Consider the following 144,179-nt stretch of genomic DNA (forward strand, 5'->3'; position numbering starts at 1 on the left):
GAAGGAAGATTATTGCCAGGAGCTCCCAGCTTGACTTGAGCCTCCGCTGGATAAGAGCTTAGTGCAGCCAGATGTTCAACAGGCAGAGAGCTCTGACAAGTAGACGGGAATGGAGCTGCAGGCAAACCAGGGCTTAGTCTCCAAAGTGGTTGCAGAAGTCCTTCATCCCTCTGCTCAGCCTCCAGCTGCAGCTCCCTGTCCAGTCAGCCCACTTGGCTCACCTGAGAAGATGAACCAGTACAGGCTACATACTCAAAGAGAGTCCCAGAAGGCACCACACCAAGTTAACAAGACAGTTGCAGAATGCAGAAGCCTGTGAGTCATCACAAGATGAGGATTGAGAGACTGTTGACTTGGGGCTAGGAGGCTTCTGTTGCAGACACAACTTTCTAGCTACCTGCTCCTTCTGCTGAACTGCCTGAATTAGGCTTTCTCATCCAGGATTTTGTGAAATCCTGGGGTTTCTTGATGGCTTTTGAAGGGTTTCCCGAATAGGTGGTAGTTAATTAATTTTTAATATATTTTTAAAATGTATGAAATATTTATTGGGTGATATGACCATATATAAGAGCCTCTTGTGGCGCAGAGTGGTAAGGCAGCTGCCTGAAAGCTTTGCCCATGAGGTTGGGAGTTCAATCCCAGCAGCCGGCTCAAGGTTGACTCAGCCTTCCATCCTTCCGAGGTCGGTAAATTGAGTACCCAGCTTGCTGGGGGGTAAACGGTAATGACTGGGGAAGGCACTGGCAAACCACCCCGTATTGAGTCTGCCATGAAAACGCTAGAGGGCGTCACCCCAAGGGTCAGACATGACTCGGTGCTTGCACAGGGGATACCTTTACCTTTTTTACTATGACCATATATGGCCAATGATGAACCCGGAAGGGGTTGGAAGGGGTGGGGCCCTGGCTGGGAATGTACACAGCTATGCTTCTCAACCATATTCTGCATGATTGCACCACTTCTGGGGTTTCTCAAAGCCTGAAAGATGTTTCAGGGGTATCTCAATGGTAAAAAAGTTGAACCCTGGAACCACCAGGCTGTCAGCCTTGAATTCTGTCTGACTTTTTGACATTCTTTCTTCAGATACTGACTTTCCTTTTCTTCCTGTCAGCTCATCTGTGCTTCCTCCCAGCAGAGAGCAGAAACTTGAGAGCAGTGCAAGCACACAATTTAACTCCTTGAATTTATAAACTTTATCAGCTGCTAGTGGTGGTAGAGAGTGCCATCTTTGCCGACGTATGGTGACCCAGTGGGGTTTTCAAGGCCAGAGATATTCAGAGGTGGTTTGCTCCTGCTTGCCTTTGTGTTGCGACCCTGGATTTCCTCAGAGGTATCCCATCTCAGTACTCACCAGGGCCAACCCCACTTTGTTTCCAAGATCTGACAAGATCAGGCTACCTGGGCCATCCAGGTCAGAGCTTGCAGCTGTTGCCCATTTTCAAATCCTTAAAGGCAAGTTTGGAGAGGCTAAGGGTAGAGAGGGGGCAGTGGTCCTCAGCCCCATCATGTGAACTGAACATCCAACAGGTAAGTGCTCCTGCCCAGCAGTGTCCTCAGAAAGGAACTAAGCTTTAGATGAGGTCTGTACAACCCATGAGTGACCCTCAAGCTGACTTTCCTCAAGCCCACCAGTCACTTAGCAAACCTGCTTTCCTTGTGTGTCTTGGGCTCTAAAAACTGGAGATACACAAAAATGAATGGCGGAGAACAGCTAGGAAAATCCAATGATCCAAAGGTGGATTTGGATCACTGATCCAAATCCAAAATCCACTGATCCAAAGAATACATTTGCTGAGATTCCAAACTGCTACTGAAAACCAATCAACTTACAATCGATGCAACTGAAAAGTATCATGAATGAACCCTTTGTCACTGTGCTTGTGTGGAAGGCTGAATGACAGGACAAGTAATTGCGAAAGAATCAAAAAGAGGAAGTACTGGAAAAGGCAAATATTTCTCCAGAAACTCTATGAAAGACAGTCGCAGGATGGAGTAAGTCTTGGCGTAATCAGCACTCCGGATGTCTCTCCCCCTCCTAAAAACCCAGAAAGAAAAAGGAGAAATAGAATTCTCATCCGTTAGTAAGAGTTAACCAAGTTGAAAATTCGCAGGCTGACTTTTCAGTTCAGCTGAGATGCTAAATCCTTGAAGAATGGCCACAGAAGCATGAAAAAAGTATTCCAAGATTAGTCAGGTTGGAGAGAAATCACTTTGCAACTTGGACATCATCTGCCCCTAAAGTGTCCATAGTGAATCTTTTCTTGCCAGCTGTTCATGTTTTGGGCCAGCCACCCAGGCAGGGATGGCCATAAGGATGAGGGCTCAGTCCTGGCCCTAACCCGGTGGGATGAGCTCCCTTTCGGAGAAATTGTGCATTCATTCTGCTCAATCACCGCTACAGAACCTTACAATTATCATGAATAAGATCAAGGCAAAAAATATATTCTTTACTGCATTCCTTGTCTCCAGGTGGAATCAATACATTCCCTGGTTTGCTTCTTAGTATTGCCCAGGATGATGAACATCTAGACAGGCATAACCTTTTTTTGTACTCTGCTTTTCACTACCGGAAAGAGTCTCAAAGCAGCTTACAATCTCCTTCCTTTCATCTCCCCACAACAGACACCCTGTGAGGTGGGTGAGGCTGAAAGAGCTCTGAGAGAAATGCTCTGAAAACAGTTCTAACAGGACTGTGACTAGCCCGAGGTCACCCAGCTGGCTGCACGTGGAGTGAGGAATCAAATTCAGCTCTCCAAATTGGAGGCCACCCTTCTTAACCACTACACTAAGCTGGCTCTTGGTGCAGGGAGGGGGGATGTTCTCTCTCTCGCGCTGCCTCTCTGCTTTCTCCACACCATCCTGTCTCACAATCTGTCCACCTTCAGACCTTCTGCTCATTAAAATGAGAGTTCTACACCCAAGACAATGGCTCTGACAGGCTTTAGAACGGCAATAACATTCAACAATGTAGCTAGTTGATAACACGAAGTCAAAATTCTTTCTGTTTCAATCTGATATCAGTGAAAGAGTGGCAGAACAATCCCAAACTGATGCAAAAACAGTGTGCATGGCGGGAAGGTTAAAGCCATCCCTGCACAGAAGAGCCTGTGAACCAATGAATGCAGATTGTCAGCTGTGTAGTATAGGGAGAGTTTAAATATGCAGAGGGGGCAAAGCACCAGGCTGCTTAAAAATAAAATAGTTTTACTTAGAAGAAGAGTTGGTTTATATCCTGCTTTTCACTAACAAGGAGTCTCAAAGTGGCTTACAATCACCTTCCCTTCCCCCCTTCTACAACTTTGTGTAGAAAGGAAAGAGAGACGGGGTGGGGTAACATGTAGATTAGACTACTGTAGTGTGATGTTTGTGGGGCTGCCTTTGAGGACTATCCAAAAGCTACACTTGCTACAGAATGCTCGGGCCGGAATACTGAGTAGCGTTGGTCAGAACCAGGTTGGGAAACTCCTGGATTTGTGGGAATGGAACCTGAGGAGGACAGGGACCTCGGTGGGGTACAATGCCATCAAATCTCCCATTTTCCAACCTGGATTGGACAACCCTATCTCTACATCCTCCACTGGTGGCCAGGAGGGAACTGGCAACACTGTCTAGAGCAGAGAGGCCTGGATTCAAATCCATGAGCTCACTGGATGACCTTAGGCTAGTCCAGGAGTGAGGAGTGGCCAAACTGAGGCTCTCTGGGTGTTCAGGGGAATTGTAATTCATGGACATCTGGAGAGTCACAGTCTGACCACCCCTGATTTATATCCTGCCTTTGAGGACTGCTGGCTTAAGGAGTCTCAAAAGACAAGCAAAAATGCTACAGTGTAAACTCAACATCCAAGCACTGGAAAATCCCTGTCTTCCCTCTAACATTCCTCACTGACCTCTTGTGGAGACCATGGTTGTTTGCCAACCACGAATGAAGACAGCTTGTTTCGGTATGTTCTGTCTTTTATTTTTACCTTAGATACCAAGAAAGGTGGATGGGTTATGATTATTTTGGGACTTCTTTGTATAAGGTAGAGTTGCCAAATGGCCAGGAGGAACATGTCCTAATCTGTTCCACTTAATATTTCTGGTAAGGGCTTGGAGGAGGAGCTTGTCTCGTGGCTTGTGCCAATTGGTGCTTAACACCCACTCAGGGCAGTTATCCCGACCCAGAGTGCCACTTCCTTCAACTGGCTTGCCTGTCTGTCCAGCGGCCAGCCAATCGCCTTCCGTCCCCCATCACTGATTACCCCTCCTCCTTCCACTTCCGTCCGAGGCTTGGAGGCTGCAGATCCCTGCAGCATGAGAGCTGCCCCTGCCAGTGAGTTCCCTCTCTGGGGCTTCCAGCCTGCAGCCTTTCCAGGTCCTGGGGGGAGGGAGAGGCCATCTTCCACCACCCCCTCCCCCAGTCTAGCCTCCATTGTGTTCCTGAATGCAATGGGCTTTGCCCCTAGTCTTTTAATAAAGGATTAATGCAGGGGTGGCCAATGGTGGTTTTCCAGATATCCATGGACTACAATTGTGCCGGCAGGGGCTCATGGAAATTGTAGTCCACGGACATCGGGAGAGCCATAGTTTGGCCACCCCTGGGCTAGTCATTCTCTTTGGAAAAGATTGTTCATATATTTGCTCAGGGTAAAACGAAACCATCTATGGCATGCTGAGTGCCTGGAGAGAGGCCCTTTTGCTCCCATATTAATCAATAAAGCACTGTAGTATGAAATGCACTTTTTGAGGTATTGATTGAATATGCCACGTTTGTTAGTTATTTTGACCGCACATTCATTCATCCTTGTCCCACTCTTCCTTTTTTTTTTTTTTGCTCTTAGAAACATCAGCTTATGCAGCCATTTATTTTCTGTCCCTTAGACTTGCATGTTTTGGGGCGATTTGGTCCCCAACCTTTTTATCACCGGGGACTGGTCAACGTTTGACAATTTTACTGAGGCCCAGATGGGTTAGTCTTTTGCCGAGGGACGTCGCCGCTGCTGCCTGAGCCCCTGCTCCACTTGCTTTCCCGCCGGCACCCCTAACTCCCACCACCCACTGGGGGGCGCTGCCAGCAGCAGCTGCTTAGTGCAACGCTGAGGGGGAGCCCCAGCCATGGCAGCCGCTGGAAAGCACCAAAGGTGAGCAAGTGGCAGAGTGACGGGCAGCCCCCAAGGCAGCAGCCGGGGAGGAGGACGAGGAGGAGCCGCAGCCCGGTACCGACTGATCCATGGACCGGGACCAGTCCCCAGACCGGGGGTTGGGGACCACTGATGTACGGCATTTCCTTTCCACAGAGAGCGAGCATGGTGTAGAGGTTCAGAGGAGCAGACTCTAGTCTGGAGAACTGGATTTGATTCCCCACTCCTCCACATGTAGCTGGCTGGGTGACCTTGGGCTACTCACAGTTCTGTCATGGCTGTTCTCTTAGAGCTCTCTCAGCCCCACCTACCTCATGGGGGGGGGGAGAGGAAGAGAAAGGTGTTTGTAAGGTGCTTTGGGATTCCTCAGTTATCAGGAAGAACCCACTATTTTCATGTACAATAGTAACTGAACCTCTTTAGTTCAAAATTACATTTCAGGAGCCAGAATGTGGGGATTTACAGACTTTAAATAAGTATATCTGAAAAATCAAAGCTGTTTCTATCCCATAGGCTTGTTTTTAATGGCTACTTTTACTTTTATGTTGCTAAGTTCCCATGTTTTTATGATTGTATGGTATTGTTTTTACTTCTATTTTTACTTGAGAGCCAGCGTGGTGTAGTGGTGAAGAGTGCCAACTTCTAATCTAGTGAGCTGGGTTTGATTCTGAACTCCCCCACATGCAGCCAGCTGGGTGACCTTGGGCTCGCCACAGCACTGATCAAGCTGTTCTGACCGAGCAGTAATATAAGGGCTTCTTCTTCTTCTTCTTCTTCTTCTTCTTCTTCTTCTTCTTCTTCTTCTTCTTCTTCTTAGCTGCCTTGAGTTGAATTCTGAAGAGATGGTGTATAAATTCCAGAATGGAAGCTGACAGGCCGGAAAGCAAGCTTGACTGGTCTCTGCCCATTTTGTACTGAGGGTTGTCAACCTCTTAGTGGCTCCTGGAGGACTCCTACTGTTACAATTGATCTTCAAATAATCAAGATTAGTTTTCCTGGGGGAAAGCTGCTTTGGAGGTAGACTCCAAAGCTCTGGCATGACACACAGCTGAGCTCTTTTCCCTCCTAGGATTTGCCAACCTCCAGCTGTCACCTGGAGACTTTCTGCTGTTCCAATTAATCTCCAAATGATCAAGAAATGGAGGGTTGTGTATTATGGTATAGCACCAGAGTAAACACCTTAAAACAGTACAGTAAAATTTAAAAAAGTTGCCACTAACATACAAAAAAGAAGTAAGTTGTGAGAAACTGGTAAGGAAAACTGAAAATAACAATTTTACAAAGCAGGTTAGGACTAATAAACTAAATTATCTAGCCTTGGCCAGTTTAATGGGGTGACCCCACTGAAGCCCTGTTCTCCCCAGGTTCCATCCCCAAATCTCAAGGGGTCTCAGAAGCTGGATCTGGCAGGCGTACCCCCTGTCATTTGCGGGGGGGGGGGCGCAGGGGAGACCTTAGCAAACCCTCCCCCTCCCCAAACTCCACCTTCCCCATGCTCCACCCCCCAAAACTCCAGGTATTTCCCAACCCAGAGTTGGCAACCCTATATACTAATTTTGACTCACTTCAACAGGGCATTTCCTTGTTCTGTAAACTCTGCAGAAGAGACGAGACTTGCCTCCCAAACAGCATGTATCTGTCACAGATTTAATCCTGCATTTTCATTATACTTTGTTTTGTAGGGCTTTAGCTCATTAAGTTTTAGATATTAATTATTCGATCGTAATGACTCGTGCCGAGGCCTTAAAGATCACTCAGTGATGTGTTGCATAATGGCATGACGGGGAACTGAGAACAATGCAATCTAATCATTCCGATGGGATCTTCCCCTCCCCCCACCTCCTGCTTATTATTCACCTCCAAGCTTTCTGGGTATAAAGCAAAGAGTCTGACAGTATCTTGCTATGGTTTTTTCCTGCAGCCTCAGGAAATTGTCTTTTCTGCTCTGCGTTAGGGAGACGTATGCCCAAGGCAGACCTCTGTTTGTCCGCCGTGTATCTTCCTAGTTTCAGTCTGACTATTTTGTGATTACTTCCCTGCTCCCACTTTCTCTGTAGCGTTATCTGCAGTTAATACTTGAACTGGAATCGAGATGATTTACTACGGTGTTGCTCAAAATGAGTTAATGATTTTCAAACCGTGTCCAGAGCCAGCATTTCAGCAGGGCTGGATTAAGGCCAGTGGATGCCCTAAACACAGCCCAACAATGGTGCCCCTTGACCCTTCCATTGTTTACCTGACAAGACGTTTAGACTCAGTAAGTCCCAAAACTGAAATCAGAGATTAAGATTCAGTTTTCTTCAAGACTATCCTTCAGTCTGGGCCCCAGAGCTATATTAAATATGACTTTTAATTTTTAAAGGAATTATTTAACAATAAATAGCATTAACATTTTTAATGCTATTTTATTGTTCTACTTTTATTGTAAATTTAATGTGATTTTATTGTGCTACTTTTATTGTGATTTTATTGTGCTACTTCAGACCATTTGAAACTAAATAGCATTAAGTGATATGAGGGCTTTCAAAAAATATAGAAATTGAATAACAAAACCTCACAAGTGCAGCTAATAAAACCGGCTCCCCCTTGAATTTGGGCATCTCACTAAGAGCTGGCCAGATAGCTCCTCACTTGTACCCCCTTCTCATTCCAAACCAACAGAGAGCTTTCTCCCTGGCCAGATGCAATGCCCGACCCTCAGCAATTCTTTTAGGAAGATTCCGAAAAGTGCCACTTTCAGATAGGCATTGTCCATGCAAGACAAGCAATATCGAAGCTGTCCTGCATGTCCTCACCCTCACAGGGTGTCTGTTGGGGGGAGAGGAAGGGAAAGGTGTTTGTAAGCCTCATTTGGGACTCCTTCAGGGAGTGAAAACAGGGCATGAGGAAAGATTGTCTTGGGGCCCGGATGCTGCCTGCCCTGTGTTTGGTAGCTCGCTTTCTATGCCATTGGAAACTGCATAGGCGAGACTTCCATCCCATCAGTGCAGAGCCCAGGGGGGAACCAGCTCCACTCCTGTAATCATCACACCAAGTCTGTCTGTTGGCTCTCATCTCTTCACGAGGGGAAAGCAGCCTCTTTGCAATGTCAGCCCAAGCGGACAGCTCACGAGTCAGCACCGGCTCCTTTGTGTTTATGTGCCCAAGGTGGGGCTGGGGGAGGAGGCAACGCAGGCAGCTCTGAGTTAGCGAGATGAGCTGCCTCTTGGCATCGCCTCGGAGCTGTTTCTCTGCACACATTTTTTCCTTTCTCATAGTCTGGCTGTCTTGGCTGCGTTCCTCAAAAGCTGCTCTACTCCCACCGCACTGCAGGTTTGGCCAGATGGCTTTGATTCTTCCTGCAAATGGACCCTTTCGGAGACAGGCCCGTTCCCAGCTCGGGCTAGGAATGCTGCTCCCCTTCGGTGAGTCAAGGTTTTAAGGAACTCCCCCCCCCTCCAAACAGTAGCAACTTTTCTCTGTCCCCAAAGATTGCCTAATAGTTCAGTGATGCTTTTTACCTGACATTCAGGGGTAGTCAAATTGCGGCTCCAGATGTCCATGGAGTACAATTCCCATGAGCCCCTGCCAGCAGGGGCTCATGGGAATTGTAGTCCATGGACATTGACTACCCTTGGGGGGGAGCTGCTGAACTAAGCACACTCTGAGGGAAGAAATCCCCCTGAACTGCAGCCAGCTGGGTGATCTCAGCCTCACCTGCCTCACCGGGTGTCTGTTGTGGGAAGATGAAGGGAGGGCAATTGTAAGCCACGTTGAGATGCATGAGGCCTGCTGGGTGACCTTGGGTGGGTTACAGTTCTCTTAGAGCTCTCCCTGACCCACATACTTCACAGGATGTCTGTTGTAGGGAGAGGAAAGGAAGGTAATAGTAAGCTGCTTTGAGACTAATGTTAACACCTACGTTTCTTCAATGGGGTAAACACCATCTCCCTGGAAAGCCATGGAGTTTTATTTGGGCCTCCCAGTTGAAGGCTGACTCTTTATTGGGTCCCAGTTATGAGCCAGCTTGGGGTTGTGGTTAAGAATGGCAGCCTCTAATCTGGAGAACTGAGTTTGATTCCCCACTCCTCCATATGCATCCTGCTGGGCCATCCACAATTCTCTTAGAGCTTTCTCAGCTCCACCTACCTCACTGGGTATTTGTTGATGAGAGAGGAAGGGAAAGCAATTGGAAAGTTCTTTGAGATGCTTTCTGGTATTAAAAAGTGTGGCACAAACAACAGCTCTGTTTGGATTTACTTAGTCGCCAAAGGATTTGCTGGCTTGACACGATCAAAGCTGACACAGGGATGACCATTAATGAACTAAAAGAAGCAGTCAGAGACAGGGGCGCATGGCGGAAGCTTTCCTATAGCATCGCCGAGGGTTGGACACAACTGAACGGATGACATCATCATAAGCATTTAGAATTGCATTGCACCAATGCCTTAGTTATTCCATGAATTGTGATTTAAAAAACAAAACAAAAAACATCATGGTGGCATTTTATATGATAATAGAGTGAATGTTAAAAAGTCTTACATGTGAAATTGGGGGAGCAGACTGCTAAGCCCTCTTTTCAAGTATTTGCCATGCATAGCTATTGCAACTTGCAGATCAACCAGCATATGTGTGTGTGTGTGTTCATTTCTGTCCTGGATGCCTCAGGATCTCATTAAATCTCATTAGCTCCCAGTAGTTAAATAGGTCATGTCCAGGCTCACATTTGGATGGGAGACCTCCAAGGAATATCAGAGTTGTGGCATGGAGGCAGGCAATGGAAGGCCACCTCTGAATGTCTCTTGATTTCTTTTAGTAATTGGTTAGTCTTATAGCCACAGGCCTTAACATCATACAATAGATGAAAGACAAACTGTAAAAACAATAAAGTGCAGAAATAAAAAAATACAGTTATAAAAATACAAGGACCAATTCCGCACGAGGAATTTAACCCTGCACAGCCTCTCGTTGCTCATGGGTTTTAGTGCTGCTTCCACATGATGTCAGCAGCAACCTGGAGCTCTCAAGTGGCTGGTGCAAGTTTTCATAAGATTTGCTCTGCGCTGAGGGAAACTGCCAAAACAACAGCTGTGAAGCGATTGGTGGCTTGCCTTAAATGACAAGCTGAGGAGCGGAGAAGTTTGCATTGTTCTATCTTCTGGCCTCTCCGCCACCTCATCAGGAGGCAAAAAGCTGTGATGAGGCAGCGGGAACATGTGGGAGGGGTCTCCCATCAGGAAGCTTGCAAACTTGTGGCTTCCAATTGTGTTTGCAAACAGGAGGCGGAGAACATTTTATGCCTCCATGTGGAATTGGTCACAAGGTAATCTTAGCCATAAAAGGAGTAGGAGACAAGCTTATCAATTGGCATGCACAAGACATTTCCTTCGCTTGATCAATGATAGCATGAAGAAGACGACCCTAAATGAAGTGGATGAATTTGTACTTGCCAGGAAAAACTGCTGCAGTCCTCTACTGTTCTAAGGGAACATGGGATGGCTGGATGCAGCCTGTGACATATGGAATCATTTAGTGCAGTGGTCCCCAACCTTTTTCAGGCCGGGGACCGGGGGGGGGGAGAGGGGTGCCTGGGAACGGGGACAGGAGAGGAAGAGTGGTGTGCCTGCGCCTCCCCCCTCACAGCGCGGCTAGGCTTGAGTGATTTGGCTGCCGAAGTGGCTGATTGCTCCCAGCGCAGCAAGCGCTATAGCACATCGCAGGGGTAGGGAGTCATGGAAAACATAGCGAGGGAGGTTGTCTCTTGACTTAAAAACCCGCTGGGATCATCAGAAGTCAGTCGAGATTAGACATCCCCCCCCCCCCCAAATTGGTTCAAATTGCAGGGACATGGACCCATTTAAAGTCGAACTCTTCTGAGAACAGCTCCGTAAGACAAATAAAAACTGTGTTTAGGAATAGTCATATAGGAATGAACCTCGGATAGGGCAAAAGGGCAGCGTAGGGTGAACATATCCAGTTATGGAGAAAATGTACAGACATCCTGTCATTATTGATTCGAAAGGACGTATCCCGTTCAGGTTAGACCGCTTTCCTTCTGGTCATGTGAACAGAACTGACATCGTAAGGTCATTTAAGCAGGATCGTTTGGTCTCTGTGCTGTAACTGGTCATAAATGTGAGCTTTTGTTCCTGCGGCTGATCCCATTTCTTTTTGGTTAATGTCTTTTTTTCCAGCACAGTGGTTGCAATCCCCCCCCCCCCACCCCGTTTCATTCAGCATTGCAAGACGGTTCTCTGAATCACTGCACTCGGGTTTCAGGGCCTCTAGGGAGATGGGAGAATAAGAGCTGCCTCGGTAAATAGATTTCCTGGATGGGAATGTACAGCTGCTGTTTACTATCGAAGTGGTAGAGGAAGAGTGTAAACAGGCAGTGTGGGTCTGCTCCATCAAGGTATGTCGACGGCCCAAATGAAATATAAGTCATTTGTTGTGCTGGCCTGAGCAGTGCTATACCCTTCAGTGCCCATGGATACAATAGAACGGTGTAACTCTATATAGGATTGCAGTGCTGGAAAGCCGTGATGAAGGCAGAGAGATGAAGTTTAAGGCTAATAAGAAATGAAGTGTTTAAAAATGTACCCAATGAGTTATCAGCACACTTTTTATGTTTTATGTTCTGCACAACTAGTATTTCAGGTATGATTATTGGGGGAAAGGTTGGAAATCCAGTTAATTTTGCTCTCTCTGGTCACCGTGGTTCTGTTCTCAGGCTGGTCCGTCCTCGGTCTCCCTCCCACACACTGGTTGTTGTCAAGATCAGGCTTGGGTGACGCCGAAATGAGTAGGGAACCAGATGGGAAAGTCACTGGTGCCCATTTGTACCACAATCTGCTGTTTCAGCATGGAACCATGACAATGGATGCATGAAATATTTCCTTATTACAATTACAACGATGATCTCCAAGGCATTTAGGGGTTCGGGTATGCCATAGCTGGACTGGAAAAAGGGAAACCATTTCCATGTGGGGATAAAATAATAAATGCTATTGTGGCAGTAGGAAAAAAGCAAGAATCCAAGAGCACTTTAAAAACTAACAAAAATTGTGGTAGGGCAGAGTGAGCACTCATTCACCAAAACTCATCCCCTGCCACAAATTTTGTTAGTTTTTAAGGTGCTCATGACCTCTTGCTTTCTTCTACTGTGGTTAGTAAATGGTTAAACAGGACCCAGCAAGTAAGAATAGTTCTCACACTGGAGGGCAGAAGGAGGAGGACTGGTACTTTTTACTACACAAAAGAGTCTCAAAACAGCTTACAATCACCTTCCTGTCCTCTCCCCACAACAGACACCCTGTGAGGTAGGTGAGGCTGAGAGAGTTCTGAGAGAAACTGTGAGAACAGCTCTATCAGTGCTGTGACTAGCCCAAGGTCATCCACCTGACTGCAGGTAGAGAAGCGGGGAATAAAAACCAGCTCTCCGGATTATAAAATGCCACTCTTAACGACTATACCAAGCTGGCTCTCAATGGCTAAGTAGTGGAGTGCCATGGGGATTGGTATTTGGAATGGTGCCATTTGATTTGCTCATAAATAAGATGGATTGGGGGACTGAGCAGCCAAGTTTATGGATAACTCAAAATTATTCAGCATTGTGAAGAACCAAATGGATTGCGAAGAGCTTCTAAAAGGCTCACCCTCGGCCTGGAGGGCTGAATGGAGCCCTCTGGATATCAGCTCCGGTGGTGAATGACCGAGGAGCGGGGGGGGGGGGGGGAGGGGGGAGAATAGCTCTTGCTGAGACACCTGGGTACATTCTGCATTCACATTTTTCCAGTGTAAATCTTGCCAAATTCTGGTCTACAGCCTTCCTTTCCCCCAATTTTAAACACATTGCTCTTCTGCATTTGAATAGTCCCAATTGTTGGTCTCCTTCTCACTTCACTGGGGGGGGGGGGGGGACAGGCATCCAGTGAAGCTCCAGCCAGCATTGAAGGAGCATGAGGCTGGAGAGTGCCTTATTTCCTGCCTTTTGATTCCTGAGTCTACAGCCAGAACAAGCTGGGGGAGGGGCAAGTGGAGCGTGAGGCTGCTTTTTTATCTTTCTTTTCCTGCAGGAGGGGAGGGAGCAGCCTCACAGAGAACAAAAAGGGGAAAGTAAACCCAAGAGGCAAATCTCTGCTCCTAGAAGTGTGGGCTTTTGGAGTGCAGTCACTTTAAAATACATCCCAAATTGATGGCAAAAATAAGTCTCCCCTCTGTGGAAACAGTTTGGGGGCGGTTCATAATAAAACATAACACCAGCATTAAAACATTTTAAAACATGGCATAGTTTATCTATTTCTCCCTGCCACTTTTCTGTTCTGTATCATGGGGGTGAGGAGCCAAGGAGAGGAGGGAGGCCCATATGGTTTCCAGCCACCCTGGTCTTAACCACAGACCTGGTGGAAGTGTGCCATATTTCAGGCACTGAGGGACTTTGACAGGTCCACCGGGGCCCTGTTTCGACTGGATGTTCATTCCACCAGGTTGGAGCCAGTCAAGTCCAGGCAGACATCTTTGGGGCCGGGGACCACCAGCCAGCTGATATCTGCAGAGCACAATGCTCTCCAGGGAACCTGGAGAGGTGGTCCCTCAGATAAGCCGAGATTCTAGATGGGATTCAAGACTGGTTGGACCCTTAGTCTTCTCCAGCTAGAATCTTCTTACACTACATCAATTTGTGCTTCCCATCATGATTGCTGTCTCAACGGAGGACATTCCATTTCGTTCCAGTCTAAAAACTTTTTCCTGCTCTTGGGACTTTATCTTCCACCCTAGAGATAAAAATATTCTTCCTCCTTCTAGGTACCTGGCAACCAAAATAACAAAAGGAAGAAAGGAGAGGCCTTGAAACTATCCCCATTTCTCCCGCTGCCATGGTAACAAAATCCTTCTTCACACTTCAACACGCCCTAATGTATTTGAGCTTCGTTACGAAACTCTAGGAAAACTTATGATCTTGTCATAACGAAGTCTTATATAACCTTCCTCTGCAGCAGAAGCAAAGACAGCCAGTTGTTCATGTCTATGATTATCACACTTTCCACGCGCAAAGTTAATCCGGGAGCCTTGCTGTGCAATCCCAAGAAGCATTGCACCATTCTAACTCAACTGAAGTGAATGGTCTTATAAAGGTTTAACTTGGCACAGGATGGCACAGTTGGTCCCGTTGTTTATGAGGAGGATGCCCCAGTCAAGGACCAGAACCTCTATGTTCAGGAGCCTGTTTGAAGATTATGGAAGCTGGCAACCTCGGACACATTTGGGGGATGGGTGGGTCCTGATATGCTGGTGCTTTGTCGTCACTTTCAGGAAAACACGAAGTGAAATTGGTTATTTTGGGTTTTCTGGACTGTGAGATCAGGTTGTTTTGGTTCCTGGTGTTTCTCCAATAACTGTGGCTGATGTCTTGTGAGGCAGGACACAGCAAGGTGGGGATCTCTCTGTGCCAAAGTTGTTCCCCTGTTGCTCACCCCCGCCATACTTTGGCATGGAGAGCTTCTGATCTTGCCGTATCCTGCCTCTGAAGTCAAACTACCAGACCATGGCTACGCAGCCCGGAAAACCCACAGCAGCCAGTGGACTCCGGCCATGAAAGCCTTCGACAATTCCAAGAAGTGAAATTATCCAACACATCAAAATTTACAGTAACTCAATGGATTTAATGATAGAGTCTTCTGCAAATCCTAGAGCATCCGAGGTGTCACCCTGATTTATTCTGGAAATGCCATCAGCACACTGGTAGGACTCTGGTGCATGCTCCATTCTTCCCTCCAGTTCTTTCCACCACCAAATGTTTCAAGGCAGAACCAGGCCTTTGGCCCGGCTGAGGCATCCCATGAAGCCACGTTTTGTTTTAATGATTGGAAGTTTATGAAACGGCGATTCCGCTCCCAGTCAATGAGAACCTGGCTTGCCTCGACAGATGTCGACTTCATTAGCCTGAGAGGAAGCTGCCCGGACTCAAAGCAGGATTAAGGCATGAAACTACAGCTAAGCCTAATTGCGGGAAATAACTTCTATCAATGGCTTCAGATCCTGGTATGATATCAGGCTCGGGGGGGGGGGGGGAGGTTGGGAATCCCCTGGAATTACTCTCCAGGCTGCAGAGATCAGTTCCCTTGGAGAAAATGGGTGCTTTGGAGGGTGGACTCTGTGGTCTTCTACCCCACTGAGGCCCCTGTCCTTCCCAGGCTCCAGCCCTAAACCTCCCACCTGAAGTTTCCCAGCCTGGAGCTGGAAACTCTATGCCCTCGGCCTACACCCTGACATACCATCCTGAGTAGACTGGGCTGCGTTCAGACTCCACACTAATAATAGCAAGCTGAATTAAGCCATGTGTTTCTGTGGGGTCTCAACTGTGCCGCTGAGCCCATGCACTTGAAAGCCAGTTTGGTGTAGTGGTTAGGAGTGTGGACTTCTAATCTGGCAAGCCGGGTTTGATTCCATGCTCCACATGTGGCCAGCTTGGGCTCACCACAGCACTGATAAAGCTGCTCTGACTGAGCAGTGATATCAGGGCTCTCTCAGCCTCACCTACCTCACAGGGTGTCTGGTGGGGAGAGGAAGGGAAGGCAAATGTAAGCTGCTTTGAGACTCCTTTGGGTAGAGAAAAGCGGCATATAAGAACCAACTCTTCTTCTTCTTCTTCTTCTTCTTCTTCTTCTTCTTCTTCTTCTTCTTCTTCTTCTTCTTCTTCTTCTTCTTCTTCTTCTTCTTCTTCTTCTTCTTCTTCTTCTTCTTCTTCTTCTTCTTCTTCTTCTTCTTCTTCTTCTTCTTGAATTGCCAGCTCTGACTTGGGGAATACCTGGAGAGTTTGGAGGTGGAGTCAGGGGTGGATGGGGTTTGGGGCAGGGAAGGACATCAGTGGAGTATAATGCTATGGAGCCCACCCTCCATTTTCTCCAGGGGTACTGATCTCTGTTGCCTGGAGATGAGGTGTAATTCCAGGGGATCTCCCAGGTCCCACCTGACTGAACTGTTATGGAGCACTGAAGGGGTCCATTCACCCTTGGAGCCCAGCACTGTGAGAGACAGTATCAAAAGGGGCACAGGCAATATCCTCTGGCACTTCCCAACTTGGTCAGAGGTGTCCTGGGACCAGCCACAGCAAGAAGAGCCGGGCAGCCCAATGCAGCCAGGGAGGCCAAGGGACGTACTGCTGTCAGTTTGGCTCTGGTAGGACCCAGACTGATTCAGGGAAGGCCTGGACCAGGAGGCCAGATCCAGGCGAGAGCACCTGGAGGGGGGGGGAATGGGGACATTCAAACTCACCAAGCCCCAAAGGGCTGAAGGCAAGCTCCTGCAGATGAGGCCAGGGGATGGGGGACAGGCTGGCCTGTGGCAAGAAAAGTTTTAGGGGGAGGGCTTTCTCCTCTCAACCCCTCCACGCCCATCATTGGCCACTTTGGGAGGGAGGGGCAAGTTGACGTGACCCTGTATGGTCATATCACCCAATTAATTTTGAACACATTTAAAAAATGTATAAAAATTTATTAACTCCCACCCATTCAGGAAGTCCTTCCAGGGCTGTCAAGAAACCCCGGGGTTTCATAAAACCCTGGCTGAGAAAGCCTGGCCTAGCCTTTGGACTGGAAGATGAAGAAGAAGCCAGGGGTGTCCCTCTCCCAGGTAACTCTTCAAAGGGAGGCCCAGAATGGCCAAGAAGGAAGGCCTCAGCCACTCCCTTGGCTACGAAAGGGAGAGGGTGATTTGACAGCACATCCCACCCACCCCTGTCCAGATTTCTACAATCCAAATCCTATGGCCTTGCCTATTGCAGAGGTGGCCAAACTGTGGCTCTCCAGATGTCCATGGATTATAGAGTTATGATCTGAGGAAGTACAGGTAACTCTCTGGTTGTCTTTGCAAATTCAGTACTCATTTTGTGACCCATAGAACACGATGGATCATTTCAAAGAAATGCATCTAGGATTTAATTTTCCGCCTCTCCCCCTGCTCATCTTAAGAAGAGAACAGTCTCTTCTGCGCAAAATGTTTTCTAATATTAGATTTGAGCTAAAGCGAGCTGATAAAAATTCCATAGCACAAGAACAAGATTAGGCTTTCGGCGCTTAACAATTCAACTCTGTCACAATATTGTGATTTCAACACTTAATACTGTGTACATTTAAGTTTCAGAGCCGCAGAATTAGCCGTGAACATGAAAATGACATATTTGGTTCTAATCAAAGGCAGCAATCTTTTAAGTAGGAAACTGGTGCTTTTTCACTGGTATGTTGAAAGAATGGCCTGTTTCCAAGGTCTGAGATCTTCATGAAACCCTGAGATGTCATGTTTGGAAATGCAAAAGACAAAGAAAACCTAGACAAGTTTTCTCTATCCCTGAATCCAGGACATTGTTTTGTAAGGATAGAGGAAAAGGGAGAATTGAGAACCAGCTTGGTGTAATGGTTAAAGAGCGACAGTTTGTAATCTGGAGAACTGGGTCTGATTCCCCTCTCTTCCACATGCAACCAGCTGGGTGACCTTGGGCTAGTCACAGTTTTCTTAGAGGTGATTCTTGCAGAGATCTCTCAGATCCACCTACCTCATGGGATGTCTGTTGTGGGAAAAGGAAGGTAAAGGCATTTGTAAGCTGCTTTGGGACTCCTTCAGGTAGTGAAAAGTGGGGTATAAGTGTGGTCTAGTAGTTAAGAGTGGCGGCTTCTAATCTGGTGAGCCAGGCTTGGCTCCCCACTTCTCCACATGCAGCCATCTGTGTGATCTTGGGCTAGTCACAGTCCTGATAATTCTGTTCTCAGAGCAGTCCTGTCAGAGCTCATTTAGCCTGACCTACCTCACAGGGTGACTGTTGTGGAGAGAGGAAGAGAAAGCAAATGTAAACCACTTTGAGTCTCCTTTGGGCAGTCAAAAGTGGGGTATAAAAACCACCATTCTTTTTCTGTATAAAAAAACCTGCTTGTATTCTTCTTCTCTTTATTTCCAATACTTCCCCACGTCCAGCCAAGGAGCTACAAATGGGAAGTTAGAAGGGAAGGAGCATTATTTGGGAAGAAGAACCAGATGTGAGAGGGAGACAGAACGGTGTAAGAAGGGAAGTGGAGGGTTTACCTGAAGCAAGGAGGGGCAGGAGAGGGAGGGGCTGATTGCACCAAGGGAAAGTCTGAAGCCCCTCCCAGCATACATTCTGTCCAGAGAATTTCACAGGCTTACCATGCAATCTTGTACAGAGTCACTCCAGTCTAAGCCCATGGAAATGGACGAGCTTAGACTGGAGTAACTCTCCTTAGGACTGCACTGTTAGTGGTCTAGTTTTCATCAGACTTATTGGCAGGAGGCCAAAGATGTACCCAAAGAATTCTCTGCTGGAATATGTGGAGCCTCAAGTCACTCATGGATGATCGTAAGGCTGAAAAAGTGATCAAAGGAAAATGTATGTCATTTTTCCCCTTGTGATCTCTGACTGCTGATCATGGCATTACCCTGGCAGTGGGGATACGTCAGCGCTGCCCTCCTTACCTGAGCCTGCAATGTTGTTTTAAATATGGCCTTAAGCACCAGTTTTGCATGATTGTTGTTCTATGTCAAGCCAGTTGGTGCCTGTAAAGTTACTGGGTGAACTGGGAGTAGCAAGAACCTGGCCACTTACAGCAGACAAAGCTGTAAGAGGCAGGGAGTTGGAGCTGCAGGACCTTGGAGAGCTCCAACAGACTATACATGTTGCTCTAACAAGGGCCAGAGCTTGATACGCCTCTTCACTGTAGAGGTGGGCTGTTGATTGCCTATATCTTGCCATTCAGCTTAGAACCAAAGGGATAGGAGAACTAAAGGCATAGAGTGCTTGTCTGCAGCCCTCTGCTCCATTACCTCTAGAAATACTTTTTACCTTCTCTAGCACAGGTCTATAGGTTTATGAGGATCTTTGGGTCACTAAAATGTGATGGGGAGGTAAGTGGAGGCACCAAGTTGGAGAAACCCAAGTGCCTACCATCAGAGATGTAATTTTATCTTAATGACTTTACAATTAGTAATGAAAGTGGCTATAAGTGATGAGTTGGCTTGATAGGTTTGCGGTAAGCAGAGATTTCTTTCTTAATTTAGTGATGGACAATGGCATCTTCTAGTGATCCCTCATGACGTTTTCAAGGCAAGAGATTTCTGAGGTGGCTTGCCATAGCTTGCCTCTGGACTTCTTCAGTGGTCTCCCAATCAACAGCTAACTGGGGCTGACCCTGATTCTCAGATTGGATGAGATCAGGCTATCCTGAACCCTCCAGCTCAGTACTTTATTTATTTATTTAGTACTTTTTAAATCCCTGCCTTTCGTTCTACTTTTTACTCCTGCCCTTTCCTTTAGTAGGCAGTCAGATAGTGTGGTCATAGAATCATGGAATCAGATGTCCTTTTGCTCCTTTACACATTTTATTCACTAGTTTAAGAATGTATATTACCACAAACAACCCTCCCAAACCACCCCTTAGATTGGATGTTTGGAAAAATGAAATAAAAAATCAATGCAGACCTTGTGCCATTAGTATAATTATTTTTTAGGGGAGAGCATGCACACCAGTGTGCACCCTATATTTGTCTTGGAATGAAAAGCATTGTGTGACAACGTTAATGCATCATACATCTGGAAAGCCAATGAGTTTCAATAAAAGCGGCATTGATTTGTTTTCCCTTTACAGGCTCCTTAATGGATCTGCAGTAATGAGATTTACAGCAAATTGATTACTTGTATAGCTTTCATTGTGTCCTAAGCTTTAAGAAAACTGAGCTTGAAAGTGGGAATGCAAATATAAAAAAAAATCAGCATCATTTTTTGAGAAGACAGAATGAAGCTTGAATGAAAGTAAAGTAGCAGATTGCCAAGAGAATTAACGGACTGTTCCCATTAGAGCCACCACTGCAGAGGGCAAAATCTCTCTCCATGGCTTCCAAGTATCAAAGCAAATGTGATTCTGTATCAGGACCACCTTCCTTCTGTTGGTAATACTTTGATTGGGATCCATCCAAGCATTTCCATATGCAGAACAATTTCCACTTATGTGTCCCTCTCTTACTGCAGCCCAAAATACCTCCCCCTCCATGCTCCTTCTGGTGGTTTGGGAACCTCCAGGAACAAAAGAAGAATAGTTTTTTTTCTATATCCTGCTTTTCACTACCAGAAGGAGTTCTAAAGTAGCCTACAAACACCGTTCCCTCCTCTTCCCACAACAGTGAGGCAGGTGGAGCTGAGAGACCTCTGGGACAACTGTGACTGGCCCAAGGTCACCCAGCTGGCTGCATGTGGAGGAGTGGGGAATCCAACCCAGTTCTCCAGATGAGAGGCTGCTGCTCTTAACCACTACAACACACTGGCTCACAACTAGGACCCAATCGAGGGACAGCCTTCAACCGGGAGGAACAAAAATATCCCCATGTAGCTACGAAACCTGCTGGGTTAGCCACGACCTCTCACCATAGTTTGCCTCTCTGGGCTACAGCAAAGTTCAAACGGGGAAACAACTTATGCCAACAAGAGCATCTTAGAAGGAAGGCTGGATAAACCCAGTTCTCCAGGTTGGCTCCTGCCATTCTCAACCACTACAACCTGATCAGCATTTCGGGTGCAGTTCAGTGAGAAGAGAGAGGCAGGAAGGTGCTGCTATCGGGAGGGAAAACCTGCTGCCCACAGGAAAGCTCTGAGGCAATCATGCCTTTCTGACCTTGGTCAGCAAACAGTTTTCCTTGGGTATGGCAGAGACGGTGGATGAGCCAGACCCTCAACTTCTTGCCTTTCTAAAATGGACTGGCAGCAAATTTTGTTGGCAAAAGTGCTATCTTGTCTCATTTTACATCTAGGGAAAACCTAGATTCAGCTAGTTGCTCAAAGACAATTAAAGAAGCTATTTTGGCTTCCAAAAGCGGGGCTTGGAAAGGTCCTTCCAGAGAACAATATTCATACGATTTTACATTGCTGTTCCTCCAAGGAGTTCAAGTGCACCTGGTTCTCCACTACGAGAGCCAGCTTGCAGTAGCTGTTACAAGCAGTTTTTGTAGTAGTATTTTATTCTAATCTGAAGTACCAGATTTGATTCCACACTCCTTTGTATGCAGCCAGCTGGGTGACCTTGAGACAGTTACAGTTCTCTCAGAGTACTCTCAGTCTCAATTACCTCACAGGGTGCCTATTGTGGAGGACAGGAAAGGAAGGCCATTGTGAGTGGCTTTGAGATTCCTTTGTGTAGTAACAAGTGGGGCACCAAACTCCCTAGCTCTTCTTCTTCTTCTTCTTCTTCTTCTTCTTCTTCTTCTTCTTCTTCTTCTTCTTCTTCTTCTTCTTCTTCTTCTTCTTCTTCTTCTTCTTCTTCTTCTTCTGTTTCTTCTGTTTCTTCTGTTTCTTCTTCTTCTTCTTCTTCTTCTTCTTCTTCTTCTTCTTCTTCTTCTTCTTCTTCTTCTTCTTCTTCTTCTTCTTCTTGAGTTGCCAGCTCTGACTTGGGGAATACCTGTGAAAATCATGAGATTGATTTAGGAATCATGAGAGATAAAGCATAACAAATGTAAAATTATTTTCATTTTTCTTCAGGCTTCTGACACATTGCTTAATCTCACATATTCTGAAGTGTCTGCAGATTTTTGGAGGCTTTGGACCATCTGTTGGCATCCTGTAGATTATGTAAAATTTGTTTTCCACAGCTGGAGAAAGCTCAGTCTTTCTATCAAGAATTCATGGCGGCAGAAATTGCCTCTGAGGGAACATTTCCCCTCTCGTTCAAATGGATAGTTTTACCTTGTAGCGAATCTCCTTTTTAAAATTAATGCTGCACTACGCTGGTGCAAGAAGCCAAGTTTCGGAAGTTCACAGCGGGATGGAAAAATATTACAACCCATTAACTTTGGATGATGTTTCTCATGAAAAAGATGTAATTTTACTGCCCCAGCTCAGAAAAAAAAAGTGTCTCTGGAAATTCTGATAGCGTGTGCTGTCAAAAAGAAAAAGAATGACGCTCTGGTTTTGGAGAGATGAATGTCATTCTCGGAGCCTTGCTTGCGTGTCGGCAAGCAACCAGCACCATCCTTTGCCTCTTGGGCTGCTGTTCTTTGCAATGATTGTGGACATCCATCTTGGATGTTTCAGCTGTTTCTCTCCAAAAGATTCATAAAGAAGGAGAGTAAACAACAATAAACTTTCCCCCCCATTCCAAGCAAAGAAGAAAAACAACACACATTTCAAGTATACTATGGTTTCTCTACCTCTCCGGCATCCTTGAGGCACTATTAATATTTGCTTCAGTGGAGCTTACTGATGAAAGCATGAAAGTCAACATACTCACAGTACGTATTGTAATCCTACCTCCCTATTGCAGGATAATGAGAAATATACAATATACAGACTGGCTCCTTCTTTCCCAATCATAATCTCTGTTTGAGGCAGACCAAAAAAGTGACTCCCTTGTCACTTCCTCTTGTTATTCATATTTTGTTTTACTTTTTGGAAGTTTTATATGCTGCCTTTCTGCTTCCATAATCATAGTCATTGCAGTCATAGCCACCTGCAATAATATGGTCAGTAAAACACTAATTCATAATCAAATGCAGCAGGCTGTAGGAATTAATCACCTTCCTGCACCAAGGAGAAGCAGGACAAATGTCACCTGGCACAGAGCTAAGAAATGACAACGATAACATCTGGGAAAACATCCTGCAGGAGAAACTTCTGTAAACAAGGAATGGAAATGGAAAAGGCCTCAAAGTGAGGGCTCAAAGTAGCTCCAGTAACTTTTCAGACTCCAGTAACTTTTCAGACAGGGCAAGGACTTCCACTGGTGACCCCACCAATTAAGAAAAATTAAGGAAAGCTAACTGGGCATAATGGAAGAAGTTGTTCTTCAAAAACATTAGCCTCAGCTTTTTGAATTTTGCCCAAGAGATGATGTCAACAAAGATTTCCAAAGGAATGTGTGTGCCCACCTGATCTTAGAGCTTAAAAAAATCAGTAGATCAGTCCATGGTTAGATTTGTGTTTAACCACCTCCTGAGAAACTCTAGTAAAGTGAATTTCAAGCCATGGTTTTGTACTATGGGAGAGATGCAGTTACATCTGGGGGAACTGTTTCCACATGTTGCTTTTCTGTGTTGTTGTAAATGCTCACGCATCTCAAACACTTAAAATGAGCCAGAATTTCTCAGGCTAAACGCCCAGTGCTTTGGGCTTACAAATACTGGAGTTGGTAGGAAATTTATTGGAAGATTAATAAACCCTGTCAGTAGGGAAGACACAGTGGGGTCCCACGGCAGACTCACAACGTTTCCCTAGTAGATAATTCAATATGGAAGTGTCTTATAAGGGTAGGGCAATCGAGGAGTGATTCATACAATCATCTGTATATTTTTTTCATCTCTCACTGGTTGCCAACACCTGGCTGAATGAGAGAAATGCGTGGAGTGGACTGACACCCTTGAAAAGGAAACCATCTGACACGATCTGTTTGTTTTGTCTACTGATTCATTCATACACACAAGCCCTCACTTGATGACACAGGCCAGAACTAGACAGGATGGGAGTCACATGACTAAGTCCGGCCAGCGGGGGGGGGGGGGCAACTGTCCTGATGAGCCGTGATGTCAGAAGAATTGCTCATTAGATGCTGATTATTGGGGATAGGCACGGAGGAGGAGGAGGAGATGTGGCCTGTTGCTTTGGAAAGCAGCCATACATCTCCCATCATGCTTAGTTCTGGTATTAAGGCAATGGATAATAAGCATACAAGTATGATTTGGCCTTAAAAGTCAAATGGCTGGGGAACTCTAAATAAGTGGGAAGAACAGAAAACGTTCTTTATGTCTAGAAAGAAGAAGACCTGGTTTTTTTTATACCCCACTTTTCACTACCCAGAGGAGTCTCAAATCGGCTTACAAACATCTTTCCTTTCCTCTCCCCCTGTGAGGTTGATGGGGCTGAGAGAGCTCTAAGAGAACTGTTCTGTGAGAACAGCACCAGGAGAACTGTGACTAGCCCAAAGTCACCCAGTTGGCTTCATGTGGAGGAGTGGGGAATCAAATCCAGTTCTCCAGATTAGAGTTCGCTGCTCTTAGCCATTACACCATTGCTGGCTCTGGTAGTTGCATGGTCTAATATAGGCTCAACTGATCTTTTCTCTCTCTCCCCCCCCCCCCCCATTCTTACAGCTCCATTATCTTATTTCCTGAGAGGGTATTGCTTGCCAGGAACAACAGGGCCATGTTGAATTAGAGAAAGAGCACAGAGTTTTTAACCCATTTGACTCTTAGCAGTGACACAACCTGTATTGATCACATTGGCACAATCCAATCTGATTTTCTTATGGATAATATACTGGACACATTTGCTACTGGACCATCACCCATGACATTTTTTACTGCTTTCCACAGCTAATTAATTACAATGAATTCTATATAAGCTTTCAGTGCAAAAGGCCTACTTCTTCTGGATAATCGCCATAACAAAAGTCTTTGTGAGAAGAGCTTGCCTGATTAGGTCATTGAAAACGGGTGTAAAATAGCCCCGCTAAAAAAGGAAGCTGGATATTTTAAATTTGCTGAAGGCATGGGTTTATTTGAGATGATTCACAGTTCTTGATTACTGCTGTAATCCAATCTCAGGTATTCTCATGCCACCTCAGCTATTACCTCTTAAGAATATTCCCTCTAGCTAGCCCTTCCTGGCAATTATACTCAAACCAGGCTGCTCTCTACCTCAGCCTTCCTCAATCTTTTTACCACTGAGAAACTCCTGAAACATTCTTCAGGCTTTGAGAAAACCCAGAAGTGATGCGATCGTGCAGAATATGATTGGGAAGCATGGCTGTATACATGCCCACCTGGTGCCCCTCCCCTCCCCACCCCCTCCAGGCACATCATTGGCCATTTTGGGAGATGGGGGCAGGTCAACATGGCTGTATATGGTCATATCACCCGATAAATATTTAATAAAATAAAAAATATATATTAAAATTAATTAATTCCAACCCATTCGGGAAACCCTCCCAGGACCGTCAAGAAACCCCATCCTGGGGTACAGGATGTCTGCTCTACAGATATGTAATGGCTGAGGATATTCTGCTTCACTTTATCTAAAAAAGTGGGCATGCCCACCAAAACTTATACCTTGAAGAGAACTGTGCTGCTGATCTTGAAGGTGCCAGTGGACTCAAACTGTAATCTTACACTGATACAGTTTCAAAACATCTTTTTCAGGGATGCTACTCTTAGAGACTTCAACCTGTGGGTGTGAGTCATTGTATTTATAGTAACAGATAGGTGAGCTCTCTGGGGAGGGGTTGTGGCACAGTGGAAGAACCTCCGTTTTGCATGCAAAAAGTTCCAGGTTTAATCCCCAACATCTCTAGTTAAAAGGACCTGATAGGAAATGATGTGAAAGACCTCAACCTGAAGCCCTGGAGAGCTTTTTAATAGGGATAAAAGATATATTTCTCCTTACAGGGGAAACAGTATAAGAAGATTCACTATATAACAATACCATTTATTTATAGCAGTCATCAATATAACGTATGTTTGTTTTATCCTGAAGAATTCTGTGGTTTCCTGCTAGTTGAGGTTTATTGGGCTAGTAGCTTAAGGTATTTTCATGTAAGGTACGGTGCATGTAACATGCTTTTTGTGTCAATTATTGACTCTACAATAATTTGTTGAAGAAATGAGTTGGAAAAGGAAGAATACCAGATTCCTGTTGAGCATGCAAAAATGATTGTGCGAATAACATGTGTGTGAAAATAGCTTCCTTCTATTTCTTAAGTGCACATGGTAATGGTGAACAGCAACAGCCTAGGGGTTGAAGAATTGATGTGTCACAGGCCAATAGCACCCTTGAGTCTGTTATAGATAGACAGACTGTGGCTAAAGTGTGTGTATGACTCAATTGTGTTCCACAAATCTATATAATCCATATCAAGTCCTTGCTTAGTTCTCAATTTGGCCTACTATGAACATTTAGTTGCCCCTTAGGGGCACAGTGGAACCAGGGAAATAGGCACATGAGCTAGAGGGCAAGAGAAGTTGCACTCAGTTTGTACTTCTTAGAATCAGGTCCCCCTAGCCAGTAGGCTGAAACGGTCATGTGACTATGTTTTCTGTCTATCCTGGGGATGGAACGATGACCTGATGGCAAATCATCCACATAACTTGCTATGTTTGTAGGTTCAGCAGACACAATACAGCCACCTTCAGGAATTTCGGCTCTTTATTAACACCAATACCAATACCAATACCAACACCAACACCAACCATACACTGAGCAAGACAACGCAGCATTCTTTTAGACACTTAAGGCTTCCCACCAAGCAACCTGATCGGCTCTTAATGGAGCCTTGTGTTTGGACTTTCAACAAAGAATCTCATTAGTTACAGCAGACAAATAGAAGTGGTTGTTGCTTGGGTTACATTACAATCCCTGCATAAGAATGACTGCAAACATGGCTCATTGTCCACCTATGCAGAGTCACTCATCCAAGCTTCTTAGAAAGCGTGGAAAGCATTGCAATGTTTATCTCAGTTTCCTCTGGAAGGAACTTTTTCATTCTTGGCACCTGGCCAGAGACCAAGTAAACTCTTTGGCTTGTGATTCGCTGTGGAAGGCTGAATAAGTCAAATTTGCTGCTCCCAGTGAAATTCACATGCCAGTGGAGAAGAGGAGAATCTTCCAATAGATCATTTTTCCAGAAGCCAGCTCCTCCCCTCCCCCACAACCTGCGATGCACATGACATGCAGTCACAATGCTGTTTTGACACACAGCGTTGATTTAACTGCTAGCAAAGCAACAGTCATTATGATGGGGCTTGGAGTGGCAATCTAGCCTTGGGCCTGCTCTGGGATCCCATGCTGCTTGCTCTTGGAGGATAGGTCTGGGAATCCAAGTTACAGCTGCCTTGCAACAGGGAGTATCTTGTGGGGACCTGGCAGGGGGCACAATTCAGGGCACCCCTAACATCTCTCTGCTAATGGAGATGGAGCATGCCTTCCTTTTCTGGAAGGAAGCCCCACTAACAACAACAACGCATTCCTTGCCGTGACGAGGGGGCGAACTAGCCCATTGCAGAGGCACGACGAAGCCCCACTGAATTAATCGGGGCAGGATTCTGAGTAGGCTTGCTTCAGATTTGCTTTCTAGGATACCCAGGGTGGAGGGGAGAGTGACCCCTTGCTAGAGATCTGTCCACAGTGGCAAATGGCAGCCTTTCTGTCTCGGTGGGGTGGGAGTGAGGACTGCATCTAGTTTAGGCCACAGGTGAAATAGCAGCTGAACAAAATGAAAACAATTTGTTGCAAGGCAAGGAAAAAAAGGAATACAGCCCCAGGGCAATCATGGAATGTAATCTAAGGTCTGGCTCAGCAGGATTTGACTCCAGAAACTGTTTCAAGTGCTCCATGTTGGATCATATCTTGCAAGTTGTGCCAAGTGGCCATATCTTCGCTATTTTCAGAGTGCACCTCAGAGTGAAATTTTCTCTTCTGCACTTTATCTTCACAACAACCCTGCAAGGCAGTGAGGATGTCAGGTGGATTTGAACCCAGGTCATATGACACCCCGTTCCACCTCTGAGCACCTGCAGAAGCCTTTGCTTCTGGATAACCATGGTTTATGGCAGAGAAATCTGGATCAGGTGGGGCTTTCAGGCAGATTGCAGGGAGCCTGCATGGACTACTGGGCATACTTCTCGGGACCCTTCCTTCTTGCACACTGTCCCCATGTTAAAAGGAACAATTCAGTGATGTTATAAACAACTTGATACATAATCATAAATTCCCTTGCTGTTATCATTAGGCTGCTGTAGCTGTATTTTTTCTAAAAAAAAACAGACTTGATATATATTTTTAAACACTTTTATTCGATGAACTGTTCAACTGATTTTGAGGGAACTACGCCCAAAGAAGCATGCACAGAGTTTCACCACAAAGATAGACACAAGAGACCCATAGACTTTCTACCCATATATCTACTCTCTAACTTTAATTTAGGAATGCCAAGGATTTCCAGAGAAAAACCAAAGGCTGCTTCACTTTTTCCGGTTCTGCCTACAGCATCTGGCTGTTCAAGTCCCCATATCTGGGTTCTCAGGCTGGAAAAGTGTGGTCCACAAGGGGGAAAAACATGTTCTGAGATGTGCTAGGGAGAGTAGCAGGTATCAGAAAGGTGTTTTTAAAAAATCAATTGTAATAATGATTTTGGATAACATTGACAAGTGCAGCCTGACAATGCAAGAATGTGAGCTACCCTCCTGGCCAGCTCTCCTCTAGTGGACTTTTTAAAATTAATGTATTGGCATGCATACCCTCATGTGGCAGCACAGAAGTACTGCATCTGTCCCGAAAGAGGGCCCTGTTGGAAGGTTTGGAGGGTGGGGGGACATCGGAGAGAAAAAAACCGAATCTGTTTGCAAAGACGTGCAGTACCACGAGCCTCATTTTTCAGCCTGGGCAATCCTTTGGGCATACGGACAGGCTCTTTGTCTTCAGAACTCAGCCCTCTGTTGACAAGGAATCCCAAGGTCCCTGAAAATGATTTGACAGTCATCTGCATCAAGCAATTCATGCCTCCCGCTGCATGGGTTGCAGTGTTAGCAAAAACCTGGAAACTCATAATTTTTATGCCTTAAAAAGATTTACTTTTATAACAACAGCAACAACAACAACATCTTATTTATAACCTGTCCTTTCCTGGAGGCACAAGGTGGGTAACAACATACATACATACATACATACATACATACATACATACATACATACATACATGTATATGCCAATAAAATAGCAATAATTATCCACACATAAAAATCCAAACAGCCAAATAATTTCAAAGCCACCTTTAAATTTCTATGGGTTGGGGTGGAGCAGATGTTGATTTGCAGTAAAATGAGAGTTTGGCAGCTGTTTTGAGCAGAGAGGCCAGAATTTTGATATTGTTCCTGGCCTCATCCATAAACCTGGCAGAACAGCTCTATGAAATTGTTTTACCAAATAAACTATCTGCTCCAAAAGAAATCTCTCAACCCCCACCCCTCCCCAGTATTTCTGTATGAGTTACTGTCATAGACATGCTTTCAAATTGGATGGAGGCAAGTCCAGTAAGCAAGCAAGGGCCTCTTGTGGTGCAGAGTGGTAAGGCAGCAGACGTGCAGTCTGAAAGCTCTGACCATGAGGCTGGGAGTTCAATCCCAGCAGCCGGCTCAAGGTTGACTCAGCCTTCCATCCTTCCGAGGTCGGTAAAATGAGTACCCAGCTTGCTGGGGGATAAACGGTAGTGCCTGGGGAAGGCACTGGCAAGGCCACCCTGTATTGAGTCTGCCATGAAAACCCTAGAGGGTGTCACCCCAAGGGTCAGACATGACCCAGTGCTTGCACAGGGGATACCTTTACCTTTTAAAGTCCAGTACATGGACTCAGGAAGATCTGCAACAGACACCCTCTGTTCTGCCCAGTCACAATCAGTGCAGTGCAGGGACACAATTATTATGGTCAAAGAGGGCTGACTGTAATGAGGCATGACCAGAGGAATGAAGCACGCAGGGATGCAGTAAACACCCTCCTTGTTGGGCGGGTACTTCTGGCTCATAGGGACCTCATCACTTCTTGTATGACACACTCACATCTATAGCACAACACATTAACATGATTGAAAACTAGAAAGACATCTAAGGAAGTGGCTGTGAAATGCTTCTGCTAAATTTAGGGCTTTGGGGGTCTACTTCTAAGCTGGAATTGTTTCTGAAAGTTGACAGGAGTTTATGGCGTGACTTCAGCAGAAGGTAAAAATTAAGAATGGAAGGATTAAGAATCTCAGAATGGAAGATGATTGTGGCTAAATAGCTGATTATTCATTTCATCAGCCTTTCATGCGTGTGTCACGGCTGCAAAACTCCCTATTTATCCTTCTATAACTGGCTATTTAGTGCAATTGTTGTGAGGAGTTGCATGGATACCAAAATAAGCCACACAGAGAGCAGTGCCTTTAAAGTACTGTGCAGGATTATGTAATACCAAAGCAAATATTGGGGAATCGCCCTAACCACTCCTGTATTTGTATGGCAAACTAAATACTGATAGCCTTCTACAGACAAGGATGCCCTTTCATTAAGTTGCCGTCCGCTTGTGTTTTCTCCAGGAGTATTTACATTTCATAGCGACGCCCTGGCAAAGCTTTCAAATGTTCTGTCATCTGGTACTTAATAACAGTATGCTAAGCCATGGTCTAAAGACACTGCCAAGACATTTCCCACTATACAATTCAGTTCCTTATTATATTTGTATTTATTTAAAACATTTATTCTCTGCTTTTCCTCCTTATGGAGCTCAGGACGGCTGGCAACCTAGATAAAACACGTAAAATTAAATAAACAAAAACCAAGATTTGAAACTACAATTCAGGACTGTAGAAGAAGAGCTTTTTAAAAAAATACCCCACTTTTCATTACCTAAAAGCATCCCAAAGTGGCTTTTCCCTCCTCTCCCCACAGCCGTCCCCCTGTGAGGTAGGTGGGCTCCAGAGAGCTCTATGAAAACTGCTCTGCAAAAACAACTCTAAGAGAACGATGACAGGCCCACAGTCCCCCAGCGGGCTGCATGGGGAGGACTAGGGAATCAAACCTGATTCTGCAGGTTAAAGGCTGTTGCTCTTAACTGCTATACCATGCAGCTAGTCAAGTTAATAAACGGTGGTCCTGAATAAAACCATCTCCAGCTGCTTCCTAAAGAGCAAAGGTGAGGGGCCAGGTGCACCACTCCGAGGAGGTTGTTCCTTAAGCGTGGGCTGTGGCTGAGAAGGCGTTCTCTTGTGCACCTATCAAATAAACTCCTTGGATTGATACGAGGGCCTCTTCCTGTGATCTTAATTCCCAGGCATGGGCTCATTAGAATCCAGGTAGTGATTGGAGCTTTGCTTTTATAGCTGACATTCAGGTGTTAGAGATGAGTTCCCTCGGAGAAAACGGCTGCGTTGGAAGGTGAACTCTTTGGTCTTATATCCCACTGAAGTCCCTCCCCACCCCAAATCTTACCCTCAGGCTCCCCATTCAAAGTCTCCAGGGATTTCCCAACCCAGAGCTGGCAACCCTACCCAGGCAGAAACATATGTGAGAAGACATCCCCTCAGATGCCCTGGTCCCAAGCCTTGTAGAGCCCTGATTTGGCTCAGGAGTGGATCAGTAATCAGTGTAATTGCTGTAGTATTAAGGCCATAAGAGCTGAAGCAGACCACCAGTCTAGTGGCAGGGTTGTGCTCTAGCTGCATGTTTCGAACACCCTTCAAGGGGAGCCCCAAGTATGGTGATTGCAGCAATCCAGCCTAGATGTAAATCAGGCATGGATCACTGTTACATTGCCACAAGTCCATGGAGAGTGGCAGGATATAAATTGAATCAGTCAATCAATCAATCATTTCTTCAGAGGAGTCTAAAAGGAGGAAGGGAGAGCAGAATTGCTCTGATCTTCTGAGTAGACTAACTGAAATCAGTGTAATGTACCGTGAACATATATCATTATAGTAGGGACAGTGTGATTATACCTCATCTGCTGTTTCAACCGGTCCCATTAGACATAGACCTTTAGGCCCATAAACATCTTTGCTTGATGTTCCTTTCTTGCAGCATCCCATCTCCCCTTCCTGTATGCCTAAGATTTCATTGGTGCCTTCAGTTCTGCACTGAGCCACATTTGACTCTGGAGTGGGAGGTTGCAGGCACCAGCTACAGACTCTGAGGGGAGCAGTCGAGAGGGAGTAGAGCCTCCATGTGGAAGTGGTGGGATACAGATGGAATCATGAATACATTAAAAAAATAAATTACCAAATGGTTTAAATTTTAATTCTTACTCTGAAGAATAAATTCTCTTATTATCAGACACTGACATTTATGTCACTTAAAGGATAGTCTTGTTTGCTTTGGCAGCAAAGACAATCAGAGCCAAGGAAGATGTAAAGAACAATCTCAGGAATAGGTAATACTTCTGTAGGTAATAGCTTCTGTAACCCTTTAAGAATGGCAATTGTCTTCCTTCCTTCCTTCCTTCCTTCCCTCCCTCCCTCCCTCCCTCCCTCCTTCCTTCCTTCCTTCCTTCCTTCCTTCCTTCCTTCCTTCCTTCCTTCCTTCCTTCCTTCCTTCCTTCCTTCCTTCCTTCCTTCCTTCCTTCCTTTTTTCAAAAAAACTTTTATCATTATACTATTTTATCTTTATAAAATTGTATAAAATAGTATAATGCTGTTATGGAAGTAATTCTCAGTTTGGACTATGTGAATGAGATGCCTGTTCTTGACAGCAGTGGCATCGTGATATGTGAGCTCCCGATGCTATCCTGTCTGCTCAGCTGCCTCCTTGTTAGCTCACTGCCCGTTAAGTGCTTCCTTGTCCTTTGTGAGACCTTGGTGCCGATTGGCTGGGGAAGTGGATGAGGTGCTGCCAGTGAGTGGGGAGGGGGGCAAACGGCTGAGCAACCTGGTTGCTGGGAGAGCATGAGGCGAGGCGGGAAGGCCCACCTCACTCCCAGAGAGATTAGCAGGAACTGAAGGGGAAGGGGAAAAGAAAGGGTTAAGTGGTGGCTTTGTGAATGAGTGAGTGAGAGAGAGAGAGAAATAGAGAGAAAGTGCACAACAAGCTTTGAGTCTCCCTGCCACCATTTTTAATGTGGTGGTCAGGCAAGAAAGGGGAGGTGGTGGCAGCTGCTGAACAAAGGCAAATAACAGTGGTTCGTTCTCCTAGGGCTGCTAATGACAGCTAAAGGGAAGTGCCATCCAGGAGTGAAGTGTATTTTGAAAACTATAGCTGCCAAACGCGGGCTTGACAGAAGACAGAGGCAGTGCATGTGCCATTGTGTCCATTGTGTCCTGGCCTGCCTTGGCCCATTGCTGTAGACCTCCCCCCCAGTTCCCCACTCCCCCTTCCGGGGGGTGCGACATGCTCCAAATCCTGCCCCAATACATAGTACTGCTGGATGTTTTCACATACACAACAATCCTATTCTTGCAACTTTTGTTTTGTTTCTGTTTCCTGGCCCAGGCACTGAAAAAACTGACCAGGCCCCTAAAAATAAAGATGGTGGCAACCCCCAGGTTAACCGAGATAAGTTTCCCAAAATAAGAGAAGCAAGGAATATGTTAAATCATTCCCTGGATGGCTTATTAAAATGCAGATGGGATGTCAACCTCTGTCCACGGCTATTCATTACTCTGTCGAGGTTTCAGATCCCCACGGCGAGAGCTCTTGCCTTCCTATTCCACATGCTCATTATAGCTCTGTCCCTCACATCTTTCCTTGTTCTGAAATGTCGCACTAGCAATTATCAAAAATTTTAATTCTCAGCCAGGAAGAAGCCCTCCCCTGGGATCTGAAACAGGCATTGCGGCACCAAAGAAGTGTGATTAAAAAAATAAAATAAAAAGGGAGACATCATTAAGGAAGAATTATACAACTATGAGCCAGGAAGCTCATTTGAATATGCAGAAAACAACCTGGAGTGAGACATGACCTACTAAAAGGCAGCTGAACTATTCCCCAGTGTGTCCCCTGAGCCCATCTGGTGGTGGTCTGATGGGGCCAGTCTAACAATGCATGACCTTCTTCCCTTTCTTTACTGATATGGACCTTGGAGAAGCTGAGTGTAGGGTTGGGACACAATGTCATCTTCTACTGGCACTCATGCCAGGCTACCCTCCTTGATGATGCTCATGGTACAGAGACCCAGCATAGGAACCACCAGACCATGCATGAGGACGACTCCATTTCTCTGTCATATGAGATATTCTGGAAGGCACATGCCCAGAGTTGTTGTATGTCTTGGACGTTTGCCTCAGGAAGCTCCAAAGAAGTTGGAAGCATCACATTGCTTTTTGTTAATACCATACTTGCACATGTTTTGGCCCACAAACCAAAACTTGCCTGGCATGATACAGTTGTAGCCCTCTACCTGAGGCTAGCTATGACAGACTTCTGGGTTGTTGCCTAACTAGGGCCCATTCTGCACTCATTGGATAATGCACTTTCACTGTGGTTTTGCAGCTGGATTTTCCTGTGCAGAACAGGAAAATCTGCTTCTAAAGTACATTGAAAATGCATTATCTAATGTGTGTAGAGGACTCAATCCTTACACATTGGATAATGCACTTCCAGCGTGCTTTTGCAGATGGATTTTCCTGTGTGAAACAGGAAAACCTATTTCTAAAGTGCATTGGAAGAGCATTATCCAATGTGTGCAGAATGTAAGGACTGTAAAAAGAAGGCAGAATGTCCAGGGAACAGTCAACATTCCATGTCTTGCTCAGGGGTTCCAATGTGATACAGGACTGATCTATCTCTCTGTCTATCTCCCTACCTACTCCTAGCTACATATCTGACATGGCGTAACTCATTCCTTTCCATTTATTCAGGTTGAAAAATGAGCCAAAGACCCAGGAGCCATCAAGTTCCATTCTTGTTTTCCATTTCCCCCTTCCCCTAACTTGACTGTCAGCATACACTGTAGCCCGTTCCCAAGAAACAGAGTGCGTCCTTCATGCATTTATCTCTTGTTCTTCATTTTATGGATCTGGTGAATGAGTCCCCATGGGTAGAAATGTAGCTTTTGATCTGTTCTGATAGTTCTTTGAAGATAGAAGGCCTTCTGTCATGGGAATAGCAAGTGGCAGGGAAATAATGCATTGAGGGGGGCATGGGGGTGTCTATATGTATCCAGGGCTAGTCAAGCCAGTCATTCATAGATTTTTTGTTATGATGCTTCCAGATGTACCCTCTTGGATGCAATAAACTTTGAACTCTTTTATAAAGCAGAATTATAAAGCAGCCTTAACTTGGGCCTGTATTTGAGGTCACTGGGTTTCTCCACTTCCCAGAGCTTATTCAGTATTTTGAAATATTTCCCTTTATTTCAAGTAGTTGTCCTGATAAACCTTCTGACTCTTAGGAACCTGCTCCAGGTTACTTCCTTCCTTCCTTCCTTCCTTCCTTCCTTCCTTCCTTCCTTCCTTCCTTCCTTCCTTCCTTCCTTCCTTCCTTCCTTCCTTCCTTCCACCCACCTCATTTAGAAATGCTGGCAGAGACAAAGTGGGCTTCACAGAACAGTACAACCGACTTCTCATACGATGCTTGTTTATTTTTTCATGGTTCACCCAGCCTGGCTGACATTCAGGATGAGCCTCTTTCAGCTAAAGTCTCTTTGAGACCGTATTTACGCATCTGCACCCCCCCCCTATGGTTAATCTCACTGTTTTGTGGGAAGATGACTTTAGGGTGTTCCTCTTTTGCTACCTGACAAAACAAGGCCTGTCAATGGTATTACACAAATCCTGATGCTGGGGGAAAATGACATCTGGCATGTATAGGGTTGTCAGCTCCTGCCTGGAAATTCCTGGGTCTTTGGAAATGGCCCCTAGGGAGGGCATAGTTTGGGACAGAGAGCAGCTGCCATGCCATATAGTCCACACCCCAAACTGGCCATGTTCTCTAGGGGAATTGATCTTTTTTATCTGGAGATCAATTGCAATTCTAGCATATCTCCAGACCCTCCCTGGAGGCTGACAACCATTGATATTTTAGTAACTAAATTGTTGATGGATTGTAGGCCACCAGACATTCTTTTATGGCCAAATTCCTTGTTCAAGCGATGAGAGTTCAGACCACCAGTGACAAGATAGCTTCTCTAATATATGATAGCCTTTTGCCTCTTTTCTTCCTTTCTTCCCCTTATTCCAAGTTGGTTGATACTGCTCAGGTTTAAATCAGGAAGGAAGGAGGGAGGGAGGAAGGAAGGAAGGAAGGATGGAAGGATAGAGCCACCTTAATGTACCCTGTCTCATGGGAGCATGTTAGGCTTGTGGAAGAATGCCAGCAGGTGGGCAGTAGAACTGAAATGGTGCAGAATTTAAGTGAGATTCATTGGGTGCCTGTGGCATTCAATATAAGGAAGAAAACTGCTGTCTTCTTTAAATTCCAGCCTCATCGACAAGAATTATGGCAAAGCCCCAGGAAAGAACTGCCAGTGGGCTTTTGTAAAGGTCTAAATCCAACCAATTTGTATCCACTGGCACATGGAAGAGGGCTTTCGGAGCTGCCGAGCTCAGGTGGTTAAGTCTTACGCTTGTTTTCTCTGAAGCAAATCCCATGGAATTGCAGTGGGGCTTAGGGTCAAAGGAAAAGTCTCACTATAGCCCACTGCTGCTTCCCTTGGCCAGCTTCCAGACCTGTGTTTACTCGGTTGAGGATTTTAACTTTAAACCACTGTTTAGGATACTTTGACACGGTAGACCTGGTCACCCCCCCCCCCCGCTGCTCCAGCTAGCTTAGTTTTCAGACTTGAGAAAAATAATAGGAATAAATGGCTTTAAACCCAGAATAAATCCCAGAACAACTAGAACACAGTTTGCAACAGTTATTATATTTATATACCGCCCTCCCTGAAGGCTCAGGCTCATTTAATTATCTTTAAATGCAGTCCAAGTAAGAGAAGTGGTTACATGGATGCTTTTACTTTAAAAGGACGTATGTTAGTGTTCTCTATAGGATTGTGATTCTTGCTTATTTAATCTCTTCAAGGATAACTACAGGGATTTTGCATGAAGTTCTTAAAAGACAACAGGGAGGGATCCTTGGCGGAGAGACAAGATAGTCACCAAAACCAAGGCCGGGTGACGGAAAAGGATGAGAAATAAATTCAAAAAAAAATCTAGACATTTATAGCAAAGTGCAGGAAAACTACTTTAAAAACATTAGCCAACACATTCTGCCCTCAGAGCAATGAATATTAAACCAAGCAGGAGTGGTTTAAGGATTTGTGGGGCCTGTAGCACTAGAGCTAGTTTAAGGATCTGTGAGGCCCTGCAGGGCACAATTGCAGCGGGAACAGCCAGACTTGGGGTAGAAAGGTCCCCAACCGTGGAAAGAGCTGCCAGTCTGAGTGTCTTTAAAGAAGTCCTGAATCTTAGAGTCAATATAATTAGTGGTTAAAGTGTGACAGCCTCTAATCTGGACAGCTGGGTATGCTTGCCAGCTCTGGGTTGGGAAATACCTGGAGACTTTGGGGGTGGAGCTGGGAGTGGGCAGGAATTGGGTGAGGGGGAGGGACCTCAGTGGAATATAATGCTGTGGAATCCACCCTCCAAAGCAGCCATTTTCTTCAGGGGAATTAATCTCTGTTGCCTGGATTTTGGGAGATCCCCAGGAATCCCTAGAAGTAGGCTTGATTCCCCACTCTTCCACATGCAGCCTGCTGCATGACCTCGGGTTAGTCACCGTTCTCTTAGAGCTGTTCTTGCAGAGCAGTTCTGTAAGAGCTGTCTCAGCTCCACCTACCTCACAGGATGTCCATTGTGGAGAGAGAAAGAGAAAGGTATTTGTAAGCTACTTTGGGACTCCCTTGGGTAGTAAAAAGTGGGGTATAAAAATCCCAGCTCTTCTTCTTATATAATGTGATACAGTTCAATGTCTCTCTAGGTTAAGAGCCTTGAACCAATAAAACGGGATCAACAAATCCATATCTTTAGAGTGATAACCTTGAACCACATTGAAACAGGATCAAATGCACTTCAGTCTGCATGGCCTTCCTCAGTGATCAAATTATTGCATACAATAGAAACATGTTAGTGGCAAGACAAACTGATTTATAAGGTCTGAAAACAAGTAAGGAATAATTCAAGAATTGATATATGGAAAATAAATAATTTAACTTTATAAAAGCTTTAAAAATTTTTTTTGAATTGATTACTTATACTCCAAATATTCTGTAGAGCAAAAGAATTTGGTTGCACAAAAAGTTATCTTAAACTTTTAAGTGTATTGCTCAAGCACTGTAATAAATGACTGACTGAAAAACTTTTAAGCCTCCATCCAGGGAAAGCAGATTCAATTACTTCTTCTGTAAAAAAAAAATGCATATGACAAAGCTACTTCAATGAGAAAAAAAATCCAATTAATTAAGAACACAACAAATGGCCATTAAATAAGATAAACCTTATAATATACAGTTTGACAGTTTGGTGTAGTGGTTAGGAGTGCGGTCTTCTAATCTGGCATGCCAGGTTCGATTCTGCACTCCCCCACATGCAGCCAGCTGGGTGACCTTGGGCTCGCCACGGCACTGATAAAGCTGTTCTGACTGAGCAGTGATATCAGGGCTCTCTCAGGATCACCCCCCTCACAGGGTGTCTGTTGTGGGGAGAGGAAAGGGAAGCTGCTTTGAGACTCCTTCGGGTAGAGAAAAGCGGCATATAAGAACCAGCTCTTCTTCTTCTACCTGACCGTGGCTAATGAAACCCTCAGAGTGTGCATATATGTCTCAACCCTTAACTGACAGTGACTTTGTGCTATCCACAAGCCTCCTAGTATAGGTGCATGGGGGATGCAACCCACATGACGAAGGAGGGAGAGGGAGGGGAACTGTGAAGGCGAAAGAGCAGGAGGGAAAGGGAGACACACAAACTCTGAGCAGGAAAAACCCTCAGGCTGTGTCCCAGCCTTCCACAGGGGTGTAGACCCAGTCCATCGGGTGCACATCCTGTCGAGTTCTTCATTTAGTCCTTGTCCTGTTAGTATTCCTAAAGCGAAGAGCCGGAATTGTCTCCTGCCTTTTAAAGTCTAAAGTGTTGAGAGGAAAAAGCTGGCAGTTGTTCAACAACCCAGAAGCCAAATTCCTTATCAGAATATGTGAAGTTCACGAAAGGTTGAACTAATGGAGCTCCCAGCTTTCCTGTTCTAATGCAGCTCCTGCAATCACAAATACAAGTCTGAACTGATCTTAACCAGTCTTGAGAGCCAGCCGGTGTTCTGATTAAGAGAGGCTGCCTCTAATCCGGAGAACCAGGTTTGATTCCCCGCCTCCTCCACATGTAGCCAGCTGGGTGACCGTGGGCCAGTCTTAGTTCTCTCAGAGCTCTCTCAGCCGCACCTACCTCACAGGGGGTCTGTTATAGGGAAAGGAAGGATGACTATTGGAGGCCCTTTTCAGACACAGGAGACCTTTGGCCTTGTCATGAGACAAACTCACTTCTGTCCCCTGCCAGAAAGAACAACTCTCATTCCCTAGGCTTCTTTTGCTGGTTCTGCCTCTAAATCCAGCTGTTCAGACAGACATTCCACTGGTGCAGCTCATGTGATTCCTCCATCTCCTCATCCTCAGAGAAGGAGGCAGCTGGCTGACTCATGACAAGATCTTTCAGAACCGCAGCTCAACATCAGTCTACAAAGATCACTTCCCCCGGGGAAAATTGCTCTTTTGGGAGGTGGACTGTGGCATTGCATCCCACTGAAATCCCTGCCCTCCCTAGGCTCCCTCTCTAAATCTCCAGGAATTTTCCCACCTGGAGCTGGCAACTCTAACTCACTCCCCATGGTGGGCAAGGGGCAGCTGGAACTCTAACAGAGAGGCTCTTGGTTTCCCTGACCAGGCTGGCATCGCTCCCAAATGCTACCTCTCATGGCTGCTTGGGGCTTCTCTGCTGGTATAGCCCTTGCTTTGAGAATGTGTGGTGTCGTGGTTAAGAGTGGCGGACTCTGATCCGGAGACCCAGCTTTGATTCCCCACTCCTCCACATGCAGCCAGCTGGGAGAGCTTGGGTCAGTCACAGTTCTCTGAGAGCAGAGCAGTTCTCTCAGGGCTCTCTTAGTCCCACCTACCTTACAGGTGGTCTGTTGTGGGGAGAGGAAGGGAAAGGTGTTTGTAAGCCACTTTGGGATTCCTTTGGCTAGTGAAAAGCGGAGTATAAAAGCCCAGCTCTTTTTCTTCTTTAACCCTTTGCTACTAGGGGCCAGGCAGGTAAGTGAATGACTAGAGAGATTTCATTGATCTCCTTCTGCCAGTCCCCCAGTGAAGACCAAAAGCACACGTCCTCATTCTCGTCTCTTGCATCTATCCTTCACAACAACCCTGCGAGGTAGGTTAAGTGGGGAGTGTACAATCGGCCTAACATCACTTTGTGAGCTTCCAAGGCAGAGATGGAAATTCATTACTGCCTGTCCCGGATGCTGGTCCAAAACTCTTACCACAGCAGTGGACTAGATCATCTCCCCCTCTCCCCACCCCGTCTTGTTCCGATCCTTGTGCTGTGCTCTGTGGTCTTTATGGAAATGCAGTCCTTTGGGCACCTAATGCATCAGCTGCCACTGGCACAACCCAGTTCTTAGGAATGGAGTAGGGTGGGGTTGTGGGGAGAAAAGAAGAGGTTGTTCCTACAACAGGAATGAATGAATAACAATGATGGTAACAGGGGCAGTTCTCCTGCTCCCGGAGTTGTGAATTTCCTGCATTCTGTGGGGGGCTGGACTAGATGACCCTGGAGGCACCTTCAAACACTATGTTTCTATGAGCATAAAGGAAAGAATAAGGAATGAAGGAATTTACCAACCTACAGTTGGCTACCCTATAATATGATGGCCACTACAGTAGCATGGGGAGCGCTGATATTGCTCCATAATGTCGTGCTTAAAAAAAAGAAAAATCCACCGGTCTTTAGGCTATAATTTCCTGGTGTGCAATCCTTATTTCGACCCACAAATTATCCACTTGAGAGCTGCCCCAGTCAACCCCTGAGAGCACAGTGATCGTCTCACGTCCTGAAAGTCCTTCTGTTGCATTTACACCACATCCGGAAGGAGACTGTTTCCAATGGAGAGCCTGAAACTGCAGATAAAAAGACATGCTGTAATGGGTTTAAACTACAAGTACAACAATATAGGCTAGATATAGGCTAGGAAAACATTTTTCACAGTCAGAGTAGTTCAGCAGTGGAATAGGCTGCCTAAGGAGGTGGTGAGCTCCCCCTCACTGGCAGTCTTCAAGCAAAGGTTGGATACACACTTTTCCTGGATGCTTTAGGATGCTTTGGGCTGATCCTGCATTGAGCAGGGGGTTGGACTAGATGGCCTGTATGGCCCCTTCCAACTCTTATGATTCTATGATTCTATGATTATAATCAGCTGCCCAGCCTCCCCCACGCCAGCCAAATATCTCCCTGGAGCAAGCAGAGGAGGCATGGCAGACTCTTCAGGTGAGCACCTGCTGTCTTGGTGCAGCCAACATTATAGTCAAGCTGTCTGTGGCTGGTTTGGGCCAGGAACAGAGTTGCTCCCGGGTTAGGGGACCTGAGATTCCACCTCTGGTTTTGGACTCTCGAGGAAGCGTTTGGTCTGGCACTGCAACCTGTTCCCTCTGGCTGCAAGGTCCTTGTTCCAAGACAGAGCTGCTTGTGCTTGTGGATACTCCACGTCTCTCCCTCCCTCCCTCCAGTTCACTTTGTTTAATGGCCCCTTAAATTGGATTAGCTCAGTCTGTTCACAATCGAAGATGAAATAAACCAAGCCAGGAAACCAAACAAGAAAACAAACCCGGACCAGGGCCAGGGGAGGGGGGAGATCTGTTTTCTGTTTTGGGGCTCTGGTTCTCAAGCACAGATAGGGTTGCCAACCCCCAGGTAAGACCTGGAGATCTCCAGAAATTTACAACTGATCCCCAGACTACAAAGATCAGTTCCTCAGGAGGAAGTGGCTGCTTTGGAGGGTGGGCTGCATAGCATTTGACCCCACTGAGGCCCCTCTCCTGCATAAACCCTGTCTTCCCCAGTAGGGATGCCAGTCCCCAGGTGGGACCCCCAGAATTACAAGTCATCTCCAGACAAAAGGTTTGGGAGCTTTCACACTATGATTGTTAGGGGGTCTTCATACTTTTGTGGCTTAAAATCATAGAATCATAGAGCTGGGAAGGACCTCCAGGGTCATCTAGTCCAACCCCCTGCAGTATGCAGGAAATTCACTACTGTAGGAATGAAAAATGATTATATACTTCATAAGTGTAAAGGTCCCCTTAAGATATTGCGCCGTTGTGCACGTGTATCGCATCAAGGTTTGAGAAACGTTTTAAGCCATGGGAAACTGCCGGTTGCTTCCAAAGTCCTAACTATTCCTGGAAAAATGGGGGGGGGGGGCTCAGTTACTTGTGCAGCACAGTGTCAGTTGTGCTCTGCTACAGCCCCGTGTGTTAGATCTGTGGGTTCAGAGACCAGGACGCTGGGAGTCCATTTCAGCTCTTTATTGAGACCCCAGCATGATGCCACTAGACTGAACCAGAGAAACCCACAACCAACCCCAACTTATATACAAAAGCCCCACAATAGATCTTCCTGCCAATGTGAGCTATCGATCACTTAAACCGACTGAATCTAGCAGATGGGATCTAGCCTCAGATGTCAAGCTTGGTCCACAGATGCAGAATGTGTGAATGTGGCAACCTGGCAAGAGAGCATCGTTCACAATAATGACTCTGAATCTCGTACCTGAATAGAGGCCTGGTTCTTTCCCCTGATCCCCTCACCCAATCCCATGTGTCTCCAGGCCCATGTGGGTCTTGACTATAAACGTGAGCCCTAAGGCATGGACCCAGCCAGACAAGCAAACAAATAAAAAGCTCCACTTCCAGAGCAGTAACACAATTTGGGATTTGATTCACATCAAGGTAGAATTTAATACTGAGCTAGACTTTGATTTTCTTTTGATGAACTAACTAAATTAAGCCCCATTAAAAATCCCTTCATCACAGCATGCTCTTTTGTCTCGATTCGAAAGGCTGAGAGCCTCTTTCTTAGCTCCTGTTTTTTTTCTTTTGCACTTCCCTCAGTCGCTCCTCTATTGTCAAGTACATTTTCACAGGACCTGTATGCATCTGAAGTAGTTTCCTTTGGATGTCTTCAATTTCCCCCCAGTTTCACCACTGTAAGCAACACGGTTCCGTTTGTCCCATGTCAAGTCGCTCTTATCCTATTGCTTTTGAAAAAGACACCGGGGAGGCCTTTTGGAAACATGGCTGAGGCAGGCGTGGCTGCAAGAGAGCTGCAGTTCTTAGGCTGCCAAGGAGTGAGGAGGGAGAGGGGGAGAAGTTCCTCCATCTCGGATGAAAGTTACGGCAGGTAAGTCAAGTGGGAGGAGGCGGCAGGTGGCAGGACCAGTTCCAGGTTTTGCGGGGCCTTATGTAGAAAGTGTTCAGGGCCCCCGATGCCCACAGCTAGATATATGGGTTGCTAGCTCTGGTTTGGAAAATACCTGGAGACTTTGTGGGTGGAGCCAGGAGGGAGTGGGAGACGGCCCTCAGTGTTGCATAATGCTATGGAGTTCACCCTCCAAAGCAGCCATTTTCTCCAGGGGAACAGATCTCTTTAGTCTGGAGAGGAGCTATAATTCTAGGGGATTGATCCCACCCACAATCACCCAGCAGGCCTCACACATTTCACCCAGCTGTCTTGGGACAGTCCCAGTTCTCTCAGAGCTCTTTCAGCCACACCTACCTCGCAGGGTGCTTTTTGTGAGGAGAGGAAAGGAAGGTACTTGTAAGCTGCCATGAGGGGACTCTTTGAGGGGAAGGTAGGTTTTCTGAGTCATGGAGGCCACTGGTTATCTACTCGACTGAGAATGGGTTTTTGGGGGATAGGATCTTTGGTTTGACGTGTGTGGACCTTGGCACAAGAAGCAGCTGGAATAAGTCAGTCAGAGAGCTGAAATCTGCAGGTAAACAGTTGATCAATGTGCGGAGCTGGAGAGGCCAGGGTGTGGAGCAGCCTGATGTCCATGGCTGCATGGGCAGAGGGACCTTCAGGAGCTGCAAATGTTCTTAGAGGCAGAGAAAATCCCAAGGAGAAATAGGTCCAAGGTCTCAACCGGGAAACCCTGGGTTACTGGGTGGGTTGGCTCTCCATCAATCACAACCCTGCCCCCTAGTGGACAGCTACAAAATTCCACAGGATCCATATGCCTTGTGATGTTGCTACTTTTCTTTCATTTGGATGACTCGCCTGAAGATTGGGCATTTTACCACCCTGTTAGGGGCGGAGTTCACTGGAAGGGCACGTGCTTTGCATGCTGAAAGTCTCTGCCAGCTTCTCTCCTGGGAAACTTCAGGTCAAAGAGCTATAAGATTCAGACCAGAAACTTACTCGACAAACCCTAAGATGACGATCAGATAACCAGAGTGGAACCCATGAGACTTCCCACAGGAAAGGGAAACTCACCTCCTCTGCTGGCCCCTTTCTGGACCCAGGGACTACTTCCCTCTGTGCTGACTCCATGGCCTCCACTTTGCTTCCCCCTTAGCTCCTTCTCCTGGGGTTTGTAGCTGCTGAGAGCCAGTGGGCTGTAGTGGCTAAGAGCAGCAACCTCTAATCTGGAGAACCAGGTTTCGATTTCCCCTTCCTCCATCAGCTGCAGACAGCTGGGTGACCTTGGGCAAGTCACAGTTCTCTCAGAGTTGTTCTCATAGATCAGTTCTTTTAGAGCTCTCTCAGTCCCTCCTATCTCACAGGATATCTGTTTTGGGGAGAGGAAGGGAAAGATGTTTGTAAGCCGCTTCAAGACTACTTTGGGTCATGAATGCTCTAATGTTCTTTTAGGAAGGTTTAACCGCATTCATTTAGCGGAGAGACTATGATTTCACGGCTGTATGGTCCCTGATCTCCTTCCGCATATTATTATGTTTTGCCTTAAGTTTTCTTTATACCGTCAGGGGATATCCGATATTCTATCTTCCCTTCAACTCCATAGTAACGAAACGGCAGCGATCAATAAACTACTTGATAGCAAGGATCCCGAGCAGACCGCCCGCATTGCAAAATTTTTAGCAAAGGTTTTTAGTATTAACTCCCTGTTTTTAACAAAATTGAGTAACTCTGCCTGACTCTTATAATTGTACCATTTTGTATCTCCTTACCTGTATTGTTTTTTACGCCAATAAAGGCTTTTTGTATCTTTGTATCTATCTACTTTGGGTCATGAAAAGGGGGGTACAAAAAAACAGCTCTCCTTGCAACACTTTAGGGTTGCTGTAGAACAGAGGTGGCCAAACTGCAGCTCTCTATATGTCCATGGACTACAATTCCCATGGATCCCTGCCAGCATAGTTTGGCCAACACTGCAGAATCTCAAAATGTCCCCAAACACTTGCAATATTTGTGCATGCTCTACACTGGTTTTGAATCTATCCCTTTCTTGGTTTAAAAACACATTATTTCTGTGAATATTAGAGTTCTCCTGGCTTTACAGAATCCCAAATAACACCCATGGCTTGCTAATAGTCATTTGCCTATTGTACATAAGCATCATGATAAAAGCAGACGTTTATCATTCAAGGTAAAGGTAAAGGTATCCCCTGTGCAAGCACCGAGTCATGTCTGACCCTTGGGGTGACGCCCTCCAGCGTTTTCATGGCAGACTCAATATGGGGTGGTTTGCCAGTGCCTTCCCCAGTCATTACTGTTTACCCCCCAGCAAGCTGGGTACTCATTTTACCGACCTCGGAAGGATGGAAGGCTGAGTCAACCTTGAGCCGGCTGCTGGGATTGAACCCCCAGCCTCATGGGCAAAGCTTTCAGATGGCTGCCTTACCACTCTGCGCCACAAGAGGCTCATTTATCATTCAAAGGACTGCATAAATACTCACATCAAAGACAGCAGTTAAGTCAGGGATTGTTGATTTCAGAAGTCGTTTCTTGATTCCTTTAGTACAAAATGTTGTCTCGGTATACCCTAAAGTGGTAAATATGGAAATATGTTTATCTGGACGCTAGCTAATGAAAGGGAGTTATTGAGCCCCATAATTAAAAAACACCAAAGAGTGACAAAAGTGAGAAGAAACGAATTGCTTCATAAGGAAAAAATAATCCTCAGCTGACAATCATGCGATATTTCCTGTTGTTCTTCACCAGGGGAAATGAGAGGTAGTTTGAAAAAGGCAATTTTGCTGGATGAGAAACATCTAATTTTCTCTAACTGTGCCACATAGTGATTTAGTAGATATTATCAATTGAATTCAGTTAAGTTAAGCAAAGTGGGTATTTTGCATTCATAGGGATGGTTGGCCTGTGGGCCATCCTATGCACACAGTGGAATATGCAGCTGGGCTTTGGCTTTTGTTAGAATCATAGAATCATAGACTTGGAATAGAATCATAGAATCATAGAATCACAGAATCACAGAATCACAGAATCACAGAATCATAGACTTGGAAGGTCTGGGTCATCTAGTCTAACCTCCTGCACTTTGCAGGACACTCACAACCACCTGCCTGTCACCAATGTCATGCCCAAGTGATCTACCCATCAAAAATCGACAGACTCCAGCCTGGCCTGGAGGAAATTCACCTCCCATCACACAATTGTTCAATGTGAAGCAGAGTTCATGAGGGTGTTCAGCCCATGTGATCAATTCCATCCTCCCCCCCCCCTTTTTTTTTTTTTTTTACAATTGATGGTAATGAGGACTTCACACATCAGGAAGCATTGCTCACTTGCTCGGGTTAACCGTTGTACAAAACTATGGTTTAAATCATGGTGCAGATATAGGGCAGTCACCAGCCCAGATCTGAAATCTCAGTTTGAAGTTGAAGTTTTCGTGTTTGTTCCCTGGATATATCTTCAGATGAGATCTCAGCTGGTTCTGTTAGGGGAGATGTAGGGTCCTGAAGCCAGCAGGGGTCAAGGGGGAGAGAGAGAGAGAGAGAGAGAGAGAGAGAGAGAGAGAGAGAGAGAGTTCCTAACCACCTAACTGTTGTATCTAAATATGCAAACAGGTGGTGACCAAGAAGAAGAGGAGCAGTGGGGCAGCAACTCATCCCCCCACTGCAGTTTTCCCACTAACCCACTTTTGTTTTTATATCATTTTAATTAGCCTTGTAACCCCCTTTGAGTCCTTTTTGAAGAAAGGCAGGTCTGAAGCATCTCAAATAAATACATATATTTTTACTACCAGAGACAGCAAGAGATTTATTTCTTGTTTACAAGGATTATGTACAACTTCGAACAATGAAATATGATCCATCCTTGCCCTTGTCATTTATTATTTTTAGTTCATTTCTTCTGTTTAAGTAGCAGCTGACAAAGGAATAAATCATCTTTTCTTTTTTTTGAGCAGGAAAGCAAGTCTGACAGGCAGATGGTAAAGCTTAGGGAAGACTAGCCATCATTAGCATTTCTGGTTGTGGGGCTGAAGCCAGGAAATGGTCCTCAAACTTAAATGGTGCTAGGAAAGTTCTTTTGACTAGTTGGTTCAAAATGAGAATCTATCATGAATAGACAAAACAGACAGAAGACTACAAAACACTAGCAATTGGGGTGTGTCATGTAGCCACCAGCTCCTGCCATGATTTACTTGACCGAAGTCCCAGAATTCCCTGTGGGGACATGTCCTGAGGTTGCCTTGCTTGTCCCCTTGTCCTTTTGTTTCCAGACTCTGGGGCTGTCTGACTTTCTATCGTGTGCCCAGTTATTGTGGCTGCTTCTTCCTGTCTGGAGGTTTCCACTGTGAACTGTCCTACTCTTTGATGATAAGAACTGTTCTGTGTGAAACTGAATGGTGTACAGAAGGGGGATGGGAACTTTGCTTCTATAATTACTCTAATTTTTGCTTGCCTTTGTTTTTGGCAACACAAAGAGTCTTGTAAAGTCATTTGTACTCTCCTGAATAAACTACTGAGTTTCTAGACAGAACGTTGAGTTTACCTTTTTTGGGAGATTTGCCACGGACATGACAAGAGGGGTTTGTTGGTTCCCCATTAATATTCCTTCCTGGCCACCCAAAAGCACATATGAATTACTGTCTAAGGCAATCTTTCTCAACCTTTTTACCATTGAAAATCCCCTGACACAGTCTTCAGGGTTTGAGAAACCCCAGAAGTGGCACAGTCATGCAGAATATGGTTGAGTAGCATAGCTATGTACATGCCCACCTGGGACCCCTCCGCTTCCCACCCCCTCCAGGCCCATCAGTGGAGGGGGTGGGTGAGTCAGCATGACTATATATGGCCATATTACCTAATAAATGTTCAACAAATCTTAAAAATATATACAAAATTAACTTCCACATTCAGGAAACCCTTCCAAGGCCATCAAGAAACACCAGGGTTTCTTGTATTCTGCAGGAGGTTGGACTAAATGATCCTGGAGGTTCCTTCCAACTGTATGATTCTATGATTCATGAAAGCCTGGTTGAGCAAGCCTGTCCTAAAGTGATGACTTTCAAAATGTGAGTCACGACCCAGAAGTGGGTCCTAACACCAAGGTTGAGGACATGGAACTGGATGAGATGGAAGAGGAGGTGCTGGGAGGCACAGTGGCAAATGTGGATATGACTTTCTTTATCTGCAAAATGGACATGGAAAACAGCTTGTAACACTGTCTGTAGAAACCATGCAAATTAAAATGAAAGGATGGTGAGTGTCGACTGCTGAACGATTTCTGTCTTTTCCATTTGGAGAGGGAAAAGTATCGTGGAGTTACTTTGCAAGTGGGTCCTGAACGGCATAATAAGTTCATTGTACTCCCCCCCTCAATTTCCTAACATCATCCTATATGAACTGAGACTGCACAAGAATCTTCTTTGTCCTTTTACTCTTCAACCTTCTTTTCCTTTCATGACAAATTACCCTGAAGTGTGATAATGTACTACTACTACTACTACTACTACTACTACTACTACTACTACTACTACTACTACTACTACTAATGCATTTTTATTTGTAGCCTGCCCTCCCGAATGCTCAAGTCTGGTATCATAAGTAAAATCATCAAACAGTTTAAAACAATTGACATAGACAATCAACCCCTCTAAAAAGCCCAGACTGCGGAGTCCTCTAGAAGGGAGTTGATCTTCTAATTTCTCCTTCTCCTCCTCGAGGTGAAGCCAGCTGTTTGGTGGGAGTTATTGAAGGCCTCAATCATAAGTCCAGGGGAACAGCTCAGTCTTGCAGGTCCTGCAGAACGGACTGAGGTCCCGCAGGGCCCTGCTCTCCCTCAGGAACTTGTTCCACCTGGCTGAGGCCAGGGCCAGGGACCTTGAGCAGATCCTGATCCGAGGGTTGTAATGCTCTTGGGGGATTATAAGGCAGTCCTGCAGGTATGCTGGTCACAGATCCTTTAGGGCAGGGGTAGTCAACCTGTGGTGCTCCAGATGTTCATGGACTACAATTCCCATGAGCCCCTGCCAGTGTTTGCTGGCAGGGGCTCATGGGAATTGTTATCCATGAACATCTGGAGGACTACAGGTTGACTACCCCTGCTTTAGGGCTTTAAAAGTTAATACCAGCACCTCGAAACTGATTTGGTCTCCAGTCTGGAGCCAAAGCAGCTAAGCAAAGTGCTGGTGTGTTGTGTGTTTTCCACTGAGTCCCTGCCAGTCTCAAGGGCAGCCCTGCGTAGAGTTATTTGAAGCAGTACATAGAATCATAGAATCATTGAGTTGGAAGGGGCCATACAGGCCATCTAGTCCAACCCCCTGCTCAACGCAGGATCAGCCCTAAGCATTTCCTTATCCATTCTATTATATGGATTCCAACATTTGCTCTGACCAAGAGTAGGCATGCCGTCATGACACCTTTTAAGATGGCCTCTCATTATTGTTAGCAGAAGCTACTGGACTCATGTTTGTTACTAGTAGTGTCCAATAATAGAGATCTGGCATTGAGCTGGGATATTTTTGCATGTTTCTTTGCTGATTCTCTCTCTGGACCTGTTAATGTATCAATAAATCACATGGTAATCGTGGCTGCTGTACCAACTTGTTGCTCCTGTTTGGATCCTTTCAGTTGATCTCTCTGAGCGAGGCCAACAGAAAAGCCCACTGCCTGTACTTTAAGATCCATTTCCTTCCTGGTTTGTGAAACCTTCAAGGAGAACTAGAATGTTAGAAATTGCAAACCTTAGGAGAGGGAGTCCTCCCTAAGCCTGCAAATAAGGCAGGTTGATATTGGAGAAGACTTTATTGCACTGGTCAATTATACATTTGTTTCCAAATTGACATTTCGAGGGATGACAATCAAATGGAGGACTGAATGCATGAAGGAAGCCCTGGGCCTGCTGTGAGCAGGTTTCAGGAATGCACTGGGTGGTGGTTTTCCCAGCAACCGAAGGAAGACAATGAGCTTGGAGCATGGATGCAGAAAGGAGAAGTGGTCTGCAAAATTTGCAAAATACCTCTGGGCTGAAATTGTGGTCAAGTGGAGACACTGCTTGGGGTTGCCATGGTGTTAGTTGTCTGGTAACCATTGTTTCTCAGCAGTATTTTCATGTGCAGTGTTGTTTGGCTTCCCAAGGGAAATTGTTTGCAACCCATCCTGCCTGCAAAGTTATGATGTGGTGGAGCCTCCATGGGTAGATGAACACCACCATAGCTAAGTGAAATAAAAATACTATTCTTGTCTTCCCCTTTTCTGCCACTGAAAAAGCACAACAAGAGAGCTGGATCTATACAAATACTAATATAAATCTATACAAATGCTAATGTTAGGTTACTCTGGAATTGCGGGCACTTTTAAAATGCAGCAGGCTATGGATATCAATTTCCATGGAGGTTATGACAGCTTCAGATGCTGAACTTTATGGCATACCATAGAATCAAAGAGAAATGGAAGTCCTAGAATGACATTGTGTCCTCATTGAGCTCCCTCCCTCAAACTCCTCCCTAGGAACTGCTCTCAGATCTCCAGGAATGTCCACTAGTGGAGGTGTCAGTCCTAGGGGGACCAAGGCAAACAAGCACAGGTTTGAATGGAATGCCATAATTTTGCCCAAGGTCTCATTGCACATCTGATGATGTTCTTGGAAGCATAGGGCTTGGATGCTTTCCTTTGAGTCCTCCTGGCTGCCTTCTTGGACTGGTGTAGCAGGGAGGAATGGGCATGAACCACATTTTTGTTGTTTGTTTTGGATTATGCTTTATGTCTGAATCATAAACCGAAACAAGAACTAATACCAAAATGGATTCATGAATAAAACTGGTTCATAGTGGTTCATGACCCCTGCTTTCTACTCCCCACCGCTTTAGGCAGGGAGCAGACAGCAGGGAGTTAAAATGGTTTCCAGCCAATAAAACTCCTGCTTTTTGCTCCATGCCATTTTTGTGGGGAGCAAAAGAAGACTCATCCAGTGGTGCAGTTGTAGACCAACCTTTCCCAACCAGATATTGACTGTGGAGGAACCCCTGAAATATTTTTCAAGCTTTGAGGCAACCTGGAAGTGGTGACATGCCTCTTCAGAGAAGCTGGCACAGAAATAAGATGCGGGAGCCAGCCAATCAATCCACTGATCCTTTGACATTTCCATTGTGGAGAAAAAGACTAAGCCTGTAAAGCAAAAGGGGAAGTGGGCTCAAGGGATGTCCAGTGATGTCAATTGCTATCCAAACTTCTGGGATAGGTCCCATAACCGCTGGGTATCTCAAATGTCACCCCTGGTATTGACTCTGGATATACTGATCTTATTGACCCCTTTAGATGGAAAGGTGCATTGCAAATATTAAACTACAGCCTCCTTTGGAGGACTCCCCTGCTGAGTTGAGTACTTCCATTCCAAGGTCCAGCCCTGTTGGCACCCTTGGAGTTAGGTGGTCAGGTGTAACATGTGACTGGTCTAAGAAGATGTCATTTGAGGACATCACCATTCCGACAGGTCCACACAACCCATCTGGGATCTGCAGCTAGCTCTCCGGAAGCTACAGCTCAGGATGTCGAGGCCAGCCTTCGATCTAAATCCTTCCTTCATTCCTTTTTTCTTCTCCGTCAACACATACAAATTAACAGGTACATCTTGACTATAACATAGAAAAAAAAACACAAAACCCCAGAACCGTTCATTCTCTTTTCCCTTTCCCCCCTTCTGCCCCTGAAAAAAAAAGCACACAAAGGGTTGTTAATATTTAATTGATGATCTCATTTTACAGGTTTTAGTTTAAAGGTAACCATAGCACACACAGGCATGCATTATTGATCGCCGATCGGCACCGGAGCTTCTTGGGAATCCTCTTTCCTTTCGATGTTGGCTTTCATGGGAGCAGCGCCTCTGTCACTGGCCAAGAACTTGGATATTGTTTTAAGTGTGAGAAACTGGCGAAAGTGATGACAGCCAACGCCAGGAGGATGTAAGCGGTTCCTATTGACGGATGGGACAATGATTAAGAGCGACACCAAAGGTGAGGGCGAGAGGCAGCCGAGGAAAGTGCGGTTCCGCATCGCCTCTTCGCACAGCGGGAGAGTGCTCAAGGAGGTGTACGCCGATGGAGAAACCTCAGACTCCCTGGACTCCGAAGGCACGAGCAGCTCCGAAACGGACCAGAGCCGGCTCAGCGAATCCGACGGGCCGCACAACGGGAACTTGGGGTCTGAATACGACGAGAACGAGAAGGAGTCGGATGATATGCTCATTTTCGTGAGAGCCGCCAAAGAGAGGGGATTCGGTGCGAAAAGAGTCAACATCCTCAGCAAAAACGGGACCGTCCGAGGAGTCAAGCACAAAGTTAGTGCGGGTCAGGTGCTCTTTGACAATCTGTCAAAAGTGTTCCAGGTAAGGGAAATCTCTTTTGCTCCTCAGTCCCCAAGCCATTCCCGTCTCCTCTTCCACCCTCTTAATAAAGAAGCATGCTTCTTGTAAAAAGTTTCGCTAAAGGACTGTTGGGACTGCTCATACTCAACGTTGAGAATTCCTGGCAACACTTCCAGGGGTTAAGGTCTCAGGCGAGAAATTCCAGCTCTCAATATTATTGCAGCTGAAAAACTGAATGAATATAATTTGCACTTTTGCTGTTGAGAAGAGCTCACCAAAATATAGGCACTTGCAGCTTGTCGGCTAAATCCAAAGAGTGCAAAGAAACCGTGTGTGTGATATCCCTTAAACCAGGGGTAGTCAGTCTGTGGTCCTCCAGATGTTCACGGACTACAATTCTCACGAGCCCCTGCCAGCAAATGCCACAGTTTGACTACCACTGCCTTAAATGGCTGTTGTCTCTGAGTACTTTTGCATGTACCTTTTTGTGTGGCTTTGGTTGGATTCCTTCCCCAGACACCTCTTTTGCTCTCCACTCAAGGGCTAAGAGAGCAGCAGTTGACATCCCAGTTGCCCAAATACGGGACAGAGCACCACTGGAGGAGCCACTGCTCCTAAGACAAATTTAGGGGTTAGTTCACTGGCAGTCTTCAAGCAAAGGTTGGATGTACACTTTTCTTGGATGCTTTAGGATGCTCTGGGCTGATCCTGCATAGAGCAGGGGGTTGGACTAGATGGCCTGTATGGCCCCTTCCAACTCTATGATTCTTTGATTCTATGATTCTATAATTGGAATCCCATAAGGACAAATCCCACCATGTCCCCTCCATTCATTGTAGTCCTGTGCACAAGTATTTGGATTGGTTTTTCTTTATCCGTATGTTGCATAATTATCATGTTACTTTCAGTGCACAGATGCATTTTTAAAGGTTTGGTAAAGGACAGTTGGGTCTGCTCATGCTCAAAATTTAGGGTTCTTAACAGCACATGTGTTGAGTAATTCCCATGTTACTTTCAAGGCACGTACAGCTGAATGTGGGATTGAAATTGCATCTTTGTCCAGCTATTGCATTCTGCTTTCATTTGCAATGGGAATGTTCACTGACTTTTCCTTACAAATGGAGGATGTGTACATACACACAAATGGTGGATGCACATATATGGAGGATGTACGCACATTCCCTGTAACTTGTGAACAAGGCTTGTGTGAGGCAAGTTGTACACAGTTAACTAATACACATATGTACAGAGGGGAATGTGTATTTTGTTTACCTGAGATGCAACGAAGGTGATGGAGGGATGGACTCACAGAAATGGGGGCATGTATACACAGTGGGGAGATCCAGCATTCTGTAGTGCATCCTTTATCAACCTTTTGACCGTGGAGTAGCCCCTGAAATAATTTTTCAGGCTTTGTGGAGCCCTGGAAGTGATGTCATCTGGCCACACCTCCTTGCTACACCTCCTGAAGTGACATGTCACCAGAAATGACATCACTATCCAGCTTAACAGGCAGGCTCAAGAAGGACTGAGGAGGGGAGAGACAGGAGGTAGTTTAAGGCGGGAGTAGGTGTGCCAGCTCCACCCTCCACCCTTTCTGAGCCAGTCACAGTTTTCTCAAAACTCTCTCAGCCCCACTTACCTTACAAGGTGCTTGTGGGGAGAGGAAGGGAAGGTGAATGTGAAGCTGCTGTGAGACTCCTTAAACCCTCCTCTCCTCCTCCTCCTCCTCCTCCTCCTCCTCCTCCTATCTCCTCCTCTTGATCTTGTCTTAGATATGCCATTGTTACCTCTTCAAAGATGACCAGCTCTATATTGTAAAACAGGGGTCATCAACCCTGGGGCCATGGCCCGGTACCAGGCCACGAAAGCCTCGGCATCAGGCCGCTGGGGGCCACGCCACTTTCTCCCCCCCACACACAGCGAGAAGCTCGCCAGGCCTTGAGCAAATTGGCTGCTTCGGCAGCCGATTGGCTCGCGGCCCGGCGAGCTTCTCGCTGCGGGGGTGGGGGGGAGAGGGAGATGCGGCCGCCGGCATACCGGCAGGCACAAACACGCGTGTGCCGAGCTGCCACGCATATGCGTTTGTGCTCATGGCAGGGCAAAAACGTGCATGCGTGGCAGCTCCGCCCATGTGCATTTGCTCAGAGCTGCCGCGCATGCACCACACCCTGGCTGCCATCTCCCCCTCACCCCTGCAGGCGGTCCCCAGCCTTACAAGGGTTGGGGGGCCACTATCATAAAAGACACTAATGACCGGCTTAAATTCTCCAAAGTGTTTGATGTGCTAAAGCAGGTCAATATGAGTGGAATCAGGATGGGGTGGATTCTCTTATCCTTCTCAGTTGGCTTCTGAGAATCCATCTTGCAGATGGATGTGCAAGTAGGACAAATCTGGGGTGGATTCCCAGTTGGCTCCTGCCAGAAGCAAACTTCAACCTGTGGACTCCCAAATGACAAGCCAGCCACTTAGCCGTGAGCTTTCAGGTGGAAAATGCTACCTGCTGTTTGCAAGTTCTTTCATACACGTTGGGAGGTTCATTATGAGATCCGAGGAAAATGATTCTCTAAATGTTCAAAGGCTTGTATTGCGGTTCAACTCGTTCCAGGCTTTCGGCCCTGGCAGTGCTGTACCTTGATGAGGCTGGGCTCAAATTAACCTCCGAAAGCTCCAGCTGGTTTATGCAGGCACACAGGTTGCAATCCATCCATAAAGAAACACCACTAATGTCAGCCAGAGAGTTCATGGCAGGCCTAAAGCTCTCTCGAAACATGCCTAATTCGGGCAGGGTCATGTCCATCCTCCATGATGAAGAGGAGAGTGATTTCTAGCACCATAACCAATATACAGTACACAAAGTCTGCCTTGCAAATCAATAATCATTCCTTCCTTCTGGTGATATTCTTTTTTCCAGGCTAAAATAATGAATGTTATTTGCACATCAGGCCAAGGTTTGTAATGATGGCGCGTGTGAAGCATTTGTTTTTAGCTGCTGAATGTAGGTTAAGGATGGAGACCATTGAAGAAGAAGAGGAGTTGGGTTTTATGCTCCACTTTTCACTACCTGAAGGAGTCTTAAAAAGGCTTCCATTCACCTTCCCTTCCTCTCCCCACCACTGACAACCTGTGAGGGAGGTGGGGCTGAGACATCTCTGAGAGAACTACTCTGTGGAGAAGAGCTCTAAGAGAACTGTGACTGGCCCAGGGTCACCCAGATGGCTGCATGTGGAGGAGTAAGCGAATCTAACCTGGCTTGCCGGATTTGAGGCCGCCACTCTTAACCATGACACCACGCTGAATATATCACCCTCCACTGAGCCATTGCCTATCGTTCTAACAGGCTTAGCCAGCATATATTCTATCCCTTTTAAAACCCTCCTATCCTTTTGTGGAGGTACAAAGAACGTGTGTGGGGAGAAGCTACCACAAGCTTCTCTTCGTTGCAGCCCCCGCTTGCCCATTGTTTTGCTCAGGTGGGGAAAGAAGGGAGGAGGAAGCACTGGAATTCATGCCTTCTTCTCCCAGCTGCTGCTGTTTACGCACCTTCTGCCCTGCACATAGACAAGCACTGAAAGAAAGAGAAAAAGGAGAAGGCAGCAGCCTCCTTCTCATCACCCTCCCATAAAGTGCCACTCATCCACCTTTTCTCCCTGGTGGGGCTGGATAAAATGAGGGAGCTGCGGATTTGAAGCTTTTCACAAGATAAAGGATAGAGATGTGTGCCGTCATACCTCTCTTGCACAGTTTGGGGTATCCCATTTTTTACTACCTGAAGGAGTTTCTGAGCAGCTTACAGTCACTTCCTTTCCCCACAACAGAAACCCTGTGTGGTAGGTGGGGTTGAGAGAGCCTTGAGAGAACTGGGACTGGCCCAAGGTCATCCAGCAGTCCTCATGGGTCTCCAAGCAGCTTAACGTCTCCTTCCTTTCCTCTCCTCACAACAGACATCCTGTGAGGTACGTGAGGTTCAGAGAACTGGGACTGGCTGAAGGTCACCCAACTGGCTGCATGTGGGACAGTGGGGAATCAAACCCAGTTCTCCAGATTAGAGGCTGCCTATATTAATCACTACACTAAACTGGCTTGTTGTTGTTTCCAGTTACCTGTCCCTAACTTTTCCTCCTTCCCCACTGCAAAGTTATTCTTCAGCCATTTAAATGGGCTGCAGATCTAACAGTGTGATCTTTTACTGACTTGCATGTGTGAAAGAAGCCTATTCCCTCAAAGGCCGTACTTTTCTCTAGAAGCAGTCTGCATATTCTGCCAACAGATGTGTGGATTACCAACAGTCCTGCAGGGAAATTTCCTCTTTCTTTCATGGAAACTGGTAGCTGAAACTTTTCATAGTCTCATGCTGCAGCCATCTTGTTGTTGTGTTCACCACTCTGTGTCAAAATCCGTTGTCTAGGAGCTCAAAAAGTTTGAGGACTGCTGACTTAATGGGTCTCAAAAGGCATGAAAAAAGATACAGTGTAAACTCAAAACCCAAGCGCTTAAGGATCCCTTTCTTCTCTCTAATATTCTGTACTGAGATCTTGCAGAGACCACGTGGTGGTTTGCAGACCACGAATCAAGATGGCTTGTTTTGATATGTTTGGTCCTTTATTTTTACCATCAATAACAAGAAAGGTGGATAAATTACAATTATTTTGTGAATTCCTTGTACAAGGTAGTGTTGCCAACTGGCCAGAAGGAACGTGTCCTAATCTTTTAATAAAGGCTTAATGCAGGGGTGTCCAAACCATGGCTCTCCAGATATCCATGCACCATGCTGGCAGGGGTTCATGGTAATTGTAGTCCTTGGACACCTGGAGAGCCACAGTTTGGCTTATTGCATGGAAAAGGGCAGCTGTTTGATGATATGGAGGTAAATAATATTATCTTGTACATAAAATCCCAGTAAACTTCCATTAAAAGGATCAGGGCCTGGGGGGGGGGGCAGGGACTGTATTTCCCGCCCTAAGAAGTTTGTAAGAAAGAATGGAACTCAGTTTGCATTAGTATTGAGCTGAACCAGAGGCCAGCGCTTTGCAAATAATGAATCCTGCAAATTTTTGAAAACATTTTTGGGGGATGTGGTGGGGGGTTTTTTAGAGTTCTCAAAAAGTGTTCCCAGGAGGTGTTTGGAACTTCTTAAAAATTCAGGCATTGGTATGCGTATGAACACTGCTGTTAAAATTTAGGAATATATGCTCTTAGCAATTGGGCTAGAAAATTATGTAGTGAGTACCATCACTGACATCATCATGTAGCCAAATCTTATTGGCTGCATTTGACCATGATGTCACCTGAGCCACTACTCATATGATATCAGCTACTTGGCTGGAATTGCTTTCCGAATGAAAATGGGGCACCGGAGTAGGGACATAAAGGAATAATGATGAGTCATGAACCGCACGTGGGCAAGAGCAAGGGGACAATTCCCCCCCCTTTTTTTGCAGAAGATTTTGTGCATATTGAAATGCTTATTTTTGCATCAGAAGTTGATCACAAAGATCCAGCAGAGTGCTTGCTTTCGCACTCTGCTTTTCACAAAGCAGATGTGCCAGAACAGTGATGTGTGATCTTTGCTACCGAGAAAGTGGCTCTTATGATGTCCCAATGGGAGTGTGACCCCTCCCTCCTTCAGAATTGCCTTTTGATTGCTGCTGATGTCTGAACTGGAGAAAAGGTTGCTATAGCAACGCCTCTCCCCTTAGCCTCTGCTGTGTGCCTCAAGGAGGAAGGAGATGCAGTTGCCATGACAACACCCATAGACATTCTCTTGGTGCAAACTCAAGTAGCCAGAAAATAAGGGGATGGAACAATTCCATGGTGGTCTTTTCTGCATAGGTTTATGTCTTATGGTGCAGAAGGCAGGGCTTCAGTTTTCCAGTCTGTGACACCCAAGCACAGAGATTTTGGTACTATGAATGTTATGGAGTTTCTCTTCTGAGTCTAGAAAAGTTGCACCCAAACTTAAGTAGGGTCTGATCTAGTTAGTGTTGGGTGGGAGACCTCCAAGGAATACCAGGGTAATGAGTCAGCTTGCTGTAGTGGTGAAGAGCACCAGCTTCTAATCTGGCAAGCTGGTTTTGATTTCCCGCTCCTCCACATGCAGCCAGCTGGGTGACCTCAGGCTCCTCACAGTCCTGTTAGAAGTTGTTCAGGCTGAGCAATCATATCAGGGCTCTCACAGCATCACCTACCTCACAGGGTGTCTGTTGTGGGGAGAGGAAAGGGAAGGCGATTGTAAGCCACTTTGAGAAAAGCGGCATATAAGAACCAATTCTTCTTCTTCTTCTTCTTCTTCTTCTTCTTCTTCTTCTTCTTCTTCTTCTTCTTTTTCTTTTTCTTTTTCTTTTTCTTTTTCTTTTTCTTTTTCTTTTTCTTTTTCTTTTTCTTTTTCTTTTTCTTTTTCTTTTTCTTTTTCTTTTTCTTTTTCTTTTTCTTCTTCTTCTTCTTCTTCTTCTTCTTCTTCTTCTTCTTCTTCTTCTTCTTCTTCTTCTTCTTCTTCTTCATGATGCGGAGGTAGGCAATGGTAAACCGCCACTGGACGTCTCTTGCCTTGACTTTCTGTCTCTTGGGATCACCATAAGTCAACAATGACTTGACAGCCCTTTGCACCACTCACCCACCCAATGCAAAGCCCTTGTGCTCTTTGGGGTTTCACATTGACAGATGTGATCTTGAGACTTCCATAATTGGAACTCAACTACCAAGTCTGCATTGGTCCCACTTTGGATCAGGACCATCATGTACAGGGAAGGGTGCTAAAGCTGCCTCCACACACCCCATATTCACAGTCTGAAGTGGCCCTAGAAGAAGAGCTGATCTTTATACCATGCTTTTTACTGACTGAAGGAGCCTCAAAGCAGCTTTCAATTGCCTCCTCTTCTTTTCCCCACAACCTGTGAAGTAGGTAGGGCTAAGAGAGCTCTGAGAGAACTGTGACTGGCCCAAGATCACCCAGCAGGCTTCACGTGGAGGAGGAGTGGGGGAATCAAACCCAATTCTCAAGATTACAGCTTGCCACTCTTAACTCCTACTGCAAGCTGGATCACAACTAGGACCCAATAGACGGCCAGCCTTCAACTGGGAGGACCAAACCAAACCCCATGTAGCCATACTGACTTCTCTAGGGGGCTGGTGTTTGCTCCATTGAAGAAACTTAGGTGTTGCCATTAGTACCTGGAAGTTTCATTGTTGTTATTTATTTACTGACTTTATTAATACCTGGCCTTTGTATCTAGTAGGATCCAAAGGGGCTGCGTTTTCTCAGTGGGGCAAATATAGGAGCACTCAGACTATTTCAGGGTAGACAAAACATATGAAGGTAGCTTTAAGTCCACCTCTGTCTGTCCAGCAGATCAAGCCTGATCAGTCCAGGGAATGAGGTTCTTAGCCTGGAGTTCTTAGCCAGGAACTTTGTAATATATGAACTGGCCCTATAATCCATCAGCGGATGCACAGGGAGACATGAGCTCAAATCCCAGCTGGGTTGGATTCCACTGGCCTGCCTTAGTGAAATCTTCCTCCACATTGGAGTAGTGGCATTGCTGACAAAGTTCCTTGCAAAAAAGAAAACAATTACATTTTGGTATGCTGACTCCAGAATAATTCCAGAGCAAAGTAAAACACGGGTGGTGTTTGCAAACGAAAATGGTGACTCAGTCAAACGTGCTGGTAATGTGATGCTGTGTTGGGGGGGGGGGGGGCTGTTCAGATTTCATAAAAGGGAGAGAAACAATTCATCCAAGCCAAGGATACACCCCCTAATACATTCCAAGTCAAACTAAAAAATGGAGAACATTTGTCACCTTACCATCTTAAAAAGAAAACTTCAGGTAATTATAGCAGTTTTATCAAATACAGGACAAACAAGCATTCCCTTTTGTCTCAAGGAAAGGGGAGTTCCCACTTTGTTGTGCATATTCTACCATACAGATCCAAATCCATGAAGATCCAAATCCAAACAACAACAACAACAATAATAATTTTACTGTTATTAGCACTACCTGAGCTATGAAACCAGTGAGGTGACTGGAGGTCTGCAGGATCACAGGTGGTCTGAAGCACTCGAAAGAGAGACGGGAAACCTCCCTCCCACCTTCCAGAAATGATATTTTAAAAATCATATTACTATTTAGGGCTTAGTCTGAGGGCCACTCCAGATTCTTCCAACACTTTCCATCTACTGGAGGAATACACCAGTGTTCTAGTCCTTAATTGTTGAAAGTAAATCTCTCAATGAGACCAGCTTCTTAATTATTTACTAACTTAGATCTTTATACTCCAGTTTTCTCCTTGTTGGGACTCAAAGCAGCTTTCACATTACTCTTACTTCCTCATCATAATCAGGGAAGCCTGATACAGAGATAATTTATATCCCTCCATTTTCCATCTAGCTTGTCATTTTCTTTGTTTTACCAACACAATTTTAAACATTTTGTTAAAAGATCCCACCCTTCTTTGAAGGACCTCAGGGTGGTCTCTCTTCATCTATTTTTCCCTTAACAGCAGTTCTATGAAGTAGGGTAGGCTGGTACAAAGCAACTAGGTCACATGATCTAGCAAGCTTCCATAGGGATTGGAATTTGGGGCTCCATGCTTCTATTGAAGTCACATTATACTGAATTAGGCTATCTGTCCATCAAGGTCAGTACTGTCCATGCAGCCTGGCAGAGGCTTTTGGGCAGAATTCTTCTATATCACCTACAGCTTGTTCCTTTCAATGGGAGGTGTCAGGGATTGGATCTGGGACCTTCTGCATGCCAAGCAGAGTTTGTTCCTCTGAGCCAGAGCACCATCCCTTAACACTCTGCCCCAGCCCTTTTCAACCTTTTGACCACGGAGGAGCCCCTGAAATAAATTTTCAGGCTTCGAGGACCCCCCCAGAATTGAGGCCAGCTGGCTATGCCTCCCTGCCACACCCTCTGGAAGTGACATGTCACCAGAAATGGCACCACCAACCGCACCCTTTGCCCCTTTGCCCTCCTTTCACTTCCTCCCTCTATCTTTATTACTATTATGGTGGCTCTGCCTCATGTTGACCTGCAAGAAGGACAGGAGCTGAGAAGACAGTTTGTGCCCCTCCCTATCATGCCACAACAGACTTGCTCCTTGATTTTGCACCCACAACCTGCCCGGCAAGCCCTCTGGGCAGAGGCAGCCAGTTCCATAGCTTGTGGCCAACTCTTTTAAGGCAGGAGGGGAAAGGCCACGGAGCCCCTCTGGAGCTCCTGCAGAGACCCTGGGAGTCTGTAGACCCTTGGTTGGGAATCCCTGCTCTAACCACAAGACTGGGCGGCATTACTCCTGTGGGTATGAAAGTCTGGTCATGGATCTTCCCATGACCCCTCTGGGACACTTAGTACGAAGGGTGAGGAGCCGGCATCCTCTGAGAGCTCACGCTCCAGGTCTTCTGACACAAGATCTTCTGCGAGTTCAGCATAGCTAACCTGAGCAGGCTATTATAACTGAAACTGAATCAACCGGCCAATGCAAGTTCTTTGGCGATCATCAGGGACACAGGAACTTTACCCCTTGTGACACAGCATGGATATAATCGTTCACCAAAGTCTTAAGTTAAAAACATTCCGGCCAAGTGTGCAGGAGTGTAATGATCTGAAGGACAAAAAGAGACATGACACGAGAGATCCACAACACGAGAGCTGACCCTCACCGTTATTTCAAAGCAGCAACTGAGGTCCTTCTCATTCAGTTGGGGAAGGGACGCTCAAGTCGGGAATTTTAGCCCTTTCTTCGGGACCAATCTAAACAATGGCCATTTTCACACGAGTGGTCTTCTATTAATTCAATGTGTTTTGGAGGTAGGTTCCCCCCCCCTCCCAGTTGCCCACATCATTCTGGTGCCTTTAAGCACTTCTGGAGGATTTCTCAGGTTTTCTCAAACCTGGGCCTAGTCTGCACACATAGGATAATGCACTTTCAATGTGCTTTGGCAGCTGGATTCTCCTGTGCAGAACAGGAAAATCTACTTCTAAAGTGCATTGAAAGTGCATTATCTATTGTGTGCAGACTAGGCCCTGCTTTGCTGAAAAGTTTTGGGAAAGATTGCAAGAAGGCTGGCTGCAGCATTATTCCTGATCCTGTCCTTGCAGCAGTCATATTTTCTGCCTGTTGCTGGGGTACATTTTCATCACTACAATATCATTATACCATTGTAACAATAGGTGCATCAGGTTCTCTGAATTCTCAATTTAAAAAAAAAACAAATCTCTCGTTCTTTCCCTGGTGGAGGCATAAGGAAAAAGCTATATTGTTGCAAGGGAAGGAATTTGAGTCTTACTGAGGGCTGCCAGGTCTACTAGACTGGGTGGGGGTCCCATGCTTTCTGGAAGTGCCTTGCCCCCCCCCCAATCCACCCCAACTTGCCTGAACCTGGAAGAACTATGGCAGGCTTTTTCAAGAAGGTCTTCAGGAAACCCTGTGGCTTCTTGATGGCCCTGGAAGGTTTTCCTGAATGGGTGAGAGTTAATTTTTTTATATATTTTAAAATTTGTTAAACATTTATTGGGTGACATGAACACATATGGTCTTGCTGATCTGCCCCCCCCTCTCAAAATGGCCAATGATGGGCCTGGAGGGAGGGGTCGGGAGGGGCCCTGGGTGGGCATGTCCACAGCTCTGCTTCCCAACCATATTCTGCATAATTGCACCACTTCTGGGGTTTCTCAAAGCCTGAAGAATGTTTCAGGGGTTTCCCAATGGTGAAAAAGTGAAGAAAGGATATTCTACAGTTTGAATCCAATTCTACCATAGAGTTTTGCCCCAAAGCCAGAGGATTCTGCCTATGTCTATCATGAACCAACATCAATTTTGGAATATATCAGCACATGGGGAGTTCCTGGAAAGTGCAACTTAGCAACTCCAGACTTCTTAAAAATTACAGCCGGGAATTCAGACAACCTGTTTCACCTATACTATGGAATATCAATAAAATCAGAGTCCAATAGCACCTTTAAGACCAACAAAGATTTATTCAAGGTGTGAGCTTTCGAGTGCAAGCACTCTTTGGGGGGACTGAGACAGGCAAACTGCCAGGAAAGCTGCTACGTGGAAACTCCTGTAGCTTCATCAACATGGGAAAAACCACAAACTCCAGTCCCTCTGTGGAAGTCACCGAAGTCCCTTGTCCTCTGAAGCTGCTAGTAATCCTGGGGAAATACAGGCAACATGAAAGTATTTAAGAGCAACTGTGTGTGTGTGTGTGTGCAATGTGAAGACAGTATGTGGCTCTGCTCTCTTCTCCTCTTCCTCTCCCAGAACTGCTACTTCAGTCAAATTAGCAGTCTCTTGTGGTTACTTTGAAGTAAATGAAACACGTTGAGAGATGGAGATCTGAATATTCTCATGCTGCATCTGCTTTATTCCTCCCTCAGGAGTACAAATAACCCAGATTTCTTTTTACACATCTACATTTCTCTTTAGATATCAAGGGCTGACTTCATTGCACTCTCCTAAAAGTAATTTTAAAAAAAATATCCCATTATATATATATATATATATATATATATATATATATATATATATATATATATATATATATATATATATATATATATATATATATATACACACACACACACACACACACATATATACATACACACACACACAAGAACTGCTCTGTGAGAACAGGTGCAAAAGAACTGTGACTGGCACAAGGTCACCCAGCAAGCTTCATAGCTTGAACCTAGATCTCCCAGTTCTCAGTCCAATACTTTAACCACCGTTCCAAGCTGGCTGTGATTTTCTCCACCCCTTATATCACCAATGCTAATTGTGGTTTCTAAAGCCTTACACATTTCAGCTAGTAGTACACGCAACTTGCTCCTCCGAATAACAGCAGTTCTTGTAGAGTCATGTCAGTTCCACCTACCTCGCAAGGTGTCTGTTGTGTGGAGAGGAAGGGGAAGGTGTTTGTAAATCACTTTGGGACTCCTTTGGATAGTGAAAAGTGGGACATAAAAAACTTTCTCAATTTCACCGGCATTATTTCTACTCAGGAAATACTAGAAATTATAGACCTGTGACGGCTTCTAGGGATGTTGAAGAGAACATTCTAGCATTTTTTGCACAAACCATCTTTCTAAAAATGGTACAAAAGCAATATACCTATTTTATGTAGATACACTCTGCTGTGATACCCGCCTCCCCTGAAAATGAAAATATACCCTCAATTTCTTTTTGGCTGTAAAGTTGATCCTGGTTGGATTTGACCTTGTTATTCTACATTGGCTGAATCTGAAAGGTCAAGAGTGCAATGTCCAAGCCAGGCACGGACTAGAACATCAGTGTACGGTAGCAGATAGAGTGTCATAGGCGGACTGGGGAGAACCTGAGTTTCAATTCCCACTCTGCCATGAAGCATACTGAATGACCTTGGGTAAGTCATAATCTCACAATCTAACACAGGGATGGCCAGACTGTGGCTCTCCAGATGTCCATGGAGTACAATTCCCATGAGTCCCTGCTAGCATGTCCTGGCAGGGGATCATGGGAATTGTAGTCCATCAACTTCTGGAGAGCTACAGTCCGGCTACCCTGTCTAACCTATCTCACCAGGGTAGAGTCTGCACTTTGCTTTTTCCCCTCTCCCAACTTGAATAAACCCCTCCCCTCTGCATTGTATTCAATTTCCATTTTGATTTTGGGTGCGTTAAATGTTCCCTCTGCAACATCCATGATTGATCCGCAGTGACCCTACCTTTCTCCCACGATATCCAGGAGTGGATAGAAGTCACTATATTAGAGAACACAGCTTTTAAACCCCCCAGTATAAGTGTAGCTGTTCTGTGTTTTGCAGATTAACTTTGTGCACTGTGCCTGCAATGCTGATGTAGCAAAGCAGTCTTCCCTGATTGGCCAGGGCATCAGTTCAACGAATTCCTGGTTCCTGGTTGCAAGATTTCCCTCCCAAGACTTATTTTTGCCCTGATTTTGGGATCTCCCGAAGCCCACACTTCTCTCAGCAGAGATTTGCCTCTTGGATTTATTTCCCTCTCCTCATTCTCTGTGAGGCTTCTGTCTCCAGTCCTCCCCCCACCTTGTTCAGGAAAAGAGAGAAAGAGCCTCCTGCTGTGCTTGGCCCCCCTCTGTGCTCTGAGATTCCCCAATCAAGTGCAGAAAACTATAGGTTTCAATTGTTTTTGGGGGGGGAGATAGAAGGAAGACCCCAGGTCAAATCGATATGAATTCAGCAGGATCAACAATGGAAAAAAGAAAGACCTTTAAGCTTAAATACCGGGAGAATAATAAGACCCATTCTGAGTTCCTTGGAGGGTGGGTGGGATACAAATAAACCGTATACACTTGCATATAAGCTGACCTGCATATAAGCCGAGGCACCTAATTTTATCATAAAATCTGGGCAAATTTATTGACTCGCATATAAGCCGAGGGAGGAAAATGCTCCATCATCACAGGCTGTCCCATCCAGCATTCAAACCGTTGATGTACTACAAGCTGCCAGATGTACTACTCAGCTTGCAGTACACATTTGCAAAAGGCAGTGCAATGATTGGCTGGCCAGAGCAGGTTTTTATTTCAATTACTGTATAGACCCATGTATAAGACAAGGAGAGCTTTTTCAGTGTGAAAAAAGGTGCTGAAAGTTAACTGTTGGATTCATTCGAATTGGCTTCTGTGTAAATATAAGAGCCCCGTTAATAAATCTATACAAACATTTCACTTTAATAAAATAGCTCAAATCTCAGAGCTGCTAATGTTGAATGTAGCACTTCTAAGACACTGTACAAGCTTCCTTGGATTCATTCCCTGCTGTATAAACCAAAATAATTTCCAGGACTCCCTAGCTATGTAGCCATTGCAAGTGGACGTTTCACTGCAAAATTTACCTCACATGAATAGATCCTCATTAGCCCTTGACTAGATGGTATGAGAGCCTCTTGTGGCGCAGAGTGGTAAGGCAGCTGTCTGAAAGCTTTGCCCATGAGGCTGGGAGTTCAATCCCAGCAGCCGGCTCAGGGTTGACTCAGCCTTCCATCCTTCTGAGGTCGGTAAAATGAGCACCCAGCTTGCTCGGGGGTAAATGGTGACTGGGGAAGGCACTGGCAAACCACCCCGTATTGAGTCTGCCATGAAAACGCTGGAGGGCATCACCCCAAGGGTCAGACATGACTCGGTGGTTGCACAGGGGATACCTTTACCTTTTTAGATGGTATGAGCGACTAAGCCGGCTGGGGAGAAAGCATTCCTTGAGGTAACTTGCTCATCTGTATGGAATCTTCAGTCTGCAGCCTCACGGGACACAGCACTTTCAGATAGAAATGTGATGCAATTTCTCTGTTTCTTTTTCAAACTGAACTCAGCCTATTCGGTTTGATGAGTCACAGAAGTAGCTTTGAGGAACCAGAGACACAATGGTTTCCCTCGGGCCAAATCAACCAATGAGATCATTGAGAAGCATGGTGAGGAGATGCTCGTTTCACACCTGACAAGAAAGATGAGAAACAGCCATCTGGACAGCCAGACGATGCTGAGGAAAGCAGTTTAATCGCAGCACTCTGGAAATTAAAAAAAAAAAAAAAGGAATTGTCCTGCAGAATCTTCAGGGAAATATATCAGACCTGCAATAATAATAATAATGAAAAGGATGCAGGGAGTTTGTTCTCACCTGGGGCTTTAATAAGGAAATATTCATTTGTACAAACCAGCTCCTGAATGGACTTGGTTCACAATGTTTTTTATTTGAAGAAGAAGAGCTGGTTTTCTGTACCCTGTTTTTTTAATTGCCTGAAGGAGTCATTTACCCCTCCTCTTCCCATCACAGCTACCCTGTGAGGTAGGTGAGGTTGAAAGAGCCCTGAGAGAACTGTGACTGGGCCAAGGTCACCCAGCTGGCTGCCTGTGGAGGACAGGGGAACCAAACCTGGTTGTTAGTTTCAGCAAGATGGCCGCCTCATATGAACGTCTAACCAGTGGAGCCATTTTGTCAGGTTTCCCAAATTGCGGTCCTTATATCAGAACACATGAAACTTAACACATGAAGCTGCCTAATACTGAATCAGACCATTGGTTCACCAAGCTCAGTCCTGTCCACTCAAAGCAGCTCTCCAGCATCGAAGGCAGAGGCCTCTCTCATAACCTTTTACTTGGTTCTTTCAACTGGAGCTGCCAGAAACTGTACATGGGATATTCTGCTTGTAATCCTGATAGCTTTTGCATGCTATGTTTAGGGCCCAGGTTTAAAGAACATTGGAAGGTCTGTGTCAGGCCTCACATGTTTAGCCTCTGATGTTTAATTCAGCTCCATCTTAGATAAATCCTAAACCAATTTGGTGTAGTGGTTAGGAGTGTAGACTTCTAATCTGGCAAGCTGGGTTCGATTCTGCACTCCTTCACATGCAGCCAGCTGGGTGACCTTGGACTCAGCACGGCACTGATAAAGCTGTTCTGACCGAGCAGGAATATCAGGGCTCTCCCAGCCTCTCCCACCTCACAGGGTGTCTGTTGTGGGGAGAGGAAAGGGAAAGTGACTGTAAGCCACTTTGAGACTTCTTCAGGTAGAGAAAAGCAGCATATAAGAACCAACTCCTCCTCCTCCTCTTCTTCCTCGATCCCCCCTTAGAATTTATACCTGAAGTTTTCTTTGTGCTGATTATTCCTGCTTGGAAGAATGCCTGTAGGACCTGTTTTGCTTTTTGGGTGATACATTTCCAAGAAAAGAGAGGGAACATTTTAAAGTGTGAGCCAGAGAGTTGTAAGGATAATTAGGGGTGGAAAAATGGTGGTCCCTGTTATTTAATTTGTTAATGCTTGTAAAGCAATTGGAAGATGAAAAGGCCTCTCTGTGTTTGAGCCATTATTAAGTAATGTGGAACAGTTGGGAGGCATGGTTCCAATTATGTTAAGTAAGCGAGAAAGGGATTGCAGTCTCCAGTCCTTTCCTTGCTCGCTCTGGAGCAGGCCTCTGCAAGGGTAGAAGGATATAACCTGCAAGAGAGGGGTGGCCTCTTTCTGCAGTTTCTCCTCTTTGGTGTGGTTCTGAGGCACAGCACTCAGGGCTGAATCCACACTTCATCAGCACTTTGCTAGCCTGGAGACAGGACATCTTTTGGCTTCGTTAATACCTCAGCACCAAAAATCCCTCATGTCTGCTTATGGCTGAGGGGACATTTAGGTGGTGGTACGATAGAAAGTGCCATCAAGTTACAGCTGACCTATGGAGACCCTGTTTATTTATTTAATTAATTTAATTAATTTATTATATTTATATACCGCCCTCAGGAGGCTCAGGGCAGTTTACATAAAACGTATAAACCATACATGAAACAATCCATAACATATAAATAACCATGACAATAATGCTACTGACTGATTATTGCAACAGTGCGAACAATGCAACAATGCAAACAGATCCAGAGCGCATTGATGGAATCCTGGGAGGGAGGGAGGGAGGGAGCAGGGGCCCTTGAGACGTTGTTGGTTATGCCTGGTTTCAACCAGATGCCTGGCGGAAGAGCTCCTTTTTGCAGGCCCTGCGGAACTGTCAGGGCCCTGATCAGGGCCCTGATCTCCTCCGGAAGCTCATTCCACCAGGTGGGGCCCAGAACAGAGAATGCTCTGGCCCTGGTTGAGGCCAGGTGGGCATCTCTAGGACCATGGACCATTAGCCAGTTGGTGGTCGTGGAGTGTAGAGATCTTAGAGGTTTTCAAGGCAAGAGGCGTTTGGAGGTGGTTCACCGCTGCCTGATTCCATGGCCCTTGGAGGCCCCCCATACAAATGCTAGTTAGGGCTAATCCTGATTAGTGTCAGAGATTGGTTGAGACTGGACTACCCTGGGTAGACTTTTAGGAGGATGTACTGATTAGGTGGAATTTATTGCATCTCAATGGAGTCACATGAATGGAGAATCCATGCTGTATCTAGGGATGCCAACTTCTTGGTGGTAGCTAGAAACCTCCTGGTTTTACAGCTCATCTCCAGACATCAGAAATCAGTTCCCCTGGAGAGTATGGCTGCCTTGGAAATTACATAGCATTATACTCCATTGAGGTTCCTCCCTCTCTTTCCCAAATCCCCCCCCTCCCAGTCCGTAGGAATTTCCTAACCCACAGCTGGCCACCCTATCTATATCTCTGACCCAGAGCCACAGCAAACGCTGGCAGGGGCTCATGGGAATTGTAGTCCATGGACATATGGAGGACCACAGGTTGACTACCCCTGCGTCTCGTCCAATTTGATCTATGAAGGAGGCCAGGCTGATGGAAAATGACTAAAGGCTTCCAAGGCAGAGCAGAGATTTGAACCTGGGTCTTCTCAATCCTAGAGTGACTCCATCCGCTACCCCACAGTGACTGTAGGTCCCGGTCTGTCTCCCGGGTCGTGCTTCCCTAGCCAAACTGACCAATTAAAAAGAGAAAATAATTGTTTAAAACCATATCCCAAGCATGGCCATTCAAGCAAGTCATGTAGCTCAGTAAAAAATGGAAGCTTGCAAATTAATTAGATGGATCATTTCATTGTTTGGAAATAATTTCATTTACAAAAAATCCATAACTGGTTAACATCGCCAACAACTTGGATTGATAGCCTCTTCCAGTAATTCCAGGGCTTGGGGAAGTGCCGGATGAGAGAAATGGGTTTTTATTGTGCCAGATGGACAGCGTGCTAGAGTGATATGAATCTTGGATGATCGGCTGGCTCAGATGCCGAGGAGAAAATAAATGCCGTAAATTTTCAAAGCCGCTCGGTCTAGCTGGTAACAGCTTTACTAGAAGAAGAAGAAGAAGAAGAAGAAGAAGAAGAAGAAGAAGAAGAAGAAGAAGAGTTGGTTCTTACATGCCGCTTTTCTCTACCCGAAGGAGGCTCAAAGAGGCTTACATTCGCCTTCCTTTTCCTCTCCCCACAACAGACACCCTGTGGGGTGGATGAGGCTGAGAGAGCCACTGCTAGCCATTTGCTGATTACAATCTGTAGGACTAACCTGTGCAAAGTTACACCCTCCCAAGCCGACTAGCTGCGACAAACTCGGAATGACGCGACTCTGCAAAGAATTGTGCAGTACAGTGGTTCTTGTTAGTTGCACTGATGCTTTTTAACCTCTGAAAGAGCTTCTATGAAACAGAAGGGGGTTGGGAAGTCAGGCATGGCACAGGGGACTGCTGCACCCAAATGAGAAGCAACCGGCCGAATCAGCCTAAAGACCTAAAATGCAAAGGGGAAGACAAAGAAAGCAGGCACAGCTTCTTTCCTCACATCTTAATTTGTGCCTCGGTAGCAAGAAAAACAAGCCCTGGCAGCAATCCGGACTGGAACTCACAGTATTACCTGTTAATCAAATGGAATGCGATTAATGACTTGAGATCTGTTAGAGATTAACTAGGTAAACAACACCCACTTTTTAAAATGGAAGCCAGCAGTTTCTCAGACAAACAACCAAGTTCATCTTGACTCGGCATCTCATAGGCCTGTGTCTATTGTGATGAAATGTCGATGGCTCAAAAAGCATGCCAGCCATGGTGGAACCCATCTCCCCATGGAAATGGAAGCACATGAGCTCCACTGTTGCAGGTGCAAACTAATGTGCCAGGCCACAGCATAAAGAGCATCCGCTCTTTCTGCCAAATAGACATGCTGTACTTGGCTAGACCAGGAGGAAACACGGTACATCGTTGAGTCGGTATATTTATTTATTTATATTCCCCTATCCTCCCCAGAGGGAATGTAAAATGGCTTAAACATTATGCTCCCCTCTTATTTTCTTACAACAAGCCTGTGAGGTGGGTCAGACGACGAGAGACAGAGTGGCAGACCAGCAAGGGATGAAGGGCATTTTATTGGAGCGGGAAGGAATGGCACAGCATCCTGATGTCACCTGGAGGTGATGTTGGCACATCAGGGACATTGTGGGGGGCACACTCTGGCTTTTGGGCAAAACTCTATGGTAGAATTAGCTTCTAATCATGGAGTTTTGCCCAAGAAACAGACGCCTTCCCCCACACCCATCACTGATGTTCTTATGTCACTTCCAGATGAAGCAGGGACATCATGGACACTTTCTGATTGTTCCCTCTCCGTGAATGGTAAGTTCCCCTGGATTCTTAGACCGCTGTTGAAGGGGGAAATATGCTAAACTGGGGAATTCCCAGGCCCCAGTGGGGGTCTGGCAACCTGACTCCTAGTCCCTAGTCTGATCTTCTAACCATTACACCCCTCTGGCTCTGTCGCACTTCTGGCCTTGAGGAGAGAAGGAGGAGTTGTGAACTTGGATGCTTGCCCATCCCCAGGGCAAAACAGACAACCTTCACTGACAATTGTCTACACCCCGTTTCCAAATTTCCTCTGGCACTGAATTGCTCTCTAAGCAGGAGAAGCTTGAAGCAGGCCTCAAAGGAGTGTGTGTGTGTGTGTGTGTGTGGGGGGGGGGGAATGTAGTCTATAACCGGAACGGAAGAGGACAAGCAGGTTTTCCAAGCTGGTGGCAAAACAAATAGGCGTGGGCTGAATGACTTAACCATATTGACTATCCTTCCCTGCATCACGAGGATACTACCTGAGGCAGAGCACCAGGACTGCAGTAATAAAGAAGGGAAATTGGTCTGGAAAGGAAGACCTGCTCACAGCTATCTACTGAGCTGTAGTCTGAATGCAGGTCTCTTGTGGAAGTCTCATGGAAGCTGCCAGGGAGGGGAGGCTCTCTTCCCATGCTATCCCATCAAAAACAGAACTGGCACAGAGAAGGAGGTGAGGGGGTGTGGCTCAATGGAAGAGCCTCTGCTGGGCAAGCAGACATTCAGTCCCCAGCACCTGCAGTTAAAGGGCCTGGCAGTCGACTATGGAAAATATTGTTGCCTCTTGGAGTAGCCAATACCGAGTGATTTGATTCAGTAGAAGGCAGCTTCATAGGTTTAGAAAACTAGTTGGTCCTGTGATAATTGTGTGTTTGTGTGTGTGTGTGATATAAGCCAAAAGGAATTCGCCCATACCTGTCCAGCCTCAGGCATGACAGCTCAGGAAAGCCCTTGCTGCATGATTCCCCAGGCATTTATTTATTTAGATTAATAGAGCCTGCTTGGCTCCCCAACAGAGACTGAAAGAGGCTTCTGACCTTGTTCTCCCCCTTTCTGTCCTCACAACAAAATGACAGAGTGCCCTCGGCCCAAGTTCACCCAGTGTGCTTCCATGGCAAAGGGGGTGATTTGAACTTGGGTCTTCCAGACTGAAGAATGACTCTGTAACAGGTATACCACACTGGCTGAATTTGTTAGCAGAATTTGAATATGCAAAGGAGGGGTAAAGCATGGGAGTACCGTCTGCTTCAAGAACAAATATTATCATTGAGGAGAGGAATGACTTTGTAAAGAAGAGAGGAGAGAGATACTCCTAACAGTCTAACTGACTAACTGTTACAAGAGGGAAAGCAGAGAGGAAGTGTGCTCAAAGGAGTAGGAAGTCTCCAGTTGAGCCAATCAGGACACAGGAGGAGATTATTGCTAAGCATCCAGAAGCTCCTAATCTAAATATGCTAACTACACATCTCCCCTCAATGTCCCCTCTAGGATAGTCCTCCTATGCTGTTGAATCATGAACACTACGGATCTTGTATATTCCAACAGTCCTGACTAGGGACAGTGGAAATAGCCGGCTCTGCATTTTGATGTTTGCTACTTGTGATCTGTGACCTGGATTGCAGTTTGTTGCCTGCAGCCTTCATGATCACAAGGGACTCTCTGGTGGGTCCTCCTTACACTGTGGGACGTTCTGCTCTGTAGCACTGTCTTGGCAGGGGGAAGAAGCCGTTGGCACAATGGTTCCTTCTGCTGAATAGCACTGAAGCGAACGCTTGCTGAAGGCGGAGGAAATGGAGTCTGGGAGCTCAGCCATAAACGGCTGGCTGGGGAGAGTTCTTATTGGGCGCTCTGTGCAAGGGAGCTTAGCTAAGACCATTCTTAAAGACAACTGTTATTGTTGTAATTGAATAAGCCATCTGGAATCTCCCAGCCCTGGGCAACTATTATTAGGTATTATGTAGTATTATTTATTTATAGATCGTTTATAGCCAGGAGAGCCGGGAATTGTCTGGCAGCCGGGAAAGAGGCATTCGGAGGTGGTTCGCCAAGGCTCTATCTTATGACCCCTAGTGTTCCTCGGAGGAACTACCACCCATCCCAACCCTAGCCAGGGTCGACCCTGCTAAGCTCCAGAAAGCTGATAGGATCTGTTTTGCCTGGGCTACCAAGGTCAGGGCGTTCGGGGCAACTAGCCACACTGGGACATTATTATACCTTTTAAGAACAACTTGTTTTGACCAGCAAAGCATATCAAAGATGCAAGGGAACTTTGGAAGGCCCCTGCACACGGCCTAGGGGGGCATGGCCTCCTCTTATTGCTGCCCTTCCAGCATTAGTAATCAGACGAATACTGCCTCTGAACATGGAAGCTGCCTTTAGTCGCCGTGGCTTGTGGCCATAGCTGGCTAAATCCCCCTTGAAGCTACCTGTTCTCCTCACCATCTCAGCAGTCACTGCTAATTCTGCTGCGGAAATCCCTTGAGATTTTGGGGTGCTGCCCGAGAAATGCGGGGGACTCATCAGGATGCCACACCATAGAATGTGAGCTCTGTAGCAGGCATTTCCTCCAGGAGAGCTGTTCTCTGTAGTCTGGTGATCAAGTATAATCCTAGGAGAACTTCAGTTCCCACTGTGACACTGAGAACCCTAACAGCCAGTAACTTTCACAGTTTATTTGCCCACTAAATGAAGAAGAGCTTTTTAAAAACTGCCCTGCTTTTCACTACTCAAAGAAATCCCAAAGCAGCGTACAAATGCCTTTCCCTTCCTCTCCCCACAATGGGCACCCTGTGAGGTTGGTGGGAATAGCTCTAAGAGAACCCAAGATCACCCAGCTGGCTACATGTGGAAGAGCGAGGAACCAAACCCAGTCCTCCACATTAGACTCTGCTCTTAGCCACTATACCATGCTGAGTCCATGACCCAGGTTGCTGTGGAAGTACTTCCTTTTATGTGTCCTGGCCTGAATCCATTGGCTATCAGTTTCAGTGTGTGGTCAAGAGTGCACTATGGCAGAGAGGAAAAGGTTCTCTCTGTCCACATTCTCAACCCCATGCAGAACATTAATAACCTCTGTTATGCCCCTGTAAAGCCATCTTTCCCCTAAATTATAGGGAAGGTGCATCAACCTCTTGATCATTTGGGTACCCTCAGTCTCCATCACTACAAATATGATTTTTGAGATAAGGTGACTACAATTCTCAATCTTGCTGCATTGTAAATCTATACATGGACATTTTGGTACTGATTTGTTTAAAGTGTTCAGGGTTTTCTGTTTTAAGCTCTGGCTGGGTTTTTTAAAAACTGAGATAAAGATTGCTGATCAGGCTCCCTGTGTAGTTAATTAGGTTATTTTATTATTTTATTTTATTATATTTGTATACCACCTTCTCCTGAGGCTCAGGGCTGTTCACATGGAATATAAACAATACATAGAACTTTGTTTCTTTATAATGTAACATTATCACTCTGTGATAGCCGGAATCCACTTTCTGGTGGTTGATATTTCACTGGAGCAAGCATGGCCTATCTCTGCCATGAAAACATACCTGTGCAAGCTCCCTGACCCAGCCATACTTTGCTTAGGTATACCAGAAATATTATGAAGGGAAGTTTGTGGACAAACTCCCCTCCTTTTGCACAGGAAGAGATCCTGGGGTTCTTAGAAGGGTGGGATTGGGGAAGTGGAAGAACCTTATCAGGGGATAATGCCATAGAGTCTAGTTTCCAAAGCAGCCATTTTCTCCAGGGGAACTGACCTTGGTCATCTGGAGATCAATGGTGATTGTGGGAGATCTCCAAGTGCCAACTTGAATTTGGCAATCCTCATTAGAATGGTTGCACTTTTTAGCAGCCTGCAAAACCAGGGCATTATCTTTTGGTGGTGCTCTATAGTTCTTTCACTATTTCTCTCTTTTTCCTGTTCTCCAGTGTGCTGCACACAGCAGCTATGATCTCACAAACTGGCTGCAAACCATAGCAAAATCTTCTAGAGTACCCGGTGATTAACTACAACAAAGAAAACATCTTTGTCTTTGTAATTGGATGTAAATTGCTGAGCTGAAAAGCCATTTGTTATAGAGAAGGTAATTAAACAATATTAGAATTAATGTGCTTCCCCCGGGACCAGGAGCTTTGGTACGAATTGTGTTCCGGGTTTCCTGTAAAGAATGCCATTTGGATGCTCTTGATAAGCATCAGGAACAAGAACACATGAGAAGGGAAAGGAGCTAGAGTGTCAGTGATCGGTGCAGAGGAAGGAGAACCCATGTGGCCTAATGGTTAGAGTGTCAGTCAGGCATCTGGGTGATCAGGCTCCCTGTCATGGCAGCCAGCTAGGCAACCTTGGGCCGGTCACACCTTTTCAGCCTGATCTACCTCACAGGACTGTTGTGGGGATAAAATTGAGCAAAGCACAATGTGAATCCCCATCAACAGTTGGCCTAACAAAGGAACCTTTTCTCCTTCCATTTCATTGACTTCATCTGTGTAATGTGGAAAACAATATTGATTTACCTTATAGTAGCTCCATAAGGATTCCAAGCTAATTCATGTAACAATTGTTCGAATGTTCTAAAGTGCTGTATAGGTACGATCATTGTCAAGAAAAGCATGAGGAAACCTTTCACTTATTGCTTTCACCACAGGACATAATGGCAGTTAGGTGGGGAACCCTCTTTGGGTGCCCCTAAAATTGGACCAACTGGGCCAATATTTTTGCAACTTTGGGAATCTTTGGAGGAGAGGGTCCTGCAATTATGCTGCAAGCTTGATGCCTTTACCTCAAACCTCCATCTCCCTAGAGTCCAGAAAAGATGGGAAGGGGAAAATCCCCATAGACTTGAATGGCACCATTGGTGCTGAATCGAATCAAATTGATTCAGCCGAATCAAAACTACACTATAGGTGCCATGGACAAATTGATTCAGTCCAAATAAAAAAGAGTCTAAATCTTCTCATTGCACATTCCTCTGTGAGACCATAGACTGACCCCGTGTCCTCCTGTAATGTGTAGATGACAATGAAAGGTCAGCAGGGACATTTTCAAAGGAGGATGTATATAGACACAAGATCATCTTCGGCGACTGTTTCAGACCCCGTTTCACTTGTTTTCAGTTGGGGTGCAACTGTTTCAGACATTCAGTACCCTTCTTCCAAACATGAAGCATGATTCATCATAGAACTTTTATTGCGCTGACTCAAAGTCATAGCAAACCCCAAACTCAGAATCATAACATCACAACACAAAAAGTTGCATTGCCAGCTAGAAGCATGATTTCTTCTGTCTGGCTGGAATTTGTTGGAAAATATCAGAGATAGATGGGTAGATAGGCAAGTTGTATCACTGCTGTTTTTTCATCCCTCTTGTTGCCTATGGTTGTGATGGCAGCATTGCATTCGCAGTGAGCTTTTATTTTAATTTTAATACATTTTCAGTTATGCCATTAGCTTGTTCAAGAAGCCTAGTTAAATACATAACTTAAAGTTACCAACATCCAGTCGGGCCTCCAGATGACAGAGACCTTTGACAAACTACAGTCCTGTGGAGAACAGTCCCTTGGAGAAAATGGCTGCTTTTGGGGGGTGGACTCTGTGGCATTATACCCTGCTGAGGTCCCTTCCCTCCCCTCCCCTTCCCAGGATCAAGCTCCAAATTTCCAGGAACTTCCCAGACCAAGAATGTGTGGCAAATTGGGCCTGCTCTGACCTGTAGGCCCTATTCTACCCTGTCCTCTCCTAAATTTTCCCCAACATCTAAAGAGGCTACTCTCTCTCTCTCTCTCTCTCTCTCTCTTTCTCTTGGGTAACTCACACCACCACGTGACCTTTTTATGGGACTGCTCATCTTGAAGAATACGTCCCCCAGAAAGCATTATGCTCAGCGAATTACAACCTCCGGAGGATCTTGGGCTCCAAAGAAATATGCCTGGCCTCAACCAGAGCTGGGACCTTCTTGGCCCCAGCTCCTGCTCAGAGAGATCAGGGCCCTGATGGAGCTTGCAAGATGGAGCTCTTCTACTGGGCCTTTGGCTGAGGCCAGCCAGGGAACATATAAAAACAGCAAATCGGACCTCCCTTCCTTCCCGATTGTGCTATTGACAAGCCAGTAATACCTATTATCGGGGCCGAGAAGTCGCAATTGCCACTTTTTAAATAACTTTATATTATTTTATTGTCTTGACTGTATTGTTCACTAATTTGCTGTTGAATTATATAGATAGCGGAAATTGAATTTGCTGTTCAATGTCCCAAGACAACGTGTCCAAGAGGGAGCAGTATATAAATCAAACAAGAAATAAAGAAATTCTATTACACCTGACTTCCAGACAATAGAGACCAGTGTTTCTGGAGAAAACAGCTGCTTGGGAAAGTGGACTCTTGGGCATTGCACCCTGTTGAGATCCCCCGCCCAAACCAAACCCACCCCAGGTTCTGCCCCCCAAATCTCCAGGTATTTCTCAACCCAGACCTGGGCACCATTCAGCATAAAGCAGCACAAATGCATTTATGAGTAGTCATCATAGTTGACTGAATTATTGCACATTGCATTCGAAGACCGTGACAACAGAAGCTTGATGCTTGCCTTGTATTCCGATATGCTGGCACATACGTATAAGAGGGAAAGCGCACATGCACACAGAGAGCCCTTTCCTATTTTATCATATCGGACAAGAAGCCAGAGGGGAAAGGTGGTATAAAGGAAGTGGTGGTATAAATGAAGTTATTTCAGGAAACTGCCAGTCATTCTCACTTTGGACAGTCAGAGTTCCCCACTGGCTCTGAGCCCAGTTGAGTCAGGTGTTTTTGCTGACTAGTTTGTTGTTGCTCTTTTACAGACTTCTTCCCGTTCTTTCCCCATTCAAAAGGTTGCTGCTATGCAGTGTGCTACTCGGTAGGGGGTGGAGGGGGGGGGGCTGCATACCGTTGCATAATGTGTTGAAACTTCTGGCTTGTACAAGTTGTTAAAACAGCTATTAAAAAGTGATTGGGACAAGAGCTATTGGGAAACCTGTTGTAACTCTCCAAACACTTTCTAGCAGTGATGAAGCTGTGATTTTCAACGTGGGAGGTGAAAATTATGAGTTTTCCCTGTACAGCAGTGGCTGACCTACTATATTATTGAACAGGATTGACATGCTGTGCAAAATGTATATGCTAAAATCTGGACTGGATTTCACTGTTATTTAGGGTTGCCAGACACCCACCCAGGTGGGGGCAAGGATTCCCTGCTGCCTGTCCCCACCTTTGCAATGCTGATCAGCTGGCCAGTGGGGGAACTTACCCCCCCCAAGGGAGAAACAGTTAACATTTCAGTGACACACTCATGTGACTTCAGCATTACCTAGAATTGATGTAGGCACATCAGTGATGTCAGGTAACGATCAGCGCCCATTCCGCACACACTGGATAATGTACTTTCAGTGTGCTTTTACAGCTGGATTTTCCTGTGCAGAACAGGAAAACTTACTTCCAAAGTGCATTGAAAGCACATTATCCAGCGTGTACAGAATGGGTCCTGATTTTTGGCAGAAACTAGGGTAGAAGCTAATTCTACCCTAGAGTTTTTGCCCAGAAATCAGAGCATCACCCCAACAGCCCTGATGTGCCTATATCACTTCCAAATTACATTGGAAGTCTGATGGGCACATTGCTGAAGTGCCCTGTTCCCCAGAAGCTCACTCCCGTCCCCTGCTGGCTGTCAGGAAGGAACTGGTACCCCCATTGCTTGGCCATTATTTTAAGGCAACATGCACTATTTCCCAGTCCTGTAGATATACATGGCTATGTTGGTGAACTCTGCCTATGTTTGCCAATCTCCAAGTAAGCCTTGAAGTTCTTCTGGAATTATGACTGATTTCCAGATTACAGAGATGAGTTCCACTGAGGGCAATATCAGTGCCTGGGGGTGGAAACTGTGTCACCACATCATCTCCACCTAGTTGCTTGAAAGGCCAAGCAGTCAGACACAAAACGTCTGCCATGGGCAATCACAACATGCTGGGAGGTTTCAAGCTGAAGATCATGATGGAGAGTCTGTGATGGTTATGTTGCTAGGGTTGCAGAGATTGGAAACAGGTATGCAAAGTGTGGAAGATAAGATCTATGTGTCATCGATCCTATATTGGCTGAAGCTAACCTATGACCCAAAGCGATTGTCTGCCTTGATCTTAAGAGACAACTTTCAGCCAATTTGGCTAAAAACTGTGAAATGCAAATTATCACAGCTTGGCTTTATGGAACAACAGCTAGCCTTCATACAGTAAGATCAAGCTAAATCCATAATTAAACAAAGGGTCAAGGACATCAGCCGGCAAAGGGATCTAGCCAAAACACCAGAATTTCTGTGTCCAGATAGGATCCGATACATGCTTGTTCCAGCTCCATACCTGTCAGACCTAGAACTTATCACCCATAGAAGGGCCTTCGCCCAAGCAAGATGCTCAACTCTACCCACTGCCGTGCTGGAGGGGCGCTACCAAAAGAAACCCCTTGCTCAGAGACTCTGTCCTTGTGCCAGCGGATGGATAGAGTCAGATGAACATGTGCTTCTGTTCTGCCCCATTTATGACACTATCAGACGCACCTTTATCCAGCCAATTTTGAACACTTACCTGAGATCTTCCACAAAGGAGAAAATCAAGGTACTGCTCCAAGACGCAGATAAGCAAATAACTCTCTGCACAGCTAAATTTTGCACCGCCGCCATGAAATTGCGAACTCGGTATATGGATCAAAAAATTCTCTCTGATCCAACCTTATAAGTACAAAGCCATTTTTTTTTTAACTGGTAACTTAAAGTATGTTTTAAATACTGACTATGATGTCAGACTTTTAACATTTTTATAGTATTGGCAGTTTTCCTGCTTTTTGGATTGTCTTGGTTTTAACTGCATGTATTTGGGTTTTGGTCTGAATGACCGTGAATAAATATTGATTGATTGATTAGGGTTGCAGAGCAATGCAGGGTGCGTGGCTGGGTGCCAGCCTCCAGGTGGGGCCTTGAAATCCCCCAGAATTACAGCTCATCTCCTAACAACAGAGATTAGTTCCCTTAGAGAAAATTGATGCTTTGGTGTCTAAATTGGTTTCTCTATGCTTCCCAGGCCCCAGTCCCAAATTTTCTGGGGGTTCCTAACTGGGATCTGGCAATTCTTCCCTACTTCTCTTGTCAGTGCTTGGGGGGAACAGGCTAATCCTAGCCTGGAGGGTTGTGGGTAGGGTCATTGGGAGGCACAGTGTCATGGGTGATATTACCTCACTTCCAGCTTGGTGTAGTGATTAAGAGTGGCGACCTCTAATCTGGAGAGCTGTGTGTGATTTCCCACTCCTCTACATGCAGCCAACTGGGTGACCTTGGGCTAGTCACAGCCCTGATACTGCTGTTCTGACTGAGCAGTCCTTTCACAGGGGGTTTGCTGTGGGGAGAGGAAGGGAAGGCTATTGAAAGCTGCTTTGAGACACCTTCAGGCAGTGAAAAGTGGGCCATAAAACAACTCTTCTTCAGTAAGAAAAGGAAATAACAAAGGGGGGGGGGCTCTCTTGGAATTGCTGGAAATGCTATAGTTAAACCCCTGAATTTCTGGCAATTCTTAGATCCACCCTTTGTTACTTCCCATAAGAAATTCCAGTGCAACTTAAAAAACAATTCTCCTGCTGCTCAGTGGTGGGGCACAAAGTAATGACTCATTGCTTTTTGACGCATAGTCCTACCTAGGGAGAGCGCCAAAACTCTATCTGGCCTTTGAGGGAGGACGGTGAAGACGTTGGTGCATCTCATGTGCCTCATCGTATAGCTAGGCCAACAACTGGCACAGAAAAGAAGGGGAGGAACATAGAGACAAGGGGATGAGGGAACAGTGGAGAGGCGCTGAGAGACTCAGTGGAGAAGCACAGAGAAAGACACAGGAATAGAAAGACTTGTGAGCAGATTTGTTTAATAAAAGATTTTCCTGCACTGCTGTTGCCTGCCACTCACCTAATTACAAATTCCACTTCAGACAGTGCAAAAAGGGGCAGCATGAGAAAATGGAAAAGACAGAGAGAGTTAAAACCAGAGACCTTATTCTTAATAGAAAAGAGAAAAGCAGCCCAATATATGTCAGCTTTAATCTTTCTCAGGAGCGGCTATGAAATATAAACAACATGTAAACAAATATGGAAATGAAGGCTGCAAAAAACACTCGGGGAAACATCAGATGTTCATTCAGTTAGTCTTTATTGCAGCAGAGAATAAGCCATAGCTAGTCATCCATGATCATTTCTCGAGAATGTTCATAATAAAATAAACAATTTTGAATGTGTGGCGTGATCCATCCAGAAGATGCAATCCTTTATGAAGTTCAGACGTTGATAAACCCCAAGGGGGGATGCTTAAAAAAAAATGCAACATGATTGTAAGAAGCAAAATAGCATTCTTGCCCAGACTACTGTCTTGATTTGTTTTCTGTTAGATACTTAACACTATATTTACAAGAGCCATTTAAAACAACCAAGAATGAAGCAGACAGACCTACACCTGGACTAATGACTGAAAAACAAAACAAAATAAAAACCTCTTACACCAACCCTTTCCCACTGAGGCTTTGGTCTAGGTTACTATTTATTTATTTATTTATTTGTTTGTTTGTTTGTTTATTTATTTAATTGTTTATTTACTTACTTACTTACTTACTTACTTACTTACTTACTTACTTACTTACTTACTTACTTACTTATTTATATACCGGCAGTCCCCGAAGGCTCAGGGCGGTTTACATGAAACAACAAAATGGTACAGGTAACATCATTCTGGTAACACTAAGGGGGTGACAACAACAATAACATTAACAATAATAACAATAACAGCAATAACATTAAACACTACACTGATGCCATGAGAACACTTTCAATGTAACCCAGAGGTGACACCATTGCACTGGACAATGCTTTAGTATTTGCCTAAAACTCTATGGTTAAAACATAGAGTTCTGAACAGATGCTAGAGTGTTCCCTTAGCCCAATGACACTCTATGTGGCAGCATCGCATTGCTGCAATGGCAAGAAAGGAAAGTCCTCTCCCTGCATGGCTAGCAACTGTAAGAGACAATGGATTTTCCTCTCATGTTAGCACTGGGTGTTCCAGCCCTTTTTCGTAGGGAAAATTTGTCAGGATAACTCATAGAAAAAAGCCATTGGGAATTAAGGAACGTAAATTACCTCCTGTCATTTTGCTGGATTTAATCATTCCCGTCTTCTCCCTTTCCACGGTAGCCTACTGTTCTCCATGGAATGCCACTCCTGGTGTCGGGATGCCAGCCTCCTGGTGGGAATTGGGGATCCCTCTGAATTACAGCTCATCTGCAGACTACAGAGATCAGTTCCCCTGGAGAAATGACTGCTTGGGAGGGTGGATTCTGTGGCATTGCACCTCACTATCCTCCCCAGGCTGCATCCCCAGATCTCCAGGAGCTCTGTAACCTGGCTGTGGCAACACTCACTCCCCATCTCACTCTGGTGGCCAGAGAGAGGCCTAGCAATCCCGATCCAGAAGAAAGACATGAGGAGGGTCTTCAGTGGGAAGTGTCCATTGAGTCAAGAACCAACAAGAAAATGTACTCTTGTGGGAATCTATGTCCAAAGCAGACCCTAGATAGTTTTGTTTTCACTGAGCAGCTGGAGTGTATAACTGGGAAGGTGAACTGTGTGTTGTTTGATGAGGCTGTCGCAGATGAAGCCGGCCAAACCCAAAAACTGCTCTCACCATCCAAGTATGCTCAGAAGCACCTCTGTGAGATTTCACCTTTTCATTGGCTTCCATAAATCCAATACCACCTCCTGTGATTGATTGGTTTACCTGTGTTGCTGGATTCGTTCTCTATTTCTTTTCTTTTTCAAAAAAGAAACTTTTATAAAAAGTTGTGTTAAAAGTACAACAAAACCAGGGAAAAGAAAAGAAAGTTACATAATACCGAAAAGGAAAAGAAAAGGAAAAAAAGGAAAAAGAAGGAATATATTTATAATGATTTTAAATCATATTATTAATTGTTACACTATGTTCATATATAAAAATATAAGATCACTGTTTTTTCTATATCTTAATGTTTTTCCTCCTAAGTCTGCAAAACCACAAATCATTTCATTTTTATTTGCATCACAAGAAAGTATATAAAAGGTTTCTATCTAGAAATGCTACAGTTCTCTTTTCTTTAATTAAAGCGGTGAGTTTGGCCATTTCAGCCAATTATATCATTTTTAAGAGCCATTCTTTGGTCAGTTTTGAAACAAACAAAGGCTCACTCTGTATTTCAATGAGTTCCTCCAACCATTGGAATGCAAGGACATGGCTGCAAAAGTGAATTATTTTACTGTCCCTTTCGTGGAGTGGGGGGAAATAGTAATATTCATGTGCTTTCCTGACAGGTATCATCAGTTTTGGAATACGGGCGCATAATAATTTACACAACCAGTCTTCGGGTGGTGAGAACAACTTTTGAAAGATGTGAGCTGGTTCGGAAGATCTTCCAAAACCACCGGGTGAAATTTGAAGAGAAGAACATTGCCCTGAATGGTGACTATGGAAAAGAACTTGATGAACGATGCCGAAGAGTTGGGGAAGCCCCATCACTGCCAGTTGTGTTCATTGAAGGCCAGTATCTGGGGGTGAGTACAACATTCTGAGTCAGCCAGAAACTGAGAGCTAGTCTGAATCTTTAAAATAACGATGCACTGAGTTTGATCTTGAGATCCGTCAGAGGAAGCTCTCAGGGCTCTCTCAGCCTCACCTCCCTCACAGGGTGCCTGTTGCGGGGAGAGGAAGGGAAGGGGATTGCAAGCGCTTGGAGACTCCTTCGGGTAGTAAGAATCAGGGTGCTAAAAGCAGCTCTTCTTCTTCATCGTCGGGTCATGCAATCCACATGAACTGACACGGAGATTAGTGGGCTGTGAAACTGCTCATCCTATCTTTTTGATCATTAATAGAATGATAGAGTTGAAAGCTTGTTGGGCGATATTGGGCCAGTCGCCTGTTCTCAGACTAATCTACCTCACAGGGTCTTGCCATGAGGTTAAAACAGAAGAGAATGAGATAAGCCACCTTGGGGGTCCCTTTGGGAAGAAAGGTGGGATCTAAATGAAGAAAATAAATAGCTGCTTACCTCCTCACACTCTCTGTTTCACACACGTGTTTATATATAGTCAGGTTATGGCAAATTTGGCATAATTGTAATCAGCAGTCTGCTTAAAAAATTTGCTGACTGCTCAGGGGGTAACTTGAGAGGAGGTAGGAGGGGTGCGTGAACACACAACACTGATCAATACAAAAGGGGGACAGGAAAGAAAATTTGAAATCGGGACTGCTGTTTTATTGTTGATTGTTTATTTTATGACTAGCAATACAATGGGCGCTAGGACCCAGGGAGACAGGGGGGTCTCTCTTTCTCTCTCTCTGTCTGTCTGCATGTCTCTCCGTGTGCCTCGCAGCAGGAGGCATAGCAGGTAATGAGGGCTGGTTTGTAGGAGGGAAGGAGGGCTGGTATGCAGTTTGGGGCAGCTCTCTCTGTCTGGCTCTCTCTCCCTCCGTTGCAGCAAGAGCGGTTCTCTTTGTGTCTCTGTCAGCAGCTTGGGGCAGCTATCTCTGTGTCTGCCTCCCTCGCAGCAGGAGTGATAGGATGGAATGAGGACTCGTGTTGGGTCTGGCAGGCCTCTGTGTGTCTCTCTCTGTCTGTGGCGTGTCTGAGACAAACGTGGCTAGCGTCCAGGGAGGGAGGGCAGGAGCTGTAGGGGCAGGGCCAATCAGGGTGCAGCCCTATTCCAGCTCAGACAGCCGGACACGTTCCACCCTTCAGGCTGTTCTCCACATGCCCATACAGTAAAATGCTCAGTCTTCACACATGACAGATTATGAGCATGCATGCATGCAATTTCCCCTACACCTAAGTACCCCAGTATAGCTAGAATATGACCTGTGATGTATCAGGGTTGTGTACTGGGGAGACAGGAGTGAGGACAAGGCCTGGCTGGAGAAGCAAAGAAATCTCACTTTTCAGGAGACAGCTCTGTTGAACTGCTAGATTGTATATACACAAAGCTGAATTAGCTCTGCACGAAAATATTTCTGGTCTGTGACTTTTACGTCAAGTCTCCTTTCCAGCACACAAACCTTTACAACGCTTATTTATAGGAAATGGATTTGTATGCCATGACGAGACTAAACAGTCACTGAAATGTGGGCTTAAAAAACTCACTGAATGTCAGCACCATAAATTTATCTATGCTCTTGCCTTTAGCTCGGCGAAGGTAATTCCCACCCCTGGGATCTCCCTATGTCTCTACATGCTCTTGCCATGGCTGATGTAACTCCGTTTTGTACGTCTTTGCTTTTATTATTGGCTTCCCTTGTAGGGAGCTGGGATGAGTCAACGTGGGCTCAGAAGTTGGGGGTGCAGGTATTTGGTATTTCCCACCTATGCCATTCTGCCAGGAGGCAGATATGCTGGTGCCTGGGATCAGGTTATCTCAATGTCCTTGGAGTTCAGGTGCTGTGTCTGGGGGGCAGTTCCATTTTCAGGAGGTTGGCAAGAGAATGGGAGTGGGTAATCTGGAATTTTAGCACCTGTATGTGGAATTGCAAAGAGGGTATGGATCTGGAGATATATGGGGGTTTGAATAGCAGTACAGATTCCAGGGTGTGCCTGTGCCCTGGAAACCATAGGAGCTGGGCAAGGTGCCACTGGAGATAGTAGAATACTTCTGATAAACTATCTTGTGTGTTTTTTCAATTGGAGGACAAAGGTGCAAGAAGAGAGGAGCAAGGGAAATCTTTGTCTGAGCCCCCTGATGGATTTCTAACAACTTCTGGTGGCATCAAGACTGTGGAATAGATTTTCTCAGAAGAGTCCTTTGATGCCAGATAGCCGGCATGGTGTAGTGGTTAATAGAGGCAGTGTCACGGCTCCTCCTGTCAGCTCTAAGATCTCCTCTAAGGAAGAGCGGGACGTTTCTGCAGAGACAGTGCAGTCATCTGAAATTAATCAGCTTCCAGCCCAGCCAGAAACAAGCAGCAGCATTTGAGATGGAGAATGCTCAGCCGGAGGCCATTAGTCAGGCTTCAGACCCTGGGAGTTCTGACTCCCCTCCTCCAGCTCATAGGTGCAGATGGAAAGGAAGGGCAGAACTACAGAACAGGTGGAAATCTGGGGCCATTCCGCACTCGTTCAAAATTGCACAATGGTTGCAAATTGAAATCGCTACTAATTTGCTGTTATGCACAACGTCGTTGACAATCTGCCACACTCCTGAAACCGATCCGCAAAAAGCGCTTCATTGTAGCGCTTTCAGGGAAATCCTAAAAAGGGGATTCACCCTCCGGAAAGCGCTACACTGTTGCAACCAATCTGCAACACTAGCGGGAAAGTTCTGTGCGTTACCATTGTTGCGGTTTCTGCAAAGTCCCTCCCCCTGGCTCTCTCCTCTGATCTTCCGGCGAAGCGATCACCATTTTTTTTTCTCGGAGTGAGCGGAGATCAACGCACCAGCGAGCCTTCGTTTACCCAGCGACGCTTCCCCGGCTGCAGTCCCTCCCCAGAGCTGTTTTAAGTCACCAGGCACCAAGCACCACACAGCCCCGTTTGCTGGTTTATTTTCCCTTTATTTTTCATTCTATTTTCGGCCAAAAATCGCGCCTGTGCGGGGGGGGGGGATTTTTTTTTCACTCGGAGGGAGCGTGGCAACGATGAAACAGCAGCTCAAACACCACCTGCTAGCTAGATGGGTCTCTCCATTGCAACGAATCAACGCAGATTCGTTGCAACGTGTGTTTTTTTTTTTAAACCTTCCTTAAAGGGAAAGTCGCTTTTCGGGAGCATGATAACGGCCGCCCATTGGCTGCTCATTTGATTGATGGCCAGGGGCGGGACAAAGCTCGGCAATATCGCTTCCTGGCTAGCAATTTTTGCCAAGACCGGAAACCTGTGGGAAACGATAGAAACGCAACTGGATTCCACTACAAAGGCAGGTATGCATAACGATGAATTCCACCATTTAAAATGGCGTTTTTTCGTTCCGAAACCAATTTGCTACATAGCTCCTGGTGCGGAATGGCCCCTGCTTTGTTCCAAAGCCAGCATTGCTTGCAGGAAGCAAGTTCTGAGTAGTTGCAGACTCAATCCCCTGTCAAATGGCACGTAGGATTTAAGGCACATGGGGGAAAGAAAATGTGTGGAAGCAAATGTGTGTCAACCTGTGACAGCTTGGCTCCACCTGCATACCTTGGATCTCCTGACGACCTTGGGCTGGAATCCTGACCTTGCATTCCCTGACTGGCACCTTGATTATACCACTCACATCACAGACAGAGAATTCACCCTAGCTGCACTCAAAGGTCTCCCTTCAGATCTTATGGAAGGAAGATATGGCCAAACTCCCTATCCTTTACACTTATGCCCATGCCAGGCGGGAGTGGTAGAAACTGTAGAACATGTGCTTTTATACTGCAACTTGTCTCAAACCTTCTGAACCCAATATATAACACCAACACTGGACAGACATCAAGGCAGCACAAATAGCTATGATGTATCTATATTCAAGTGGGTCACCGTGCTGGTCTGAAGCAGCAGAACAAATTTTGAGTCCATTAGCACTTTTAAGACTAACAAAGTTTTATTCAAGGTATGAGTTTTCGTGTACATGCACACCTCCTCAGATACAGTGTCATGGAATCAATTGACATTGTATCTGAGGAAGTATGCGAACAGACGAAAGCTCATACCTTGAATAAATCTTTGTTGGTCTTAAAGGTGTCACTGGACTCTAAATTTGCTCTGTGTATCTATGTGTCTCGTTGATAGACCCAAAGATATTACTTGTAACGTAGCAAGACTTTGTTGCTTGCCTAATAAGACAGAGAAAAGTGCCCTAACACGATTTTAAAAGGGTACATATTGTTGTGTTATCAGTATTTTAGCTCAATTTTAACTATTTTTGAATAATAATAAAGCTATTTTACTTTGTGCCAGACTGTATTATTTTAGGCTGATCTCTGACTGCAGTAATAAAGATGATGATGCTTATACAGCTCAGATTTCTCAGCTTGCTGTTGGGCATTTCCGGCTCTGGTAATCCCCTGGTGTTGACTTCTTGGCTTGCTATTGAGTCTGCTAATAGGGACACCCCTTTCAGTGCAGCTGTGGCTGCAGGAACCTTTGTTCCAGTTCAGACTCTGTTCAGCAGCTAATATCACTCCTCTGAACCAGCATGGCTCAAGTTGCAGCAGCACACCTGACCTGCCTGGCCAGCATAAGCAGACTGCAATCGGGGGAGCTGGGTTGGAGTCTCCACTCCTCCTCCACATGCAGCTAGCTGGGTGACCTTGGCCCAGTCACAGTTCTCTCTGAGCTGTTCTTGCAGAGCAGCTCTTAGCCCCACCTGCTTTTAGAACTCCTTAAGGTAGTGGAAAGCAGGGTATATATATATATATATAAAAAACAGCTCTTCTTGAGTTTCTGCTTACCTTTGGGTTATTCTGTTTCTTTTCTCATTTTCTTTGCTAGGTTGTCTTTCTTTTTCTGTCATAAAAATTTGCAGGTCTTATCCTGTATTTGACACATTGTATTTTTACAATATTTTTTTATTGTCATCTGCTGTTGATTTTTTATACTTGGAAATGTAATTGTTTTGTTTTCTAGTATTTTGCTTTCCTGAGCTTTTTTTTGGAGAGAGACAATAGAAATGCCTTAAATAAATATATAAGTACCCGCCATGAGCCGCAAGGGAGTGGCGGGCTATAAATCTAATAATAAATAAATAAATAAATAAATAAATAAATAAATAAATAAATAAATAAAATCACTCTATGATAATGTGGTACAGTTAGGGTTGCCAAGTCCCTTGTACCTGCCGGCAGGGGGTGGAATAGGAGTGTGCATTTCGGGAGCGGGGAACAATGCCCCAAATTAACACGATGTGTTGATGTCTCCTGGAAGTGAAGTCACCACATAGGTGATGTTGGGAATGATGGCAGAATTAGTTTCGTGTCATAGAGTTTTTTCCCCAAACCAGAATATCACCCCCGACATCACTGACATTCCTGCATCTCTTGCCTGGCTGCCAGGTAATCCTAGGATCTCCTGCCAATATGTTAAATAAATATAAATTTGCCTCCATGGGAATGTTCAGAAATTGGTCTGAGGCCTGCGTCATTTACTTCAAATTAGTTTAATGTCAATGAAAAAGGAGTAGTGGCATTGGTTTGTACGTTATCATAAGTGCATCATAAAAAGGCATTTATATGGATGTCTGCTAATAGGAAAATTGTATTTAAGTCAATTTATTTAAGGCTCAGAAGGTTAAGCAACTAATTGTTAGTACCTTTTGGAGTTTATATCCACATAAGATTACACAGGATCCTGATATTGCTCTGTTTTCTGCCTAAGACCTAAGCGCATCTACAAACATTTAACTGAGACACTTTTCTGTATGTGAAAATGAACAATGCCCTCTGCTGGGACAATGCAGACGCTTACTATGAAACTCTTCCTGTGGCAAAATTGTATAAAGAGGAATGTGGGGATTTAGATGACAGCAGATTTTCCTCAAGTCCATCCTGCCATTCCAGATTTTTCCCTCAACATTTCTCAATTCTTCTAAGAAGATTCACTTTTCGTCCGGAAACAAAGTTCATTTGTGTCTTCACTCATGCCTGTTGTGTAGGTATTAACCTACCTCCAACTACACACATAGACACAAAAAAACCAATTTTGATGTGAGTGCAAATTTGCCTGCATCCAGTTTCTTTTTTATAAAGGGTTGCATATCATAGACATGCACTCCTAGACACTGGAAAAAACACCAAACACTAATCTCAATAGAACAAAGTTTGAGAGTGGAAACTTTTGCCTGCTATCCAAACTACGGTAGGGTATGGAGGAAATATCTGCACATTTATGCAAACAGAAATGACCTTTGCAAGGCCATTCAGAAATACCCAGTGATCTCTGGAACCAAGAGTGAAAAGAAGTGCCAAGTCAAGCCTTTCAAACAGGGCAGCACCTGAGCTCTGCCACTGAGGGCAAGGAAACAGGTCCCACCTCCTAAAAACCATCCACAGCTGGGTACAAACCCACTGCAATAACAGTATCCATAGACTAAGCACAGATGCCAGATTTCGGAACTGTAACACAGTCCCCTCCCACTCTTGAGCCATAAAGGGAGAAAAACAGGTACAGGGAGCAAGACACTTAGATAGGCTTGGTGAATTTTATTGATTGAAAGATTGTTATATAGTGAAGGAAAGGAAGAGGCGGAGGCAGAAAGGCCAGGACTGGAGATGTCTGAAGAGGTCTATAAATTCAAGAGATGTTTCATTCCTGAGGATTCGCTGAAGTGCTCTTAATGGTGTACTTTCTGCTGTTGATAGAGAAACATATAGTTGTAAGAAACGGTTGCAAGAAACAGAAAATTAACGTAACAAAATATTTTTTCACAATACAATTCAAAACAAATTCCTTCCATTTCAAGCCAATTGACTTAAGTGGCCATAGAAGGGTATATCGATGATTGGGATGGCACTGTAAAAGTACGAAATAAGGCTAAGTAGGCCTACTTTTGACCACAGTAGATCTGTACATTATATACGACATGAGAAATAACATATCCAGTGTTGCTCTACAAAGACAGTGTGCCACTCATAGAGATGACAGCCTCTAGGTCGGACCTGGGGAATCCCTTGGAATTGCAGCTCATTACCAGGCAACAGAGCTCAGTTCCCCTGGAGAAAAGGGCTGCTTTGGAGGGTGGACCCCATAGCATTATACTTTACTGAGGTCCCTTCCTGTCCCAAGCACCACCCCTCCTGGCCCCACTCCATAAATCTCCAAGTATTTCCCAACCCAGAACTGGCAACTCTAGATCTAGTGTTGCCAGCCTCCAGGTGGGACCTGGAGATCCCTTGGATTATAGCTCATCTCCAGGTGACAGAGATCAGTTCCCCTGGAGAAAACAGCAGCTTTGGAGGGTGGACTTCATGGCATTATACTTCACTGAGGTCCCTCCCCACCCCAAATCCCACCCACTCCCAGGTCCACCCCCAAAGTCTCCAGGGATTTCCCAATCCAGAGCTGGCTATAGATGGACTATCTTTTTTCATGCACACTCCTATAAGGTAGGCCTCACTTGGGTTAGGATGTCCTTAGGACAGTGGTTCTCAACCTTGGACCCTTTCCCCGGGGTTGCTAGGTTGCCCACCGCTGCAGTGGCAGTGGTGGTGGCAGTGGTGGGCAGTGGCAGGCGTCAGGGGTGAGTGGTGGTGGTGGTCGGAGGCAGTGGCAGATGGAGATGGGCGGAAGCAGTGTCTGGAGGCAGGCGGAGGTGGCAGAGCCTTGGCAATGGCCACCTCTACGTACCTCAATTGTGCGCCTGTGCGTGCGCACACCACCCGCCACCGCTGAGTTGGGGTCGCGGCAAAGGTAAGGTTGAAAACCACTTCCTTACAGGGAAAGATCCAGGAAACAGCAGGATCCTAAAGCAGATGTTACCTTCTTGATTATCAAAGACCTGGGTAGACAGTCGGTAGACAGTATGTGGTCAGTGTGATCACCTAAATGAATCTCTTCACACAGATGCTAGGGACAGTGCCCCAAAGAAGAGTCTGGCTCAGCGGCAGCAGAATCATTGGCAAACCCTCAGCATGAGAAGCATATTAAATACAAACGCCTGGCCACGGTACTTAAGTCTTCAACAGAGTCCTCTCTGAAGAGCAGGTGTTTTATATCTTCTCTGGCAGTTTTATTTTCTTTACAGTAACTTCATGTATTTTCAAGAAGAAAAATGGAGAGCTCCTTCATTACGGTCTTGCTTTAGCACTCAGCAATTCCCCATGGTCCAATGTACTCAACCTAAATAATTTTATTATTCACCGCTGAATTTTGATTTTTAGCATTGCCATAGTATTTTTATATCACCTTTGTTCTCAGACCATTATATTCTCAAGACATTCTATATGCATTCAGTGCTGGAAATGCTCAAATAATTCAAGTACTGTTTTTCTCACGCACATTTAGTTGCACTCTCTGATGCACTATATATTTAAGAAATTGCCTCCCAGGCATATTAACAAGATGCCTCCTGCCTTAAAAGAAAAGATGTACTTTAAAACAAGGAGCAAAAATCTCAGCTTTCAGGTAACACACCATATATAATCTATCTGGACAGCTAAATCTTGGGCAATATCCTTCGGAGTACATAACACCTTTTAGCTGCTTCATCTGTGGCCCTTTCTCTTGTTATGACCCCAGTTATCCCTGCACTAATTACATATTAACTGATCTACTGTAATGCAAGTTATGTGGGGCTGCCCTTGAATACTGTTTGCAAGCTTCAATAGATCCAGAATGCAGTGAGTAGGCAACTGGCAGGTTTAAGATCTTGGGATTGCATTTTTCAAGTTCTAGAAGACTGACTCTTGGTTTACTACTGGAGCCAGTTCAAAGTTCAAGTTATTACCCATAGAGTTCTATACAGACTGAGACTAGGATACCTTCTTCTCCTGGTCATCTTTTCCTAATGTTCCCTTCAGTTGAGATCATCACACTTATTTTTAAAAACATTTTAATGCCATCATTCCACCCAATCAGCATTTATATGGCTCTGGCCAATTCCACATGGGAAGAAATGGCCAAGGTGGCATCCATATGGATGCAGGGTTACTCCCCATGTCCACATGGTGTCACCACCATTTCGACCCCCACCAGGGCCTGCCATGGATCAGGCTCCCATTTGCCCTGGGCTTAGGGAACACAGGAGAATCCGCATTCCTTTTGCCTACTGCAGGGGCCAACGGGGCCTGTACCCTCGCAGGCCTATGTGGATGGGAAGAGCTGGATGTTCCAGGCCCGGCTCCTACCAGCCCTAGGGAAATCAGAAGAGGGCAAAAAAATGGCCCGGTCTGCTTCATGGAACTTCGTGGCATTACGGGTCAGACTGGGGCTTCAAAAAATTTTTTGCAGGAGGGTGGGATCATGTTCCCATGCAATTCCACCTTCTGCAAAATACCACCCCCTGCCAGCCCCCCACATGGCAGTATGTTTTAAATTAAAAAGTGGTAGAGCATATGTTTGGTATGCCGAAGGTTCCAGGTTCATTCCCTATCTCCAGCTAAAAGTGTAAGGTAGTAGGTGATGTGAAGCACCTCTGTCGGAGACCTTAGAGCAGGGGTAGTCAAACTGCGGCCCTCCAGATGTCCATGGACTACAATTCCCAGGAGCCCCTGCCAGCGAATGCTGGCAGGGGCTCCTGGGAATTGTAGTCCATGGACATCTGGAGGGCCGCAGTTTGACTACCCCTGCCTTAGAGAGCTGCCACAGGTCTGGGGAGACAATATGGACAATACTGATCTTGCTGGACCAATGATTTGATTCAGTATAAGACCAAAGAGAGTACCAGAGGCTTTGATTCATTATAGGACGGTTTCCTGCACTCTTGTGAAGTATGGTTATGCTTTGACCCATTTCATGTAAAGAATTTTTTTAATTATTGTTTCATTTCTCAGCTACCTTTTCAAAATCAAACCTCTCGATATTACTTTCCATTAAAATAACAGATTTTATGTGTTTTCTCACAGGGTGCTGAGAAAATTTTGTCAATGAATGAATCTGGGGAACTGCAAGATCTCTTAACCAAAATTGAGGTAATTGTGTTTTTACTGATGAGTTTATAGGATAAGGTAAAGGTATCCCCTGTGCAAGCACCGGATCATGTCTGACCCTTGGGGTGACGCCCTCCAGCGTTTTCATGGTAGACTCAATATGGGGTGGCCTTGCCAGTGCCTTCCCCAGTCATTACCGTTTACCCCCCAGCAAGCTGGGTACTCATTTTACCGACCTCGGAAGGATGGAAGGCTGAGTCAACCTTGAGCCAGCTGCTGGGATTGAACTCCCAACCTCATGGACAGACAGCTTCAGATAGCATGTCGCTGCCTTACCACTCTGCGCCACAAGAGGCTCCAAGAGTTTATAGGATACTCCACATTAAAATCTTGTTTCCCCACACATCAGTTGCTTAGGTTTCTTTGCCAGAACCTCCCATGGTCCACCACACTGACATAAACCCATGAAAGAAGAAAACCAATTTCTTGAAAAACCAGATAATGCAGCTGTTTTGAGTGACTGGCTTGAGCATTTGGGTTGATAAAGATCTGCAATGAATAAGAATAAGGTATACCCAAAGTAAATGCTGTTTGCTTTATTTTTGCATTTTAGTGAGGTTGGACAGTCATAGTTTGGGTACACAGTATGCATAGTTTTGTGGTACATTTGTCATTGTGCTTCTTTATAAGAAGACAGCAATGTGAAACTCCGCAATCTTGGGCCTAACTGTGTCACCAGTGAGTAGCAAACTTTGTGTTATGAGGAAGACATGGGGTAGCTTCCTCTGTGTTTTCCTCATAAACAGGGATTCTTGTAAAAGCAGATGAAGTGGGCAGAAAGAGATCCTTAGCCTGTTCTCAGCTGATCCCTTCCTCTGAGTACATCTTCTTCACTTCCCCTCAAAGTGAGCTTTGAAAGCAGAAACAATACTGGAGAAGGACATATCCTTGGGGATGCATTTCCAATGGAGAATCGATAGCTTTGGATGAGGGGGGAGGGTTAAGCATCCTCTAGGCCAATTCTCCCTTGACAACTAGCTCCAGAATTTGTGTACTTGTGGCAAATCTGAGTTTGGGAATATCAAGGGTGTTCAGCTCTCAGATAACTAACCTGGCCCAGCCTAGGACACAGGCCCACAATAGTGCACATGAGAACAGGCCAGAATTGCATGCCACTCAAAAGCTTCTACCAATAAAGACAGCAGTTCTGCAATTATGCATGGCAGTGTCTGTGCTGGGCTGCTGCCAGTTCCTGGGCTGCTTCCTGTGAATGCACAGGGGATGAAACCCCCTAGTGCACATTGTCGGCCCCAATGTTATGAGTGTGCACACACAACTCCAGGGCAGGAAGGGTCCACTGCACCTTGCACAGTGGCAGCAGCATGGGGGACGGGGGGCATGGGGGGGTCTCACCACACAACGTTGTATTGCGGCATGTCACTATCCCACCATTGTGGGGGGTGAGAGAACGCCCCATTCAGCTCCATACCTCCACAAAGCTGAACAGGGCATTTGGTGTCCCTGAAGGGGCATGGGGCTGCCCCGGGAGTGCCTCTGGTGGTGGCCGTGGTAAAATTATTGAACTGCAGGCCATCAGAGGCCCTGATCCAGGCCAGGGCTGGGAGGCAGCCTGGATGGTGGTGACATTGTGCACAAGTGGGGATTTGTCTTGCTGCCCTGCTACCGCCAGCCCAGCCTTCCCGCCCCAGATGGACCTGGGGATCCCATAGAATTATAGCTCCTCTCCAGGCAACAGTGACCAGTTCCCCTGGATTCAATTACTGCTTTGGACGGTGGATACCATAGAGGAAGACTCCTCTGAGGTTCGTCCTATCCCAAATCCTGCCCATTCCTGGCTTCACCCCCAGAGTCTCCAAGTATTTCCCAATCCAGAGCTGGCAACTCTTAGTAAACCACCACTGAACGTTTCTTGTCTGGAAAACCCCATGGGGTCTTCATGAATCAGATGTCACTGAACAGTCAAAAAATAAATCCGAATTTGAAGCCAAAGAGACACTCACCTCAAGTTATATCCCCTAATAGCCAGTTATCCGCTGAAGTATATCCCCTAATCGCCAGTTAGAATATTTGGAGGCCAATGACTACTGAAAAAGAAATATTGTTTCTTCTGGTGCTTCTCTGTTCCTTTTTATTCTTTGCCATCTCCTCTTCAGTTCAATACATTCGATATGCATTATTGTTTCTCGCCTTCAAATGTTTATGTATTTTAAGCCTTTTATCTCTGCTCTCCTTTTTACTGTTTTCCTGTGGACTCTTTTCATATGTTTCATTTCTCCAATAGAACTTCAGGGTATGCAGTTACTAAGGTTCTCCTCAAGAGGGATTTCTTCTCTTAAATTATGGTGTCTTCTATAGAATTAAAAAAAAAGAATGTTGATTAATTTCTTTGCATGGTATCAATTCCACACCAGTGAAATATCAAGGCTAATCAGTCCTTAGAGATTATTGGAAAAGTAAGAGGCCCAAGGCTTACATCTGTTGTACAATCTCTTGATGTCATACTTTAAGCAACTCTGAACTTATTTTGATACATAATGCATTTTTAAACATCAGCCTCCCAATTAAAAAGAGATCAAATCAAGCCGCTCTCCTAGTTCTAATTAGGTTCCTTGATAGCCTAATGACACCATAAAGAAAATACGATCTGCTTAGGCAGTTTGGTGCATCAGTTTGGTAACAATGCATGGAATCTCAATATGAAATTGCCACGAGGAAATGGAAATTTATATACAGATGAAGAGTCACAGCTTCTGTTTGCACAAGGGAGGAAAAAAAATTGGATGGAATCATGGTGGAGCTGCAAAAATCCAGAGTATCGCTATTTTAAAGTGTTTTGCTTCTATTAAGACATTTTGGATGTTGCTCGTGAGCTTTCCCCCCTCCCCTGCACATTCATATTCAATTTCACCTTAAACAAACAGCTACTGTTAAGTTTGGGACCCTTTGCTTTTGTTACATAATCTACTATGTCAATAATGAAACTGGCTAACAGTGGGATGATGCTATTAATTACCAAAAATAACAGGGAAAATAGAAATCAGGGACACTACAAAAGCCAAAAGTTCACAAAATAAAGATTGGCCTTCCAGGCCTGATTTGCAGTTAGGGATGCCAACTGTGGGTTGGGAACAACTTGGAGATCTGGAGAGTGGAGTCTGAGGAGGGGAAGGACCTCAACAGGGCACAATGCCACAAAATCTCCCCCCAAAGCAGCCATTTCCTCTTAGGCAAAGTGATCTCTATCAGCTAGAGACCAATTGCAATCCCAGGAGTTCTCCAGCTGGAGATTGGCAACCCAGATTGCAGTGCAAATAATGAGTAGTGTTTTTCTCTTTCTATGTCCTTTTTTTTTTTTTGCAGAGAGTTCAACACCCCCATGCATGCCTCTCCTGTGGGGGCTTTGGCTTTATTCCGTGCTCAGCGTGCCATGGGAGCAAGATGTCCGTGTTCCGGAACTGTTTTACAGACTCATTCAAGGCCCTCAAGTGCACCGCTTGCAATGAGAATGGGTTGCAACGCTGCAAGAGCTGCGTGAGCTAAAGGCGGCAGCCACGGTCCATGTGACAACCTCGTTTTATTATGTCAACGCAGCAGTTTGTTATACTCTTTTATAAAGAAAAAAAACATCATGTTTATCTAATTCAATCAATAAAGTTCATTTGTAAAGAAAAAAAAATGCATGGTAGCTAGCGTCATTTGCATCCCATTGTGAGATTCCACGAGTTGGTATAGGAGAATCCCAATGAAGAACAAAGAAAGTCTGGGTATAGGTACCATCACTACACTAAATGCAAAAATCACAAAATATGTTCATGCACAGACTGGCATACATTCCAAACAATGACCCCAGAGCCTTGCTAAAAATGGACAGCCCGGCCAGGGAGATTCGGAGGGTCCTGTGCAATAAGCCCTGGCCCTTCATGTATGCTAAATAACACAGAAATTTGTCCATAGGCCATTGTGTCGCATGGCCTTCCCCAGCAGTGAACTCCATGAAGCCCCTGCCAGCCCCTTTGTAGCTCCGTCGGGTGGACACCGCAACAAACCCCAGGACATCCTTCCAAATCAGTAGACTCCAAGCTCCCAAAGGGCTTCCGGAAAGTCATCGGGTTCCTAATGTGCATGGGGGCCAGTTGACAAAAATCTCTTGACCTGTAATCGAGAGAGAGAGAGTCATCTATTTTGTTCTGGACCCCCACTATATGTTGGACCCAAAGTACAATGTACAATGGCAAACCATGACCAAGCACATGACCAAACATATCACCCCGTCAGACTTGGCAGACTGCATGCTCAAGATGCGGACAGCAGCCTGGTTATCACACCAGAAAACAACCTTCCTGTTGGCGAACAGCTCCCTCCATATGGTTACTGCCACGAAAATAGAAAGGTGAGATCTCTGTGAACTGCAGGTGACCAGCTGGGTGACCATCTGTTCTTGTAGATGACCCCGAAACCAAAGCTGCCCGCAGGATCAGAATGAACCTGCAGCACAGGCCCCAGCTCCATCAGGGTCTGCCAAATGGATACCCTATTAAACTCCCTCAGAAAGTCCTACCAGACCCTGAAATTGGCCTAGATTCATTTTGTGATATGAAGCTGATCATGCAGCTTGGCCAGGCCCCTCGTTCCCTGAGTCAAATGTGCACAAAAAGCACATCCCGGGGACACTACCTTGCAGGCAAAATTAATGTGGCCTAGCAAAACCTGTACCTCCCTGAGAGTGCACTTTTTCCTTGCAGCTCTAGCAGCTCCCAGAGAGTAGCTAATTTCTCTTCAGGTAAACTGGAGGTGCTCTGTACTGGATCCAGGTGGATCCCCAAGTAAGTGGACCCTCCATCTTTTAAACAGCTACAGGAACTCCCAGCTCAGTGGCTAGCCTCTGGAACTTACCCAGCCTGATTTTATATGCCTCTGAACCCTGTGGGCCCGCAAACAAAAAATCATCTAAAAAATGGGTGACTTCCATGAACTGACCGTCCTCTTTAACGGCTCATTCTATGAACATGCTAAAAGCCTCAAAGCCTCAAAGGCTGCACATGCAATTGAACAGCCCATTGGCATGGGTTTATCAATGTTGTTGAACCTTATCCCCAGCAAGCTAAGTCCTCCAGGTGGAAGAAGAGTAGCAAGAACACTGACTGTATATCGTACTTAGCAAGAAGTGTGCCACTGTCGCAACCCTGAACCATAGCCACTGCCTCAACAAACGAGGCATACGAAACTGTGCACAGGTCCAGTGCTATAAAGTAGGGATACCCACAAGTTATGTAACAGTGGTATACTAAAGGGGTCTGCCATGCGATCCTCATGACATTCCTTAGCTAACTTTTTAGCCATAATGCCAGGGCTGTCCTTCTCAGAGTTGAAATTTTCATACCCCATGGCCAACCGGCCCCATGTAAAAGGGTTCCAAAAGCCCTCATGAAAACCTTTAGCCAAGTATACAGTAATGGCTTTATTAGGATAGGCCCTGATCCTGTCCACCAGAGGTGCCGATCCTGTCCACCAGAGGTATTGTTGCTAAGGTGCACAGTACCTGTAGCCTTCATTTTGAAGCCAATGAACTCCCTGCACCTCCCGACCCACCGTCCTTCTTTTCTGAGGGCTGGGTCCCTTGAAAGGGAGTACTGCTGGACTCTTGAGGGCAGGTGGTCAATGCATGGGACCCCCTGCAGCCCTTGCATTTGGGTTCCAAATGGCACCTCTTTCCTTTACAACCAGAGTGGTTATAGTCCCAGCATACAAAGCCAACAAGCTTCTTGCCAGCTGCCACCCCCTTTCCCTTTCCCCCTTGCTGCCCTCACTGGGCCCCACTTGGACAACCCATGTGTCATGGTTAGGCTTGTGCACCAGGGGCCCGATCTGGATTCGGCTTTGGCGCCTATTAAAGTTTATGGCACCATTGACTTTAATGGGAATTCCAGAATTTATACCTTTCCCGGGGCCTGGGAAAAGGGGTTCAGTTACATCCTCCAAACTTTCAGGGTAGCTCTGGGAGGCTTTCCTTTGACCCCCTCTGAATTTTGCAATGATTGGACCACTGGGTCCACTTCCAGGGGTTCTGAAAGAGGGTGTCCCCATATCTCCATTTTAGCCAATGGAGAGTCTGTCCCATTGGATAGAATGGAGCAGAGCCTGGCACAGTTCCCGCTCGCTTCAGCCTTTCCCAACTGCCAGCAGAACAGCTAGCTGTCCTGGTGGCAACCTGGCAGCAGAGAGACTGGTCTCCTGCACGTAGCACCTTAAATAGGCCCCAGGGAGCCCTGTCCCTGACTCTACAACTTGCACCTGGACAAGCACACCCTGACCCATTCAGGCCACGGGTGCAGCCACGCCTTGCTTGGCCCACCTTGCTGTAGCATCAACCGCCAGCCTTGCTCACTCTGCAGCCGCTCTTAGGCCAAGTCTCTGCTACCAGAATTTGACAGAACCTGCCACAACTTACACTTGAGGGAAAGACATTTAGTCTTGCCAGGTGTAATGCTTTCCTTGCCTGAAAGGATTCCAAGGAATGAAGGTAGAAAGGCAAAGCAGAGATACCCCAAAATCTAGGAGAGCAAGGACTACAAGGAGATTGCTTTTGCAGTAGGAGCTTGTGGCTCTTAATTCCTGTAATATCTCCCTGGTAGCAACTTTACTTCTTGCTTCCGTACTTTCTCCCACCTGAGGTGGTCCTTCCATTTTGCATTGGGTTCTCCCCATCACTGTGTTTCCCACATTCTAAATGCTACCAATAGGCAAATATTTCTATTCCAAAAATTATACTGTCATTTCTGTGAAGTTCGGAGTACAGTTGATGCCCCTATCATGATGACAGGGGACCTGAATGGTATTGGGTAGTTGAGGGAAAAGAAGAGCTTATGTTCTTTGATCTGATGGAATGAAAGATCTCATACAATTTTATTAGATATACTAGCTAAAAAGCCCATTGTATTTCAAAAAACAATGGGCGCTAGGGCCACCCTCCCCCACCCCGGGAAGGCCAGGGGGCAGGGGAAGTGTTAGTGGGAACTCCCCCCTGGGCAGCCCCCCTAACCTCCCTATCATTTTCAGGGCAGTGGCAGGGAGCAGTGGTGCCTCCCCCTGTGTTTCCCCCTGCTGCCCTGAAAATTCCCACTAAGGCCTATGCAGGCTCTAGTGGGCATTTTGGGGGGATCAGTGGGGAGCAGTGGTGGGGACTGCTACTCTCCCTGCCACCCCAAAAAGGCTTGCCGAGGCCACCGCAGGCCCCGGTGGGCATTTCCAGGGTGGCAGTGGGAAGCGGCAGTGGAGACTTCCTTCTTCCCTCTGCTGCTCTGAAAAGGCTAGTCAAGGCTTCAGCAGGCATTTTCGAGGCATCAGTGGGAAGCACTGATGGGGACTCCAGTTCTCCCTCCAGCACCCCATTCCTGGTGAGCAGCAGCCCCACTGACCTCCTTTCCTGGCAGTGGTCATGGGCAGACTCGCAGCAAGTGCACCAGAGTGCTCCTCGCTGGGTTTGTTGGGGGCAGGTGCAAGTGGGCCCAGGCCAATCAGGATGTGCACAGCTGTGCGCATCCTGATTGGCCCATGGACTGGAAGCAGAGGCTGGACTGGCTCCGCCCAGGAGGCCTCTGCTCTAATATTAATACAGCTAAGTGTTAAAGATGTGGCGGGGGAAAAAACTGTATTCCATTATTGCTTCTGTATTTTTATAGCTCCAGGCAAGCTTTCTGATTTCATCCTCTATGCTTGCGTAAAGCTTTTGATGTACAAAATAATTTGGTTAAAGAATAAACAATAAGGTTTTTTTTAAAAATACTGCTACAAGGGAATTCAATCTTCACCCTCCCGAGAAATAATACCTTTAGAAATCATTTCCATCAGTTGTGCCGTGTTCTGCCACTTTGCCGTTTGAAAAGACATTTAATAGCAGCAGCCCTGTCATGTTGTACAATGAGCTAAATTAATAATGGGCTTGGTGTTATTATGACAACTGTCTAGGCCCAAAATGGATAATGCCTAAGGGTAACAACCTGAAAAATAACCACTGTCTAGCACTACTAAAACCAAGCAGTTTATTTATACAATCTAAACAGAATTAAGTGGGCCAAGACTACAGAGACTTCATAACAAAAGATTTTGGGTGCTGATTAGCAGCATTTTGGATGTATTGATAAATTAAATGTTCCCATTTATCTAACAATTGAATTTTGAGCTGTGTTTGTGTTTTAAACCAATATCCTTGTTGAATATGAGAATTAATCAGTATGATAACCTTTAGACAACACACAATCCTGGGCAGAGTAAGTGGGGATGTTTTGTTTTAGGACAATGTTGCTGTTATCAGTTAAGATCACCTTGTTTTTCACTTGGGCAGTTACTCTTTTTCTTGAAATAATCATTCAGTTTTCTTTGAGGAATTGATGAACTAGGGTGACCAGATTTTAAGATTGCTAAAGAGGGACGCCATATACCGGGGGGGGGGGGGTGTGTGTCTATGTGGAGTAACAAAATTTCTTATAGAACGCAAAAATAGTATTGTAATTTTTAAAAATTTCAACAATTAACAATTAAGTACAATTAACAAATATAAAACATTTAAAATATATGTATAGTATTGATTTATTCTTTGGCATATTTCCTACTCAAGTGAATTTTTTTTTTGTAGATTGCTGTTGTTGCTTAAAGTTGCTTTGTGAGATGAGGGGCAGATGGCAGAGATAATGTGACAGTTCTGGTGATGGACAGGGTAGAAGGCATTCCAAAGACTGACACAGCATGGGAAAGTTACACTTTGCTGGGTAGAGAGCATAGTTTACAACCCAAAGGAAAAAACATGCCATCTCTTTGATGTGTTAACATCCCTCAGTTGACTGTCCTGCTTCTGGCAGGCTTGAACTCTAGATCCTAGTGCCCAGATTGGCCAATGCCCTATCAGTCCATGTGGGAGGGGGATCTAAAAAGGGGAGCTGTTTTTTTGTTTGGGGTTCAGAGAGACAGACAGACAAAAAAAGAAAAGAAAGTTCAGTGTGAATGTTGAAGGAGGATGGTGCTTGTAAATACAGTCTTGGGGAGAGGTTCACTATGCAACAGTAAGCCTCCCTCTGAGGCTGCACCAGATGTTGAAGGACTGTAAGTTAACTAACAAGTGACCTTCGGTCCATTTCTTTTTATTTTGCTTAGACCTACCTGGAACTATCCTGTTGTTTGTGCTTTGTAGTTAGTTTAAGGTGACCAGATTGTCCCACTTTTGGAGGGACATCTGGGGGTACCTGGCAAATTGTACTTATGTTGAAATTTTTTAAAAAATATATTACAGTACTATTTTTGCATTCTATGCGTTCTATGAAACTTTTTGTTGCGAGGGGAAGTCTGTAGGAGAAAGCATTTGACACCCTAAAGGTAAAGGTAAAGGTATCCCCTGTGCAAGCACCGAGTCATGTCTGACCCTTGGGGTGATGCCCTCTAGCGTTTTCATGGCAGACTCAATACGGGGTGGTTTGCCAGTGCCTTCCCCAGTCATTACCGTTTACCCCCCAGCAAGCTGGATACTCATTTTACCGACCTCGGAAGGATGGAAGGCTGAGTCAACCTTGAGCCGGCTGCTGGGATCGAACTCCCAGCCTTATGGGCAAAGCTTTCAGACAGCTGCCTTACCACTCTGCGCCACAAGAGGCTCTATTTGACACCCTACATGGTGATAATAAAATGTTTTTGCTAAAGTTGCCATTCCATCTCTGTTTCAGCTTGTTTTTAAATATTTTACATATAAGTTGGTCTTGCCATAAGCATTTCTATGCCCTTGTTCTTTGATGCAGACTAAAATGCAAGGCATATCAATCAAAAAGCCTATGGTCAGCATTAGGACTAATAATAGAAGCCAGAATTTCATAAATCATTTTTAAGTTGGGAAGTTTTAGCCTAGGGAAGGGACATTTACAAAAGGCACCAGGGAGAAAATTGGGAAGGTTAGGCCATGAGCTCTGAAGACAAGGCAGCCAGGGAGGAACTTTAGTGTGTCGGTCAAGAAACCAAAGCCCGCCCCCCTTCCCCGGCTCACCTCGTTTGCTTGCTTGCCCGGCTCACTCACTTCTATTTTAGTAGCATGTTGCTAATGGATTTTTTTGTGCCAGTTCAGACACAAGCATTTTAGCTACTGTCTGCTAAAGGATTTAATTTACTTGTTCATACAAACCCCCTTTGGTCCCATTGGCAAAGCAGGACTGAGCTGTTTTTGAGGGAAAGTGCTTTCTTCCATTTCCACCTTTTTGTTGCACTTCTGAATCAGTGTGGTGTGCTGCTTAAGAAGCCCACTGCACTTTCTTCAGTGCTGCTTCCCCTCATTGCCTTTTGTGGACACAATCTTCCTCACCCTGTCCTCCTGAGTGCTCAGATCTAAGTGCTACAGCACTAAACTAATACCACACCAGTGTTGCAGCCACACCAGTGAGATGCCTTGACTCCATGGAGAAATGATTGATGCATTGATTGATTGTGTGATTTATATACCATCCCTCTCAGCTTCCCATCTTGGGGTGGTTTACATATTATAAAACTCAGTAAAACAATAACAGCATATTAAAAGTTATATCATAGAATCATGGAGTTGGAAGGGATCTCCTGGGTCATCTAGTCCAACCCCCTGGACTATGCAGGACACTCACAACCCCATCACTCATCCACTGTAACCTGCCACCTCCTTGAATCTTCACAGAATCAGCCTCTCCATCAGCTGGTTATCCAGCCTCTGTTTAAAAATTTCCAAAGATGGAGAACCCACCACCTCCCGAGGAAGCCTGTTCCACTGAGAAACCACTCTGTCAGGAACTTCTTCCTGATGTTTAGACCCTTTTAAATACTTGAAGATGGTTATCAGATTCCCTCTCAGTCGTCTCCTTTCCAGACTAAACAGACCAAGCTCCCCCAAACTTTCTTCATACGTCTTGGTCTCCAAACCTCTCACCACCACCACACTTAATACTGTTGCATCAATCCTGGATTTCTGAGGTCAGTTATGAAGGGAAGAAAAGGCATAGGGGGCAGGAGGGAGGCCTGAGATTAGCTAGAGATGTTATCTAGCTCTGTTGTTATGTATTTAACTAGCCTCAACGATATGCCCATCAGAAGAGCTCTATCTTACAGGCCCTGTGGAATTCAGAGAGTTCTGACACTGGCAGGGCTTTTTTTCCTTGGGACCAGGGAGCCTCAGCTGGTTAGCATTGCCCAGTTGAAGAGCCCTCTAGGGAACGTATTTGGAGAAGCGGTATTGTATTCAAAGCACTATTGTTTTAGTGCTATAGCGCTAAGCTTAGAATGGTTGTGTTGGAAAGGGTGAGGAAAATCATGAGGTGAAAAGGGGCAGGGGGAAAAAGCTTAGTTTGAAATGGCACTTCAGAGACAGCTCAATAATGGGATGAAGTTTGATTTATGAAACCTCCATCCCTGTATCACTTTACTTAGAGCCAGGCCAACAATAAATAGCATCCGATTAAGGGGGAGAGGGAAGAATGATGCATGCCACTTTTCAGAACTTTTTAATGCTGCATTTTCAGAAAACCTGCAACAGTATAGATAGGCTATAAGTGAAATCTCTAAAAAGTTTTTACATGAGAATTTTGGTCAGAATTTCCCATTGTGGCCCTGATGGGCAACATGGCACCTGTTGGTATTTCCCCTCACAGCTGCTGAGCTTTTCCTAGTCAGTGAGTGGTTCCAGTCCCCCTTCAGGATTTCCTTTTTCCCAGCAGGCGTGAGGAAGGAGATATTCCATTTGGCTTCACCTCCTGCGGCAGCCATTTTGACAACGTGCTCGCTCACCACTCCTTCTCAACATTTCAAAGATGCCTGCAGCCTCCCAAATGTTGGGGACCTTTGTTCTTGACATTTCCACTATGTCTCCTAGAGACCATTAAGATCTATATAGCAGAATCTGCTTAGAATTCTTGGTCCCAAAGAGATCAAACTAGCCTCAACCAACCTGATAGAATGTTCTGCCGACTGAGATCAGATCTCAGACAATTCTGCCAGGTCTATGGTTGGCTTAAAACCATCTGATCTATTGGTCTCCCTATCAAATTCCATTGGACAACTGCAATTGACCATCTTTGTAAGCTCTCCCCCTTCTCTCTCAAGATAGGAGAGTGGGCAGCTGTTTAATATTTGTTCTTATATTATAATTTAATGTATGTATTCAAATTTATATTTGTATATTAATTGTATTTTTTTTACTGTAAAACATCCTGAGTCTCACAAGATAGGATTATCAATCAATCAATCAATCAATCAATCAATCAATCAATCAATCAATAATAAATGCAAGCACACTTGATTGCAAAGACATAATTAATATTGATGAGATAGTGGTCATTCCCAGTGAGATGGTGTTCTTCTCTTCCGCCTCAAACTCTGGACAAAGAAGAAAGTCAATCGAGTTCACTCAAGAAAGTAATTCTGATTTGAATAGTTCTGTTCTCCTACTAAGACTGATTATGCATGGCAGCAGCTGCGCTGGGCCACTGCAGATTTGTTGTGGTGGTGCAGCATGCTCCACTGTTCCTTGTGTCCCCACGGGGGATGCATCTCAGCAGCAGAGCTGGTCTGCCACTTTCTGCGTCCCCGCAGGGAACACATTTTGGCGATGGAGCAGCTTCGCTGTTGAAATGTGTTCCCTCGGGAAATGCAGCCAGAGCGGTGGTGGTATTTTTTGTTCTGCAGGAAGGTGGGATCACGTGAGAACCAATAATGTAGGACCTGGAAATGTTTCTGAATTACACCTGATCTCCAGTCTACAGAGATGAGTTTCCATGGGGAAATGGCAGCTTTTAATGGCAAAAGGTACTCACATCCTTGTTGATGTTCCTCCCCTCCAGAAAGCCCACCTTTGTCAGGCTGCACCCCTAAAATCTCCAGGTAATTCCCAGCCCAGATCTGCCAACCCTAAATTCTTTACCCAGTGAAAAAACGCATGCCGATTGGTCACTATGTGTATGCTATTTACCTATCTTTTGTATACCATATGAATTTGTTTCACCGTTATTAATAAACAATTACCAGATTTCAGTGAAATTATTTTTTTTTCTTGATTGTGCTAGTTTCATCTGCAATGTATTCCCCCCCCAAGAAGAGTATCCAAAATTTGATCTAAAAAATAAATCCTAGCATTGCTCATTTCTAACCTCTCAATTTCAAAAGCCCCTTTTAAATAGGTCATGGATTTAAAAAAAACAATAACAGCTTTCATTTTTGAATGGTGCTTCAGTCATCACCACCTGCGGTTTAAAAAAGACAATGGCAGAAGTGTCTTGCCTTATTTCTACCCCCTGCCCATGTGTTATGATATCACTCAGAATTAAGACACATAATGTGACCACAAAAGCATTCAATGGGAAACATTTATGCCCTAAATAATTTACATGGTGGGAGAATTTAGATTGCTCAGCTTACTTTAAATAATTTAGGGGTGATACAAAAGGCATAACGCCATCCAGTTACAATTTGCACTATAAAAATGAAAGGAAATTATATTTTTCCTCTTCTTTTTCTTCCTATATCCCTTTTCTGGTGGTTACTGAATAGCGTTTCCAAGATAGCATTTCCAAGTAAAAGGTTATGCTAAGTGCAATGTGCATAAATGCTACTGGCTTATCTGTCCCATTATGAAAAATGACTTTCAAATAAGTTAAAAGATTTATGAAATCCAATAAGTTCCTGCTAAAGAAATGACACTTTGCAATGTTTCATATAAGACTTCCTTGCTCTAAAGTCCAGACTCTGCACTTTGCCTTTTGAAGCCGCCAGCATGTCTCCTGGCAAAATAACTTCTTTTAATAACCAATTAGCAACTACTAAATGGGCATGAAAACCAATTGCACTTTATTCTATAAAACTATCACATGGGAATTTATTACCGTTGGCCTTTACTGGTACTCTTACAGCAACATAGAAGGAGAAGAGTTGGTTTTTATGCCCCACTTTTCACTACCCAGAGGAGTCTCAAACCAGCTTATAATTGCCTTCCCTTCCTCTCCCTACAACAGACACCCTGTGAGGTAGGTAGGGCTGAGAAAACTCTTGACAGGACTAGCCCATTTATATTTTGAATGAAGCGATGAAATTTTGCCGTGGAGTCTTTGAAACCTCATTGTAGTTGATAGGGAAGGCAATCACTACACCAGGCGTAGTCAAACTGCGGCCCTCCAGATGTCCATGGACTACAACTCCCAGAAGCCCCTGTCAGCGAATGCTGGCAGGGGCTTCTGGGAATTGTAGTCCATGGACATCTGGAGGGCCGCAGTTTGACTACCCCTGCACTACACCATAGATTTCTGCTAGTTCAAAGTTATGGTGGAGCTGACCAAGTCTCATATATAGGGATAGATTCAAATGGGTAGCCATGTTGGTCTGAAGTATCACAACAAAATCAGAGTCCAGTAGCACCTTTAAGACCAACAAAGATTTGTTCAAGGCGTGAGCTTTCGAGTGCAAGGGAGACCTTTTGCCCCCCCACCCCCTTCCTTGCTGATATTTCAAAGGCTGGTGGGGAGAACATGGCGGAGGGGGCTGCTGCTAGTATTACACCAACACATGATGTCACTTCTAGTGGAAACCAGTACCTGATATTATTGTGTCAGAGTAATGTTCTAGGATTCACCCCAAACTATGGTTTAACTGCTTTTGTACTGGAAGGCGGTTAACACACTCTCTCTGTCTCTCTCTGTCTCTCTCTCTCTGTCTCTCCCTCTCCTGGCCTGAAAGGTAGGCAGGGGTTCTCACAACCCTTTTGGTCCCTACTGAGTGCTAAGAAGGACTAACATCAGATCCTTTTTGACATTAGAGTAGGAACCAATAATACCAAGGCAGTTGCATTTTTAAAGTCCATTGGCATATTTTGTAGAATACAGCCCTGTAAGCATGACTATGCATTGGGATTTTAAATGACACCTTTAGAGTACAAAACTGTTAATTAGCTTTGGAGTAGTTAATGAACATTGATGAAGATTTCCCCCATCTCTTTGAAGCTGAAGGAATTTGAGATGGTCAAAAAAAGTCTGAAATGTTCAGGTTTAGTCTACACTTAAGCAAAATTCAGATACCTATTTCTGGGATGGATGAATCTCTTTGAACTTCTTGAATACCTTTCAGCATTATTATAATGGAATTAGTAACTAACACTAATGCATCATCAATCTGATTTGAATGAACAATCCAATTAACTCAGGTATCAAAGCACTGTGTCAAAGTGGGGACATGAAGGTTGTAAATATTTTTGTACTCCTTGAAAAATTCCTCCACTCTTTTTTGATTTGTTTTTATTTCAGAGGACTTCAAAAGGCCTAAACATTTTTCAGTTGACAATACCTTTAAAAAAAATCCAGGCATGGATCTGCATGAGCACATCACAACAGAACTCCTGAGCTTTAGTTCCAGTGGTCAAACAGAGCCTAGATAGCCATCTGACGGAGAGGCTGATTCTGTGAAGTTTCAAGGGGGTGGCAGGTTACAGTGGATGAGCGATAGGGATGTGAGTGTCCTGCACAGTGCAGGGGGTTGGACTAGATGACCCAGGAGGTCCCTTCCAACTCTATGATTCTATTCTATGATTCAATGATAGCTTTACGCAGCATCTTTCCATGTGCTTTAGCATAGAAATAAGTACATAGTGACTGGCTTTGCAAAGAGGATTCCAATTCTCCAATTGTTTTCAAAGTCAGGCATTAATGTGCATCTGTTCACAGGAAGGAACTTCTGGGGGGGAAATATCTTAATGTGCATATGCTGATGTATCATCAGCAAACTGCTACAAAGCTGTAATGGAGTGCGTAGCCTTGTGTGTTAATAAGTAGTGCAGAAGTAGTAATATTTTTGAAAGAGAGGCAAGAATGGAAATGAGAAAAAAAAGTGAAACAATGAAGAATAAAGTCTATTTTGCAGGAGTTTCCAAACCCTTTGAACGAGAAAGGCTAATTTCATGCCAATTTAGTGTAGGAATGAAACCCACTTGTACAGTTTATTATTATTAATTAATTAATTACTTTTATTTTTATAACCCACTTTTCCCTGAATGACTCAGGGTGAGTGATAACAGGTTTTCAAAACAATAAATACATATTTGCATAATGAAAACAATCACAGCATTGTGGAAGGGTCATCTGAGTAGTGTTGGTCAAGCAAAACAGCTTTTGGATGATTAGGGTTGCCAGATTTGGGCTGGGAAATATCTGGAGATTTGGGGGGGGGGGGTGCCTGAGAACAGAGTTTGGGGAGGGGAGGGATTTCAGTGGGGTATAATGCCACAGAGTGGCCATTTTCTCCAGGAGACCTCTGGCTATCACCTGGAGGCTAGCAACCCTATGAATAATTCACTCCCCTTGATCAAAATAGGAAAAAAATTTGATTTCAACATCTTTTCTTCCTTTGGAGAGAATCCGATATCTTGCTTCTTGAAGTGTGGAGTAGCAACCAAAACTTGTGATGAGGAAGAAACTTTGCTTGATGAGTCCAGAGAGATTTGATCTGGGAGCAGACCAGTCACGGAGCTATTTTTATTACACTGGGAAAAGGTCAGAGAATCCTAAGAGAGCTCATGACAAATAGCAGACTGCTCTACCTCTGGACGTGTGGGGAAGTGACATAAAAAAGAGGTATGCGCACAGAGCAGGATTCCATATAAATTAAACAAGCAAAAGAGGTGGCAAGAAAGGTTTTGGGAAACGTTATTGAGAAATTAGCCTCGAGTATGGATGGGCGAGAGATAAATGATCTTTTGAGAAAGACTGCTGTCAGGAATTCCATTTTAAAATGGTGAAATAAGAGGCCGACAGCAGCTCTAAGTAAAAGGCAGGTCCGTATATTGTCCTGTCGGCATGTCCCTGTCAAAACACCCCAGGATAAACTGGACATCTTGTTCGGGCCATTCACAGCATCCCACCAACCTACAGTCCCTGGAGGGGTTTGGAAGATTCCAGTCAGCTAGGGAAAATGGTTCCAGTGTTTAACAATCACACACCATGTCGTTTGGACTTTGCCTTCTGTAAGTCCAAGCAGCTGATGCTTCCATGTATTTTGAAACAGAGTGTCATCATGTGAATAGATCATGATTTAAGAACATTTCCTAAAACATTTCCTAAGCAGATTTGTCATAAAGTCACGTTTGTTTCTTGATGACATCTGTCAGTTTTCCACATCTGTGAATTCCTCAGCATACGATCAGTATGTGGCATTCACTTTCTGCATTCAGTGTGCTCAGGACAGTCTGGTAGGGATAACTGGAGTTTTGAAAATTATTCATGCTATGCATATGATTTCACTGATAAAGTATGATGAAATATAATTTAAACCTCTGGCAAGTCAGGCTCTGGCTCACAGAACCTTATGCCATAATGAATTTGTTCGTCTCAAAAGAACTGCAAGGCAGCTAGGTATTTAGGCTGGAGCAAACTAACACGGCTAGCAGTCCAGAATTTGCTTGAAACTTACCCCCTATCCTCAAGCTGGCTAACAATAAGTAAATGCACAAACAAAATGCAGCAGACCCTAATCTGGAGATTCATTGCCTAGACCAGGGGTAGTCCATGGGAACTAGACCATGGGAACTAGACCATGGGAATTGTAGTCCATGGACATCTGGAGGACCACAGGTTGACTACCCCTGGCCTAGACCACTCCACAGGAAACCTGCTGGGTGATCTTGGGCCAGCCGCTGTTCTCTCGGAAAATTCCCAGGTCCTCCTACTTCACAAGGTGCCTGTTGTGGGGAGAGGGAGGGAAGAAGATGATAAGCTACTTGGAGGTAGAGAAAAGAAAGGTATAAAACCCAGCCCCCCCTCCTCCTCCTCACCCCAACCCACACTCACATGCAGTGGTCCTAGGACAGTGATTTTAAAGGAGTGATGATCTAGAATTTGGGGGGGAGGGGCATTCAGAGGTTGGGAGCAACGTGAGTTCTTTCTGGCTTATTAATGGTCTATGCAGCCCCCCTTCTCTCCATTTGTAACTGCTTCGGTCAGTTTGTGCTTGAGGATTTCTCTCTCACAGCCTCTTAAATAAGGTGACATACAGCAAAATAGAAAGTGAGCCTAAAATTAAGGCTGGGATGATTCCCAAGGGAGATTGCAATGGAATGATGTCCTTCTTTGCACGGCTGCAGTGTCTGGGGGACCAGAAATTCCTTTTGACAGAGAGTAAAAAGCAAGCTCTTGGAAGGTGCTTATTCCACAGTGTTCTTCCTGGGACAGGTGTGTGTGTGTGTGTGTGTGGAATCTTTGTGGCCACTGGATCTATGAGTGAGAGTGCCTTTTCCTCCTCTCTACAGTCTCTGAGAACTTTACCCTCATGAGTAATCAAACGGCTACCTCCTACGTAGGCAAACCATTGATACCTGATATCACCTGTTGCCGATTAGGTAAGTCCATCATGAGACGAGACCGGATCTGAAAGGCAACACTTTCTGTTTACATTCTGGACTTCCAGTAATAGGCTATATGGAAGGTTTACTATATTCAGCTGTCCCTGCCAACATCTTCTATAACCCAGTGCGCGAACACAAGGCATCAAACACGCTAGACAAGAAATATTATACCCTGGGGATCTGAAGTGGGCAGAAGGTGAGAGGTTTTGACACTCACCTCTCCCTTTTGTAAGGAAGTTACCTCAGCACAATTTGCACACACCCAATACAAATAAGGCAGGAAGGCAAGGGCATTTGGGATTTAATCAGACTTTTTGGCTGGCTCCTTCTCTCTCTCTCTCTCTCTCTCTATTGCGATCGCATGGCACCAGTTAGTCTAGGCAATGAAATGAAACTGCTGCTTTAGCAATCTTGGGAAACTATTCTGGGCTGGAGAAGAAGATTCTCTGTCTTTTCCAAGGAGAATATAAAAGTCAGGTCAAAAATGTCCTGATGATATCCATCCCACATGATCAGGAGGGACTTTTTTCGAACAAGTGACAGTGGCATTTTCATACTGGTCTCTAAGCGAAGGGGAACTCTTGGGTCTACCTTCTGCTCTGCTTCTTTCTGAGACTGCAAACTGCGGCCAGTGGATTGACCACATCACAAGATTGAGGGGTTTGATCCTGAAGGATTGTCACAGGGGTAGTCAAACTGCGGTCCTCCAGATGTCCATGGACTACAATTCCCATGAGCCCCTGCCAGCGTTTGCTGGCAGGGGCTCATGGGAATTGTAGTCCATGGACATCTGGAGGGCCGCAGTTTGACTACCCCTGGAATGGATTAACTCATTTAAACTAAGCTGGAAGGACACGCTCTGGCTTGGACCACTGCCATACAAACACTGCATTCCGTCCAAGCCACAGGTTCCCCCTTGCGGATGCCCTGTACATAAAGATCTTTCAGTCAGCACATTCTTCAGTTACAGGAGGGCTAAGAGACAAGGTTAAATGTGTTTGAAAGGACGGACAAGTATAGATATGGTACAACAGAAGCCGTCTCAAATGATTCACAATTCCAAGAAAATCCGTCTCCCCCACTCCCAATTCTTTAGGTAAAGTTGGATTAATTACAAAAAGGGTGAACCTTAATAAGCAACGTTAACTAGGAAGCTACAGCTGAACTAGTCAACATCTCTAGGGAGTAGGATATGGGATATGGTCTTGGCTCATTTGCATGGCAAGCAGAAGGTCCCTGGTTCAGTCCTGGGTATCCCCCCCTTCAAAAGAGCAGGGCAAGAGGTGATATGAAAGATCTCTGTTAAAGATCCTGGATCCTCCAACCCACGGCCAGTTTGAGTAGGGAGTATTGGGCATGATAGACCAACTTTCCTTCCTCAGGGTTTCAAGTTCCATTATATCTTTTACGAAATCAACATGTTTGTGGTTGCATCAGTTTTGCCACCTACATATCCTGTTGTGATGTGAAATGTGTGAAATGCAGAGACAGATACATTAATTTAATCATTTCTTTAAAACATTAACTACATTTTGCCATCTCATTTCTTCTTCCTTGAGTTCACCTCACCAAATAGTGGATGGTTCAAATGGTTAGATAATTGCCAAATGAAAGACTGATTCCGCACGGAGGCATAAAACGCACGCTGCCTCCTGCTTGCAAAACTATGATAGGAAACCATGTGTTTTCAGGCTTCCTGATGGGAGACCCTTCTGACATTATCCCGCCACCTCGTTGTGGCTTTGTACCTCCCGATGAGATGGCAGAGAAGCAGGAAGCTTGGACACTTCTCCTCCCAGTCCTTGGGTTGTCAATCAACACAGGCCACCAATCCCTTCACAGCAGACTCAAACTCCCCCCCACACCCAGTCCTGAAATTAATTAAAAAATATACACTTCAGTGTTGCTTTGGGGAAACACCATAACAGTAAAATATATATTTTTAAAAACTTGCACTTCCGCATTGCTTCAGGATCATGCCACAACAATAAAACATTTCCTTAGATCCCTTTTGGTGATTGTTTGTATAATCCTTCTTTATGTTCGGGTAGATTTGTGATATGCCAGCCATGGTAACTGGACCCCGATGATTGTGTGTTAATGATAAAGATTTAAAACAAAGAGCATAGATGCCAAGCTAATAGGGAGAGGGCTGCTGCATCATAGGTTCCCCGGACTCTCCCCGCCCTGGGGAGCTGATCTTTATTATCTGGAGAGGAGTAGCAATGATGGAGACAAAAAGCAGCCTACAGGCTGAGGTAGAGGCTGAATGGTGTTGGTGCATCTCACCTGGCAAGTGGGCTCTGATTAGCCCTTAACAGCTGAACGTTTCTAAAGCCCACTGTGTTTTTCTGCACAACGGGCTTCACTGCTAGTATACATATATTTTAGGACCACCACAGCCCTTGTCAGCCTTGCATTGCATGCTTGACTGAGGCTTCCTGGATCCCTTTGACTCTAATAGTACAGCAAGACTTCCAAAAGCAAGAACAGCCTTCTGCAAGCTCTGGTCACTCTGGCATATGGTACAGCATTGCTGGTACGCAGCTACTGATTCAGTGGAGACTGGGTCAGACATTCTGTCTCAGCCCAATTATCTTACAGAGTTGTTGTGAGAATGAAATATACACTGCTCTGAACACTTTGAGGAAGAGTGAGATAAAATAAAAATGTGAAGCATGGAATTGGGGGGAAAACCCTGCTCAGAGCCTATGAGTGCTAAGAGCAGACTAAGTTTTCTGTTGTTGTGTGATGCTTGGAATCTCTCTTTAAGGGCCTGCGATGGCTCTTCATAGCCGTGTGCTCCAGTGCCCCTAAAATGGAAGCTGGAAGAGGCAGCTGCACTTATGGGACAAGGGTTCCTGCTTCCGTAGCTGTGGTGGGAAAATTCCTGGGGGGGAAATTGAAGCATTTGAGGGTGGACTCTAAGGAATTACTCCCTTGGTAATATGTAGGTGCAGTGAGACCATCTGGTTGTACAGAAATTAATCTGATTCTGCAAGATTTCCCAGGAAAACAGGACTCTAGGAGTGCTGTTGGATTCCAGAAACATAAACTGCTCCCAGCACAACTTCCTACCTGTGTCTTCTGTATTATCTGGAAGTTTTACAAAGAGAAAACTGAGGATAGAGTCTGGACCAGGTATACAAATGACCCCTTAAAGGCCATCTTCGTTAGAGTGGCTAACGTGAAGCTGACAACCAATAGGAGACAGTTGAGTTCCCAACTCTGGGTTGGGTTTCAGAGGCAGAACTTGGGGAGAGGAGAGCTTGGCAAGCAGAGGGACCTTAGTAGGGCATAATTCCATAGAGTCCCCCTTCCCAAACAACCATTACCGCTGGTGTTGTTCTCATATGTCATATCTGATACTGATTGCCTTGCTTCAGTTTTCTGAAATGTGCTGGCAGGGATTCAGGGGAACTGTAGTCCATGAACATTCGGAGAGCCACAGTTTAGCCACCCCTGTCCTAGTCCTTTTACTTTGCTTATTCAATGCCTCCTCATCTTACTGATTGTACTCACTTAACCCCGTGCAACTCCTCTAGAGTCTCAGTGCGGACAATGGATAAATATTGACCAAATCCATCAGGATCAAGGCAGGTGAAAGCTAGGTTTTCACTCAAGGAAATAGCTTTAAATAGCTTTATTTAAATTCACAAAATACTTGGGTTGTACTTTTACGCAACTGGGTTTGATGTTCTCTTACCATTTTCACCTCCATCTGGTAAAATGAATTATTAAAAATCCAGGGAACTAAAAATGCATTTATTCCAATGGAACATGTATAGGAAACATCACAATTCCCATGCATTAATGTGCGTATAAATAATTAACTCCCTAGAATTTTCCAAGCTAATTCTCTTGGCTCGAATTAGCATTCCACAAAAGAGAGCAAATCATGTATTCAGATTTTCACCATGAATTGAGCTATTAATGTTGCTTCACCCTGGCTTCGATGGCTCAAGCTAGGCTTACCTCATTAGAGGTTGGAACCTAAGTAGGGTCGGCCCTGAGAAGTATTTGGTTGGAGACCACCAAGGAAGTCCAGGCAGGCAATGGCAAACCACTTCTGAATTTCTCTTACCTTGAAAGCCCCACGAGGTCACCCAAAATGGGTTGTGTGATGATGGCCCAATAATAACAATAATAATCTTAGATTCAAAAGAGTAGCCATGTTGGTCTGAAATAGCACAATAAAACCAGAGTCCAGTAGCACCTTTAAGACCAACAAAGATTTATTCAAGGCGTGAGCTTTCAAGTCTGATGAAGAGTGCTTGCACTCGAAAGCTCACGCCTTAAATAAATCTTTGTTGGTCTTAAAGGTGCTACTGGACTCTGATTTAATAGTAATAATAATCTTGTTTAAACCGGCACAAATAGGAAACAGCTTTATACAAATGTGTCAGCAGATGGCACTGTTATGCTTCTGATCTTGGCTACCTGACCTGATTACCAGAAACACTATGGCTATGCGAATATCATAATGACAGACGCTCTGGCAAGTTATCCAGTAAATCCATCAAAGAGGGAAGTAATCGAAACAGAAATTGCCAAGTTCATGTCAGTCAACAATGGGTAGGCAGCTGCAAATGTCCAGTCAGAATACGGGAGTTAGTGACTAAGGAAAACATTACTTTTTCCTATAACATGTATGCTGCTTCCTGGAACTGAAGAACCAGTGTGGTTTGTACAGGGGCTGTGGCTCAGTGGCAGAGCATATGCTGTGTGTGCAGAAGGTCCAAGATTCAATCCCTGGTTTCTCCAGTTAAAGGGATTCGATGGTAGCTGAAGTGAAAGACTTCTGCCCCAAATCTACTAGTCTGAGTAGACAATACTGACCTTCTTACACCTGTTCAAGTAGCTGTATTGGTGTGAAGCAGCAGAACCAAGTGGCACCTTTAAGACCAACAAAGTTTTATTCAAGGTGTAAACTTCCCTGCACACAGCACACTTCCTAGAATCATAGAATCATAGAACCATAGAGTTGGAAGGGGCCATACAGGCCATCTAGTCCAACCCCCTGCTCAACGCTGGATCAGCCCAAAGCATCCTAAAGCATCCAAGAAAAATGTGTATCCAACCTTTGCTTGGAGACTGCCAGTGAGGGGGAGCTCACCACCACCTTAGGCAGCCTATTCCACTGCTGAACTACTCTGGCTGTGAATTTTTTTTTCCTCAGACACAATGAAATGGGAATTATAAGTCCACATATATAAACAGAGAGTGGGTCATGGATTAGTACAAAGCATAACTAACATGTTTACCTGATACAACTGCCTAACAGAAATAACAAGCTAAGTTTATAATGATGTTTCTAATGATGGTCTTATAAGCATTCTGTTACATATAAATATAACAACTTAAGTAGTTGGGAGCATACTCTTTTGGAAAATTTGGCTAAAGATGATACCATCATTATAAAGAAAGCAGATGGGGGGCGGGCGGGCTGTTGGCATTATGGATACCGAGGAGGACTATTTGAATAAAGTCTATAAACATCTAAATGATAAGCTATTCCATACCATTATGTTATGATTTTAAAGATTTGACTAACAAACGTAAAGGTTTACTCTAAGCCTACACTTTATTTCATTTTTCGTCTTTCCATCTGGTCTATTTATGGAACAACACACCTTATGGACAATTAAAATAAATTCAAATCATCCTGGGGATTTCATCAAAGAACCCAGACAACTCAAGAACAATAGTGTGGTTTGAGGTTATCCTCAGCCTGTCATTAATAAAGCTATCATGAGAACTGATTTGGTGCCCAGAGAACAATTCTTGAATGAAAGGGTTAAAAAAAAGCTAATAATAGAATGTGCAGCTCTCACAGCTCTGTCAAAGGCATAATTCAAAAACATGATCCAATCCATTTCAAGATGTGAAAATCCCCCTATCTATGGCTATAGGAGAAGTAAGTCGATTAGGGATCAAGTTATTAAATCGGACTTTTTAAGGGAATCTAAATGCTCTGATGGAGTGGTGGGTAAGGTGTTACATCTGAAATGTGGTTATTGAAGGAAAGGAATTATTTAATTTCAGGGCCTCTTATAGAATTAGAGCAACCTCTTTCACCAACCGGAGTTTTAAGAATATTATCTATTTATTACTATATCCACATGGGTTCAGATACATTAGGATGTCTACTCGATGTATAAGAACAAGAATTGTTGAGCACTGATCTAAAATTAGAAACAAAATCATGTTCCACCTTTTGTTGCAATGAATTACTCCAGAGACGACTTCAGTTTCTTTGTGATTTAGAAGTTCATCTCTAATTCACTTTATCAGACAGAGGTCCTGTTTTTTTTAAAGGTTGTTTTAAAAGGATGCTTTCTGGATCCCTAAATCACAGTTTCCTCTCTGGGCTTGAATAACCGGCTTGACTTAGCCTGTTATTTATAAGTTTGTACAGAAGCGTTCTCAGCCTTACAGGACTACAGTTGCTTTCCCCTTTAAATTTAGTGTCTCCCATTTACTGAGTAAGAGCCTTATTGTAAATATATGACAGGCAATGTCGCAGTTAGCATTTCAATGAATTTGTGGGCTCCATCCGATTTCTTCCTGGTAAGCTGCCCGTGTATATTTTGAAAACAACATTACGAGTTTGGGTTGTCTATTTGTGCTTTAACATGGGTTTAGGTTTACAGTACATAGTCTATCAACAAAAGATAGTTTACTGCCGCCTGTCAAGTAGGGAGTATCCCAATGGTGCTATGTTGACTCTGCAACTTCGAAGGAAAATCTTTTTGTCTACATGGCATGCCTGAGGAAGTATTATTGAAATGCGTGTTATCTGGAATTCATGTAGCATGCATGTATTAAAGATTGTGTACTTGGAATCCATTTACAAAAGGGCTTTTAATGGCATACATGGATTAGAGATTGTGTACTTTTCTGGGAATCTGTTTGCTAAAGGATTTTAAAAGGATGGCAATTTCTGGCCATTCTTTTCATTGTGCATAGATTGGTCTATTGCATTTTAGTGCATTTTTAGATTGTACTTTCATTGTTGGTTGTTTGGTGTTCATTATATGTTATATTCATATATTTATTTTCTGATCTTTGTGTTTTTGAGTTGTTCTTACAAAGAGCTTTATCTGAGATTTTGTTTTCACACTGTGACCCCACTTATTTAAGTGCCTTTGTATTTGGTAAACATATGCATTCTGCTGTGTACTAACCCCTGACCTCTACTTATTAAGGTGGTCTTGTAATTCCCATTTCATTGTCTGACAACGTGTATTGTGCACCCGGAAGTGTACACCCTGAATAGCTAGCTGGCTGAATAGGTGCCATTGTCATCGTCCCAAATTCTAATGTATTATAAGGTTTGTTTTCCTCTTTGGTGGAAGGACAGGAATAAGGTGTTTGAATTCTCAAATAGCCATTCCGCTGCTCAGTTTATTGCCCAGAATTTGAACTCTTTCTACCAGTACTTTGCTTACTTAATGCAAAGGTTCCGCTTCTTTGGGGCCCTGTGAAGAGATGGGCTAGATCAGATCATGGGTATCTCAAGTCCAGCATCCCAGCTTCAACAGTCACTAGCCAGAACTTCAGGGAAGCTTACAAAGGGGGTCATAGAAGCACAGGGGGGGGGGCATTCCTGCCACCATTGCCAGCCAGAGGAAAAAGGATAGGAGAATTTCACCATTTTCATCAAAGCAGGGTTAGCCAAGCACAATATAAATTGTAACAGTTAATCTGACCTCTCTTTTCTTCTTGTGGGTCTTTCTTTTACATCATGACCCTGAGGGCGGGGCCTGTCTATCCCCTTTGTATGAACTGGCATGAACCTCACAATTGGCCTGATACATGAAAAACCAATGGCCCCAACTGCGTCCTCAAATCTTGTCTCTGAACTCTTAAGCAACCCAAGTTGGCTCCCCTGAAAATTCTTGAAGGACTCTTACATAAGCATACCTCTTCCATAAGTGGAAACTGCCTAACCAAAAGGCTCAGGAGCTCCAAAATATGGTGAAGGTCGCACGAAGACTGTAATTCAGCAGTTTGGCCAATGAGAAGACAGAAGGCTGCATATTTTGGTGGCATAATTGATGATATAATACATTTGAATAAGAACACAGCAGGATGAAGGTTTTTTAAATAGAATGAACTGAATGTCCTTGCACGCACCTGCACTTGGTGATGAGACTTTAACAGACAATTAAGGGGATTCTTTTAACACGAACACAATGGACACACAGATTTCATCCTGTTGCTGACCCCTCAGAAAAAAAATGGGAAGTCTATCATTTTTTGCTACACGTGAGGAACTGTGCCTCAGATTAATGAAAAGACTTCTCAAGATGGAGGCAGAGCATGAGTATCAGACTTTGCTGACTTCTGAAAACTGAGTGTATCTTCAACCAACAACTTCTCCATGCTATTCTTGCTTTCTTTCCCTTCTTCCTGTTTTGTTACCCTGCTTCTTTCTTACTTTATCTTCCTTTCAAATTTTGCAGTGATCTCCCTCCATTTAGTAGAGTATACTAGATGAGGTATGTGTGTGTGTGTGTGTGTGGCTGGCAGAGGAGGCCAAGGCTGTGGCTGAGGTGGTGGCCACAAGGCTGCCAGGGTGCCACCCGTGCAGCCACTGTAGAACAAGGCAGTGGCTGCAAAGCCTTTCTGGGTCCAGGCAATGGCTACGCAGTCTCCCCGGTTGAGGTAGTGGCTGTGCAGCCTCCTTGGGCCCAGGTGGCAGCAGTGCAGCCTCCCTGGGCCCAGGTGGCGGCCATGAAACCTCCTTGGGTTGAGGCGGCATGGCAGGAGGCCCTGCCAGTGCCGTTGCAAGAGATAAAGAGAGGAGGAGGAAGGAGTCTGGGTGTGTGTCTGAGTAGGGACCAGGGGGTAGATCATGGGAGTGAGTAGTAAGCGGGGTGAGGGCAGGGGGAATGGGGGAAATGAGTGTGTGTGTATATCCGAGAAAGTGGGACGGGGGAAGGACCAGGGAAGAGATCAGGGAAGTGAGAGGTAAGGGGGGTGAGGACAGGGTGGAATGAGGAGAGGTTTTTGTGTGTGCTTGTCAGAGAAACAGGGAGGGGGGAAGGGACCAAAGAGCCCAGAGCAGATATATGGAACATTTGATAGTCGGGCTGTCACTAATTTATTCTTTATCTTCTATTATTTTTTTGTTATTATAGTAGATCTCATTGTTTCTGTGTGCCAGCTGCTAGAACACTGCATTTGGACTTTTGAGCCAGGACAGAGTCAGGGGCAGGGGGCCGCCCCCCACACACACCATCAAGGGCTTGGGAGATGGGAGAGTGTGAATCTCTTCTCCGTACTGTATGTATCCTTGAATATCTTCCAGTGGGTTGTATAATGTGCTCGGCCTTTAAAAAGAAATTAAAAGAATACATTTCTGGGTTTTGTATTATGCAGCCGAGAAGCAAATCCTAGGCTTGATAGCGGCTTGGCTTTTAACTCCTGAATCCTGTCTTTTAACCGAGCAAAGAACGATCCATTCTTTGAGATATTCAGTCATTAAGTTCCCAGCCTCTTGGAGCGATTAAGGTAGATTAGGAGTACATTCACTAACATGAAAAACAAGCCTCTCTCTCTTTCTCCCTCCCTCCCTCCCTCTCGGTGCGTTGCATTAATTAATACCTGACTCCACATTTTTTCTTAAGTTCTCTGAATTGGTTTTCTTTACTAAGTTGAAGAAAGGCATAGCGCTTTGATCTCTAGAATACGGGTTAGCTTCTGAAATGGCTATATTTTTATTCAGCAGAACTATTTCTCCTGATGTATCCTTGTCACAATAGAGCTCAGAGAGGGAGAAATGTGCCAGTCTTGGAATATGTAGGCACTGGTCATTGGATTGGACCCAAGAAGAAAAGAACATATTCTCTAAAATTTCATGGAGAGGAAAAAGGACACAGCTGTGGAAAGGGGGAGGGGAGAGACAAGGGGGGGGATATGGAGCTGGCAGCTTGAGACACTGGCGTGGGAGGTGTGGGATTTTTTTTTTTTTGTCCAGTGGCCACACTGAGCTACAGAAAGCATTTGATAGGCCAGGCCTTAGAATGGAAGCTTCTGCCCCATTTTGTAAGGACCTTGAGCTATAAACACTCTCTAAATGCAGAAACGAAAATACGCTAATGAAACAACATTCTTCAAAAATTATGTGGTACAACTCGAGGTGCATCTGCTACAGCACTTAGATCAGCCTTTCTTAACCTTTTTTACACTTAAGAAAGCCCTACAACCTTATTCAGGCTTTGAGAAACTCCAGAAGTGATGTGATCATGCAGAATATAGTTGGGAAGCATAGCTGTATACACACCCACTCGGGGCCCCTTCCCTTCCCACCCCCTCCAGGGCCATCATCGGCCATTTTGGGAGGGAGGGCGGGTCAACTCAATAAATACTTAACACATTTTAAAAATAGCTAAAAATGTCATTAACTCCCACCCATTCAGGAAACCCATCCAGGGCTGTCAAGAAATCCCAGAGTTTCACGAAACCCTGGTTGAGAAAGCCTCACTTAGATGCTCAGCTTTGGGGTGGGTGTATAGCACTGCAGACTATGGTGTTTCAATGTGGCTTAACAGCCCCCACATCCACAGCCTTGATGTCCAACTCCATACAACAGTGAGAACCATTTGTGGATGTTTAAAACCCACTCTGACCTATCGGCTACCCATGTTGTTCCATATTGCTCCCCTACATCTCCAAAGACAAGATCCTCTTCTTTGTTATTATAGAAAGATCACAGAAAACAGAGAACTGTCCATCCACAAAGACATGGCTGACATGGGCCTATCCAGACTAAGATCCCAACACCCAGCCATAAGATCTGCACAAATCCTGCAATCACAACATTTTGATCTAGGGAATGGACGGTTGCAAACATGGCTGAAATCAGTTCCACCCGATACCCATAACCTGATAAAAACCACTGCGAAGCCCGCAGAATTTGACTCGCCATGTAAAGTATGGAAGGCAGCCAACAGAATATGAACAGGCTTTGGCAGCTGTGCAGCCCTGTTGTTGAAATGGGGCAAAATGCCAGGTCTTGAATGGGATTGTGGTACAGCCTGCCAGATTATTTTCCAACTGTCACAGGAATGTGAGCATCGTGCTTTCCAGGGTGATGTCATAGAGTTCTTTGAACTCTCCCCAGCTGTGAAAGAGTGGTCTGAAAAAGTAGATCTTAGTATTTAGGGGGACTGCTCAATTGGTTTGCAGACCTGTTGTATCAACTTGGTTATGTGATTTATATTATTATATACTAGCAAGAAAGCCCTTTTCAACCAGGAATGCAATGGGCGTTAGGACCCAGGGAACACAGGCAGGTGCAGATCTCTCTCTCTCTTGCAGCAGGAGCCATAGGAGGTAATCAGAGCTCCTTCAGTTTGGGGCTCGTTTGCAGGTTGTCTCTGTCTGTCTCTCTCCCTCGCAGCAGGAGCCATGGCAGGTAATCAGGGGTCATTTGCCGTTTGGCAGTGCTCTCTGTGTCTTTGTGTGTCTCTCTCAGGCATCTGAAAGTAAAGTGGCTAGTGTCCAGGGAAGGAGGATGGGAGCTGGAGTGGGAGGGCCAATCAAAGCGTGGCCAGCTTTGCTGGCCGCACCCTTATTGGCCCTATTCCACCTTGGACAGCCAGGACACTCTCCACCCCCAGGGCTGTTTCACAAATATTAAGAGGAACAATGGATAAGGATATGCTTCCTGTGTGTAACTGAGTAGAAAAATAGTTGTGAGATTCTTGCATTCTGCATGGGTTGGACTAGAGTTCCCCAGAGGACTCTTCTAACTCTATGATTCTAAGACCCATGGTCTGAATGGTGATGAAAATTCAGAACAGCAATACTTTTGGGAACTATGAAAAGTCTGAAGCTGTACAAGCTACACAAACTGAACAAAAACTAAAAGAATAATCATAAAGTTGTGCTGAACTGATATGGGCTATTAGAATGTAGCACAGAAGTCCAGAATTTGTCATTTCAGTTCAGAATTCCTACGGGCTGTCCTTGGTGTGACGATTTTTCACCCGTCTATACCTGAATGCAGAGAAACGCAGCTATAAACAGTCAAGCCAGGAAATGTGAGCAGTATTGCCAGGCTATAAATCTGTACATAACAAGAAGAGAGCACTAAATTCGCAACCACCATCCTTCTAACTAATTTAACATCTCCAGAGGGAAAGAAATTCACCGTTCTGAATAAGTCAGAATTGCACCAAATTAAGTTTGCCGATACATGTTAGCGCCGCAGTCTCATGTGCTGATCCTCGGAAGGGAAAACCTTTTCCAACAGCCTTTTCAATCGCCCAGCAAAAGAATTTAAAATAATAGCAAACTAAATTTGCCTGGTGTTCAAGCAGGAGTCAGGGGCTGGTGGGGACAAGACAAGAGTCATCTGATGTCACTACTAGAGAAAACCTCGGAGTGACATCATGCCTCTCAAGGAATTTGCGTAAACACTATGGTGAAAACGTAGAGTTCCTGGCAGTTCCTAGAGAGGGCTGAAGTCACTTCCAGGTTCCTCCCTGAAAGTGACATTGTGCCCTCAGCCCAACAACAGCTTCCTGGTTTATTTCTGTCCTGTGGCTGCTCAAAGTGGTGACAGGAAGACCGAGTTGCCTGAGGAGGGGTCTGGCAACACTGTAAAACTTGGAATTTGGAAACCATAGTTAGTAAAGCGTATCTGTCAAGAGCATAGATGTCTCTTCATGTCTACATATATTAAACCCTACAGCGTCAGTTCCAAGATCAAAGCCAGCACTCTAAAATTTGATTTTAGACTCTGAATTTTAAATAATATTACCTAGGGCAGACTTTCTCAGCTAGGGTTTCATGAAATCCTGGGGGTTCTTGATGGCCCTGGAAGGGCTTCCCAAATGCGTTATATTTTTGAAAAATTGGTTAAACATTTATCGGGTGATATGACCATATATGGTCATGTCAACCTGTTTCCCCTCCCTTCCCCAATGGCCAGTGATGGTCCAGGAGGGAGGAGTCCAGATGGGCATGCACACAGCTATGCTTCCCAACCATATTCTGCAGGATCTTCTGGGCAGCTTCTAGGGTTTCTCGAAGTCTGAAGAATGTTTCAAGGATTTCTCAATGGTAAAAACGTGGAGCAAGGCTGCCCTAGGGCTTCTTGAACAGCCCCCAGTTCAGCTCACATCCTGCTTGCTAGTCACAAGTGATGGTTTTCCAATGGGTATCTAAACCTTTTGCATGCGGCTTGACCTGGGGTGTTCTGTTACTTCACATTCCTTGTATCCACACAGCATGGTGCTAATTGCAGCATTTCACATATGCACATTTACCGTAATTATTTCATTATATTGACATTCTTCCACATCCCAAAGGTAATTAAATGTTAACCCCACCCCCCATAATTCTTTTACTGTTTGCCACCTGGCAGCTGCCCTGACCTGGATAGCTCAAGCAAGACTGATCTTGTCCGATTTCGAAAGCTAAACAGGATTGACCCTAGCTAGCTTGATATAGTGGTTAAGAGAGGTGGCTTCTAATCTGGAGAGCCACGTTTGATTCCCCACATGTAGCCAATTGGGTGACCTTGAGCTAGTCATGGTTCTTGCAGAGCTGCTCCTCTCAGAGCTCTCTCTGCCCCATTTCCCTCACAGGGTGCCTGTTGTGGGAGAGGAAGGGAAGGTGATTGTAAGCCACTTTAACCCTCATTCAGGCAGAGAAAAGCAGGGTGTAAAAACCAACCCTTCTTCTGGTATTTGGCTAGGGTTGCCAGACCCCCAGTGTGGGATGAGAGATCCAGTCTGGGAAACTGCTGGAGATCTGGAGGCGGAGCCTGGGGAGGGCAGGGACCTCAGCTGGGTTAAATGGCATATTGTCCACCCTCCAAAGCATCCATTGTCTCCAGGGGAACTGATCTCTCTAGTCTGGAGATGAACTATAATTCCAGGTATGATATTTGAATTAATAACGTCACAGAAGCCCACTTCTGAGAAAGTTTGAGAAGTCTGTTCTTTTTTTTTTTTTTTTTTATAGAAAGTTTTTATTTTATTTTTCCAAAGTTGAAGACAGTGAGATACATGCAATCTACATTGTTAATACAGAAAAGGAGAGCTATGCTCTTCATTTGATACACATGGTTCCCCATTTTAATCCCTTTTGTAAATAGTTCAGGTAAGGGCCCCATTGTTCTTGAAAGGCCTCTTCTATTCTTCCGTTAACTATTAGTGTCAGTTTGGCTATCTTGGCAAGATCAGCTAGTTTATTCAGCCAGTCTTCTGTCGAGGGTAGTTCTTGTGTTTTCCATTTCTTGGCCAATTCTAGTTTTGCTGCTGTCGTCGCATAGAAAAAGAAGCTCTGTATGTGGGTTAGGAAGCACTGTGGAAAAACATTTTGGTTCTCCATTTCAATCTTAAAAACCCTCTTCTCTCCATTTAAGATTATAAGACTGGCTACAATATTATGGACTTTTACCCAAAGCTTATAGACTTTTTATAGACTTTTTCACGTTTGCACCACATTTAAAAAAAGAAGTCTACCTTGTTACCATCATTTCAACATTTGTTTGCATAGTTTCTGATAGTTTTAACAATCATAAACAGTTTATACTTAACGTATTCCTAGAGCCCTCCACAGTTCCACTAGAGAAAGGGAAAAAGGAAAAAAAAATAAGCCTGCTTAGTTGTACGGAAAGAAGAGAAACAAATATATATAAGTGTACATTGTTAATACCAGAAATAATAAAATGGAGTCTTCATTAATTAGTGGAATAGATTTTTCGTTAGTTATATTTACACCTCCTCAGTTATAAACCTCCTTTTAGTTATGCTTTAAATTTAGGCTGAAAGTCACTACAGAGATATGTTAGATAATTCAAATTCAGCTATCATAGGAAATCTAAAACCCCACACTGTAATATAAGCCCATTCCATTAGGTGTCTTCTTTTAGTTATGCTTTGATTTTGGGCTGGTAGACACTGCGAAATTAGGTTTAATAATACAAATTCAGCTTACTTAAAAGATCTTAGACCCCAGATTAACTTCTTAACTAGTTATATTGCCTATATGGCTACATAAAGGAGGGAAAAGAGGAAAAGAATTTCAACCACTGTGTTACATTTCCATTCCCCAAGTTTCTTAAGGGGGTCTCATATCGAGGCTTATTACGTCTTGTGGCTCCCGTTGACTAATGTTCTGTCCTATTGGTCTTTCGCTGGGAAAGTACAGTTGTAGTCTTTCCCTCGGAGTACACATCGATAAATCTTGAAGCAGTTGTACCTCCTGGACTCCAATATCAGTACCGATGTTTTTCCATGAAGCTCCTTTCAATCGATTGCTTTCACCGCAGATCCATATGTCTTTTAATTGATTCTTGTGTATTGTTGCTTTGGAGTGGCTATATATCTTCTCAGGTAGGGTGTCCTTATCTGAGCTGCAAGACTCTGACATCCCCTTTTCCATCTCCATAATTTCAGATTCCTCTTCTGCTGATAATTTTCCACCTTGTTTAGAGCTATCATCAGCCACTACTATTGGTTCATCATTCCTGTTGGAGACTTCTTCCTTAATACCTTTAAACTCCATGAGCATATTTTTAAGTGAGCCATTTATAGATTCTTTCAGGTCTTGTGTTTGTTTCTCTAGAAGATATGCAAATTTTTTAAACGAAAACATGTTCCAGGTTTGGAGTTTTGTTAGACTTAATCAGTTATGCATATGTTGTTTCCAAAGTATATTTGCAGTTTTGCAAATAATCAGTAGAGGTCCCTCCTTATAAAACTCAGAGTCCTGGGAAATCAGCCAAAAGACAGTTAAAAAACAAGGAGCGATTGTAGAGCAAAGCAGAAAGACAAGACCAAAAATAGCACTCCAGATAAAATTTTGTCTCTTTGCACACACTAGTCCCTGTAGTTGCCAATGGGAAACCGAAACTATTTTCTTCACCAGCTGTCGTCCGTCACTTTGATGACCTGTTGAAGCTTTTCCAAGCCTGAAATCTCGTTCTGGCACAGAACTCTCGCATAACTCTCGCGAAGTCCTTATATCTGCTTTTTCAATCTCCGGTTTATAAACAATGGTGAGGGGGTGTTCTGGCTGTCTTAGCCCCTTTCTCTACCTTCTCCCACTTATCTCCTTGTCACTCTAGCTGCTTAAATTAAGGAGAGCAGCTCTTCACGCCGAGAGTTTGTTCCAAAGGGAGAAGGTGCCGGGGGAAACCCCCACTCACTGTTTGTAGGCTCGATCCGATATCTGCCAGTTGTTTTCACTCCGGAGTTGTGATGATTCAGAAGTCTTGCAAGGAAGAATCCAATTAGCTTTGAAGATTAAAGTAAAAGCTGTGTAGATTGCAGAGTTGTAAGAAAAGACGAAAGTTTTAAAATGGCGAACGGCACTTGCTGGACCCTGTGCACACTGAGCTTATGTTCCAGGGAGTATTAAATTCCCTGCGGAACAGAAAGGCCCCAGAGATTCACAAGGAATTCCTGAGAAGATGGTAGGTGGGTTTGCGTACCCAAAACCTGATTCTGTCAATCACAGCAGTGATTGACCCTCAGTGGAACAGGAGCTCGAAGTATTCGAGCTATCCAAGTGCCATGGCTCCGCCCTCTCTCCCGAGAAGTCTGTTCTTAATAGGTTGTATCATAACACAACCCCTTAATTCTCTTATGCTTTAGGGTGTTTCTTCTGAAATCAGTTTATTTCAGGCTTTCTCAACCAGTGTTTTGTGAAACCCTGAGGTTTCCCAAATGCATGGAAGTTAGTCATTTTAAAACATTTATCAGATGCTATGACCATAAATGGCGAATCACCCCCCCTCCCAATTCAAAATGGCCAATGATGGGTGGGCCTGGAGGGAGTGGGAAGGAAAGGGACCCTGGCTGGGCATGTACACAGCTCTGCTTACCAATCATTTTCTGCATGATTGCATCACTTCTGGGGCTTCTCAAGGCCTGAAAAATGTTTTAAGGGTTTCTCAATGGTAAAAAAAGTTGAGAAAAGCAGGTTTATCTGCTCTGCTTTGTGATACTTTCAGCTTCACCATGTGAGAGGCTAGAAATTCTGATTACTTATGATGCATCACAATCTAAACCAGCCAAGTCCCTGGCATTTATTTATGAAATCAGGCATCTTTTCCCTCAACCCCTCCCCTTTTCCCCTCCTTCCATTCTGGAGTTTTCTGGACAAATAGGAATCAAACTATTTTCTTGCTTTCCGTTGCATCTGAAGATGTTATCTCATGTGAGAATGAATTTAAATCATAAATAATGGATAAAATAAATCAATAATAAACTGGATTGAAAAAAACATTTTATTCTGAATGCTCCACCCCAAATGTACTCATTTTCTAATGCTAAGGATTCAGTTTTTTCAACTTGGTTCCCCCTAAACCATTTTTATCCTGTCGCGATTAAAGACGTGGTTCATTTGTGCATCGCTAAAGAAGCACAAACAGCACAACACATTCCATTCTCTTTGGAAATATAATTAATGTGGCGCTGAATATCATTGATAAATGGAGGTTACTTATCTGTGTTTAGCATATAGGGAAATATGAAAGCAAAGGCTGTAATTTGTCTGAAGCAATTAGTTATCAGAAGGCAAGATAAGGGATTAAGGATGGAGCCTTTAGAGCCCCAAATACAGGCAAATTATTAATCGCACTTTGGGGAAAGAACAAACACGGCGCTTTCAAGCCGGCCATGCCCCGTGAAATGATGGAAGTAATTGTACCTTTTGTAGACAAACATAGAGAAGATATGTTCTGTAATGACAGGAAGGTAAGATAGGTGGAATCCCTTTGCTGGCCAAAGTGTAATTGATTGTATGGCATGTGTTGTGTAGCCAGGAGATTGTCTGGCAGCCAGGCAGGAGATGCACGGCTAAAACCTGCTTGCCCAGGGGCTCCTAGGCAAACCTCTTTGTCTTGTATATGACTCATGCTTGGCTCCTCTGCCAGGGGAAATCTCTTTCCCCAAACCCAGCAGCTAGGACTATTGAGAGAGGATGGCTCCCTTTTCTTAGACTCATTAATACCTTTGTATTACAACAACCACCCTTCAGAGTTGACTCCACCAAATTACTTGCATCACAAGGGTTAAGGTGAATATTCTAAGGCCTAGTTGAGCTCACTGGTGCTCTGGGAGTTTAGCACTCTTGTTACCACCACACACAGCTTCAAGGCCAGACAGAGGAATGTGGTAACTGGACACATCAAGGGAACCTGTGTTTAATTGTATACTATATTGGGAAGCGAAAATGAGGAGCATAAGCTAGCATCTTCAGGAAAGTTCCTAAGAATATCTTTGGTTGTTTGAGAAAGAACAGCTGACTCTATAGGGAAAAGTGGTATTATTGGGAGCTATAGGCTAGGAAGAGTAATATCATGCTTATGCTAACATATGCTTATGTTCTGCTATGCTGTATAATGGATAGGATGCTTTCATGCTGCGAATGCAATGTATTAGCTAGAAAGATTAGCATTTGTATTTTCTTGTTATTGGCCTGGTGAGACTGTACTGGATAGTTAATGTATTTTTCATAATTCATTGTACTAAATTTGGTTTATTGTGTGCAAAACTCACCTCAGAAGCTCACAGGTAAACTTGTCTGGGAAGTTATTCAGAGGTTCCAAGAGTGGGAACCAGGAACAACGACTCATTGTGACTGGAAGACATCACCTGGCTCACACCCACTCTACCCACCATCTCTCTGTCTCTCATTATAGGAACTACTATATTTTCTTCCAATAGGAGTGAAAGGCAGGCCTTCCCATATAAAGGAAATAGAAGAAGAAGAAAAAGAAGAAGAGTTGGTTCTTATATGCCGTTTTTCTCTACCTAAAGGAGTCTCAAAGTGGCCTACAATTGCCTTCCCTTTCCCCTCCCCACAACAGACACCCTGTGAGATAGATGAGGTGGAGAAAGCCCTGATATCACTGCTTGGTCAGAACAGCTTTATCAGTGCTGTGGCGAGCCCAAGGTCACCCAGCTGGCTGCATGTCGGGGAGTGCAGAATCGAACCCGGCATGCCAGACTAGAAGTCCGCACTCCTAACAAATAACAAATATAGATGTCACCAAGAGCACCATGAGGGTAAGATGTTAAATCTCTTCCCAGTTTCTTCTTCTGTGGAGTTTGTAGCCTCTTTCCATCTGTAGATTCCATCTTGGGTTCTGTGTCTTCTAAAATGTGACAAAATACTAGCATATATATCTAAGCTTCAAAGTTAAACAGTTTGTGTCATGAGATATTTAGGACACCAAGATCATGAAATGTCAGATTCTGTATCCCCTAAAGATCTTTGATGATGCAAGATTGGTCAAAGGGTTTCTTGTGAAAACAGATTCACATTTGCGTAAGTCTCCCAGGGGCACTACTTGAAAGAATTACAAAGACATATATGAGTTAGTAAAGGCCACGTTCTGATTCTGCATTCCAGTTCATTAACTTCCCTTCCCCACGGACTCCATGATTAACTCCCAGCCTGAATCTCTAGAGTGGAATTAGGAGAACCATAAATGTCTAGTCCTCTGCTAAGGTCTCATGACATAATCTAGTAGGAAGAACAGAAATTTAGATAGAATTGCTCCTGCCCTGGAGAACAGCTCACACAAGCATATTCACCACTTGAAAACTCACACCAGAGTGGTAAACTGATCCCACTATGAGCTCCTTCACTTTATGGGGGTCTTATATCAAAATTAAGTGCCACAAAGCCCCAACCTAGATTGCCCAGGCAAGCCTGATTCCATCAGACCTTAGAAGCTAAACAAGATTGGCTCTAGCTTGGAAAGGTGTCCTCCATAGAATACCACGTCAAGGACCCAGAGACAGGCAATGGCTGACCACCTCCAAATTTCTTTTGCCTGGCGGCCAGATGACATTAGGATCTCCTAGCTATACTGTGCACGTTATGATGATGTAGTACAACAACGATATCATTAGGAACTGTACTTAGAATAGGAAATAGTATGCTAACTTCTTGTTAATAAGTAATGTTAAATGTTAATGTACATTATGAAATTATGTTGAGTAACAATGCCACTTAATTTTTTTCAGCTGACAAAGCCAAGGCTTGCGAAACCAATATTTATACCAGTATATTAGTTCTAAAATAATTGAACTGGAAATAATTGAATGTAACCAAATAAAAAGGGATAGACTGCAATAGAGCAAGAAGACATGGCTTAGTATTGTCATCAACCTTACACAGGAGCCAAGGGCTATGTTTATTCCCCCACTCCTGGGTGATCTCCATGACTGGTCAGAGGAGACTTGCTTAGACAAATTATTAAATGGCAAAAAAACCCTGTCTTTTTCAAGCCAAATGGCCAAATTCTGGGCTTATTTGTGCAGAACTAAAAATAAATAACTGACGGTAGTAGTGGCTAAGGCATATGATGATGTCTAATGCTTAATTTTTATATGCTCTTATTCAGATGACTTTTCACTGGTTTTTATCTGTATTTGATATTTGATTGTTAATGACCGTAATAATTAACTACTAGTACTAAGAACCTTACCCGGGTTTTTTCCCTCTTATATATACATAAATACAGAATAATAACAGCACAAAATGGCACCATATGGAGAATGTAGGTTCTACAGCTGGCATTACAAAGTTCCATATTTAAGGCAACCAAGGGATTTGCATCTTTCAGAGGATCCTGCTTGGATTCCAAGACAGAGTTACGTGTTGGAGGAAATTTCGATGCATGGTAAAGCATGTTGGTCAGGGTTACTTTTAGGGTAAGTATGTAAGTGGCCGTTTTGCTGTTGGGGTTGCCGAGCTAGTTGTGTCTATTGCTAGCCTGAAGCAGAGTGTCTGCCTTCTTTGAGGTTTGGTCATTCTATTGTGCCTTTGAATCAGCAGCATTTGGATACCGCAATTTCATCTGAAGCAGGGCTAGGACTGAAGTACTCTACCCCAGAGGAGACTGGCTCGGTGGTCAAACATCTGCTTTGCATGCAAATGGCTCTAAATTCAATCCCTGGAGTCTTTGAGTTATTACAGCAGGCATCAGGCAACACCCGTACCAGAAACCCTGAAGAGCCACTGGCAGTCACCGCACACAGCACAGATCGTGAGGGACCAATGGTGTGATTCAGTAAAAACAACCCCTGCCCCCAATTTCATGTGTGCTGAAGACAACAAGGTCAGAACAGTCAATCATACAGAGATGCAGCAAAAAGCCTCCTTTATAGCTAGAGACTTGGGTCCCACAAGAGCAGTGTGTAATGATTTAACCAACTTATTTCTTTCAATTCACAGTAATGCCCTTGCAACACCCCGCGATGCCCTGGTTCACTCTTTTGCAAATGACTGTTGGAGGAAATAAAGGGGGGAGATGGACGTTATGGGTTCTGATCTTCCTACTGTTCCTTTATAAATGGTTTCCAAAGCCTGGGTTACCTTTCTGTATGACCCTCTAGATCAGGGGTAGTCAACCTGTGGTCCTCCAGATGTCCATGGACTGCAATTCCCATGAGCCCCTGCCAGCGTTTGCTGGCAGGGGCTCATGGGAATTGCAGTCCATGGACATCTGGAGGACCACTGGTTGACTCCCCCTACTCTAGATGATGATGAATGCCAATTCTCCTTCCTCTAATTAAAGGTACAGCCAATTTAACACAACTCACCCCCCCCCCCAGCAGCATGAGTAGGAGTGCCCTGATTAATCAGCAGCAGAGCCAGAGTAAACACTCTGCTTCACTTAATTAAAAATTAAATTCCTCCGGAGGGATAAATACCAGGCAGGAAGGGATGCGTGCTTCGGCTAAAGAGGAGATTCTTCCAGGACACAGTCAGTGTTTGGCCAGTGGGATGTCTGTATCAATACAATGAGACATTTGTTCAGGCATTCAATTAAGCGTCTACACTTGCCCCCCCCCTTAGGGAAGAGGTGTGAACAGAAAGCCACAGCAATCCTCAAACATTTGGGGGCACCACACTGTTCTGTAACCAGATATCAGATTGGAGCGCAATCTATTTCCCCAGAATATTCCTTAACCCCTTCATCTCTGCAAATGTGAGATTCAGTTTCGGGTTTGGGTTTCTCTACTTCAGAGGCAACTTTAAATCTCGTCTCTCCCCAAATGTCTCTCTTTCCTACTCACACACATGTAAACATTTTAAGGGGCATAAAAAGGAACGGAATAATCCAAAAGAAGGGTTTCAGCTAAAGATACTCCCAAATTTATCACCCCAGCTGGTTCAACTCAAATGCCCCCCCGCAAACTTAATTTCTTCCTTGTGTGTATTAAATCCATTCAATTTTTTTCTTTCCCAGCATGAGCATTTCCTGTTAAAATTAACATCTTTACCAGTGTTAGGTTTATATTGATTGTGTATGAAAGACTCTAAGGCAGCTGTCCCCAACCCCCGGTCTGGAGATTGGTACTGGTCCGTAGATCGGTCGGTACCGTGCTGCGGCTCCTCCTCGTCCTCCTCCCTGGCTGCTGCCTCGGGGGCTGCCCTGCCACTCTGCTGCCAACTCACCTTTGGTGCTCTCCAGCGGCCGCCATGGCTGGGGCTCCCACTCGGCATGGCACTGCGCAGCTGCTTCTGGCAGCGCCCCCCAGCGGGCGTCAGAAAGTCAGGGGCACCGGTGGGAAAGCAAGCAGAGCAGGGGCTCAGGCGGCGATGGCGACGTCCCTCAGCAAAAGACTACCCCCCCCCAGGCCTCAGTAAAATTGTCAAGCGTTGACCGGTCCCCGGTTATAAAAAGGTTGGGGACCACTGCTCTAAGGTACCACAAAATGGTAAAGAAGAAGAGTTGTTTTTTTGTACCCTACTTTTAACTTTCCAAAGGAGTCTCAAAGCCGCTTTCAATCACCTTCCTTTCCTCTCCCCACAATAGATGCCTGGTAAGCTAGGTGGGGCTGAGAGAGCTCTGAGTGAACAGTGACTGGGCCAAGGTCTCCCAGCCGGCTGCATGTGGAGGAGGAGTGGGGAGTCAGACCTGTTTCTCCAGATTCAAGGCTGCTACTCTCAAACATGACACCACGTTAGCTCTCAAAGAAATCAGAGATTACCAGCAAAGAAACCTCAATGACTGAAAAAGCTTAGAGCAATATAAACACCAAAAACTGCTATTGTTAGCGTCCATAGTTTGGACACTTCTTCCTTATTTTATTATGTCAGCTACTGATGAATACATCCTGACCTGGGCCTAGTCTGCATACAATAGATAATGCACTTTCAATGTGCTTTTGCAGCTGGATTTTCCTGTGCAGAACAGGAAAATCTACTTCTAAAGTGCATTGAAAGTGCATTATATCATGTGTGCAGACTAGGCCCTGGATAGCCCAGGTTAGCCCGACCTCATCAAATCTCACAAGATAAACAAGGTCAGCCATGCCTAGGATGGGAGACCTCCGAAGAATACCAGGGCAGTGACATGGAGGCAGGCAGTGACAAATAACCTCCAAACATCTCTTTCTTTGAAAGCCCTACACCAGGGGTGGCCAAACCTGTGGTTCTCCAGATGTCCATGGACTACAAGTACCATGAGCCACTGCCAACATGGCCAGTTGGCAGGGGCTCATGGTAACTATAGTCCATGGACATCTGGGGAGCCACAGTTTAGCCACCCATGCCCTACAGGGTTGCCATAAGTCAGCTGTGATTTGAAAGGACTTTCCACAACCACTGAAGAACATGGGGGAGTGGGTGCTGATTCTCATTACAGAGTGGCGCATAATTTGCACCATGGTCTTGGGGAAGAGAAATCACAAGATGCTCAGCAGTCAAGTAACTTTTTATTGACATAAAATATGTATAAAACATATAGAAATAGGGCTTAACATTGCAACAAAATAATAAAATAGGCCATGGGGTTATATAACCAAACACAAAGTTTTATTCAAGGTAGAAGCTTTCATTTGCATGCATTGCCCTGGCCTACAAAAGATCATAAAACTTTGTTAAGGCAGTGGTCCACAACCTTTTTATCACCGGGGACCACTCAACGTTTGACAATTTTACTGAGGCCCGGTGGGGGGGTAGTTTACTCCTCTACTCTCAACCACTGCCCTAACGCTCTCTGATCGCTATGGTAATGTTTAACATCCCTTCAAAATAAGATACAGACATGCCACAACAATGAACATAAGGAACATTTTATTTTCATGGAAATTTTAACTCATGACAATGACAAATCAATGGGAACCCTGAGCTTGTTTCTCTGCAACAAGATAGTCCCATCTGGGAGTGATGGGAATCAATGTCACCCAAAGTGTGTTGTAAAGGGCCGGGGGGGATGAAGTAAAGTGCTGGGGGGGGAGAAGGCGTCCTTCGTGGCCCACCTCCAATTAGTCGATGGACCACATGTGGTCCGTAGACCACGGGTTGGGGATCGCTATTATAAGGCAGTGGTAGTCAACCTGTGGTCCTCCAGATGTCCATGGATTACAATTCCCATGAGCCCCTGCCAGCAACTTGTAGTCCATGGACATCTGGAGGACCACAGGTTGACTACCCCTGTTATAAGGGACCACTGAACTCAAACTAGGGGTATGGCCAAGAGCATCCCATTGGCTTCCATGGGCTCAGAGAAAATCAACACAAGTAATGCAGATGAGCACTTCAATATATTTGGAAGTGGTTACTTGTTTGCACCCTGAATTTGATTTTAGTCAAAATTCGATAGGATTTTTTGCCTCCTGTAAATGAGATGATGATTCTAGGTGGGTAAGTGTTTGAGAGCTTCTACTTCACGCTCGTTTGATGATATAATTGTTTTGAACCCTGCTAGTCCTTAGATCAATCTTTCTGCCCTTGGAATTGCCACGGGGCACTGTTGCATCATTCACCCCATTCTGTGGTTTTGACGTACCAATGCCGGCATGAATGTGAACACAGAATTACTTTCATTCTTTAGCACCTGACAGAACCATTTTCAGTGTAATGTAAGATGCCAACAATGGAGATGTCTCATTAACTGAATGCTATTCAGGTCTCACACTGGCAGAATGCAAGACTGGAATGTGAGTGAATGCACCAGGAAGCTAGTTCAAAGCTATGGTGTTGCCTATGTTCCAGAACAGGGTCTACCTGAAATGTAAGCACTGGGTGAGCTTCACTTTAACCAAGAAGAAGAAGAGCTGGGTTTTTTTGGTAACCTGTTGTTTACTATCTGAAGGAATTTCAAAGCGGCTTATAATTGCCTGCCTTGCCTCTCCCTACAGCAGACACCCTGTGAAGTGGGTGAGGCTGAGAGATCTCTGAGATAACTGTGGTTGGTTCCAGGTCAGCCAGCTGGTTGCATTTGGGGAATCAAACCTGGTTCTCCAGATTAGAGGCCACTGCTCTTAACCATTACACCAAGTGGGCTCTCTCTCTCACACCAAGCTGATTGACCCATTCACTTCTCTGACCCAGCAGTCCACATCGGAGGGCATGACAGGAGCTGAACAAGTACCTTGTTTTTGCAGTGCCATCTTAGCCAAGGTCAAACACTTCTAAGCCCATTGATTTTGATGGGTGTAAAAGGGCATAACCATGTTTAAGACTGCCCTATCCCTGAACTGTGCCCCCTTAAGGAGACTGTAGGGACCTCATTCAGTTTGGTGGAATCATGAGTTGTTATTGTTATTGTTATCGCTATCGTTATTTCAATTTATTTCAATTTCTCTATGGACTCATGGCAGGTTACATAAAACCAAGTAACCCCCCCCCCAGTAAAACAGTCACCACCCCTAATATCATAAAACCCACAAGAGGCAGCATAGCCCCCTTTCCTCCCTCATCCCACACTCAATAATCACAGGATAGAAGTTCACAGAATGGTATCAAGTTGGCTGGAGGAGGGGCCTCAGTTGTTTCTGGTCCCGGCCTCAACCAAAGACCTGGTGGAAGAGCTCCATTTTGCAGGCCCTGTGGAACTGAGAAAGCTCTGTCAGGGCCCTCTGCTCATTCCATCAGGTTGGGGCCAGGACGAAAAAGCCCTGGTCTGGGTTGAGGCCAGGTGTGTTTCTCTGGGGCCAGGGACAACAAGCAGATTAGCACCTGTTGAGCAAAGAACCCTGCGGAGGGCATAGGGAGACAAGTGGTCCCTCAGATAGGCAGGGCCTGAGCCACAGGTGGCCTGAAAGGCTAGTACCAAAATCTTGAATCTGATCTGGGCCACAAATGGCAATCAATGCAGTATATATAAGGTAAAAGGTAAAGGTATCCCCTGTGCAAACACCGGGTCATGTCTGACCCTTGGGGTGACGGCCTCTAGTGTTTTCATGGCAGACTCAATACGGGGTGGTTTGCCAGTGCCTTCCCCAGTCATTACCGTTTACCCCCCAGCGCCGACTTCCGGACATGCATGGTTCCCCCTCCGCCTCCCCCTCCCCCCAATCCTGACCGGCCACTCGACTCCTGCTGCCCGCTGGCAGCCCGACCTGTCTCCACACTGCGCCCTCTACCCACCCCTCCCTAGCACCACCGCACGACCTCCCCAACCCTATCATTACTGCCCATTTTTATAAATGGTTTTTTTAAAGTATATATCCTTCTATTTCCCTGTAGTTCCTTCCTTTCCCTTATCAAGTATTAGCATGTCTCCTTTTTCTCTTTTGTTTCTAAAACATATATATTAAAGGAAATGGATTCTAGCTATTTGTAGGCTGAGCTCAAAGCACTGCAGATTGGTGGTTTGTATTTTAAATACAGTATATGGAAATTAGTTTATTTTATGAGAAAGCCTCATCACTTTTAGATGCCATAACTGTAACTTATTTGAATTTCTGAAACGCATACTTCTCAAAACACAATAAATTCCGCATCCCTCAGAAACCCATTAGGAAATTTTCAGAGTTTATAAATATACACATGAAACCAAGACATTTGAAACAGGCTAAAGTCAATGAACTTTTAAGTCAGGGATGATAGCTTTGCAGCTCCAATAACAATACCTTCCCTCAACACTGAAATAAGGAGGCATGCATTCAAGACAATGTGATATTTCCTTTGAAATCAAAAGCATGATGAAGAAGGTCAGTTTATATTTCAATAACCTGAAATATATAAGCACCAAATTATCATACTATATCAAATGTGAAGGGTGCTTCCAATAATATGCTGGTCCTCTGATTGGCCTCCACCCCCTCCACTGGTATGCCATTGGGAAGCACGGGGGGGGGGGGGCTCTGATTGGTCCTCACTGGGAGGGCATTCCAAACTGAGGGCCAGTCAGAGGCTCTTCCCCACCCTGTCCTCCTTCCACTTCACCTGAGCATGGAGGTAAGCCACATGGCTCAGCAAAACCAGCCAGCATGCCTCCTCACCACTAGTGGGGGATGTGAAGGCTGGCTGCCTTCTCCACAGAGGGCCTACAGACCAGCCCTGCCTGCTTGCCACTGGGGTTTGGGAGTGGATTTTTCCGCCATGTTGGGTTTTTAAAAAATGTCTTTTAATGGGGTTTTTAATGGGGATTTTATAAGACTATGTAACCCACCATGAGCTGGTCTCGGAAGTGGTGGGGAATAAATTGAATCATCATCATCATCATCATAATACAGCAGCAATAAAATTTAGATAAAAATCCCAATAGGATGCTCTGATTCTGGCTTCACAGGTCAGAGAAATTCTGGCATTATATCAGTCTACAGAAGAAAGGGGAGGGGCCCTTTCATATGTCTTATTGTGCGTATATTGGTTTCAACCATATGCCTGGTGGAAGTGTCCTCTGATAGGGCCCAGATCTTGGCTAGGAACTCATTCCACCAGCCATCCTTGCTTGGTCATTTCCACCCCAGGGACTCTAACAAGGATCCACAGGTACTACGCATCTAGTACCTGAATCTTGGCAGCAAGAACTAAAACTGACAACTGAATCCCTGAATCCCAGTATGTGGTGGAGTCCTTAGCAATGTTAATGGTTGCCTTAGCAACCACGAATGCCACAGTGGCAATGGCCACAGGGCAGGAAAGGATGGGCTGCAGCTATGTGGAAGGAGAGAGACGAGGGCCAGACTCAGGGGAGCAGAGAATAGGGTTGCAAGCTGTGGGGTGGGAAATACCAGGCTTCTTTGAGGGTGGAGCCAGGAATGGGTGGGGTTTGGGGTGGGAAGGGACCTCAGTGCTGTATAATGCCAAAGCAGCCATTTTCTACAGGGAAACTGACCTCTTTTGTCTGGGGATGACCTGTAATTCTGGGGGAACCTGAGATCCCACCTGGGAACTGCTGTCCCTAGCAGAGAAAGAGACAGGAAGCAGTGTGGAAATGGAGACAGGCAGTGCAATGTGATTTCCTCTCTCCACATGTCCTCACAGAATGGTAATTTAGAGCTGGAGGTTAATCACTTATGCTTGGATTAAGTATATCAACAAACTCAGCATCTTGAATTTGAAGAACATTCAGTCTTTCACATATTGTACCTCACAGGCATGGCCAAAGGAAGGGATAACAGGGAAATCCACCATATTTGACAGGAAGATAGAACAGTTGGCTACAGTGAATTAAGTTAAACCTCCTGAACCCCACATCTGTCTGGACCACAAGTCTGTAGAGAAAGGGTGGGTGACAAATACATAATATAATGCATAAATAAAATAAGGTGGGTTTTGTTCTCTACTCTCTGTGATACATTACCTCCTTGTGCTATGCATCTCAAAACATTCTCTCAAAATGTCTAGATATTTAGTCCGAGCAGAAATCTCCAAACTGGTGTTGAACATCACTTTAAGGGGAATACAGTGGTAATTCTGAACATGAATACAGAAAGGGAATGATGTGAAATGATAAAATTTAAAAAGCTGCCCCCTTCTTTCTGTGCATCTCATCAAAAGAATTTCAAAATACTCTTGAAGCCTTAAGTGAAGAAAGAATTGGCAAGGCCTCTTCTTTTGTGGTCACATTAGGCGTATCAATTAAATTAACACGTTCATGTCAAAGGATTTGGATGAAACAATATCTCCTGAGATTCATACATTTGAGAACGTGAACTACCTGGAAACCATTTGCATGACCTGTAAGGGTGTTAAAAAGAGTTACACAGACTAGTAGTATCAAAATAATTTACTGGCAGCTATGAATCAGAGAAGCCATTTTGAATGAAAACTGTGATGTCTACTGCATACTATGGTTTTTTTTGTTTTGTTTTTTTTACAGTTTTTACAGCTCACTTGAGAATTCTGGGTGAAATGTTGTGAAGTGTTTTTTTTTAATCTTATGTATCATATCAGTGTTTTTTAAATCTTATGCATTATGTCTCTCTTTTACCTTACTTTGTCTTATGATTTAGATTTCTTTTTCCCCCTGCCCTTCCTCTAGAGAGCCATACAGTAGTCCTACTAGCTTCTGTGGAACTTGACAGATTAGATGATAATTTAGTATTGGGAATGTAGAATTAAGGGGATTTTTAAAGTCTAGCATGAAGGTAGTGAATGTCATGTGCTGTCCAGGTAGAATAGTAGTTCATGTAGGAGAGGAGTTAGTAGTTATTTACATTTACATTTACATTTACATTTACATTTATATTTAGAAGAAGAAGAGTTGGTTCTTATATGCCGCTTTTCTCTACCCGAAGGAGGCTCAAAGCGGCTTGTAGTCGCCTTCCCTTTCCTCTCCCCACAACAGACACCCTGTGAGGTGGGTGAGGCTGAGAGAACCCTGATATCACTGCTCGGTCAAAACAGTTTTCTCAGTACTGTGGTGACCCCAAGGTCACCCAGCTGGCTGCATGTGGGGGAGTGCAGAATTGAACCTGTCATGCCAGATTAGAAGTCCGCACTCCTAACCACTACACCAAACTGGCTTTATATTTATATTTATATTTATATTTATATTTATATTTATATTTATATTTATATTTATATTTATATTTATATTTATATTTATATTTATATTTATATTTATATTTATATTTATATTTATATTTATATTTATATTTATATTTATATTTATATTTATATACTGCCGCTCTCAAATGTCTTGTGGCAGTTTACAAAATCCATGGATATTGTTCTGAAGTGCCTTGAATGCACCCCACTGTTTTTTGAGGTACTATGGTTTGTTTAACGCTCATTTCAACCCTTTTCCAGGGTGTTCTGGAGGTATTATGGCCCAAACAGGTCAATAAGCACAATATTTCTGCGTTTGAAGTTCCAAAATATTATTTTGGTGTGCCTCAAATACATCCCACTGCTTTTGACTTGCAGGAGGGCATTATGTGCTGGAATAAGACGCCACACCAATGGTGAGATGAACAAGGCCACAGCTTTCTTACCTCCCCAAGGGAGGGTTGGCACAGCATGGGAGAGGGAGCCTGAACTAGCAGTCAGCAGACTGCACCAATAGCCCACGGAGTCCAGAGGCGCCCTGGGGATCCGCAACATTCCCAGCTGGGAGAGCAGATCCCCTTACCTACTGAAGTCCGCCACTAAGGGAAGTGACCTATGCAGGGGAGCTAAGGGGCATCCCCCCCATTTGGCTGTCCCCAGGCCACCTGGCAGACAAGCCCCTGGCCTCCCAGCTGGGTAAGCTGCGCTCATATACATGCCACCTCATAGAGGGGCCCCAAACCCAAGGGAGTCCAATTGCACACTGGACTCCCTGCCAACAGTGTCAGTACAGACTGGTATCCCCATATCTATGTGAGCCTGTGGCCAGTATTATACTATTAGGACTTGTCACTGATGAAAGAACTGAAAACGGAGATTACCTGGATTCCATTTTGACAGAAGTCCTAAAGAATAAAGAAACAAGGAAAACCACAAAAATAGGACATTTTTCTTTATTTTATGAATATATTTATCATATTGCCAGTGGATAGGTCTGTCTCTCGCTGTTTGGTTTAATTATTAGACCGTCCTTCTTATACTCTTGTATAATGCCTGTTCCAGCCTGTTCCGTGTGTTCTGGAGGCTTTTTGGCCTGGCAAGGGTTAAAGGTGTGGGATTTCTGCCTTTTCATTTCTAAACAATTTCCCCCAAATGTCTGTAATGCATCCCAGTGTTTTTTTGTGATAATCTTGTTTGTTTAATGCCTGTTCCAGCCTCTTGCAGAGCATTCTGGCTTTTACCCGGTCCCATGGCTTAGTTATCCAAGGACAGCTATTAAGGGCCTGCTGTGATCATATACCTCCCAATGCCCTTCATTGCCCAGGGCTCATTAATTTGCCCAACCTGTCAGCACATTTCTACTAATTCTTTAATTGATCGGCATTGCAGAGTTCTAATTGAGACTGTAAAATGAAATCATGCAGGGGGAGAGATGAGAAAGTTTCTGAAGTGCTCAGCTGCTGAGACTCTGGTAGATAACTGCAAAGAGCGGAGTATTCGACTTGCAAACTTAATGAGTAAAATTTAACTTGTAGCTTTTAAAAACCTTCCACTCCGTAAGGTGGACAATTCCATGCCACGTTCCAGTTCAAGAACCTGCAAATTGAGACATGGCAAAATGTACCCACAATAGAAAAATAGTCAATGTTATGGATTTTTATTATTATTATTATTATTATTATTATTATTATTATTATTATTATTATTATTATTATTATTATTATTTCTATATTGCCCTCTCAGAATGACTCAGGACCGCATACATGATGTGGTTAAGTACTAACAAGGTATTAAAACCAACATAATAAATATAAACATCAAATATTGACAATATAAAACATGATAAAAACATAATTAGCAATTTAGCAGGATTTAGGTAATAGCAGCAGCCAGATTATTGATCACGACCCATAAATCTCCAGGCTAGCTCTCTCTTGGTGGGGTTGTTTTGTAGGTGAGGGCCTACAAAACTACACGCACCTAGGTACAGGTTCTGGCTCTGTTATATAGTGAACATTTCTTTTGAATATTATACAAGAATGGACTAAATACT

The 144,179-nt window shown here is 44.8% G+C and overlaps 1 protein-coding gene across 1 annotated transcript; it reads left to right on the forward strand.

The window, feature by feature from the left end:
• The first annotated feature begins 8,332 nt into the window (after positions 1-8,332).
• Positions 8,333-97,641, forward strand: GRXCR1 (glutaredoxin and cysteine rich domain containing 1). Its single transcript, XM_077301180.1, has 5 exons — positions 8,333-8,524; positions 51,759-52,378; positions 83,799-84,038; positions 93,991-94,056; positions 97,396-97,641. Exons 2-5 carry the CDS (start codon positions 51,986-51,988, stop codon positions 97,573-97,575), a joined length of 879 nt encoding a protein of 292 aa, XP_077157295.1. The 5' UTR covers positions 8,333-8,524; positions 51,759-51,985; the 3' UTR covers positions 97,576-97,641.
• Positions 97,642-144,179: the final 46,538 nt, after the last annotated feature.

The sequence above is a fragment of the Paroedura picta genome, chromosome 10 (genome assembly GCF_049243985.1).
Source record: "Paroedura picta isolate Pp20150507F chromosome 10, Ppicta_v3.0, whole genome shotgun sequence".
Lineage (NCBI taxonomy): Eukaryota > Metazoa > Chordata > Lepidosauria > Squamata > Gekkonidae > Paroedura > Paroedura picta.

Bases quoted from the DNA above. Each gene is read 5' to 3' on its own strand.
- GRXCR1 (XM_077301180.1), top strand. From the start codon at position 51,986: ATGATTAAGAGCGACACCAAAGGTGAGGGCGAGAGGCAGCCGAGGAAA. The intron at 52,379-83,798 runs GTAAGGGAAATC...CTTTCCTGACAG, and splicing joins ATCTGTCAAAAGTGTTCCAG to GTATCATCAGTTTTGGAATA. The intron at 94,057-97,395 runs GTAATTGTGTTT...TTTTTTTTGCAG, and splicing joins ATCTCTTAACCAAAATTGAG to AGAGTTCAACACCCCCATGC.